The following is a 134265-nucleotide window of genomic DNA, read 5'->3' on the forward strand; positions in this document are numbered from 1 at the left end:
ATTTTCAGACGATATAACGCATTTCCATATCTTATATCTAGAAATAAAAATGGAAGGCCAAATGTGTTGATAAGCGCAAAACCCGAGGAAGGAATGGTTCAATTTGAGACATCTACATTTCGTTGTATTCGTCTCTCCCCGTAGATCAATATAGCGGAGAGAAAAATCGGAAAATTGAATTCCCATATGTTCTACAATTAGCTAAGCGTTGTTAGTCCATTTGATGTTGGCGCTAACGAAATTGATTTTTGTTCGAAAGTGGGAAAGGATTTTCAGACGGAATAACGCATTCCTATATCTTCTATCTATATAAACAAAAAATGGAAGGCCAAATATGTTGGTGTGCCCTAAACCCTAGAAAGGAATGGTTCGATTTGAGCTGTCTTTATTTTGTAATATTCTCTGTATCAAACATGTATTCCATGCAACGGAGAAACGTGTTATTTTCAAATGCTTGAAGAATCTTGAACGAGAATTGTGTCTGAAAATAATTTTATATTATAAGGACGAATTTTTGTAGAAGTACTAGACAGTTTATAGTAAAAGGAAATTGTAAAGAGTCAAAGGATAATCAATCAATGAAGAGTTCAGTGATTGGACTCATTAACGTTCACTTAGTAAGAAAACGTGGATGTTTGAAAGTATTCAAATAAAAAAATCTATTTTGCGCGGGACGAAGTTCATCGGGTCAGCTAGTTAATACATAAAAATGTTACGAATTAAACATTAATAGTATTTTTTCGAAGAAAAAAATTAAAAAGTTGTTCGAAAAACTTTTTCCATGTAAATGTGCTTATCGTCCGATGTATGTAAAACTTGTTGGAAATCTTAAGGGCTATTTATATCTATTTTTTTCAAAAATTTTAAAGCATATGTTTTCAAGAAAAATGAATTTGAATTTTAAAAATATTTTTTTTAATGAAATTTTTTTTCCTAAAAATTCTTTCATAATTTTTAATGAAAACCTTAATTTCTTATATTTCATTCTCTGACCAACTTTTTGTAGATCTCATAGTTTTTAAATTAAGATTTTTCGAAAAATGTTGAAAAAACTCAAAATTTCAAAAAAAAACAAAACGAAAAAATATATCAGACCTACAAAATTTTAGTCAAAGATAGGAATGTACGAAATTATTTTGGTTTTCATAAAAAATCATCAATGAATTTTTTGGAAAAAAATTTCATTGAAAAAAAAATTTGAAAAATTAAAATTCATTTATCTCGAAAACATATGCTTTTGAAATTCTAAAAAAATAGATATAATTTTAGAAACATGTCAAGAACAAGTCAAACGTGAGATTTTACACACAAAAATGTTACGAGCATTACAATATTTTTTTCAGGAGTCTTCATATAAACATGACCTATATTCCAAAAACTATAAAAGATGGAAAGTTAATGTCTTCGACAAAAGTTTATATTTTAACAAGATCTAAAACTTTGTCGAATACATTATATCGCTATCTTGACTTTAAATAAAATTAGGATAAGTTGTATTTTTTTTCAAAGAAAATGTGAACAAGTTGTTGTTCGAAAAACTTTTTCCCTGTAAAAGTGCCCATCTTCCGATGTATTGGAAATTGTAAGGGCGATGCATATATATATATATATATATATATATATATATATATATATATATATATATATATATATATATATATATATATATATATATATAGATATATATATATATATATATAAATATATATATATATATATATATATATATATATATATATATATATATATATATATATATATATATATATATATATATATATATATATATATATATATATATATATATATATATATAGTTTTTTTTTTGGGAATTTTAAAAAAATACGTTCTTCAGAAAAATGAATTTTAATTTTTTAAATAACTTTTTTCTCAGTGAATTTTTTTCCCAACAAATTTTTGGTATTTTTTTGTAAAAATTTAAACAATTTCCTACATTTCATCCTTTGACATGAATTTTGTAGGTATCATATTTTATCAGAATGGCACCTAAATACTTGACGAAGTAGTCGAAGTGGCGAAAGTAGAAGAGTCTGAGCCTAGAGACACGGACGGAAACTTGACGTAGGACTTTGGAGACAATTGCCTTTGGATAAGTTTTTGTAACTGTTCAGAAATCCATAAATTTAATTCATTCAATACTCCAAATGGTGGCTCGTTTGTTATCTGAACTTCAAAAGGGTTGTGAGCAGTTTTTCCACATTTAAATCTGTACCAGAGGAGTCAACAATCATTCTCATCTGTACTTTTTTCCAAAAATCTGTACCATCGAAAATATTCGTTGTAGAGATAAAAATAAATTATTAGCATTAACAAAATACTCATTTATTTACTACAAATACTACATTTACATTTGCAAGTCATTCGTGTGTCTGATGTTGCTCAAACATAGTTTTTTTTTGAATTTAGATTTTATACTATCATTTTTTAAAATTTTCGAGCTGCCACCACGATGTTTGATCAAATCCTTTGATCTCAAAATTGCGTTCATCGTATCGTTGCTGAGCCGATTTCAAAGCTTATTTTTGTTCTGATTATATTCAGAAAAAATCGCTCGACAATTGCCGAGGAGTGAAGCATAGTGAGAACGTTACAAACAAGGCATCGAAGCGCCGAAAAGGCGAGCGAGCCGTCAATTTTTTTGGGGATTCTATTTTTGTCCACCAACCCTGTACATGCTCGTTTTCTGAAATTGTGATTTCCTTACGGAGTAATTTTATAGGCTACAGAATTAGTTCTCCACATCTACAATATCCTGGAAACGCTTCTAATAGAGCGGGCTCGATTATACACAGTTTTTGATTTCTTTTCACTGTATATAATCGAGTCAAAAAAAAAATTTTTTTATTTGTTTTTTTTTGCATTATTTTTTGTTTTTTTTTTTAAATAAAAGAAGAATTTGATTTTTTATTCATCCACTTAAAGTCAGAGAACACCTTTCTCACATGAAAAAAATTAATTTATCCAGATTCTCTCAGGAAGTGATAGACGATCATATTTAATGAAAAAAATCCTCCTACGCATATGTTCGAATTTCAACAATGACAGAGTTATAGAACTTTTTTTTTTGTCTCGGACTCTGTTGCCTCAAACTGGCTCTACATTAAAAAGTAAGCTACAGAAAACGATTCTGAATGATGAGAAAATGTAGTACAGGATATAGTAGTGGAACAACTAAATTAGTGGATTTTAATAACATTTTTGAAGTGAAAAACTTAAAAGTTAATCATTTTTAATGTGTTATTGTTAATTTTCTCCTAAAAATTTATACTAATCTAGATTGTTTCTATCAATCAAATTAAAGCTCTCAAACCACTCTACCATTTGTTCCCCGCCCAACTGCTATCTTTGTTAATTTCGCTGCAATATCGATATAAACAATTCCTGGTGAAAATTCAGGCAAAATCATCAAAAACCACGATGCTTACCCCACTGTACATGTAATAGCCGCTTAAACTTCATCTTAACGTTGAAAGGTTACATTTCTTCTTGAAATAAGCCATATTTGAAATATAAAAAAAAAAAATGGAACAAACTGATCAATCATTGCATTGTAAATGCTTTTAAGATCAGCAGCACCAAGCGATACTGCCGGGTAAAAGTCGTCATGTACCTCAATGTTGCTGTGTTCAAATGTAAGAAATTTCACAAATGGAAAAAAATCTGTATCAATCTGTACTTTTTGACGAAAATCTGTATTCTGTACCGTACAGAAACTGTACCAAAAATAACGAAACAATCTGTACCAGTCCAGATAAATCTGTACGTGTGGCAAGAGTTGTAAGAGTTGTAGTTGTTGAAATAAACCGGAACCATTAATTACAATTTCTATTTTCAATAGTCAAAAATCAGATAGATATTCTCGAAAAACTCGACATTCATTGGTTTTCTTGTATCGGACTCGTTTTTATACATTCTACGATTTCTACTCACTGGATATAATCGAATCATGTATACAGTGTAGGACAAAACATTAAGACCAAAAAAAGAAAGTTACAAAACTTTGAGGAAAAATAATACAATCCATTGATTCAATCCATTTATAATAAATTATTTACATTGTTCGAAAAAAAGTTATAACATCTGTAGTTGAAACAATAGTCATTCATTAAAAAGTGCGTTTTAGGCATACTTAACTACTGTAATGACGCGACATGATTTAGAACCAGTTCCTCTTTTCGGCTGTTCCGAGTGTTGTTTCGATCGACTTTTGACGAAAATTGATCGTTTCTCGGTAGTATTTTGTGTTTTTCAGATCTTGGTAAGTATTTATTATGTAAACGAGAAGTATGCAGCAAACAGCGGATGGGCTTTCACAAAATGTCCAAGACGCCAAGTCCGTCAAAAAATGGTTCCAGGATAACAAAGTCGATTTTTATTTTTTTTTACCATGAATTTTAAAATCGGTTTTAATTTTTGTCGCGTCATTTTAGTTGTTAATTATTAATTAATAAAACATTGTCCTCTTATGGTAAGAATTTAAACATTTCTCGTCGTCGATTTTTTCCTCGGGGGTACGTGAAGGACTGTTGCTATGTTAATAAGCCACAAAATTTGGAGGAACTCGGATTTTCAACAGCATCGAAGTCATAATGTTAGAATTGCGCATGAAGAATTTTGTTCACCGTTTAAAACGTGTTATCGAAAAAAGGAGTGGTCACATCGAAAATGTCCTAAAAAAAGCTCTATTTTCGTTTTTCGAAAATGAAAATGGGTGGGTTATATCTATAATATAACCGCAAGGTTGACGTGGGACTACCTTAGCTTAGCAATCATTTGTTTGTATTGATTAAATTTTTGATGGAATGAAACAATCCCCGAATTCAATTGAATTCAATATATTTGCTTTGTGAGTAAAAAGATTGTATAATGCTATGTAAGGTCAATTAATGCATTGTGATAGATAATGTTCTTCGTTACGAGTGAGCGAGGACAAAATATGTGAACGGAAGAATTATCAAACGATTATTCTATTTTACGTTGCATCTCTCAAGTGTACGTACTTCTCGAACCTAGAATTTGCTTGATTTGATGATTTGACGAACCTAGAATTTTGACACTAAGTCTCTATTTTGATATGTACGGCGAACGCATATTGCTTAATCAAAAGGCGTTATTGCAGCAAATGGTTAACAACATTTTGCCTAATCATCAAATGATATGCGTTCGTACCCGCCTTTGTAATCCGTGTTAGGAAAACACTTTTCGGAGTGCAAAAAAAATGCGTGTGCAGAAGTACCCCCGGCTTGAATGAATCAACAACTTCAACTTCTACTTTTTATACTACAGAGGCTTTAAACTTAAAAGTTCATTCGTCTCTAGTGTCTGTACGATTTTCCCAGGTTCCTAAGTTTAGTCGACCGTGTTAAAGGAACATATTTTAGTTTACACAATGGCAAGCGAGTACAAAAGTACTCGAAATTTGCATTTATTTGCAGAGCCGATTTTCCCAGACATCTTGGTTTTGAAGTCTGTGTTAGGCAAATTTCAGTCGGAACAAAAATGTCCCCTACTTGCATGAATTTGCTATGCCAATTCCCTCACACACCTCGGTTCAGAAGCCTGTGTTGGGGAAACACATTTCGGTCGGAACAAAAATACCCCCGACTTTCATGTATTTGCAATGCCGATCTCTGCAACGCTCCTTGGTTTAGAAGTCTGTGTTAGGGAACGCATTTTGGTGAGAACAAAAGTCCCCATACTTTCATGTATTCGCAATGCCGATTTCCCCAAGGCTGATTGGTTTTGATGGCTGTGTTAGGGAAACTGTAGATCGGGCCAATCAAAATGAGGCAGTTAGGGCGTTTAGATAACGCTTAACATTTTACAGTTATTCAATTGTTTATCTAATGAAAAATAATATTTGATTAGTTACGAAATATTCCCTATCAATTGATGCAAAAATCTTTCCGATCCAGTAAGAAATGTTCGAGTTATGAGCGTTCGGAATCTTTCATTTTTTTCTGCATGTTCTGTGTTTAGGATTTCATTTTACCCCCCATATACTCCGGTTAGACGTAGTCCCACGTCAAAATCGGTTTGTTTTTGAAGAAGTTAATAAAATTTATTGCGTGAGCGTTTAATCGGAAGAACCCTGAACATGAAAAGCTGAAAGATTTTTACTTGATCATTCTCACTAATATCTGCGAGAAATCTTGCGTTGTTTCAATGTCCAATGCTATTAAATATGAAGATCATTTGAAAACCTACAAGAATTCAAGGTTGGAATAGCAGCAGAAGAAATTTTCAGAACAATGGACGGCGAAAGGCAGATCATTTCAAAGGATATTTGTTGCAATTTTTTCGTGGAGCTAATCAAACAAATGAGAAAAAGTTTCTATTTTGATGATTCGACGCTCAAGTCTACGGCAATGTTAAATCCCACAAACTTTTCCAATTTGACTAGCATTAACGTTGTATTAGAACCGTTTCCAGGATATTGTAGAATCCTGGAATGGGAATGTACCGGGAATGTACAAGATGTGGAGAGTTAATTCTGTAGCCTAAAGATAAAATTACTTCTTGAAGAAATCACAATTTCAGGAAACGAGCATGTGCAGGGTTGGTGGACAAAAATTGGATCCCTAAAAAGAATTGACGGTTCGCTCGCCTTTTCGGCGCTTCGATGCCTTGTTCGTAACGTTCCCACTATGCTTCACTCCTCGGCAATATAAATAGAACAAAAATGAGCTTTGAAATCGACTCAGCAACGATACGATGAACACTATTTTGAGTTAAAAGGATTTGGTCAAACATCGTGGTGACAGCTCGAAATTTAAAAAAATGATAGTATGCAATCTAGATTTGAAAAAACTATGTATAAGCATCATCGAACACACGAATGATTTGGAAATGTAAATGTAGTATATGTAGTAGATAAATGAGTATTTTTCAATGCTAATAAATTATGTTTTTTCTCTACAACGAATATTTTCGATGGTACAGATTTTTGTAAAAGTACAGTGGAGAAAGATTTTTGACTCCTTTGGTATAGACTTAAATGTGGCAACACTGGTTTGCTACTACCCGTAAAAGTGTTATTTTTTTTTGTTTTATTTCTGTGTTTTAGTGACTTTCAACACATTTGGCTGGGTTGTCACTTTGCTTCCATTTTTGGAAGAATGTCGGGAGTGAGAATTGAACTCGTGACCTTTAGCGTGAGAGGTATGGATGTTACCACTACGCCAGATCGCCTCCCGTAAAAGGGTTAAATATAGCCATAGTATCGCTAACACTTGATTGGTTGAAATAATTTCATTTTCTCACTATAAATAAAGGCGCTAAAAAAATTCGTGTCCAAAAGCGCGGTGTAAATAAACAGAGGGCCTGATCACGAACGTAACTTCACGGTGAAAACGAAATGAATTGTATGCAATTTGTAGGCACTTCATATCGTTTTCACCGTGAAGTGACGTTCGTGATCAGGCCCAGAGAGAATGCAGTGAGCAGTGATTGTTGCGACGACAAAATGTACACGAGAACGGTGCGGTCGTAAACACTGAGAGAAGCTTTCCCTCTACTCTATAGAGCAAGTCAATGAGGTACATATCGAGGTGAAGTATATTTGTATTGGCGACCAAAATATGGTTTCGTAATTATTTGCGTTCTTTACGAAGTGTATATGGAGGAAACAAAACAATGTTCAAAATACTCACGCTTTCATGATGGTTTGTGCCAAATTTCTCATGCAATCTTGTCTTTTTGTCTTTTAACGAATGACAATTGTATTGTGGCCTATTCCCCTTATTAATATGGTGAAAAAACCCAGAGAGTAGTCGTAGTTTCAGTCTTCGTAAGCAGTAGCATTTTCAGTGAAACGCTGCTTAATTGAAGACTATTTTCTCACATCACACAAACACATACACACATACTGAGAGCCATAGTAATATAAACAGGAAAGTTCGTAATATAAATAAGGAAAGTTCGTTTGTTTCTATGGCCGTGGGGGAGTGAAAATGTTTCACTAAAATATCACTTTTGTTGGATTTCTTCGACGTGATTTCACAAATGACCACTGCACGCTATCACATTATGTTTATAATACGCGGGAACATCAATAAAATGTATGTTTTTCATTGATAACACACTTATTGAAAAAAGCATTTTCACACGGATGTGGTGGGCAATCAAAGATAAACACAACGACTGACGTCACTATTTGAGAAATAGTTTTGGCAGCGCATGCTATGTCACTCGAAACTCTACCATCTTCATTACCTTTTTTCCAGGACATTGAGAGCAAGTATTAATTGGTCGCCGTTGACACCAATGTTTTTGTTATATCAAAATTTAAAGTCCTTTTTCAAACACCACTTCCCACTATCGGTGATTGGCACGTAGGTAATCGGCCAGATCACCGTGCACTCTCCGCTACTGTAATGAATTCTTGTCTAAAGTTCAGAGGGGTGAACTTTAAAATCATCCGATTCCATTTTTAAATTTTATCAGCATGTAAAAATGGATTATCTAAAGTGTTACATAGCAGTTTTTCGATATCTCATTTTTTCGATTTTTTATGAGATTCTAAACAGCGATTTTTATGAAAAATGACTCATTTTTAACAAAAATGGCCGTCATTTTGGCAATTTTTAAAATTTTCAAAAACCCCCAAAAAATTTGAGAGTCTGCTTACAGTGATCTACTTCATTTTCATAATGTCGTTATTTTAGTATTCCTTTGTCAAGGTTTACTACTGCCTTCTTATTGATGAAATGAAAATTTTCAAACGCTTCTGCTTTATACTGAACAGAACTCCAGATGTTTTAGGCAATTTAGGCGAAATCATTGAAAAATTCGGGTTTTTGTCGTTTTCGAGTTGTTGAGACTAAAGAGACAGTTAGTATCATGAATGAGACTTTTCTTTAAAAGAAAATGCTAAAAATAGTATTCATTTTATCAGATTCTTTTGTAATTGCGTTACGAGTTGCAGAAAACATAACACGAAACAAGACAAATGATATACAGTCAACTGTCCCTTACTCGATGTTCTGTAACTCGATGTTTTCCCTAACTCGATGAATTTCATGGCACCTTTGATTATACAACCATTCTTCTCTCCATAACTCGATACCTCCCTAACTCGATGCCTCCCTTACTCGATATGTTTTGATTCATTTTTCCATGAATTTTCACCTCCCTAACTCGAATGATATTCGCGTACTTGTTGTGTGCGTTTCTAACTGTTATTTCAATTGCTCTTGAAAGTGAAGGCGAAGTGTTCGTGTCGTCAAGGAATTTGTTTCCAAGTATGGAAAACCACGGAAAACCTTTCAAGTGAACGATTAAAAAGCTAACCATCTCTCAGGTTCTATTCTTCGGGAGAAGGCTTGCGAATTTGGGAACTGAGAATTCGTAACTTCAAAGCACAACCAATCATGGACGGAAGCGATAAACTACCGTTGCTGGTCACTGGAAAGAGTAAAAACCCACGATGTTCCAAAAAAGAAAAATCTAACCAGTGATATACGAGAGAAACACCAAGACCTGCATGACCTCAATGCTTCTGAATTCTGCAACTTGAGAAAAAAAAATCCAAAGGAAATAGAAAGGTATTTATTCGGGAATTATGTGTAAAGGTAGTGTATCATACTTTCTCCTCTTTCTCCTCAAAGGTAGACATGTTCGTTGATAAAGGAAAAGCGCACCCAAATTCTCTCCAACCAAAGCTCAAATCGATAAGCTTACAATTTTTTCCATCTAATTTTACTGCCGTAGTCCAGCCGCAAGAACCTGAACTAGTGAATTAGTAAAACGACGACTGCAAGAAATGGAGGATACGACGGTATTTTTCCTCCTTTTTAACCTTGATGTTATTCAACACTCATACTGTATTTAAATGCAGGACCCTTCAGATATATCGGTATTGGATTCAATCGAAATACTTTCACGCTCTTGGATCAATAAGGTTCATTCTGAGACTAGTTAAAATTGATTCCGGAAAGCCTAATTTTCCTTCAATGATGATGGTGATATTTCGCTGGCATAATTAATGCATCGTGAGCTTGCTGATGTCGACAGTACAGTACCGTTCGATTGCTCAACGTCCTTTAATGATTAGTGTGAAAAGGACTAAAATGTGATTTGCTGTGATCTGATGCCAGATACCGATATATTGTTGTAGATGAAGTGTTGAAAAGGCTGAGGGCAATGCTGAAGATAGTAGTCCGATCGAGTTGGAGAATTTTCAGGAAGGTTCAGATGATTGTGTCGAAATTACACCTTCGAACATTTAATCAAACCTAAAGAATATGTCCGGAATATTGAAATCAACTGAAAATGTTCCTGTTTACTAATTGCACATTTCTTTGTGATTGAACAGTTCCTGCATGATCATACACTTTATTTTGAATAACATAGTTAATCAATATTTTCTTTGTTAACCTGTTATTCAGGTCGGACTCGATTATATAAAACTTTGGGCTCGATTATATACAGGTTGATAAAAAAGGTTTTTTCATAATTCAAATTCAAAATATAACCCTTCAACGTGAAGGTAAAATTTAAGTGGCTTTTATAAGTATATTGGGTTAAAAATACCACCATTTTTGGAGATTGATTGAATTTTTTATATTTTGTTTTTTATGAATTATTTATATCTATATTGCTGCGAAATTAAGAGAGGTAGAATCTGGGCGTCAAAGAACAAATTGTAGAGTGATTAGAGAGCTTTAACTTGATTGATAGAAACAATCAAGTTTAGTATGAATTTTTGGGATTAAAATAATAATTACGCATTAAAAAAATTATTAACTTTCAAATTTTCCACTTCCAAAATGTTATTTAACTCCACTAATTTAGATGTTTCACTACTATATCCTGTACTAAATTATCTCATCTTTCAAATAAAAGCAACAGAATCGGCTTACGTAGCGTACTTTTCAATGTAGAGCCAGTTTGAGGCAACAGAGTACGAAAAAAAAATCTATAACTCTGTCATCGTTGAAATTCGAACATATGCGCAGAAGTTTTTTTTCGTGAAATGTAACCGTCTGTCACCTCCTGATAGATTCTGGAAAAAAAATGTGAGAAAGATGTTTTCTGACATTAGGGGATGAATCAAAAATTCAAATTCATACCACAAATGGGACACTTACCCTGATATATGACAATTTATGACATAAAAATACTACGAAAAAATGTTCTGTATCTCGATACCTCCCTAACTCGATGGTCCCCTTGGATATCGAGCTAGGGAGATTTGACTGTATCTATCTGAAGACAATTGTGAATTATTCCTGAATCATTCTAAAGGCGGTTATGATTCTTTGTACTTTTTTCTAGAGAAAAGATGCCAAATTTGTTATTCCGTTTAAGATGAAGATATTGTAATTTTAAATACATGAATTACTGCAGCTCGGAATTGATGCTACCGGTGAAAACCGTTGAAACAACTTGTATCAGATAAGGGTCGCAATTGAGTCTGCAGCAAGATTAGCTATGTTAGAAACTCAGTTTAAAATCGTAGACGAAAAAAACAACTAAAAGAGCAAAAATTGGAAGCAGAGAAATAGTTGAAGAAAAGAGACATAGTGACATTTGGAGGAAAAAACATACATCAAAGAAAAGAAAAGAAAAAGAATTGCGAGAATTTATATAAAGCAAAGCTATTCCAATGACTATGCGGGAGGCTTATAAAAATAAGAGACCGGGCCGCTAGTCATGGAATTAAAAGTTGCTTTGTTTTGGATTTTCAATGTACAATTTAAAGTTTCTATTTCTTTTTTTTAGTCCCATATGCCAGCATTGATTCCATCCATATTTCCTCCACTTTTTGTAACAGTTCGAAATGGCTCTCCAGACACATAGCTCATGTTTGCCAGATTTGAAAATCTTCTATTTTTGAGGGAAGATATGTGAACGCTAACCTACTGTTGGAGACACGAATTGTCACAACAGTTTATCTGCGCAATCACCAAATATTACATGTATATATATCCGCCATAAACGGGAAACTTTGGAAAAGTCCCAGCGACAAAAAGAGCGAATTTACTGCACACAGTTAACTTCCTCTGTTGCCACCGACATCACATCCTCGGCCAACGGGATGCAGTAGGGAGCCGCCGTGCTGTAATATGTTTGCATTCCGATTGCAACAACATAGCCCCGAACAGCATCGCACTGCCATAAAACGAGGAAAACGTGCGCTCCCATAAGCATAATTTTATGTTCAAAAGGCATACTTCTCGCCTATCGCGTTCGCTGCACACCTCTCGCATTGCTCACCCGAGGCAGCGACCAATCTGTCTGGCTGTATGTGTGAGTGTTTGTGCGATTCCAGATCCAGCGCATCTACATGTGAACAGCTAGAGCTCCTCCGGTGGAAAAAGGTTATCTACCCGCCGCCTGTCTCTTTCCGACGCGAAATTCGATCACCCCAAAAGCGTTTGTTATATAATGTTGCACTGTTATTTTTCTCTTTCACTCTCTCTCTCTCTCTGTTGGTTTCTTCTCTTTTTCGCTGGGAGTTTTCGAGTTTTCGCACAGTGGGATGCTGGGAAAACTCTTTGGCCACAATTACCAGTGCATTAACTTTTTTAATTAAGCTAATAATTAGTAAGGCTTCCACTCACTTGGAACGAGATGCCCGTCAATCCGGAACATGTTCTAATACACATATATACACACAACGCTCGCTTTGATCGGCCAATTGTCGACGGAAGAGTGAAAGAGCACTGAGAGCTGCTGCTTATGATGATGATGATGGTGATGATGACGACGACGACGTCGGCGGCGTTTTGTTTACTTATGGGATGAATGGCGTTGATATTCGGGTTGCTCGCCGGTTCGCCTTCTTCCTGCCTGTGGTTGCCTGTGCTCTCAAAACTCTGAAGAGGAGGCTTCGCTTTGCTGGGTCGGATGCGCGATGTTGCGATGATGTCTTTCAGTTCTCGTCACTCTACGCGCCAGAGCGGAAACTGAAAATTGAGCGCACACGCCGCGGCAAGTCGCAGACACGCAGGATACACAACGTACCGCGGTTCCGAGGTTTGGGCTTCTCGCGATAGCTCCCAGTGAGGTGAGTGAGTTATTGTGGTGATTGAGGAGATACGTGTATACAAACAAAGTGTTTCGATTGATGATTTTTCACAGCGAAACAGTGATCGACATTAGTGCGTAGGTGGAAAGTGTCGTCAGTGTCAAAGTAACTAAGTTTTGTTTCCGTGTGTTTGTTGGCCATGAAGTGTGAAAGGTGAATCAACGCTTCATGAAGGATACTGTTGCTCGAAGGATTATAACAAAGTTGCGGATTTTATAGCAAACTGTTTTCACCGTTTCAAAGGTACTTGCTGATGAAGATTTTAACGCAAATTTTCAATTACTGTCGAAAATTAGCACTCATTTAACACAAATTTACACTATATTGATGAAATCGCACAGTTGATGGCACCGATAACCGCCTGCGTTTCGAATCGCGACAGTCACCATAAAGCCGCCGGTGAGTGTGAGGATTTTTTCTATCGATCGGATTAAGTTGCGATGTTGGTGGATTGTTGGTAAAGTAATTGCTTGCGAGTGCTGTAGATAAACTAGTCGGAACACAATCTTTTCACAGTATTCACCCGTTCGGCGTTCGTCGTTTGAAATTGGACCCTCACACGGGATTTACGTATGGCCGCACGCAGGAAGCACCCGAAGGAGATATGTTGTTGGAGAAATAAAACGCCTCATTGAGTTTTGACGGTCCTCATCTCTGGGAACCAGCTGGGAAGCGAACACGTGTGCCACTGTGTTTTTGGGTGTGATCGCAGCTGATTTGTTGCGAGGATAATCGTTTTTGACTCTGTGACAAACATTTTTTTGGTTCTTGTTGTGTTATGTGATTGATGATTATTGCTGTGACGTTCATACGATGGTACATGACCGTGTTATGTGCTGTTCATATTTCGTACCAAAAGCTTAATGTTTTTAAAAGTTTTATTAAGGAATACGCGATAAAATATTGCATTAAAATTGTCACTGGAATCGAATCCGATCCATTTCATGGATCGGAAAGTGAATGAAAGAACATCAGAAAATAAATTTATGTGAAAAAAATCCATTATTTCCTAATTGCTAACGTTAGTAAACTCGCACTAAAAGTGTACATTTTACGTGATTCCAATGATTTTAACTATGACTAATAAAGTTTTCAGTTTTATGTAGAAATGAAGGATTTCTTTTTACTACATCTAATAATTAGGATTTCTATGATCAAAAGAAGAGTTTTACCTGTGCCGCTTGACATTGAATGGTGTACATTGAGATCTTCCACAACGGCCGATTGCACGACCCAATCCGTTTGAGGCAGTTTTCAATCATCTAAGGGGATGTCCACATACCACGTGGACAGAAAAAGCGTGATTTTAGACACCTCCCCTCCCCCTCCGTGGCGTGGACATTTTCTATACCCCTTCCTCTGTTGTCCACGTAAACATTTCTTCTCTTCTTGGAAACTAAAATAGAATTTATACGCAACTCAATTTTTTTCCCCGAATTTTCATTTGTTTTTATTTTCTATTCTCTGTTTTTACTTGATAAAAATGTGAACTTCAAAGTAATAGCGGTTTGTAATCAATTTTTGGTTTATTGTCTGACATTGCCCGTGAAGTTATTTGTATCACTGTTTCGTTAGAAACATCACTAGTGAATCTAGTCTCGGATATTTTCTGTCATAAATCAACGTAAGCTGGTTGAGCTGTTTCAGTTTCTAAGCTGGAATGTTGTTTAAGCTTCCGACTGAAATGGAGTATATAGTGTAGAATATAATAGCATTTGTAAGACAGGCCATTTGAACTTTATTGTTTTGTTCAGGCGCTAAAAATTCAAAAAAAAAAACAAAAAAAAAAATTTATTTATTTATTTATTTCTACCGTCTTCGATTACTCGCACAGACTGAACTATTTACTTACAATCTATGTATAATTAATTATCCTATTTCTTAAAACATTTTTGCTTAAATTGAAATCAAATTCATTACAAACACAATTAAACAGGCGAAGACATGAATCAAATGGATTGTTGTAGCCGTAGTTTGTTCTATGATATGGAACAGCTAGTAGTGATGAATTCCGAAAACGACGAGGAGGAACGTTCAAATGAACCTGTGCAAGAAGTTCAGGGCAGTCAATGGAGCCTTGCAGTATGTCGAAGATAAATATCCTTTGCAATGTAACGCGCCTGGTTGATAATGTTTCTAATCCTATCAGCTTGCACCGGTCGGAATAAGGAGGAAGATTAGATGGGTCATTCCACGGGAGCCGTCTCAGGGCAAAACGTAAAATTTTTTTCTGCACCCGTTCTATCGTCAAAGCATGAACTACATAGAAAGGGGACCAAACAGGAACAGCGTATTCCAAAATACTGCGGACCAATGAGCAGTATGACATCTTTAGGGCACGAGTGTCTGTGAACTCATATGCGTGACGGCGGATGAATCCCAACACGGTGAAAGCTTTGGCAGTCATAATGCCCACGTGTACGTTGAATCGGAGCTTTGAATCAATCGTAACTCCGAGATCGCTGATAGTCGATGTACGTTCCAGTTCAGACGATTCCAACAAATATTGATGGAGTACGGGGTTATTGGAGCGACAAAAAGAAATTATTTTACATGTCTTCTTGTAAAACCAAACAATCCAAGGGAGACGAGATCACACGGTAGATATTCACGTCATCAGCGAATGCAAGTTTGGACGATGAAAGCCGGAGACACAAGTCGTTGATGTATATGATAAATAATAGCGGTCCCAAAACGCTTCCCTGCGGTGATGTCGAAACTACGGGATCTAGCTGAGTTGACCACAACATATGCACTGCGATCACTCAGGTACGAAAAAATCCATTCTGTTATTGAATCTGGAAAACTAAGTATAGACACTCCACGATAGTTTGTTACTTGACTAAAATTCCCAGATTTATGGATAGGAATGATAACGGCAGATTTTCAAGATGTTGGGAAGATTCGTTCCTGAAGCGATCGATTGAGTAGACGAGCAATTGGATTCGCAAGTTCTTTGGAGCATTTTTTCAACAACAAGAAACGGCGACGATACTTCCTGAGGACATTACGAAGATGTCGTAGCTCTGAGGTCCACCACGGTTTACTGGAAGTGCAGAATGTTCGTCTTTTCCGTGGTATATAGTCATTGAGCACCGAATAAAGCTTGTCATAAAATATTGCTACTATTCCATCCACAGATCCAGATAGTAGTAACGAATCCCAATCAACGGCCGCCAATGCCACTTAATTTGTTCGAAATCACAGGAATAAAAATCGTAGAAAAAATTATCGTCTGACTCGATTTGTGTAGTAAAATCATCGCTGCATTCGTCCAAAAGCAACACAACAGGCGCATGGTGATTGTCGATGGGCAGCAGAGGTTCCGTCGGTTCTATTAGGTCGAGTTGACCTGGGTGACTGACGAAAATGAGATCGAGTAATCTGGCGTTCACAATCACATATCGATTAATCTGTTGCAATCCGGTGGTAAACATAGTATCAATAAGTGCCTGCTCTTGCTCCGAAGAAACATTGGAGGGAATGAAGCCGTTTACATCCTCATCCAACTGCCAGCGTAAATTTGGGAGGTTAAAGTCACCTACAGATACGATAATATCTTCAGTAGAAGCACGGTTCGCAACATCCTGCACTGCGTTTGCATGTGCACAATAAAAATCAGCACACGAGTTAGGTGGAAGGTAGATAGCGATAATGTAAAGACATCTGTGTTGCAAACGTACGCAAACAGCCACTTGCTCCAGATGGTCGCAGTTTGACAGTGTAACTACCTCGCAACTGAGATGATCCTTAACAGCGATAAGTACACCTCCTCCACGAGAGTGTTGACTTGATAACACACTACGGTCACAACGATAAAATTTATAATCCGATGAGATTTCAGCACTGTCGATATCTGCCCGAAGCCAAGTTTCTGTGAACACAATCACATCGTAATCGCAGCTGGAAAGCAACAAACGTAGCTGCACAATCTTGGTACGTATTCCTCTTACATTCTGATAATACACAGAAAAGATGCGGCGGGACAAACATACTTTCGGTTCGAATACGGGTATAGTCGCACTGGGTACATCAGAGTCTCCTGTCGTCGATCGGCTGGAAGCAATGTGTGTTACCGGTAGGGAGACGTTCAAGTGAAATGTATATTTGCCTGAGGTAGGGACTTGGAAGACCCCTTCACCAACATCGTGCACAGGACCGGGATGACTGTTGATCGCTGGCTGGTGTGACTCGACTGTGACGAGAGGATTCGGGACTTCCATTAGATTTGCAGGCGTGCATCCCGGTAACATTGAAGAGGTTGATACAGATGCAAGATTGGGCAGATCCGAAAAAATCATAAAATTTCGGTGTTGGTTTAGAAATTCCTCTGACGTAGAAGCACTGAAAGCGACTGGTATTATCGGGAGTACTGTCAACGAATCGAATGAGTACTTGCCTGCGGAAGCACAGTAGAAGACCCGCACCCAAACACAGGACCGGGACGACTGAAGATCGCTGGCAGGAGAGTCTCGACTGTGGAGAGGGGATTAGGGGCCTCCAGTATGCTCAATTTATTACGTCCCGGAGTAGAAGTAATCACCTCAGATTCGCGGTTGGGTTGTTTGGAGATGAATCTTCTTGAAGAACTAGCGAAGTGATTTTTTTCCTCCTCAGCGGGAATTGAAAATTTGCGACAGTATCTTCAAACTCTCTAAACTAAAAATGCCAGTGATTCATAAATAAAGAACCAGATGGAAAACTATCACTCCTTTCCAAAATTTGAATTGATTTTGCATGAATTACAACCAGTTTATAATCCGTAACTCATTTTAGTTCAATGTTCGTTCAAATAATGATACTGCTACATCTACCCTTCATAAGATTATTCATCACAAGTTCTTGAATGGGTTTTGATCTGGGAAGTCGCTAGTCCCTGAAGACCGTCCGGATTTCGTTAACTGGTGCCCAATTACCCAAGAATCGCGGTGGTTTTGACACAAAAACAGCAACAAATGATTCCGAAATACTTCGTTCAACTCCTGACTTTTCCACCTGGTTCTATAGTTATGAAACACTGGCGGTTTTGTTTTTTTTTCAATGTTTCGCGCCTGAATAGAACAATTCAATTCAAATAGCCAATCTTATAAACGCTCAACATAATTTGTCCCTAATAGTTGATGCTGTTCACTTAACTTTTCTGAAAAAAATAAATCCTCGTCTAATCATCAATCTGCACACAAAAATCTACCAATGATCTCTCTGTACAACTGCGTATGTTGTGGAATATGTAGAGTTATTCGAAATATTTTTGCCAATTTTTAGGGGAAAAACAAAAGCATAATTTTCAGGATACACACTTTTACGATTCTACACTTCGTTTCATGACTATAGAACCACTCATTTTGTTAGCCTTTAGAGATGCGAAAGATATCGGTCCAAATGATAAAATGGTATACAATAACTATTTTCGTTTATAAAACAAACTTTGTGAACTTCATTGTTTTGTAATCCTTAAAAAAAAACAAAGTATCGGTGTTTTATAACTTTAGAACCAGATGTTACTCCCCATTTACCATTATCACTCCTTCATAAAATTAACGAAGATAGTTAATGTTTCCCACTATTTACACTTCGTTTCAACCGAGCTTTTCCTGATCGCTGAAAAATTCAAAAACTTGAGTGGTTCTAACTTCTTGAAAGGTACTGTATGTGCACCGTTTTTTTCTCCACAAATCCATAGACCTTTTGTTTTCTCGTAAATAGCTGTGCAGGATACTTTTTATGCCATTCCATGAGCCGAAATTCTTGCCTTTTTTCCAACGGCATCTGAAGATGCAATATCTGGTGAGTACTGCCCAAATATGTACTCCACCGAGTAACACATCCCAGTCAAACTCCATGAATGTTTTTCGGGCTGTCAAAGAAACATGGGATTTGCAATAATTCTGGAGGAACAGCTTACCTATCATATTGAATAATTATAAACCGTTGATTTTGGTTCGTTTAATTGCGTACTTGAACTTGTTGGAATTTATAATGCATAATGCAGAATTCCGTTCAAATCTCATCAGATACAAAGATGACTTTCTCCGGGTGAAGACCAGTTTTGGTGATAGCTGATTATGGCTCATTTCGCTTGCCTCAAAGATACACTCCAAAATACATTCCCAGAATACACATTTCAGCAAAGAAGTTCAACCATATGAAAAATATAAATGTTCATAAAAGACAGCTCAATCCTTTTTGTCGATAAATACAAATGAATTTATTGAAAATGTAGAATGCAGAAATTTCCATATATTGTTGAACACAGATGTGAACAAATTTTTTTTCAAAATATGCATTCAACGTGTCCACGTGGATATTATCTATACCCCCTCCCCCTCACCGTGGACAAGCGTGGACAAGCGTGGACATTTCCGTAACCCCTACGCCCCCTAAAGTTATACACGTGGTATGTGGACAGCCCCTAACAATGTTGGTTTTCAGCCACTCAAAAGTTCGTAGTGATCTACGAATATAAAACATTCTGTGTAGTTCCACAAAAGGTTAGGCGGCGTAAAATTGCAAGGTTTTTCACGATGTGGAAATTTTTCAAGCAGAAAAATGAAACGAAGAAACAATATATTTTTTTATATTTCCCAGCGATCAACATTTTTCTATCGAAGATTCAACATCAATCCCTAGGGACCAACACGGGACTTAACGTGTTAACTGAGATCATTTGAAGAATTGCTCCAAAGCAAATTACGCATGGCGAAGCGAACAAAGTAATTTTATACAATGTTCATTTCTGGAATGATCCGTAACATGTCAGAGGAAACCTACACCCGAACTAGTGTTGGTAGAAAAGATATCACAAATGCTGTTTTTAGCGACTCCATAAGTTGACAAAATCTCACCGACTCCGACTTCCATTTAAGTGATCCAATACAAAAATAATATTTAGCTCATTCAAGAAAATTTTTATTTCATGATCAAGAAACGTTGATGTTAGAATTTTTTTGACGAAAAATTCCCCCTGGCCAGAACGAGAACCGAACTCGAACCCCCGGCATGATAATGTGGGACGCTAACCATTCGGCCACGGGAGCACTTTTGTTCATTACCATGATGGTTAATAAGACGAACTAAATGGGAATAATACTTTGCAAAAACAGCAAATGCAAAATTGTCCACATTAACGACACATCCAGCCAGGGGAAGCTTGACTCTCTAACATTTTTGTGACTCTAAGAACAGATAATGTCATAACTCAGCTTACGGACAATGCCAGGAAAATGCGACCAATCAATTTGGAGACATTTTTTCATTTTCCAACGCGCACCAAGTTGAAAGTAAAAAAAATAAAAGCAACGCATGGAGATTCGAATCAGAGACGTCGCAATTATTAAACTTACATTCTATTACCACTCGACCATCACCACTTGACCCACTGCAGATATAGAACAATTGAATGAAATGTTGGGTCTTGGTCTTGGAAAATATAACCGTCATTTATACAAGACAAACGTGTGATTGTATCTGTGAAATCAAAAATGAAAATATAACCGTCTTCATCTTAATATATGTCGTTAATTAATGAGCAAAAGCTGTGGTTGTGGGATGCAAAAAACTCCAAAAAAAGTCCTAATGAAAAACCTGGTTTCGAATTGTTTTATTTTTTTAGAAATCGGAGTCGGGAAAATTTTCCCCTTGATTTTAAACGTAGTGTTAAAATGTTTATATGCTGGGATCAGATAGTCAGCTTGGGATTGTACCCCTGAAAAAATCCCGAACGTTGTCAAGCAGGGTGTGAACCAAGACCGACTGGGTTGTAAGGCTGTTCCACACAACCACGCTATACACATAGCCACTGGTGTCGTTATACTAGTGCACGAGAATATTACAACATATTATAAAATAAAATTGGATCATATAAGTACACACGGAAGAGAGATTTTTTGCTGAGAGTAAAACAGAGAGCGAGAACAACTGTATTATCACGTGAAATCATTGATGCGTGCTTATTTGCAAAGTGTCTCTTATTTTGCCCTCTTATCTTGCTTATCTTGGTCTTTGTAGCCACTTGGTTGCGCGTTCGCTTACTAAGCGATCGATCGTGTGTTCGAACTCAAGGCCCTCAATTGACCATCTTTGTGTTATAGAATAACTTCGTTCACGCAACAATCATCAGGGATGGAGGTCGATTCATTCATACAGCTGTTCTGCTCTGCACGATACATTGGGCTGTCGTGCCACAAATAATATAACAATGGTCATATTAACTGTCTCAGGACAATGGAAGAACAGACGGAATACTCTTATGCCTAAATGACTACTGTGTAATGTATCATATGCAATGATACAGAAGGAAATTTTTTACGCCTGAAAAATGACTACATATACAGTATGTACAATTTATAGAACTATAAACATGTACATGTACACGATTAAAACCCGGCTATGTTACAGCTAAAATGTTGATGAGTCTAAATCAATAAACAAATGGGATAAAAAAAAATATTGCTCTTATATCGCTATGAGTAACATCATCGATTTCTGTACAGCGACTCTCTCTTTTGGTCATGACTTAGCTGCAAACTCATTCTCAGCTTATTTTGATTTGATCTGCTATTTTTTATGAAAATCGACACAAACTCACCGAATATCATGAAGAAACATTATAAATTATTTCATTTCTACGATGTCAAATTCAAAATCTACATCGAACGCTTTTATAAGTTTCTCCATTGCATTGCAGTTCTGGCATTCGCCATTGAACAGTTTACCGAGTCTTCCAATATGAAAAAGACGGGTGGGTAATGTCGGGGACATAACCGGAGTGACGTAGGACTTTACAAAGGGGACAGCTTTTGCTAAATATATATTTTAAATTATTGTTTTATTTTCTTCTCCTACATGAATACCTGCCTATCTACCTTAAAAAAATGATTAGTTTACTGTTTGTTCTTTATGAACATGTTGGGGGTTCTGAAATGAACCTTTGGTGTTGTGGTTTTGCGCTTTTTCACAAACTTTCTCAATTTTTTCTCACTATCTTATAGTTGCTTCTTGATTTTTTTCTGAAGGCTTTGTACTTATAAAATGTTCAACGCCGGGCATCTATCGGCGTATGCACATATCGTACAATCAAAATGATGGCTGTGATAGGGAATTCATAGGTGGTCATCAGCTCATTCACTATCATATATTTCACTAGTGAGCACATTACCGTATCTTAAATTGTGGTTCCGGGGACGAATGAATTGTAAGATTTGTAGTCTCCGCAAAAAATGTAAATAAAAATGAAAAAGAACTGGAATTAGTTTTGGAGACGAACTCTACGATCTGTCGAAATAGACGAGCTATAAGCGTTCTGAAAAACGAACAGTAAATACAGGGACGGATGACCTTCGGATTAAATAAGAACCTAAAATAAGTCCTTTAAAATAAGAACAGAGCAGCAGGAAATACATAGCTCATCATGTTGCTCCTTAGTTATGTTTCTATACAATGCAGATGTAACGTCAGTCAATTTTCAACATAAGTTATCAACCTAAAGAAAGCAGTTCTTGCTACCGAGAAAATTCGTTAATGCCATCCTGCATACAACGTGTTGTAATTTGAAGCCACTCTTAATTCGGGAACCATGGGTTTGTGAAAACTGAATGATCAATTTAAAAGACCCCAACCACCAATAAGTTCAAAAACAAGCATAAACAAAATAAATCAGTTCATATTATATGTCATATTATGGCAATTTAGAATGCATTGGTATTGTGAATAACTTTTAATAACTCTTTTTTGAAAGGTTTAATGGCCCTGATAAGCGCCGTGTTTTATGGAATGGTGCCAATTTAGAAAACTTAGTACTCGTGGTTTTGAAAGAAAAACCATTTCAAACGCCCTCGATGCCGCCTTGTTCTGGATTTGCCACCAAAGCAGTTTGTATAAAGAACAAATTTTTTTGTTCTACTACCTGCTGCAGTTTTGCGATTGCGTTTGCCACTCGCCACTCGCTACAACTGCCTATTGTTGTCTTGATGTCCACCGAACCGAATGTGTTCTGTTCTGAATGCGGTTTTTTATCGTCGCGAGCAGCTTTGCCAGCCAACTCGATCACTTCGGCAGCCGAAACTATATAACGCCGGCTAGGTGGACTGGTGCACTGGTACTAACGCGCTCGGCCTAGCTATCCTTGCGGGGAACTCCAGACCAACACGGTTCGAGCGGGATTTTGCCTTTCCCTTCACTTTTCCTCCTTTGCCATGTCCAGACATGGCTGCTTGGGTTGGTTTGTTGATGTGTTGTGATGCGAACTGATGTGGTGTACGGTTTGAATGAGAATGATCGTTACGGAAGGAAGGAAGGTCTTGTATTATAGAGACTTTAAACTTTTGCAGTTCATTCGTCTCTAGCCTTGAGAAAGGCCCTTTGAAAACTCTACTCTATTACTCTACTCCAGCGCTACCACCTCCGCCCTCTTGCCTTGAGAAAGGCACTCGATCCCTCGCCGTCCAGCTCGTCCAGCAACGATGTTGTCCAGTCGGTGTCCACACAAAGAATGATCGTTACGGCAGCGGAGCGGGGATTTTTAAGCTGACTGGCTCGAGAATTACGCATGTATGAGACTGCGACCAATGTTTCGTAATTTTTTTTCTTTTTCCTTTCCAATCGTGCTTCATTGTATTTCGCTGCTGCTCTGGTTGTCCGTTTTGGTCGGTACGATTTGAGGAGCACAAAATGGACCAATCAAAAATGGGCACATAGTGCATTTGTACAATGCTTGATATTTCACAATTATTCAATTGTTTATCTCAAGAAAAATGAAATTTTATTCGTTATGATAGATGCGTAGATATATTTCCTATCAATTGATGCAAACACCTTTGCGATCTATTGAGAAATGCTCGAGTTATAAGCGTTCCAAATCTTGCATTTTTTCCTACTTGTTCAGTGCCTACATTTTCATTTCACCCCCTTTATCTTCCGGTTAGACGTAGTCCTACGTCAACAAAACTGAAACGTCTGCATAATCTGGCGATACTTTTTCCTTTTTGGCATTCTCACTGAACTATGGTGTTGGTCTGATTCCATCTAGGAAATATCATGTAAGTTGTCCACTGTTGATCGTTTCCTAGCATGATGAGCTCGATATATTCCAACTGTTTATGTCACCGGGAAAATAGCTGCTCTAAAAAGTTTCCGTTAGTTCCGGATAGCAACTGAAGCTATCAGACGATCTAATATGATCATGCGAAGTATCTAAAGTTAAGATTTCATCAACCATTGGCTCTCATAACGGCATACCACTAGAATGATCCAAAATCGAATTGATGAAGACTTTCATTCCTTCTCAGTGATTTGTCCGCGGTGATCTCGTGTAACCCCTTCTCGGTGCGAATTGAAACCACAAAATGCGGGCGTCTTGTTGTTTATCTTCTGTCGAACAACATCATGTTTAGTTTCGTCTCATGGTTGAGTCCTAGCAAATCAATCAATCAGTCCGGCAAAGATCGGAAGTGACTGATATAAAAACAAACCGTAACCTTTTTGCTACTGTGTATGGTCTCCCTATGTTGTAGTGGGAAACACTGAATTGAAGAACATACACATAATAAAGACTTCAGAATGACGAAAGTTGAAAAAACACAGTCGGTTAGGCGACCGTGCGTATGAATAAATTTTTCCATCCAACAAAAACATCCCTTGACGTCAGACTTGCCATTTGTGCTTAGATTTGGCACAAGAACGTGAGCATGACAATAAAGATTCAATCATGTTTTCAATATCGATCAGGAGAAATTTGTCAAAAGCTACAATGCGATTCGCAACGTTTTTGCAATCATATCCTGCCCTGACTAGTTTGGGGGGTGAACTAGTTCGTCTGGGGCCATGGTGAGAAATTTTGTAACGATAACATTGAATTCAAATGTCAACGTAATATCAACTGCAGCTGCTTGTTTGTTTATCAAAATAATGAAGGATCGATTTTCACTCTCCAACTATAAAGGCATATTGTTTTTTCCGCACAAACAGTGCAACGAGAAACATCTTAATTAGCGAATATAAAGAAGAACAAAAACAGCGACGACAGCTACTGAAAGAGTGGTAGACCCAATCATAAGGCATTCGCCCACTCAAGTAGCACCGGCTTTGCATACTCGGGCCTCCCTTCCGCCCCCACATGGTATGCGTGCAAAGAAATACTTTGTCTCGATCAACTGCATCGTGTGTATGTGGTTATGTACCGTATTTGTTTGTCAGCAGTTTTTTTTGTTGTTGCTGTAACGAACGACAATGGCTCGTGTTGGCGCTGGGTTGTTATTGTTATTTTATTTTTATACCAGAAAGAAAGAAAAACGAAACAAAGAGCCGTTTCCACATACCGCACAAAGCCTTCCGCTTCCACACACCACAGATTATCCATTTAGGTGCTTTGGCGTTTGTTGGCTTGTCTGGGCGAACTTTGGCAAACACTTTGATTGCATTTGTGCTACAGGAGAGAGGGGGAAGTATTTGTGCAGACAACTTCAATTTTAATTTTTGTGTGAATAATTACCCGTCGCTTAATCGTATTGATTGCCGATGAAATACGACGATTTTTTTTTTATTAATTCGTTTATTTTTACAGGCTCAGTTACTTAAGTTTAAAGGAGCCGAATTCTTAAAAATAATTAAAAACTATATATAAAAAACGACCGGGACTTTCTTTTTAGAGTTTTTAAAAATGCGTCGATTCGATTCGGTCGTCTGATTGAAACTGATTTCTTTATTCGATTAAAAATGGAATGGTGCTCCTGATGTTCTGCTGCTTCCGCAAATTTGTTTGTTGTTGACCGGATGTGTTCTGCTTACTTCGGCGGTTGTGTGCACGCGTGGCTGAGTTGTTGACGCCGCGATAATATCCAGGTCGCCGCTGGAATTTGATGGTGCGTCGGACTGCGATGTTTCGCGGGCGATTTTGCTGACGGTGTTTATCGATTGGGTTGTCTCGATTTGTGTAGGGCCAGAATGGGCCGTAACTGCTCCCCCTTTAAGATCGAGCCGTCCCGGTTCGATGGATCTGGTTGAAGTGTTTGGTTTTGGTTTGCATGATGTGTAACGGGTTTTCATAAGTCCAACTGCTATTGCTAGGAATACTACGAAAGTCCATGTTCCAAAAGTGAGATGCAATTGTTGTTTATGCAAGACTTCGAGCTTCTTTCTTGTTAAAAAATGTGCTTCCTCCAGTTTTTCGAGGGTAATGGTTTCATTGGTTTCTAAATGGGATTCGACAATGTCTAATCCGTTTAGTGGAATCATTAGAAGTGGTTCCTTGCCGGATAATTCAATGTTATTGTATCTTGTGTTGTTGATAGTAATAGTACAGTTCTGGAAGAATATTAACGCAGTTCCAGTAATGTTCCTGCTTGTCATTCCACAATTTGTGCTCAATGGAATATTGATAGCTCTTTTGACGATGATATGATTATCATCAATTCTTTCGACTTGTGGTTCGTTAAGGGACTCGACGAAACTACATTGTCCTGAGAACCCTTTCAGTAGCTTTGAGAAGCAGTTGTCTGCAGAGACGTTTATCAGCTCGTTTGATCTGCAGATGGTTTCTTCTTCGACTTCGTAGCAATTTCCAGTTATGAAATAGGTATCTTGATCGGAGATGATGGCTCTCTTTGACGGCAGTTTCAGCATTTTACCATTCTTCGCAACAGGTTCCAGAAGCAGGCGGGTGTAACTTGAACTTTTAAAACTAGGAATCATAACAATGAATATAATTTTTGTATTTTGAATTATAGCTGCTAATTCCAAATATTCGTATGTTTTTTCAAAATTGTTGATTGTAATGTTATCTTTTCTCAAGATATGTGTTGCTTCCACAATTTCTTCTGTCGTCAGAATGTTTCTTGGTATAATTTTAATTCTAGCTAATTGAATGGCTTCCGCAATGTTCTCTATTTGGTCTTTGAGTAAGTCTAAACTGAGATTTAGGTTGAAAATTTCCTTCAGTACATTGATTTGGTATGTGTTATTTTTTGTGTTAATTATTTCTTCTCTAGGCTTAATCAGGTTTTTTACAATTGCTTTATGCTGCTCATTTATTTGCTTAATTATAACATTTATTCGTTCTTGCACTTGTTTGTTAATGCGGACTTGTTCGTTATTCTCTGTTATGAGCTTATTACTTCCTTTGTATAGTGCATCAAGTTGTTCATTTATTTTAATTAAATCGTTGTTGTCCAAATTACCTGTAACTATTTTAATAGTGCTTCCTAACGCATCGAATAGTCCTCTTTTTTGTCTAGCTTTTGGTAATAAATTATCGTATGTTATTTGTATTCTAGAAAATTTCTGATTAAGCAATTCTGATAGATCTTTGTATTTGAAAATTTGTAAATCCTGAATTATTTTATTAACTTTTGAAAATGTTGGTTCGAATTCAAGCAGCTCTATTGAATGGAAGATTCTATGCGATCCGGTTCTAATTCGGGCTATACCTGATTGGATGGGGATGAGTCCTGGGTTATTTGTGAGGTCTTGAATTTGGAGAGATGAGCTATGGATGGATGGGGTACTATAAAGGAGGGTTACCAGCACTATCAGTTGAGTCCTCATTCTGTGAAAAGAGAAATTGGAGAGATTATTTTCTTTTCCTTTTTAGTTTGTTTTTGTGCAGTTTTCGTCCTTTGTGATCTATTATGGTTTTGATTCTGTTTTGTCGCACTACTGTTTTCTGAAATTTCGGTCTTGTCTTTGATTTAATACCTTGAGTAGTTTTGAAGATAGGTTCGTCTTCCTCGAAATGGGGTTCGTCTTCCTTATTTTTATTATTTGATTCCAAATTTTTCTTTGCTGTTTTATTGAGTGCTAAGGTAACTTCGTCTGCGATTTCCTGTCTGTTTTCAAATATTCTTTCAATTTCTACTGGTAGCCTTTCAAACTCTCTGTGCCCAAAGAGTATTTCGAATGGTTTCATATTGTGGCTTGTATGGACTGTTCGATTGTATAGATTCGTGGCTATCTTGTAAATTTCTTTTGTAGATAAGTCTTTATACTTTTCCCGAATGCATCGGAAGATTTCACTCAATGTTGAATGGAATCTTTCGACGATTCCATTGGTTTCGCTATGATCTGTGGGTGTGAAGTAGATGGTGGTTTCTAATCGTTCAAGGAGGGATCGGATTTCAATAGATTTGAAAGCAGGTTCATTATCACACACTATGTGTTTTGGTGTGCTGTATAGAGTCATTAATTTGACGAATCCTGCTCGCACATCTGGTATTGATCTGGATTTAATTGGAATTAAGGTAGCAAAACGGGAAAATTTATCTACGGCGGATAGGAATAGGTCGGGTTGTGAAATGAAAATATCTATGTGGACTATTTCAAACGGTTTGGTTGGGATGTCAGTTTTGGATAGTTTGATTTTGTATGGCCTTCTCTCGTACTTGTTTTCAAGACATGTTTCGCACATATTCACATAGCGTTGAATTTGTCGCTTCATGCCTGGAAAATAATACTGGCGTAAGATCTGGACTTGGTTTTCTTTAGCGCCGCGGTGGGCTCTATCGTGAGTTTTCCTGATGATCTCGTTCTGCTCTTCAGCGGTACGAAGATCTGTAAGGAGTTTTTGACTAATTTTTATCTTGAATGTTTTCGAGCGACTGAAATAATTTCTGTAGACTATTTGCAGAATATTTATCAGAGACTCGTCGCACATAATACAGTTAATCTTCTTTGGATTCATATATTCCTTGAATATATCTAAAACCCTGACTACTGTGAAATCCGTGCGAGTAATTGTTCGTCGATGTACTCTAGGGAATACTTCTTCGTATTCTGTAGAGTCATTCGTGCCTTTCTTCAGTATAATCTGATTACTAAAGAAATTGATCGGCGATTCGGTTGACGTAATAAATTCGCTATCATCGGTGTCTGCGGAATGACATGTTCCGGACTCTGATGATGTGTCGTTTACGTTTATTTCGTTGGTCTTGATTCTTGATAATCCGTCGGCAACAACATTTTGTTTGCCCGGACGGTACTTCACTTCGTAGTCGAATTCCTCGAGACGGAGCCGCCATCTGACCATTTTGTCGTTCGGATCCTTCAAGCTAAACATATATGTTAACGGTTTGTGATCCGTGAATAAGGTAAATTTCTTTCCATACAGGTATGGGCGGAAATATTTGCATGCCCATGATATTGCTAGGAGCTCTTTTTCTATAACCGAGTAGTTTTCCTCGGTTTTAGTCAAAGTCCTCGAAGCAAATGCAACGGGTCTGTCTTGTCCGATTGGTCCTTGCGAAAGCACGGCCCCAATTGCAAACTTACTCGCATCCGTTGTGAGTACGAACGGCTTACTAAAATCGGGATATTGTAAAACGTGGCTACTAGTGAGCAATGTTTTACATTTGTTGAAGGCCTGAATAAAATCATCGGTGTGAGAAACGGTGATTTTTTTTGTATCTCCTTTGCGGAGTTGTTTAGTTAAGGGTTTTACTATTCTTGCAAAGTCCCTTATGAAGCGCCGATAATAACCAAGTATTCCCAGGAATCCTCGTAATTCTGTTTCGGTTTTTGGTATGGGCCAGTTTTTTATTGCCAGAATTTTATCCGGATTGGGTTTAACACCTTCCGGCGTAACGATATGACCAAGAAAACCTACTTCTTTACGTAAGAATTCTGACTTGTCCAGCTGAATCTTCAGATTGAACTTTTGCAAGGCATCAAACACCTTTGTCAAATTAGTTGTATGTTCTTGTAGTGACGTGGAAAACACTATTATGTCATCCATATACACCAGGCAAATTTTGCCTACTAGGTCACGTAGCACGTTGTCCATGACTCTTTGGAAAGTAGAAGGGGCATTCTTCAGTCCAAAGGGCATTTTTACGTATTCGTATTTGCCATATTCTACGCTGAACGCAGTTTTAGGAACATCCTTTGGCTCTACCTCAATTTGGTGGAAACCGGATGCAAGGTCAAGTGTAGTGAAATAATTACATCGTCCAAGTCTATCAAGAACTTCGGTGATGTTCGGAATGGGATATTTGTCGTCTATTGTTTTGCTGTTAAGCTTCCTGTAATCGACGACTAATCTCCATTTCTTCTTCCCAGAGGCATCCATCTTCTTGGGCACAACCCAAATAGGAGACGACCAAGGGGAGTTTGAAGGTCGTATAATCCCTTGCTCCAATAGCTCTCTAATTTGCCTTTGGACCTCCTCCTTAAGATGGTAGGGGTACCTATAGCTTTTAGAGTGGATAGGGATATCGTCTTTTGTCTCGATGTTATGTTTTACCACATTGGTAAAACTAAGTTTTTCAGGTTTAAGGTGAAATATTGAATGATAGCGCTGAATCAATTGGAACAGCTTTTTCTTCTCTTCTTCGTTCAGGTGATCCGTCCGAAGCTGGGAAAATAATTCACTGCTTCTGGAGTTCTCGGTTGAATTATTTTCGGAAGAAATAAATTCAAAATTATTCAGTTCCGCGTCAATATTTCGGGGAATTTTCACTTCCACCGCCTCCCTACTGTAATTAGTTATAATGACATTTGTTGAAAAGTCATGTGAACAGTAAAGTCCAGAATGAATTTTGACAAATGGATGAATTTCTACGTCGTTTTCCAGTAGAAAATCGCCTTCCTCAAAACTTGTTCCTATTTTTACTATTTTTGTTTCATTGGAATTCAAACAGACAGAAGAAGGTTCGGGATATTTCCTAAACATTTGGACAGTGGTAGAGGGGAATTTTAACTCGTTCGTTGTGGTTAATATATCGATTTTAAGTTCTTGGAGTGATTGGTAGCCAATCAGGCCGTCAAAAAAAGGATGGAACTCAAAAACGTGGAAGGTGAGAGGTTTTGTTTGTGGGATAAATGGGAAAGGATTAAATTTTGTGTATCGATTTATAGTGTGGGTCCCGCTAACATTCCGAACCTTGTGTGGTTTACTATATCCGCAATATTCTATGTTGATGTGTCTGGGGCTAATATAATTTTGATTTGCTCCAGTGTCAATCAAAAATTTAAGGGGTCCCTTGGATGTATTTATTTTAATATATGGGATAAAATTACTCATCTGCCTATCTGAAAGCTTTGAGCTAGATGAAAATTTAGATCATCTGTAATTTCGTTTTCCTCTGTTTGTTCATGGTTGTCTTGTATTGCAGTTGTTTCATCCGTTTGCGTATGCGCGAAACGGTCGTAATACTGAGCATCTTCGTCGTAATTCTCGTTATACTGTTCTTGCTCGTATGTGCCCTCGTGATAATTAATCGGCCTCTGCTGTGGCCTGTTCATATAATTAACCCGCCTCGATTGGATGGAAGGATCCACTTCCATCGGTGTGGGTTTGGGCATGTGCATTGCTCTCGGCGCGAAAACGTTTTGGTAGGTCTGTTGATAATTCCGCGGGGGAATCTGCGGTCTGTTAAAATTATTAGCATTCGGTGGGGGACGAAGAGGTTGCTGCAAATTTTGGTGTGGATAGTTTCTATGTTGAGGTTTAGGGTATGAGTTTATTTGTTTTGGTATGAATGGTGGTTGTGGTTTGGGTGGTCTGTGAAAATCTGGTTTCGTCAATCCGTGTCTCATTTGGAAATTTCTTTCCTGCACGCAGGCATCAAACGCCTCTTTCAACTTTCTAGGCTGACGGGCTCTCACGTTACCACCGATCGGTTCCCTGAGCCCTGCTAAAAATACTTGTAAAGCGTTTTCAGTGTGAGTGCGGATGCGATCTTCTTTCAAATCAGCATCTGTGGTTGAAATATTCGTGTGGTTCACGAGCAAAGATAATATTTGCTGAACCGACCCGAAGAACTCTTCAATCGTTCCAGTTTGCTGCAACTGGAACAGTTCTCTCGTTAATGTGACCGCATCACGTTTATCGTTGTAGTGTGCGATCAGATTATTTTTCATGTCACTCCATGTCAAAGGAGTACCGTTTATCTCTAAAATTTGGTCTGCATCACCCGTGATTTTCGCACGTATTGATTGCAGCCACACTTTCTCGAATGGGGTATTTATCATGGTATTAAGGAACGGCATTAGATTTTCAACCGCTCTAATGAACGCGTGTAGTTTGACGGGGTTACCGTCAAAACAAGGCAGTTCCTTTATGGCTTGAGGCGTTTGCATCGCCTTTAGCACTTTTTCAGCCCTGTTGAACATGTCAACGGTGGACTGAATTAATTCCTCTTCAGGAATGTTGGTATTGTTAGTTTCTGTGGGGTTCATTTTTTTTTTTTTTTTTTTTTTTTTTTTTTAATAGTATTTGTTATTTTATTTATTTTAAAAGGGGATAATGTTTCTTTTAGTTTTAATAGTAGAATTGCCACTCACCTCAGCTCCGCTCGTAAACCGCAAGGGAGGATCTTCTCGGATGATGTGGGGGGGGGATGCGCCTGGTTTCTTTTTTTTTTTTTTTTCGGTGAATTCGTTGTTAGCACTGTGTTTGTTCTATCACTTAGTTCGGTCCTAAATATGACAGTTCATGCACAGATTTTGATTATAATTCACTATGTTTGTTCTATCACTTAGTTTGGTCCTAAATATGATAGTTCATGCACAGATTCTGATTATACTTCACTATGTTTGTTCTATCACTTAGTTTAGTCCTAAATATGATAGTTCGCGCACAGGTTACTACGAGTATCTTGATCACTACGGAGAGAAAAAAAAAAAAAAAAAAAACACTTAGCGCATCCTACCGACTGCGCCAAAAACGACCGGGACTTTCTTTTTAGAGTTTTTAAAAATGCGTCGATTCGATTCGGTCGTCTGATTGAAACTGATTTCTTTATTCGATTAAAAATGGAATGGTGCTCCTGATGTTCTGCTGCTTCCGCAAATTTGTTTGTTGTTGACCGGATGTGTTCTGCTTACTTCGGCGGTTGTGTGCACGCGTGGCTGAGTTGTTGACGCCGCGATAATATCCAGGTCGCCGCTGGAATTTGATGGTGCGTCGGACTGCGATGTTTCGCGGGCGATTTTGCTGACGGTGTTTATCGATTGGGTTGTCTCGATTTGTGTAGGGCCAGAATGGGCCGTAACTTATATATATAAACAATTTTTCTTACATCTATGGTTAGTAAGGTGGAAAACCGATTACTCGCGGTGTACTCGAGTTTAGGAGAGTGACATATTTTTAGGAGAAGGATGGGATATAATGAAATTGTAACAATGTTGATGAACACTCATTTCTTAAATCTATTCGTATATCTATAGTGTATTTACATTTCAACTTATTCTACTATTTATAGCAAGGGGACGAATTACCCGCGAAGGAAGGAAAGGAGGGTATAAGGATGTAGGGACAATCACACACGAAGATCTATAACTTTAATAAAAACATATATATGGGACATGTAATCAAGGTCTAACCGAGCCAACACATCTCTCACCGGCACATTGGGCTGTCTTCCTCGGGCCCGAAGGGAGTTTTCTAAATTCGATCTGGCGACCAGATACACCTCGCACGACCAAACAATGTGCTCGATGTCGTGATAACCATGGCCACAAACGTAGAGATTGCTGCTGGCAAGATAGAAACGGAAGAGTAGTGCATCTAACGAACAGTGATTGGACATGAGTCGGGAGAAGGTGTGAATAAAGTCCCGACTCAAGTCTAGACTTTTGAACCACGGTTTGAGGCTAACCTTAGGGATAATCGAGTGAAACCACCGGCCCAATTCATCTTCATTCCACTTGCGTTGCCAGTTAGCGATGGTATTTTTGCGGACTAAAGAATAAAATTCATTGAAGGCGATTTGACGCTGATAAATGTCGCCTTCAATTGCACCTACCTTTGCTAATGAGTAATGACTAATGAGGAATTGAGCAATGTGAAGGGACCCAGACAAAGGTAATGACATAACAGCGTCTGGATAAAGCACTCAAAATTTCTCGTATTCTCTCAAGGAAGTACGGCGAGTGCTTTTCCGGCCTCACTGAACGGATAGCTTCGACAGAGCTAAGACTATCCGTTACAATGTAATAGTGTTCAACAGGTCGTGAGGCAACGCTGTCCAGCGCCCAGTATATCGCTGCCAATTCAGCAATATATACCGAGCAAGGATTCTGAAGACTGTGTGAGGTGCTAAAAAATACGTTGAACACTCCAAATCCTGTGGACTCATTCATAGAGGACCCATCAGTAAAGTACATATTATCACAATTGATATCCCCATACTTTGCATTGAAGATCGTAGGAACGAACCCCAATCTAAGATAATCTGGATTTTCATGGATTTTCTCCTTCATGAACAGATCGAAATGTACAGAGGAATTGATGTAGTCAGGAAAACAAACACGGTTGGGAATATACGAAGAAGGAACAACCTGCATAGAGGTGAATTCATGATATGAACTCATGAATCCAGAATGAAAATTTAGCTCGATCAATTGCTCAAAATTTCCGATCACCAATGGATTCATAACCTTACACCGAATGAGGAACCGAAGAGATAATAAATTGAAGCGATCTTTTAGTGGGAGTACGCCTGCCAAAACCTCGAGACTCATGGTATGCGTTGAGGGCATACATCCCAACGCAATACGGAGACAAAGATACTGAATTCGCTCGAGTTTAATGAGGTGTGTTTTGGCAGCTGATTGAAAACAGAAACTGCCATACTCCATCACTGAGAGAGTAGTTGTTCGATACAACATAATAAGATCTTCGGGATGGGCTCCCCACCAGGTGCCGGTAATTGTACGGAGAAAGTTTATTCTTTGTTGACATTTTTTACTCAGATACCTAATATGGGCCCCCCAAGTACATTTGGAGTCGAACCAGACCCCAAGATACTTGAATGACATAGCATGAGTGATCGGTTTACCCAAAAGTTGAAGCTTTGGTTTTGCTGGTCTATGCTTCCTAGAAAAAACCACCATCTCTGTTTTCTCCGTGGAGAATTCGATCCCTAGCCCAATGGCCCAGGTTGAAAAATTGTTCAAAGTATCTTGTAAGGGTCCTTGCAGGTCGGATTCGTTTGATCCTACGACAGACACCACTCCATCATCTGCAAGTTGTCTTAGGCTGCAATTTTGTGTAAGGCAATTGTCGATGTCGCTTACATAGAAGTTGTACAAAAGGGGGCTTAAACATGAGCCCTGAGGAAGTCCCATGTAAGAGACCCGACTTGCTGCCGAATCTCCGTGAGAAAAGTTCAAATGTTTCTCACAAAGCAAGTTATATAACATATTATTCAATAGAGGCGGCAGACCCCGAGAGTGTAATTTGTCCGACAAAACCTCTATTGAAACAGAATCGAAAGCCCCCTTTATGTCCAAGAATACTGAAGCCATTTGTTTTTTTTCGGCGTAAGCCATTTGAATTTCTGAAGAAAGCAACGCAAGACAATCATTCGTCCCCTTGCCCCTGCGGAACCCATATTGTGTATCTGAGAGTAGGCCATTCGTTTCAACCCATCGATCAAGGCGAAACAAGATCATTTTCTCCAACAATTTCCGTATACAAGACAGCATTGCTATTGGGCGGTACGAATTGAAGTCGGACGCGGGTTTTCCGGGTTTTTGAATAGCTATAACTCGTACTTGTCTCCAATCATCTGGAACAATATTATTCTCCAGAAACCGATTGAATAAATTCAACAAGCGATGTTTCGCCACATCAGGGAGGTTTGTCAGCAAGTTGAACTTAATTCTATCCGATCCCGGAGCAGAATTGTTACATGAAAGCAGAGCAAGAGAGAATTCTACCATCGAAAACTCGGAATCAAGATCGCACCTACCTTGTGGTATATCTCGAACAATTTTTTGCACAGGAGCGGAATCAGGACAAACCTTCCGTGCAAAATTAAAAATCCATCGATGTGAATATTCTTCGCTTTCATTCGTTGAAGAGCGATTTCTCATGTTTCGAGCCACTTTCCATAATTTTTTCATTGACGTTTCTCGTGACAAACCTCCCACGAAATTTCGCCAATAAGCACGTTTTTCCCTTTGATTAAGTTTTTAAATTGATCTTCAAGGGCTAAATACGTTTGAAAATTTTCAATGGTTCCACGTTTCCGAAAAGCTTTAAATGCATTCGATTTTTCTACATAAAGCTTGGAACACTGGCTATCCCACCATAGATTGGGAGGCCTTCGACGAATAGTGGAGCCTGGGATGGGTTTCGTTTGAGCGCGAACCGCGCTGTCATAGATCAAACGAGAAAGGAAGTTATACTCCTCCAATGGAGGTAAACCATCTCTGGAATTGATGGCTAGAGCAATCGCGTCCGCATATTTTTTCCAGTCAATGTGTCTTGTGAGGTCATATGCCATGTTTATAGATTCAGAAGAATTCGACCCAATGGTGATGGAAATTTTGATTGGCAAGTGATCACTACCGTTGGGGTTCTGGATTACATTCCACTTGCAATCTAACGATAGTGAATTCGAGCAAAGCAAGAGCACTTGGGTTAGCAGGAGGTTTAGGTACACGTGTTGTTTCCCCAGTGTTCAAAACGGTCATATTGAAGCTGTTACAAAGGTCATATATCATCGATGAACGATTGTCGTCGTACTGTTCCCCCCAGGCAGTTCCGTGAGAGTTGAAGTCTCCCAAGATCAATCGTGGCTCAGGAAGGAGTGTGCACATGTCATCAAGTTGTTTGCGGCTAACCGCAGCTCTCGGAGGCCAATACAAGCTGACAATACAGAGGTCTTTGCCTCTGATGTTTGCATGACAAGCAACAGCTTCGATCCCTCCAATAGGTGAAAGGTCAATTCTAAAAAATGAGTGGCACTTATTGATCCCCAAAAGCACCCCTCCGTATCTATCATCACGGTCCAAGAGTATAATATTAAAATCGTGGAAAGAGATATCATCTCGCGAAGAAAGCCAAGTTTCGGACAGAGCAAAAACATCACAATTGAAGTTATGAATTAAAAATTTGAATGTATCCAATTTAGGGATAAGACTACGACAATTCCACTGTAAAACAGTGATATCTCCGACCTCTCTATTTGAATTAGACATCAAGAGAGATAATCATTGCAAGGAGGGGCCATGTTTGCATCAATTGTTGCAAAATTGTCTTTAATACTGGAAGCATTGAGATGACAATGGTTCTGATGGAGTCGGAAACATTAAAACACTTGAAGATTTGATCCAAAAGGTCAGACAACTTTATAAATCCCGATTGGGAAGTTGAGCTGGACGGAAAAATAGTGACAGTTGGGGTTTTTGATGTCCCCTCGAGTGCTGGGTCGTTCGAAGGTGAACTATTCCCACAGAAGCCAGGAGGAACCTGATTTTGCTTGTCCGCTGCACTCGATTTTTTAGGCAAGCTAACAGGGCCTATCACCGGCGGGACTTGTTCTTGAACTTTGGGAGTGGTCACTTTTTTGCGCCGTGGATTCCCTTTGAAAATAAACGGTGTGCCCTGTATCCGCGTCCATTTCGTCAACTGGCAACGTAGCGAAGACATTTTGTGTGTTGATTGGTTGTTGTTGTTGAGCCAGTGGAGAAGCGCCCTTTAAAATTTCCGCAAAAGTGCGTTTTGAGCGTTCCTTCAAAGAGCGCTTCTGTTTCTCCCAGCGACTCTTATAAGTTTCACAAGCTGAGAGCACGTGTGGGGATCCCCCGCAATATGGACACTTTTGCTCAGTCGCATTGCAGGATTTCCCCACATGTTGCTCTCCGCAAGTGGCACAGCGCTCCTTGTTGGCGCAATAATCTGCTGTATGACCAACTGACTTGCATTTGTTGCAAGTCATGGGCTTTGGCACGAAGAGTCGCAGTGGTAGCCTCAATTTGTCCACCATAACGTAGTCAGGGAGGGCGGAACCAGCAAAAGTTACTCGAAACGAGTCGGACGGCGTGAATTTTGTTTTTCCCTCTTCCCGGGACACTTTTCCTAATTGATGGCAGTCCAAAATTTTAACTTTCGTCAAAGGGAGTTTTTTGAATCTGCCATCTCCTTGTTTTATGAATTCGCTCGTCAGACCCGTTTCTGTTATCACCCCCGAAATTTCTACGTTATGGGAAGGTACGTACACGCGATATTCTAAAATGAACCGATTGTCAGCAACAATCTCGTTAGCTTGCTTCCGATCAGTCACGACAACACGCAGTTTGTTCGGTCGAACCTTGGAAATTTCGACCATGGAGGAATAATTTTTTGTCAGATCTTTCATGATCTGAATGACATTCAAAGCTTTTCCTTGTGGCTTGGGCCGGAAGAAAACAACCCACGGGCCTGTTCCAGGTGCATCTTCTGGGTATATCTTGACACGGGGAGCGGAGACAACTGAGGGGGCAAACGAAGACGAGGATTGAGTGGAAGAGGATAAAACAGAGGGGAGGGACGAGGTAGATGGTTGAGTGGGATCGGAAGTAACAGGTGAGGAATGCGAAGTCGTCGGCTGAGTGGAAGCGGGAATGTTAAGGGTTTGAGAGGAGAGGTTTGCGGATTTCTTAGAGGGGGGCTTTTTAGTGTGGCTTGAATCTTCTTCGGAAGAATTATCTTCCGGTGAGGGAACGCGCTTGAGCGACTTCCCAGCCCCTTTTTGTGCAACCGAGGGGGAGTCAATATATTCATCGTAAGAGATCTCCATATTTGGAGATCTCTCACACTCTTCCATAGTTTATACGAATGATAATTATAATAATATTTTATAATAATTTCTATAACCTAATAAAATAATAATAACGATAATAATATTTATACAAAATACTTGGTAGTGCACACCAGTGCAGTTAATCAGAAAGCGACTGCTCCTCAATCGATTGGTCGCAGGTACAGCTGTGATAGCTAAACAAACAATCACGCTCCGGTCCACACTAAACGCACACACCAATGCAGATGAACTGGAAACTTCTCGATCGGTTGAACACGTGATCGACGCTCGCCGCAATTGAAATTGTGTATCACACACACGCACTGTCGGCGGTCGCACAGTATCCGAATGCGGGATAATGGCAAAACACGGCGAAATAAATCGTCACTCCAGCTTTCTGCTGATAACACTTTGTTTTTTGTTGGGCTCAAACGAATTGTATAAACAAAGCGTATGGATACAACACGGCAGAAAATACACCAGCTAACGGTAACTGAGAACGATAACGATAACGGAGTGACACAATATACGTCTGATTACTCGAAGGTCTCGACGCGGGAAATACGACGATAATAATGTTCATTTTAAATGGAGAATGAACTCCCAGATGAAACATGGCAGGAGAATATACAAACCTCGTATTACCCTCTCCAGTTTGGATGAAATTTCCAACATTTTCTCACAGATCAATGGACCATTTTGACTCAAGACTATTTTTTTTTATAAAGTCGTTTGCATATGCATTTGAAATAAATCTCGATTCGAAAACTGTTCGATGTCCGTTAAAAAATTGTGGAGAATCGATTGAACTTCCAACGGAAGTATATACTGAAGAAAAATATTTTCTTTGAAAAAACAAAATAAAACAACAAATACTGATTTGAAATCTGCTCAGCACATAACTTTAATATTTTTCTGATAATATTTGAATCAATATGAATCTGTCGCATGTTATATGTTCATGTGAATTTCTCACAGATGTATACGAACACTAATGCCTTATGCGGGATTGTAATAAATTCCACTCCAAATTAACCTGCCTCGATCTTCAGATTTTTGAATCTTTATGCGCACTGTGGAGGGCACCCGAATGACGATCTACAAAGCATTGATTGTTCCTCATTTTGAGTATTGTGTATCTGTGTTGTTCCTTACTAACAAAAGACAAATGCAGCGGATGCAACTGCTAGAAAGTAAAGCCGTGCGCTTGATATAGAAATGCGAACGACGAACTACACGAAGCTTTATGTTAGAATGCCTATAATGGATGTCAGTTGGTAATCGTATAGAAAAAATAAGTAAGAGACAAGCGTCGCGTCTTATAAGCGTCGTGAAGTTCTTACGTTGCACAGCAGTTAAAAATAATAAGTGATATAAAATATTGTACGCTCACTTTTATATTGAAAATGATAAATGGTATGACACCAAACTATCTACAGAATTCTATAACATTTGGAAGAGATATTCACCAATACAATACAACGCAAGCAAGTGATCTCAGAATGATGAACTTCCGGATGTCCTGTACCCAAAACTCAATTTTTCATAAAGGCTACCGTTTATACACTGCGTTTCACAACTATAGAACCACTCATTTTTTCTGAGTTTCCAGAGATATTTGAGAAGTCGGTTGAATTGAAGTATATAGTGTAGAATACAAGAACTATCTCCATTGATAAGACTGGCCATTTGAACTGTATTGTTGTGTTCAGCCGCGAAACTTTCAAAACACTAAAATTCCACTATAGAACCAATTGGAAAAAAACTCTCACTTCTTTACAAAATTAACGCCAATTTAACATTAATTACGATATGTTTCTAATTCGTAATTCGTCTCAATCAGTTCAAATAACTCATTCGGGGTGGTTTTGACCAAGCTGCGCCATGTTGTAGTGTGTTGTGTGTTCTACGCAGATAATACTACTCGTTTAAGCTCTTCAAATTCCTCGTACTTCTTGTAAGCTGCATCTACTATTCGTCCGCTCACTCCTCACAAGTTCCTGACAGGGTTTCGATTTAATAAACAAGCTGACCAGTCCCGAGTCTGAAGTTCCTATTCTTTAAACCATACCATGACCTTCCGAATTTTATGAATTGATGCCAAATTACCCAATGGTTTGTATGTATGCGTGCAGACATCTTTTTCTGTTTTCTTTTCTCATTTCACTTGGGATTGTGCCAAAGAAAAGTCCATACGACGTCAATGGGGGTCGAACCTATGCCAGCTGGAATGCAAAGCTAAATTACACGAGCACGCTATTCACATGGCTAATGATGCTTAAGAAGTTGGTCAGCAAATATGTGATAATATTGCACCTGATTATATAATGAAGTTGGAAGGTGTTGTCTAAGAGTAAAAAAGGAGTGCATGAAGGAGAACAATATCTATCTCGGTATGGGCTGTGTATGTGGCAAATCATGCGGAAAGCTTATTTGTCTTTTGTTTCGGTCGTTCGTATTAATCTTATATTGCTATACCATGTATATTATACAAATGATTATACAAATGATTACCAAATGATGGTTTTTCTAGGCGCCCGCCAGCTGGTCTAGAATAGTGCCACCTTCAAACGCAATGAATTAAATATCCCTCCACTTTTTGCTGTGAATATTTCATATGATGTTTCCATTTTAATATTTTCTTTCAGATTGTTAGTTATTTAATATTAACATATCCAGTTGTGGGACCATAACATGTAATAATGCAAAAATTGTCATTAGGAACAATTTCTACAATGTTTTCTCCAGGCTTATCATTTGTTAAATGAGTCATTGAGAATGCTTGAAACATCCGGCATAAGGTTTCGAAATTCAATAAAAAACAAATTAGAAAAAATTCGCCATCGAAAATGGCGAATGCGAGTTTTAATAATGTATTGTTATTTTAATTTTAAAACTATGATAAGTAATGTGAATTAATTATGCAGATTTCTTTCAAGAAATATAGTCATGAAAAGAGCAACAGTGATGAATGATAAATTAGAAATTTCTTAAGTTAAATATTGGCACTCATTTTTATTCTAGTTGAACGAAAATTACGAAGATTGTAAAGATCGTAAAGATCGTACTAAACGAAGAAAAACTGCCAAATACTTATTATTCGTGATGTATTTTTCAAATCTTTGTACTACACTATCTAATAAATGTTTTTACGGTGGTTAGATACTCCTCCCCCCTCTCTTAGGGGGGCTGCCATACAAATGAAACACAAATTTCTACATTTCTCAAGAATTAATCAATCAAATGAAACTAAATTAGACATATGGAGTTTTTAGGGTGCAAAAAATATTTATATGATCCCTCCTGATCACTCCTTCCCCTTTCTTAGGGTGAGCTGTCATACAAATGAAAAACAAATTTCTGCATAACTCGAAAACTAATCAAGCAAATGGAGCCAAATTTGGCATGTGAAGATTTTAGGGGACACGAAACGTTTCTGTGGTGAATAGACACTCCTCCCCCTCTCTAAGGAAAGAAGAGGGTAGGGTTCTATCATATTTTCTGAATCAAACATTTATTCCATGTATCGGAGAAACATGTTATTTGCAAGTGGTTGAAAAATATTGAACGGGAATTGTGTCTGAAAATAATCTGATATGACAATGATGAGTTTTGATAGAAATACTAGGAATTTTATAGTAAAAGGTAAATGGAACTGGGTCAATGAACAGTTCTGCGATTGGACTCATGAACATGCGCTTAGTAAAAAAACGTGAATGTCTGAAGGTATTGATAACAAAAAAAAACAAATTTTGGGCGGGACAAAGTTTGCCGGGTCAGTTAGTTTTAAATAATATCTAGTATTGCTTTTCAATTGTTCATTTAAAAACCTCACATTATGAAATCAAAAATATTGCGCTTTTCCCCTTCGCATCACCTCTTATTTTAGTTTTTTGGTTAAACCGAGTAGAAAAATGAACTCTGCGTATCCGAAAACATGCATTTTGATACCAAACACGATAAGAACTGAAATTTTTGAACTTTGTTAATGAATTACGATTGCGTCGTTGTGGATGATGAAAAGTATTCCTAGGTCGTATTCGGAAGAAATGTGAACAAGAATGGTAGACCTCGTCTGATAGACAGAGTGCGCTGGTAGATTGTAAAATTGAAAAAAGAGTACAATGTTCCTGAGAAAGTTCTGGTAAAGAAGAAGTTGCTACCTTTTCTGCAGCACCATAAAGTTGATTGCAACAACGACACTAAGGTTTCTAAAAAGTTGGATACACCCGAAAACTACAACCACAAAGTTTGTATGATTTCTAAGAGGCTATTCCATAGACCTTAGATTTCATAAATAGATTAATGCAAAACCCCTCGTTGAAAGACTTGCTAGGGCGCATATAAACGCCGTCTGTGGTTAAGAATCTTCAAAAACCTCAATTCTATGCCACAACTTCAAATTCTTGATTTTTTTTCTAATTTTTTTTCAGTAGAAAGTCGCTCAATTGTATCACTCTCACGCGTTCAAAGTACGACTTATTCGCAATCTAGGACAGCTACAAAGTTGCTCACGCCAGCCGACATACAGCATACAGAGTTTTGCTTTCACTTTCCGCGGAAGGGCATTTACGACTTTGTGGGGCTGAGTGACACTGATGACGCTTCTGGTAATTTGTCTCATACGGCCCTAAAAGCATCACTCATCACAAATCATCGACTATCGACATGGGTAATGAACGAGAGGAGACCCTCATCCACCGGCTACTCACTACTACCCAATAGATGAGGTTCCCCAATGTATATATGACCGTGTGCTTTAAAATGTCAAACTCCTACATAGTGCGGCTGGCTGGTTGAATGACGACGTCGCGCAAGTGTCGCTCGTAAAAATATGATTAGTCTTGGACAGTAAAATGTTAATTCCTGGGTTTTCTTCCGAGAAGCCCCCCTAAGGCCGCCGCAATTCTCTTAAAAACTTTTAACAACTTTTTTGTGCCATTTTTGTTTGCTTTCTATGAACCAGCGAATAACATGCATGTGTGCATTCTGGGCCTTTGAGCATTGATTTTTATTATCATTTGTCCTTTCTCCGAACGCCCCTCATCCCACTCCGTTACGAATGGATCGCGAAAAAGTCAAACGAATCTGATCGGTTTTAAATGACAAGAAAAATCCGAAAATAAAATGCAATAAAAGCTGGCACAAAGCGGACGATTATTTTTGCTTAAATCATAAAAACGACCGCAGAATAATGATGGGGCCATTATCCGCGCCCTTGGGCGTACATAATTTGACAGTTGTGTAAACACGCTAAGACGAACTCGGAGGGAGAGTGTGTATCAGTTTTCACAAACTGACCAGAGTGACGTCTTTATTGGTTCTCTGAACCAACAACAACAACAACACAAAACGGTCGGGCGAAAGCTGACTCCACACGGGATGGATGTGGACTGAATTGTAATAAGCTCTTCGTCATGGCTCTTCCCGTTTTGGTGTGCGCAATTCGCTCCGTTCATTTACACACGATTGTTACAGATTGGATGGTTTCGCATGAACTCGTAGATCCGGAGCATAGTTCTACACCATGAAGATAGCATCATCAAATGATAATATATCATGAATACTTCCACGCAGAATTAGCATAAAAATTGTTTGATTCTGCCCAAAACCTCTCCGATTCATATAAACAATTTTATCTGTGGTTCAAATGATGATTAACCAGACTTAGGAACCTTTTCTTTAAAAAAAATATTACAGTAATCGTTGGGAAAATGGATCTGCCTTAACTGGACTACTTTTTAACTGGACGAACGTTAACTGGGCTGTAGTAATTTATTTATTTTTGTTTTTAAGTAAAATATATCGTTTATTTCAAAAATATAAAAGAGTATTTACATCAAAAAAAATAATTTCCGTCTCTTAAGTAGAATGCAAGTGCGCCAACATCAATTCTTCAGTTAATTTCATTAACATAGTTGATACACAGAATTAAAATTTTCAATATTTGACTTCGTTTGGTAGTTGCTATGTTTAGTCGTGCTGGTCGCATTAGTTCCTCGAAAGAGAGACGTTGCCATCCCATGAGTATTCCTGTTATTCTCTGTTGTACACAGCGTTGCCAATGTTCCAGTTAAAACTGGGTTCTTCCAGTTTTTTTTCTCTCGATCCAGCCGAACAGTTAAATCCTAAAATCTTCCAGTTTTTTTGAAATATCATCCAGTTTTATTCAGTTTTTCTTAATACGTATACTTCAGTTTTACCCATTTTATAGAAAAATCCCCAATGTATCAATATTATCCCTCACTCACTCTTTATATCATTCAAACAATTTTGATTTTTGACGTCCAAAAGTACATTCTCGAGTTAGAGGAAATACTTAAGGATACCTCATTTTGATCTTGATACTAAAATTTGGTTTGGACAAGCCTGATATAAGAAGTAAAACATCAAAGAATAATACTAAAATTGGAGAGAAATAGATTTTCAATACAAATAAAGGGTGTGTCACATCAAATTGCATCACGGAAAAAACGCTGTAGAAATTCGCCCAGTAGACCGATCCTTTTGAAAATTTTAGACAGTAAAATAAAAACTATTAAACAACTTTTGGCATTTTCTTTTTATTCATACTTCGAGCCCAAGCCCGTATGCTCGCACCTTCCTCTTCACCTCGTCCATAAGGTTCTGTACAACGTCAGGTTGTAGTTTTTTTTAACAGAAATCCATTTTCTCTTGAAGTCCGCCTCCGATTTGACAACTTTTGGGTTCTTCCGGAGGGCCTGCTTCATAATCGCCCAATATTTCTCTATTGGGCGAAGCTCCGACGCGTTGGGCGGGTTCATTTCCTTTGGCACGAAGGTGACCCCGTTGGCTTCGTACCACTCCAACACGTCCTTTGAATAGTGGCACGAAGCGAGATCCGGCCAGAAGATGGCTTCAATAGCTTCAATAGTGGTAGTAAGCGCTTCTGTAGGCACTCCTTAAGGTAAACCTGCCCGTTTACCGTGCCGGTCATCACGAAGGGGGCGCTCCGCTTTCCGCAAGAGTAGATCGCTTGCCACACCATGTACTTTTTGGCAAACTTGGATAGTTTCTGCTTGCGAATCTCCTCCGGAACGCTGAATTTGTCCTCTGCGGAGAAGAACAACACGCCCGGCAGCTGACGAAAGTCCGCTTCGACGTAGGTTTCGTCGTCCATTACCAGGCAATGCGGCTTCGTTAGCATTTCGGTGTACAGCTTCCGGGCTCGCGTCTTCCCCACCATGTTTTGCATTTCGTCGCGGTTAGGAGCCTTCTGAACCTTGTATGTACGCAGGTCCTCCCGCTGCTTGGTCCGCTGGACGAATGAACTTGACAAATTCAGCTTATTGGCGACATCCCGGACCGAACTTCTCGGATCACGTCTAAACTGCTTAACTACGTGCTTGTGATCTATTTCACTGACGGAGCATCCATTTTTGCCGTTCTTCACCTTCCGGTCGATGGTTAGGTTCTCGAAGTATCGTTTTAGTACTCTGCTGACCGTGGATTGGACGATTCCCAGCATCTTACCGATGTCCCGATGTGACAACTCTGGATTCTCGAAATGAGTGCGCAGGATTAATTCACGACGCCCTTTTTCGTTCGACGACAGTTTTCCAAATTTACGAAAAATTGACAGTGAAGCATGGCCAACGTGATCTATACACTCTTATCTGATTATAAGCGAAAGCTGAAGATGTAATTCCTAAAAATTTAATTTTTACAGTGTTTTCTCCGTGATGCAATTTGATGTGACACACCCTTTATTTTATAATTTCAATATCAAAGTACAAATTTGGTGAATTGCTTTGGTGTTGAAAGTGCTCCTTCTTCTAGTATTGGAATAATATTGTGGGACCAGATGAAAAATAATTCCAGAATTTCAATACATAGATCACTACATAAATCAGTTCACGGAGACGTCAGTTAGAAAAAAAAAAGAACAAAGGATTGAAGTTAGAGACCTCATTTAATCTGGTATTTAATCTGACATGACATGAGGGACATGATGAACATGAAGCAATAAATACTAGATTTTGCAAGTTTTATCCAAATAAAACCGTATTTCCTAGAGGCTTTAGAAAAAAAAGGTTCTCATATATTGTTTCATAGTAATATTCGAGTAGTGGAAAACGTCATTTTGATCTGCTCGTATGGTATAATAATTTATTTGTTTATATCGCTATTTTATGAACTACGTATAAATGTTACACGAAGAAAATTCTATTTCACTATCATTAGAATAGGTAAAAAAAAAAACATTTTAAAGCTGATTTTTTTTAAAAACGGTTTTACATGATCCAGTTTACTTCCAGTTTTTTTAAGAGCAATCTTCCAGTTTTTTGAAAAGTATTATTGGCAACCCTGGTTGTACGTAAGCCCAAACGGGCGCTACCCGGGAACAGTCACTAAATTGGTGTTGCAGCGTTTCAATCGCAGCATTACAGTGCAGACAGTGTTCATCATCCGCTCTTTGAGTCCTTTTCATCAATTGTCCATGTTCTGTCTTCTCATTTACGAACAAATACAAACTGCTCCGCTGGCTCGACGAGAGTTGTTTCGTTAGAATATTCTTTCAAACTCTATTCCAATTTATTCCCGGATTTCTCCGTTCAACACGAGGTGTTTCTGCTCGCTCCAGGAAGATATGGTGGATTTGTTCACTAGATGGATTCGCTCTAACAATTGGGGGAAGATGGGGGATTTGTTGGGAAATTATCTTGAAGCAGGGAAGGTCTGCGGGGGGAGGAATAGCCTGGTTCAGAAGGGATTGGTAATAGGGGAGGGAGCCACTTGTCTGTATGTGACGATTCAAGAGCAACTGGTAGCTGCAGTTTCAGTCCACCAGATTCGTAAATAATTGGCGTCATATTCAATATGTAGATTTGCTGTGAGGGGCATTCGAATATTATTTGAGATGATATAAAAACAGACATTATTTTCACATGCCAAAACATTGATTAAATTACAGAGAAATAAATTCCCCAAATTATATATCAAAGCGTGTCCGCTATTAAGCGAACGATCATGAGCTCAAAACTCAGGACCCTGAACTGACCATCTTTGTGTGTTATTCTAGCTACTACGTCCACGCAACAATTATCATGTGACGGTAATCCCAGTCCCTTACCGCTCACATTACGGTCTGCTACATCGGTAATTTGTACTATTAATAACACAACAATGGAAGACTTATATCAACAGTTTCAATGTGTATGGTCCAACTGTGGAAATTCGAACAATAGGAATATTCCCACGCCGAAAAAAGGCGACGTTTGTATCGATAGAATAGGAATACTCTCACTCCTAAATGGCTACTGTGTAATAGATAAAAATTTGTATCGATTAGATAACAATACTCTTAGGCCTAAAAATGGCTATTAAGTAATATACAACAAAATTATCGTTAGAAAAAAAATGAAAATATAAATAAAAAAAATTATATACCATACCTGTTATCGCAATCAATGCAAAACATCCAGTGGAAACCTTGTGTTTATTCAATTTCACAATCAAATGGAGCCAAATTTTGGCATGTGGAGGTTTTAGGGGTCAATAAATGGTGGGTTCTATGGTGGTTTGGCACTCCTTGCACTTTGATCACGCGCATTCTTGAACTTGGCACTCCAGAATACATTCAAGGCGTTGTATTCGACCCAGAAATCTCAACTAAGTATTTTTTGGCATTTGAGGGTTTTAGGGTAAGAGAAATTTCTGGTGTATCTGATGTTGTCTGGTATCAGTGTCCAAAGAATAACTATGCTTCCACCAATACAAACAAAAATATGGGTCTCTCTACTAGCTGACAGGAGAATCACGAAGGCGTGAGGGTTGTGATGCAGTTTTCGCTTCTCTTCAGGAAATGAACAAAGGATATTAAGGTGAAGGTGGAAGCTAGCCACAAATGGCTGCCACAATGGCGCTCATTTCTTTCATCTATTTCCCTCACTCCTCGACCTAGAATCAATAATTTTGCGAAACAGTGTGAAGAAAATGATCGTTTTCGCACACTTCCCATCAAGTAATATCGACCAAACTCTAATCGATTACTCACAAGATATTAAATTTTCATCTGCTGTCGCACTGTATAGTGAAAAACGTCGGAAAACTCGGGCTAGTACTCTGAAAGTTAAATTTTCATTTTTCAATCTTCGGCAATGGTTTTGTTTGTATTGGTGAAAGCATCGTTATTTTTTCGACACTGATGCCAGACAACATCATCGAAACAGCTATAAAAATCACTCAATAAAATGTTATTCCTGAATCATAGCGTTTCATGTCATGAAAATCAATAGAATAAAATTGTGTTGATATCAATACAATTTTTATTTTCATGTTTAATGGGTCTATAATGTACGTTTTAGCAACTTCAACATTGGGTAAGAAAATTGTATTGCAGAGCTCGAACACTGCCACGGCTGCCTATGCTTTCAAAAACAGTAAACGGAAAAGTATTTCATTCAATCAAAATGCCTCGGCCAACGAAGAGAATGGTTAAGGCTGTCCAACGTGAATATGTGAAAACAATACGATCAACAAAGGAAAATATTAAGGAATTATCAACATCGAGTTACTATGCGGAAGAACTTGTTAATACCAAAAGAGCCCCAATTCGCATGTGTTATAAATTTACTCATGTTACGCTCGCGTATAATCAGAATTTTACATCATATGCAAATGCACCTTCTATATATATATATTTATATTTGCTATTGTTCATCGGAACATATCGTTCATACATTTTACTTTAGTATTGAATTGTTATTTTTTTTAAATGTATTCAAAAACTCGTGTCAATGAAGCGCCACACAGTCTGATAAGTGAATTGATTTATTTATGTGTGCTTTGCTCTTCTCTCACAAACACTATTGCCCCATTTTTACACGTGGGTTTACCTATACTACTACAATGGCTAGCTTCCACCTTCACCTTAATACAATCACCTAAGATTTAATTTCCAACAGAGTGGATCAAACAGCTTCGGTCGGACATAGTGATATTTAACAACACTACTGAGCGTTTAAAAGCGCCCAATGGTATGCAATTGCACAGCGTGAAAACGTGAGGTACAACCATAATAGCCATAACAACGTACAACCATAATAGGAACATGGCAGCTTTCGATATTGCGATAATTGTCACGTAGATGTGAAATTGTACCAATTATGTTAATACAAAAACACATGTTTATTTCGACAAAATCGTATAAATTGGTCGAATCACAGCATCAAGAAGGTTGTAATGTATGTGTCTACACGGAGTTTGCAGTCACTTCACAGCATAAAAATCTCATTATTTTGACCGCATATTCCATAGCAAAATGCTAAGAAGCAAGCATCAATGGAACACACTATTTTCAAACTAAGTTTTCCAACAAAAGAACAATGTTTCGCATGAAATCGAGCACCAAAATCGAAAATATTTGGGATGTTCAAAAATCATATTAGAGCCTCTAAAAATAAGATATGTTTTCTAAAGTTATAAAAAACTCACTCGTATTACCATAATAGGTACTATTGCGATGATAGGTACTTCTACACTATATCACTAAAAACGGATCACCAAATGTGATGGTCAGCGCAAAACTCTAGGAAGGAATCGTCCTATTTGATATGTGTTCTTATTATTTTATTTTCTGGACCCAACATGTATTCCATGTTATGGAGAAACAGCTTTTAACAAGTGATTGAAAAAATATTGAACGAGAATTGTGTAACACTATGACTTTAATTATAATTTTTCTAACCGATCAATTACGCTTTGTTTCGTGCATCAGGTCAGCTTCAGAGAACAGTTTTTCATTGTGAACACTACAGCAAGGAGCTGAATGATAACCTCTAGTAAACCTTGTCAATTGGGGGTACTGCTTAGAGTTTAATGACCACCAAACGTGAGGAACGTGATTGCGATCGATTCGAAATGTTTTCGCATAACAGTCGTTAGCAATGGATTTTTTTTTACTGAGCGCGACGTTGACTGTCATTTTCGTTTGCCACTTCGTTAAAACAATCCTAAAAGGTGTCGTGAGCTTCGCGTGTAAGCTTTAATTCAGTTTCGCTTTGTTTAATTTGATTTGTGGTTGAGTATGTGTATCCTCTCTCTCAGATTATCAATCTTGAATAAAAATAGTTGATTAATGTTCTTTGCTTATTTGGGTTCGTAGTACTTACTTTTTGTCGACTAGTATTAATATTATTTCAATATACTCACAAACATTTCATCATTATAACATTTTCTGTTATTAAATCCTTAACAGAAAAAAACATCGGTTCAATGTTGAACGTGATCATCTTGCAGAAAACTTGAGATATTCATTCTCGACGGAAAATTTAATCATGGTTCATTATTTTTATGTAAAAACTAGCTGACCCGGCAAACTTCGTCCCGCCCAACATTTGTTTTTTGTTATCAATACCTTCAAACATTAACGTCTCTTACTATGAGCTAGTTCATGGGTCCAATCGCAGAACTGTTCATTGATTGATCTTCTATTCGGCTCCGTTGAATTTACTTTTTACTATAACATTCATAGTATTTCTAACAAAACTCATCATTATTATATCAGATTATTTTCAGACATAATTCTCGTTCAAGATTTTTCAACCACTTGCAAATAACATTTTTCTCTGTTACATGGAATAAATATTTTATACAGAAAATATGATAGAATAAAAACAGCCCTAAATCGGACAATTCCTTCCTCGAGTTCTGCTCTTATCAACACATTCGGCGATCCTTTTTTTTTGGTATAGATAGAAGAAGATATAGGAGTGCGTTTCATCACATTAAAATCCATTTCCAGTTTCGAAGATCAATTTCGCTAACGCAAACATCAAATGAACTAACAGCACTAGTCACATATAGGAATTTAATAAATAGGAATTTAATTTTCCGAATTATTCCTTTTTCCTTCACAGTTTTCCGAAAATTTTGAATTGTCATGTTTGGTTGGAATATTTTTGGTTGAAATATGTGTAATATTTTTATGGGACTCCCTCTCCATTCCAGAGGAGGGAGGGGTGTCATACCATCATACCAACATTCCCCTCCTCAGAATGGTGGGAGAAGTGTTGAACCACTTTAGAAATGTTCCTTGCCCCCTAAAACCTCCACATGCCAAATTTGGTTCAGTATGCTTGATTAGTTCTTGAGTTATGCAGAAATTTGTCTTTCATTTGTATGGCATTTCCCCCTTAGGGGAATGGAGAGTCTAACCACCATAGAAAAATTTATGTCACCCTAAAACCTCCATATGCCTAATTTGATTTCATTTGCTTGCTTAATTCTCGAGTAATGCAAAAAATTGTGTTTCATTTGTATGTTAGCCACATTAACCCCCCCCCCTTTGGGGAGGGGAGTGGAGAGTCTAACCATCATAGAAATATTTATTGCACCCTAAAACCTTCACATGCCAAATTGGGTTTCATTTGCTTGATTAATTCTCAAGTAATGCAGACATTTGTGTTTCATTTGTATGGGAGCCCCTTTAGAGAGGGGGTGGAGAGTCTAGCCATCATAGAAATATTTATTGCACCCTAAAACCTCAATATGCTTAATTTGGTTCCATTTGCATGAATTATTCTCGTGTAATGCAGAAATTTGTGTTTCATTTGTATGGCGAGTATAACAACCATAGAAACATTTATTCACCCTAAAACCTTCACATGCCAAATTTGGTTTCATTTGCTTGATTAATTCTCGAGTAATGCAGACATTTGTGTTTCATTTGTATGGCAGCCTCCCCTTAGAGAGGGGGGTGGAGAGTCTAACCATCATAGAAATATTTATTGCACCCTAAAACTTCAATACACTTAATTTGGTTTCCTTGCATGTTTAATTCTCGTGTAATGCAGAAATTTGTGTTTGATTTGCATGGCAGCCCCCCCTTAGAGAGGAGGGTGGAAAGTCTAACCACCATAGAATCATTTATTGCACCCTAAAACATCCACATGCCAAATTTCGTTTCATTTGCTTGATTAATTCCCGAGTAATGTAGAAATTTGTGTTTAATTTGTAAGGCAGACCCCCCTTAGAGAGGGGGGAGGGGTCTCACACTATCACGAAAACCTTCCCCGGCCTCAAAAACCCCTACAAACCAATTTTCATGTTGATCGGTTCAGTAGTTCCCGAGTTCATAAGAATCAGACAGACAGACAGACAGACAGGCAGAAATCCGTTTTTATATATATAGATGTGTTTATTACTCCCTAAAATGTAATCGTTTGTTTGTTTCATGAACCCATGTATTTTTTCCCAGTTTCGTATTCGCAAATAAAGAGCGGAATATCCTCGAAGCTTACCGGATATCCGGTATCCGGCCAAACTACTGTCCGTTTCATCACTAATTATAATGACGAGATTTGGTAGAAGTGCTTAGAAATTTATGTTAAGAGGAAATTGTGAAGGGTCAATTAGAAGACCAATTAATGAACAGTTCTGCGATTGGACCCATGATGGTATGTAAGAAAACGTGAATGTTTGATGGTATTGATAACATAAAAACCATTTTGGGCGGGACGAAGTTTGCCGGGTCAGCTAGTTATCTACATACTTTCGCTATTTTCGGGAAGTTTCATAATTCTATTTATGTAGAATTTCTGCGATTTATCGGCGAAAAACTTTTTCAAGTGATTTTCGACAGCTCTTTTGTCGGCCAATGGTTTTCCATCAAGCGAGTTGTTCTGCAGAGATCGAAACAAATGATGGTCAATCGGTGCAAAGTCCGGGCTATACGGAAATCAAAACTTCCCAACCAAGCTCCCTCAAGTTTTGGCGTGTCACATTGAAGATATGTGTGTCCTCACGTTGTCAACACTAGCTCTGTTGATTAATCTTGGTACTTTTTTCCAAATCATTTCGTATAATCTATCCAGTTTTGAACAGTAGAGCTCAGAACCAATCGTTATCCATATGGAATCTCACCATACACTCATCATCACCATTGTTGTCACATTTTAATCTGTACCACAAAGATTAAAAATCTTTCTCATCTGTACTTTTTCTTCCAAAAATCTGTACCAATAAAACTATTCGTTATAGAGAAAAATCTATTAGCATGAAAAAATACTCATTTATTTACTACAAACACTACATTTACATTTGCAAGTCATTCGTGTGTTTGATGATGCTTATACATAGTTTTTCGGAATCTATATCGCTAGATTGCGATACTGCAGTATAAAAGTCGTCTTGTACCTTGATGTTACATTGTTCAAATCTAAGAAATTTCACACGCAGGAAAAATCTATACCAATCTGTACTTTTTGACGAAAATCTGTACTCTGTACCGTATAGAATCTGTACCAAAAATAACGAAAAAATCTGCACGTGTGGCAACGCTGATTATGATATCTTATTCGGCGCCAATCCAGAATTTAAGTTTCTGCTGGAAATTTTCCTTTTCCGTAGTGAAAAAGCTTTGCATTTAGTATTTTTCCAGAAATTTCCCTCATTTTCAGACCAATAAAACTTTTGACACGATTGGTGAATTAGCAAACTTTGTTTTAGAAAAATATAACCTAAAATGTCATCAGCGCTCTGTTGACTCCGTTAGATTGGTGTCGCCAGATATATCAAATTGTATCATATAATGACATTTAACTGCGGATACTTTTTAAATTACCTAATATTTATTTGTCAATGATGTTATATTAAATTGTGGTATTAAGGTAAGCATCCAGTAATTTGAGCAGTGGAACTTTCTTTATCGGTCACTGTATCGGATTTCTGAGCAAAAAAAAGTTAAATCGAGCCTATCGAGAAATCCTAACCCCCTAACAACAAAACTCGAGAAGATTGAATTGTGTCACACATCTCGCCGTTTCGCCGACGTCAAACGTGATCATCTTTCCCTTCCGAATGCAGCCCATTTTGATCAACAAACCTCAATGTCAAACGGATTTTACTCATTTCTGAGAACATGTGTCTCTAGACGAGCTTAGCTTGGTCGGTTGTTCAGCACTGTACAAAATAAGCCAAGATAACGCGGTAATCGCGGCAGTGGAGGAAAAAATTAGCTTCAGCGAATACTGTCATAAAGTCACGGATTGTTTTGAAAAAAAAAGTTTTCAGTTTGATACAACAAATATGCAACAACCGTCGTTGCTGTTGCTGCTATTGTTGCCGCTGCTGTTCAGCCACAACGATTTCACTGTTCGAACGAAGTAGTGCGCCGCGGAAAGGTATTGTGCTATGGTTCGGACCTGAGTACCTGTCATTGTCACGCTACAAACACCCGCCAAACGGCAACAGTCATGTGCGAAGCGCAACACTGCCCCGTCTAAGTTGTTCTATCTTAATTATACAAAAGCTTTGAAAAACACCAAACATGGCAATGACATTGCAACCGTTGAAGGAAAGAAGCTCTCAATGTGGCGAACGAGCGGTCCGGTCCGAGAACCCCAACAGAAGGAAGAAAGTTCGCGCTAAGCGCCATCCTAGCTCTTAGTATAGCTTCAGCTGAAACAGTCAGTCAGTCAGTTTGAAGCTGGACTTGAGTTTAAAAAGTTGTTATGATTTTTTTTGTTCTATGGTTGTTTCGAAAATAACAAAGCACTCTCAAGGATGGCTTTGGCAAGTTCATGGGATCATGGGTTGGTTCAGGTGAACCGTGCAGCTGGTAGTGAACGGAAGTGAAGCCAAGTGAATTTTGGATGTGAATGTGAATCAATCAGACGAGATGTCCTATAAAAGTGAGTCTGTGCATTATAATTGGTTGTGTGGTGTTCTCGTTTGTGTAGCATCGAAATCGTTTGCTGGAGGAGTGGAATGCACTGTTATTAAAATCTGTACATTTTGAAAATTTTCTAGTCCATGCCAGAGAATAGTTTTCTATGAATCTCTTGCTTACAAGAAATATCAAAATGAAAAATAAAAATCATCGAAAACATATCATTATAAATAAGTGAAGAAAATTGTATAGTGGGCCATCTAGGATTTAGTTTCTAAGGCCAAGCACAGATTTCCCAGATGATAAATGCCTAACTCCCATCGCCTTCAATGATCGCAACACGATGACTGATAGGCGATTAAAACATCCTCATTATTCCACGTTACACCAGCCGTTCCACAAGAAAGTCAACCTCTGATTTTTCCGTTTTACCTGAAGGATAAAATAATTCCAGTTAGTAATTGAAGCTTACGTTCCCCGTTCATCGTCTTTCCAATGGAATATGCTTGAAGTGTATTTTTACAACTTCATAAATGTCATAAATGTTTTGAGTGTTCGTTGTTGGGCTTCGTACAATCAACGTTGTCTATCAAAGCCCGCAAAAAGCGATCGATTTAGTACTTCACATCATCATGAATACAGGGAACTATGAAGAGTTCATGGCAACAAGCATTTTTGGAGACATTCAGTACAAGTCTATTTCGCTGTAGACGCTGCCTGTAATCACGAAGGTATTGTTTACTTTCCACAAGTATATATAACGTGCCAAATTCTTTACTTTAAGGCACATTTTGACTTTTTCTTCTGCTTAAAGTGATCATTCATTTTGAGCTTATTCATTGTGATATACTGTGGCTGTTCTGGTAGTTGTTTGAAGTCAGCTTAGACGTACGGCGTGATACACAAATTACGCACAGCTAAATTTTTTACTGTTTTCGGACCTCCTCCCCCCTATGTAACAATAAGTAAAGCAAGACAATCCATCCTCCCCTTTAAGTTACGTAACGCTAACATAATCAAAGTGAAAGTCGTTTGAAAAAAAATTCATAATATTTTTGCTCGTTTTGAGATATGAAAATATCAACGCAAAAAATCGGACATCTGCCCAGGTCGAAAACAAATTTTCATTCGGAAGTTCGTTATATGCAAGAAGTGACTTAGGAAGAGCTTTCGACATGTAAGAACATAACGTACTAATTTCGTTCCAAGGATTTGGGAGTTTCCGGACTCAATATATTCTCTGTTTTGAGTTTTTCATCCAAGTGAGATCCCTCATGATCATGAGAAAATACTGAACTTGCTAACTCCCCGAGAAGAGGAGCCACCCGATGTTCAACTCGGTTGAAAGCACTGCGTCCTGGAGATTATGTAGTAATGAATAATGCATCAATATTCAATTGATTGAAATGATAAATCGAAAATATCTATGACCTTCTGATCCCCCATCCACGTTAATTATGATTACTGGCTTGATGATTCATTGATCTCGAATTCGAATTTTATAATCGAGCTCATGCGAAAATGCGTTTGAAGAACAGTGACTTCCTAAACGAACTTTAACCCGTGGGGCCAATGTCGGTCACTAGGGGCCGACATTGAGCTTTTTGGTAGGAAAGCGCTGACTGATTGGGACTGACAGTTACAAAATAAGAAAATAAAAATATATGCTGTTTGTTTTCGGATGTTTTACAAAATGTGACTACTTTCTAGTCTAATTCCTGATTATTTTTCATTTATACAATCAGTATCTTTGGAAGCTGGGATCGACACTGATATTGTGCAAACGCTCTTGATGCGGGCTAAAGGAAAAGCGCAGCAAGTAAAATTCGGGTCGATCTGCTTAACGTGTTAACGTCCATTGGACTACTGTATTGTCTTTGTCTTTGTCTTTATCAATTCATCATTTGACTTCAAGGTATTTATGAAGGTACCTTATTCTGAGCTTGAGCTTGAGCTTGAGCTTGGGTAGACTGTACAATTCGTAGTTGCTCTCCGTGATTGACCTGAACCAACCAAATTGCACAAAGAACACACAGAATGACGCTTGGGACTAGCAAATCATTCTCGTTGTGCAATTTTTGATGATTCGAGCTTTAAATGGTCAATAACGACGCCGGCCACGTCCTTACAGTCACCAGGGGAAGGGAAGGAATGTTAGTATGATATTCGCCGCCCGAAGGCCAGAAGGGTCGCCTCTATAGCGTGGTTCCCTAGCGTTTATCATGGAGGGGGGATAATTGTTAGTGGGAAAAGGTAAGAATCAGGATTCACTGAGGTAAGTGATATGACAATATAAACCCGAACTATCGACCACTCGACCGAACAAAATCAGAAAATCTCATGCATCACAACATGCGGTGCTGCCTTCAGGTATCCTGAGAAGACCTTCAGGTATCCTGAGAAGAAAAACCTGTAAAATTGATCAGACTGATTATACATTTTACTATTTAGCGCAAATCAAATCGCGAAGGCCGAAAAGACACGAAACTTTTTCACTAAACTAAACAAAATAATTATTACTTTCCAGATCGTTTCCTCACAATTTGTTAAAAAAAAGTGTTTAACCTAATTTAATTCACAGAGTGTTCGACAACACTAAAAACTAGCACACCTGTGATGAATTTTGAACCACTTTAGTTGTTGCCAGTAGCTGTAATATTTCCTCTCTCATCTTTTCACTCACACTCACTCATATGTGCTTCTGAAACTTCAGCGTATATTGGCGATCTAACGTACAAATCTACACCTAGGTAGCCAAATAATTTATGGTTTTTTGTACCTTTTGGAATACTGATTGAAGCTGTATTGTGGATCTGAATATAAAGATTAAACAGGTTGAATTAAAGAAGGAAATTCGAGAGCACAATCAAACACAAGTAGAAAAATGCACGATTCCTGCATGTGAGAAATACCTTGGAAAGCCCGGAAGTAAAATATACGTGATTTGTTTTTGAGTTTTAGGTTACATTAGCATCATTTTCTTAGTTCAAAAACAAAATCCAGATGTTTCACCGATCGTTTACGTTTTGCGTTAGATCGCCAATTGAGTACGCTCACTATTAGCATTGCTGTTATGAAACACTACGAGCGCTCATATATAAAAATAATTTGAATCCATGCAATCATGCAATTTACACACTTCATTTTACACTCAACCTCCCGAGCCTATTTTTCGGTAGAATAGAAGTAACAGCTTTTTCACACAATTTCTCGCATCAACAACACTGCAAAACACAATCGAAGGGAGCTGAATATCAACTCTTTATGAAGGTACCTTATTCTGAATTAAAAATTAAAAAGGACACACGGATAATAATCGTTGACGAAATGAACTAATTCACACATTAAAGTCAAACAAACGGTATGCTACATGAAGACGTCTACAAATAAAATTGATAGGATCGTGTGACCCTCAGAACTCTCAATTCAGCCCGTAGGATCTTCGCTCCAAATACAGCTTGATTGACAGGACATCGAATTTGAAGGGGTTCTATATGCAACAGCGCGCATCGGTCCTCGTAATGTGGAAGATCCACCGGGTCACGCCAACGCAGGTCAGCGCCCGCATCATAAACCGCCTTTGCACGGACTCAATTCTTGCAATCCACACTGCTTCAAATGGATACCAGACGACAGATGCATACTCCAGAATTGGCCTAGCGATTGGACTAGCGAACAGTAAAGAGCACCCAAACACAAGGGATCATCAAAACCTTCGGCGAATATTGCAGTTGAAAGGAGAGTCGAAAGCCCAACAACACTCCAAGATCCTTAACTTTCTCGACGCGTACAAGTTGTTCTCCACGAATAGTATAATTGAAGGTAATGGGTCTTTTGCACCTCCGGAATGATATAATCGAACATTTGGCGACACTAATTTCGAGAAAGGTTTTAGGGAACCAATACGCAGAACGATCTAAAAGCTCCTGCAGATAACTACAGTCAGCTTCACTTTGAACAGTAAGAAAAAAATGATGATCATCAGCATAAATCAGTAGTCCACTGTTTCGCAGAAGAATTCCCACATCATTAAAATACAGCGTAAACTGTAATGGACCTAAATTACTGCCTTGTGGCACACCAGAACGTGGCGAGAAATGCACAGATTCACAGGATCCAGTTTTGACGCTAAGTTGTCTGTTGCGTAGATACGAATGAAACCAGTTGCACATTCTCTCCGATGCTCCAAGTTGAAATAATTCAGCCAGTAAGATTTCGTTTTTTACCGTGTCGAAAGCAGCCTTGATATCCGTATATACTGCATCCACCTGTGCTCCGTCGTCCATCGCGCCGATGCAAGTCGTTGTGAATTCGCAGAGATTGCTCTCTACTGATCACTTTAGGTAAAACCCATGCTGGAAAGGACTAATGAAGCTCCTGCATGAACTAAGCAAAATAGCATTCACAATGGATTCCAGACATTTTGATCTCGCCGACAAAGATGTTATTTCTCGGTAGTTAGAGATGTCAGTCTTGTCACCCTTCTCGAACATAGGAATCATATAAGACGATTTCCAGACTGTTGGATGTTTTTGGTATTGTCTCTTGAAAACGCAAGAGAGAATCTTATACGAACTGCTTCAGCATGAGAAACGTGCTCTGGCTTATGTTCAGCAGCCATGAGAAAAACATGATCCGGAAGATTAAAGCGATATTCGAGATGTATTAATCGGTACCTGCTTACTGGCAGCTGATGTGCGCAAAGTTGAGTTCAAAAAGAATATCAATTTGAGGGTGTTACACAAATTAACACAAAAAATTAAGGATCGAATTTCCATAATGCGAAGCCTTGGTCAAACGGAAAGAAATTAACTGGAGATGAGAATTGTGCACGACAATATCGTGCGGAAACGATCGTGGTCAAAGCGTTGTGTAGCAGCACAAACAGTGGCCAAATCAGGACTAACGGCCAGGAAAGTTCTAATGTGTATCTGGCGGAACTTGAAAGGAATACTTTATTGTGTGTTGCTGTTGCAACAACTGGGCCGTTTGAAGCTAACGATTGACCAGAAACGGCCAGAATTGGCCAACAGAAGAGATGTTGTGTTCCATCAGGACAACGCAAAACCACACACGTCTGTAGTGACTCGCCAGAAATTCAGGGATCTTGATTGGAAAGTTTTAGTGCATCCACCATATAGTCCGGACTTGGTACCATGTGATTACCACCTTTTTCTCGCATTGCAAAACTTCCTGAGTGATAAGAAATTGGGATCGAAATAAGATTGTGAAGATCGATTACTAAAGTTTTCCATCAATAAGGACTAAGACTTCTATGAGAGAGGCATTATTAAGCTACATTTAAAATAGCACCAACTTATGCAACAAAACGCTGAATATAAGACCCAAATCAGACAATTCGAAGTATCTTTCATGCAAAAAATGGATCTCCCCAACCTAATACTACATTGGCTGAGAAATCCCGGGATTTTTAATGAAAACAATCGTTTTTTGGTCGAAGCTATATTTATTCCCCAACATAGTTTCCTTCGAGGGCAATTCACATGGTATAGCGAGTTTCCAACATTTCGATTCACTTTCTGTAGTACGAAACGTATGTCTTCGAAATATGCCTCAGTTCCACTCTGCAGACTGCCTATTGGACTCGGGAGTGTGGTAATTGATCCACGTTTCATCCATTGTCACAAAACGTCGAAAGAAGTCCACTCGATTACGCTTCAACAACGCCGAACCGGCTGTTGAATCATCAACGCGCCGCTGTTTTTGGTTGACGGTTAGCAAACGCGGCACCCATCGCGCGGATAGCTTTTTCATGTCCAAAATGTCGTGCAAAATGTATCCCACTCGTTCTTTTGAAATGCCTACGCCCTCAGCTAGCTTAGTCTATATTAGTCTAGCTAAGTATAGGAGTCTAAAATGGTTGACACATTCAAATAATATACTCATTTAAGTTCCTGATTATATGATGCTTCAGACTACTTTTAAAGATATTGTCATTGGTTGTTACTTTCAAATCATCGGAAAGTGAGTTTAATTTAAATGGACCGTAGCTTATAATGCGCTTGAAACTCAAGTTTTTATATGCTCTACTTCTCGTTAACTCATTCGCGTTTCGCGTATTCGAAAGGTTCACTCGGGTCGTGAAATTTATGTTATGATGAAAAGTACTACAGGCAAACCTGTTTGTATGCGGTTGCTTTTTGTACGATTTTTCATTTGTGTGACTGTTTAGGTGCGAATTTATTATTTGTGCGATTAGTTTGTGTGATTCAAGACCCGATGTCATAATAAAATCGCACAAACGAGAAAGCACCCAAAAACGGACCGCACAAAACAGTTTTGCCTGTATTGTGAAGAGTAATGTGTACAAACATCATTGTTTGAGTGTCACACAATCCTAAAATAGAAAAAAAAAACTGTGGTGTAAGCTAGTATAGAAGGCAACGGTCGGATATAGGAATTGAAGATTGAAGATCCCTTTCACACATCTATTCTGAAGTGATTAAATATTGTATACAATGATTAAATATTGAAGTATAGAATGAATACATGCGAAATAGAAACGCTTCTTTGTGGCACTAAGCATCGTACTCTTTTCATGAGGCCACATAGAGTTGACACTTGTTTCGATACATAGTATGTATGAGTGTGCCATGAAAAACAAAAATCTAAGTGTAGCTCTGAGTATGTCAATGATGTGACCAAGATGCTGGAACGATAGGTGTTTCGTTCTTGTCACATTCATGACAAGACGTGAGACGAGTAGCGTGAAGAAGCTTTCAAAATTATTTACTTTTTGTTTGGTTGTGTGGTTATGGTTTCATATCAACTCGCTGAGGAAAATAACTGAAGGAAAAAATAAGCAAATATATATTCGTGAAAAATAATGCACTCTTTAATCTAATTTATATTTCAAATATCATCGTCAACCTCCTTTTGTTCTAGCCTTTATGCAAAACCAATGTAACATCCTTTTCCGGATCTTCTGGAACTGGTAATTTCCTTCCCGGTATATGCCCAACATTCTCCTCCACCCTGAGCGAAATCAATCAGCGTTATTTTTTGTCACCATCGCCATAAGCTGAAAGTACTCTTTTCCCCGCCGATGGGAGCCAAAAAGAAGTACATCTTGCTTGGAAAGAATAGCATTGATTGCGCGGCTAGAAGCGGAAAGATATACTAAAAACATCCTTCTACACTGTTATGATTCGACCGCTTATTGTAGATATCTGAAAAAATAGAAGCAATTATGAGAAATTGTTATTATATACATCCAGAAAATTACCTAGTTACAGAAACGCGAGCAGCTATTTTGCCAACGAATGCATTTGTCACCAAAAGATACGATTTGTTTTGTAAACAAATTTGTTTTTTCACGAGCAATGGCCGAACAGCAATTTTGACATTGCGGTCCACCTATAGTACAACGCCTTGGATGTGACCTTCTCAATTGACAGGTTTCTGACAGACGGATCATAATCACGGCTTACAGAGACAAGGCTAGTTCTTTAGCGAGTAAACATTTTTTATGATGACGTCATCCGAATTGTCAGTGTAAACAGTCGCCAGTTGTATTTTGTTTTCCGACTTATGCGTAAATGTTCCTGAAATGAAAAATCGAAAATGGTTCAATGCGCTGTGAGCGGGTGTATAAATTATGAAAATGACATTATCGGACCAAAAAAGAGATTCATTCGCTTTCCGAAAAACCGAGAATTATGTTCTTTGTGGATAAATGTTTTATCAAATTATTCATGGTGTTAAATATAATCAACTATATTATCAACGCACAAACTTACAAAGCACGAAAAATAAAAAATAAGAACACATTGTTTACTTCAACGACTCAGATGACGTCACTAAAAAATGACTGATCCGGAGTAGCTAGCCTTGTCTCTGTAAGCCGTGGATCATAATGGTGACGGATTTTTTTCCGTGGCGAATGAAAAACCCATGTACTTTGTTTTAGGAAGGTTTAGGGTAGGACGATTGTCGCTAAAATATTCCATGAGAGCCTCTAGATCCGATTCCTCTTTTGCTATAATGGATTCAACATTAAGACGAGGGTAAAATGAAACTGAATTATCTGCAAAAAGTCTCGGTATACCTTGAAGTCTTAAATTTCCTAAATCGTTGATGATAATCAAAAAGAGTAAAGGACCTATATTGCATCCTCGAGGAACTGCCATGCAAATTGGGCGTAAGTCACTGCGAACACCGTTAAACATAACGAACTGTTTTCGATCAGATAGATAGCTTTTCATCATATCATTAGCAACTCCTCTTATACCATATGTTTCAAGGTTTTTCAGCAAAATGTCATGATCCAAGGTGTCAAAAGTCTTTTTTAAGATAGATAAATAAGCCACCTACAATCTATTTCTGATCAATGTTACAGATCAAGTCATCAACGAGTTCAGTAATAGCAGCCATTGTTTCACAGCCTTCTCGGAAACCATATTGATATTTGTACATAGCATTGTTGATACGCAAGAAGTTTACAAACCGTTAACAGTTTTTCCAAGATTTTGTTGAGGACAGATAATGTTGAAACCGGTCGATAGTTCGAAGGATCGCAGGCGTCTCCGGATTAATTTACTGGTGTAACTTTGGCGATTTTCAAAACACTTGGATAAATACTAGAAATACTAGAACTATAGAATACTAGAAAAATAGCAATTGAAAACATCAGCAACATTTTCATTATAGTCTATGATCCTCCCATCAACTTTTTATTTAATTCGTTTCCTTGTTTTTTTTATAAAATCGTTTATTTTTACAGGCTCAGTTGCATAAGTTTAAAGGAGCCAAACTCTTAACTATATTTCTACTAACATATATTAACATGTTTTCTTAACTGGTTAATAAAATAGGAAACCGATTATTCGCGGTCATCTCGAGTTCATGTGTCAGAAGTCAAACTTCTAAAGTCTCATTTCATATCCTATGAGTATAGTTACATAATGTTTCTTTTTACATCGTGTCTTCAGAATTTTAACTTTCTTGGATACGTGAACAAGCATTTTCCTAGCCCGTACATTGTTGGGTCTGTTTTTCACTTTTTCGAGATACTTATTTTCTCTTTATATTAACTTCCAAAGGCTATAAGTCATCCATGGGCAGTTCTTTCCTTTTACTTTAACAATTTTGTAAAAGTTATTGTACTTTCAGTTAACAAGTTATTATATGTTGTTATAAAAGTTTCTACAGTAATTTCAAAATTATTAAAAAAAAAATGAAAACTGGTTTTCGAGTTTGGCATGGTCAACAATATTCATCCTCAACACTTGTTGACTTTTTACATTATTTGAAGGAAGAGAAGAAATAATCGAAAGGTGTGGTTGCTAATATCACTAACAATAGTATGATTTAGTAGGTTCGCTGCAAGGTTGATCGGACAAATACAATGATCTAAAGTACTATTAAGTGATGGACGAGTTGGCAGTGTATTTTTTCATACATAACCATAGGTTTCTAATAAATTTGTGTACTGGATTACTACTTGATTGTTCTGATTGTTTGATAAACACCAATAACCTTATAAACTTGACCATGGTATTTAATTTCTAAATGTATATAGTGCAGAACATCTACTGTTTGGCTATCTAATAATTTGTACTGTGATGATTGATTGACAAAAATTGCAAAACCTCCAGAAGTACTATCACGGCATAAAAAAAAGTTTAGTTTATTCCACTTCGTCAAGATGTTACTGAAGATTTTTATCTCATACTAGTATATATATTTATCTCATACTAGTATATATATAACAATCCCAGAATTTGGAATTTTTAACATGATAATCCGGTAATTCATTTATACATTGTGTATAGCAGAATTGACTGGTGCGAAACAAAAAAAAAAGATCTCTGTTAATGTATTCTAGGAAAAAATTGCAATTTCGTCAAAGCCACACTGGTTTTTTGATATTTTTCGGTAGGTGCCATAAGTAACATTCATTTTGACTCTCCTTTTTTATGGATTGTCACCCTACCGAGATAAGGCTCCGAATTTTAAGTGATTTGAAATTGAACTAAAAATCAGCGTAACTTGCTTTCGATGCCTGGAAAAATGCCAAACAAAATAGGTGCAACGGAAATAACCACAGAGAAAAAAGTGTTATAGGAGAAGTGGGGGCATAGTGGTCACCCTAAGGAATATGCCCATTTCCAGCGCCCACATACCGATTAAATTCCCGTTTCTCGAAGAATATTATAGTTCAACTCATTGTTCTTCAAGATAGCAAACGGCTTTTACTATAAAAATTCAAAATAGTACACTTTTAATCATTAGAAAAAAAAGGTGAAAAATCGAACTTTTTTTTATCTGGAGGCAAAGTGGTCACCCGCCCATATCAAGCTAAATGGGATAGATTTATGCGTTTTTTTCGTCCAAATTTGTTCAAATCATATTTGTTATAATAGGTACATGCATGAAAGAAGCTTGGCCTATTTACCTAGAGTCTCAATTTAAATTCTCTCTTGCATACAAAAGCGTAGTAAGAAACACATAACGTTCCGCACAATGAGGCTTGGTTTAGTTGGAGTGACATATTTATCCAGGGTCAAAGCCACAAAAGGATCTTCTTCAAGAGCAGAATGTGATGAGGTATATCAGCTTTAGTAAACAGAACATTGTAAGTTGTTATTCATCTATGACCACTTTGCCCCCAAACATGAAAATAATGTATATGCTAATTAATCGCTGAGAGTAAACGCAATATCTGTTCATCTCTCCTAGAATATGTGAACAGTCGTCCAAACTGATGATTTGTCCAACATATTAGATTGAAAAAACTAAATTTCACGAGAAAATCCTTAGATACCATGCGCACAGAACTACGGCCGAATGGCTATCGAGAGAGTAATTTCTGTTTTTATTTATACAGGGTTTTCCATTTCGGGCTTCCGAAAGTATACAGCCCTGCGCTGACAACCGTTTGACATAGCTGTTAACCAAAGCGTCATATCGTTAGTTGAATGTCTGCCATTTTACAATATGGATCGTTTTAGCATCGCACAGCGCGTTAATTTTGTTAAATTATACTATAAAAATGATGAAAAACCGGCAAATGTTTTTCGAGCATTACGGACGGATTTTGGTCGTCATGGACGGCCTACAGAGCACACAATCGCTAATGTAGTGCGTAAATTTGAACAAACTGGATCCGTATCGGGTATTGTGAAACCTGTGCATCATCGTAATGTGCGTTCGGCCTAAAATATTGCTGCTGTTGCTGCCAGTGTGGAGGATGACCCGAATGTTTCGATTCCACGGCGTGTTCAGCAATTGGGCTTATCAAACACATCATTGTGGCGAATTTTGCATTTGGACTTGCACCTACATCCATATAATGTCCAACTGGTACAAAAATAAGAGCGTGGTGACCATGGAATGCGTCGGACATACGTCGATTGGGTGAACGAACAACAGCAGCAAAATACTGAATTTTCGCATCAAATTTTCTTCAGCGATGAGGCACATTTCGAGCTCGGTGGCTATGTGAACACCCAAAATTTCCGTATATGGGGCTCAGAAAATCCACACGTGATTGTTGAGAGGCCATTGCATTCGCCAAAAGTCACTGTTTGGTGCGCATTATGGTCTGGTGGAGTCATCGGGCCGTATTTCTTTGAAAATGAGGACGGCAAGACGGTAACTGTGAATGGTGAGCGCTATGGCCGCATGTTAACCGATTTTTTTTTGCCACAAATTGAAGATATGGATACGGATGATATGTGGTTTCAGCAGGACGGCGCCACGTGCCACACAACACGACCGAACATGGCCATATTGCGAACGAAATTTGAGGGACGCATAATTTCGCGTTTTGGTGATGCCAATTGGCCGTCCAGATCATGCGATTTGAACCCGCTAGACTTTTTTTTGTGGGGTTATGCGAAAGACCGTGTCTATGCCAACTCTCCGCAAACTCTTGATCATTTGAAAGACAACATTCGTGAAGTTATGACCGAGATACCGCCCCATATGTGCCGAAAAGTCATCGAAAATTACCTGTTCCGGATCAAGGTGTGCGAGGAAGCCCTAGGTGGACATTTGAATGATGTTGTATTTCACACATAATGGCATAAACCAAACTTTAATTTGAAATAAAAGTTTCATCGAAATTCGAATTCTAAGTGTGTTTTATTTCCATTTACTTTCGGAATTTAAAGTTGGAAAACCCTGTATTTTAACATGCGAAAGCTCTACTGAAGTACAGGGTGACTCGAAAGTTATTAAATTATTCAAACATAAGTTGACTACCAATACGAGATCTACAGTCAATAGTTATACTACCAAACAAGCAGGTGACCACTTTGCCCCCCATGGCCAATTTGCCCCCACTACCGCTATAACAAAAGTCTACTAGAAATATTTTAACGCGTAAAAAACTCATGGGTAAAATACCACACATAAAAAGCGCAATGTCCTATCAACTTTCCAAAAATAGCTAAATGTCCAAACCAAAATTCTTTTGAGTGTAGAAATTTCATCAGATCATGGTACAATAGTTTTACAATGAATTCATTGGTTATTACAATGAATGATATATATCAAAACAAAAATTAACCGTCCACCAGGCAAACGTATGCCGTAAACCTTACTAAAGGATCGTCTCCTATGTTTCAAAATAACCGGACAGTTAGTGGAACGCAGGTTGCTTGTGAGAGACTGCCGCATACGACGGCGGGTTGGCGGCGTGTGGCATTTATGCCCATTAGACTCTTCTGCGTGGGAATATTTCTAGTAGGCTTTAATGACATTACGCTATTTTCTCTGCGGTTGGTTATTTCCGTTACGCTTATTTTCTTAGCGATTTTCTCCGATCATGCTTACTTTCGATGAACGCGCATCGACTGCTGCGATGTAACGCCGGAATGTCAAACATTTTGAAGCTTCAACTACCGCAATCGAAATGTCGGATTCAAGTTTTCAGCGTCTGGAATCACCTAAATTTGCGATTGGATCACCGCGAGCTCGCAATACGAAGCATTTGCAGCAGGAACTTATTCGAGCCAGTGACAGGAAAAATCGTTCCAGCAAAAAGGTGCTAAATCGTTTCTTACTCAGCGATCCGTACGAGGGCCAGCGACGGGTGAGAGAGGCCCACAAACACATATCACAATATGACCAGCGGCTTCAGAATGCGGTGGATTTGTATATCACCAGGTAAAACGCTCGTTTTATGTGTGGTTGGTGTTGAATATTTGGGTTTTTCAGTGAACTTGCAAAACGACAAATCCCAGCTTTACAAATCAAAAATCACGAGCAACTAGTGCAAAACATTGTGAATCAGTTTTTCGAACAGGATCCCATCATTCAGCGGAAATTCATCAGAGCATCGCTTTTATCCCAGCCCAAACAAACCGTTGTCTGCTCGGATCCATTTCTCATATTTTTGAATTTGCACAGAAAACAATCGAACATTGATCGTGAGCTGAGTCGCGTCCGGAGTGGTGAAAACATTGACATTGGAACATTTTCGCACAATATCGAAAGAGCCGAAGCCGGTGAAGAAGTGGACCCAACACGACTACGGTTGATTTCCTGGGACCGTTTTGTGGCCGACGCTAAAGCCACCTGGAAGAGGATGAATCCCGATCAAAAAATGCCATTTTTTGTGCAGGCATTTCTCGCGATACAATTTCCGGAAAAGTTAGACCAAGCGTTGTAATATGTACTATATTCGATTGGAACAAAATACAGCCTAACAATCGAACTGAATAAGCAGTTATCCCGGTATTTTCCCATGTCTCACACTAACCCTTTTCACGCTTCGACAAAACTGTTGGATCCTACCGACGGGATTCTGAAAAACGATATTACTTTCGGAAGCCAGAGCCATAACCGGCGGAACGGTCGTCGAGACCCGCGTCGGCTGGAAGAAATGAATATATGACATACATAAATAAGAAATTCCCCTGAAAATCACGTACAATCTGACATCACGTCCTAAATCAATTAGTAAACATTTTATCTAGAACCGGCAGGGCGTAGGTGTCTGAGAACAGAGAGAGATAGAGAGAGGGACAGAGCCGAGACACAGGGAGTCAGAGAACAAAAAATAAAGGTTGAGTGGCGGGGTATGACGAGGCCAACTTTGCCGCACTCAACCTGGATTTGTTGGGTTAAGGCTGCTGCTGATGCCATATGTTATCGATTTTCGCCTCGGAATCTGGGCGCGAGTTTTCCCCCGTGTAATCTTTCCTTCAAAATTCCACACTCGGCTTAAACTTCGTTTTCCATTCCACGGCCACCATTGATTGTGTCTAGCTGCTGTCACGATGATGGATGGAGTTTACCATTCCGAGACCGGGGATTCGCTGGAAGGTTCGGCGTCAGTGCGTGGGACGATAGAATGGAGGAATGGAGACAACAAAATAGTAATAAAAATATTTGGAAACGACTTAGAAACAACTTTTTTTCTCTGTCTTATTTTAAGCGTGTGCTGAAGCGGCTGTCGCTTCTGAAAGTTCTCCGGGGGACTAATATAAACAGAACGACGAGAATATAAACAACGGCCGCGGCAGCGGTCAACGGGTTTAAAATTCGATGGGCGTGACGGAGTTAAATGGGTGTGCGTCGGGCAATAAACGCATCTCAAAACTGGATAAACTACTTCACCACAAGTGTAGAGTCTTACACGGCGTATGTCTGTTGCTGCAAGAATCGATCGAGGGGGGATTACGGTTCTGCCGCGTGATGACAGCTGACGACGGTTTGATGTTTCGAGCTAGGGGGAATTGATGTATCGATTGTAGGTAGATGTTTTAAAATCAAAGTGTTTTGAGTTCTTGGTTATTTGATTTTTTTTTTCTTTCGGAAACTTCGGCACTATACACAAAATAAAACAATACATCAGACGGATTTCGCGCCAACTCGACCAGATGTTGGCATGACCCTACCTTACCTAATTAAGCAACTTGGCATACTTAGTTTTCCGAAAAATTATCTAGACATATGGAAAGGGCCAAATATTTTTGACCATTTTTTTATATTTTTTTTACTCGAAAATGTTAGGTCCTACAAAAAAGTGATCTATGGAAGAAATTTTTCAACCACTTGCAAATAACATGTTTCTCCGTTACATGGAATGAATGTTTTATACAGAAAATATGATAGAATTAAGACAGCCCTAAATCGGACAATTCCTTCCTCGAGTTCTGCTCTTATCAACTCATCCGGCGATCCTTTTTTTGGTATAGATAGAAGAATATATAGGAGTGCGTTTCATCACATTAAATTCCAGTTCCAGATTCGAGCAAAGATCAATTTCGCTAGCGCAAACATCAAATGGACTAACAGCATTTGTCACTATGCAATTGTAGAACATATAGGAATTTAATTTTCCGAATTTTCTCTTTTTCCTTCAAAGTTTTCCGAAAATTTTCAATTGTCATGTTTGGTTGGAATATTTTTGGTTGAAATATATGTAACATTTTTAAGGGACCCCTCTTCATTCCAGGGGAGGGAGAGGAGAGGTGATTATAGAAACATTTCTCATACCCAAAAACCTGGAGTTATGCAGAAGTTTGTGTTTCGTTTGTCTGGCTGCCCCCCTTAGAGAAGGGGGAGGAGTGTATTCACCATAGAAACGTTTAGAGCCCCGTAAAACCTTCACATACCAAGTTTGGCTCCATTTGCTTGATTAGTTTTCGAGTTATGCAGAAATTTGTGTCACCCTTAGAGAGCGGAAGGAGTGTCTAACCACCATAGAAATAGTTATTACATCCTAAAACCTCCACATGCCAAATTTGGTTTCGTTTGCTTGATTAATCCTCGAGTAATTCAGTAATTTGTGTTTCATTTGTATGGCAGCCCCCTAACCATCATAGAAATATTGATTGCACCCTAAAACCTCAATATGCCTAATTCGCTCTCATTTACTTCATTAATTCCCGAGTAATGAAGAAATTTCTGCTTAATTTGTATGGCAGCCCCCCCTTAGAGAGGGGGAGGGGTCTCAAACTATCACGAAAACCTTCCCCGGCCCCAAAAAACCCTACATAACAGTTTTCATGTTGATCGGTTCAGTAGTTTCCGAGTCCATAAGAATCAGACAGACAGACAGAAATCCATTTTTATATATATATATATATATATATATATATATATTTTTACGGATTCACATGTTTTGAAGGATTATGAAATCCACCTTCTATTGATGTTAGTGCACCACTTTTTTTAGCTAACTTTCAATCAACCACCAGATGATTATTTGGCACGTATTCAGACCTTTTTTGAATTATAGCACTTCCAAATATTGTAAACATACTGCTAGCACACCATTTGTATCAGATTTACATATGAACTCAAGTCTGATCATGAGTTATCCGATTCCTTAATGTTGTTTTGTCCACATGATTTCTATGGCAACCGCTTGGCGCGCAGCAGTTTGTTTATTGTGTCCTTCGCGCATAGCAGAAATGAAGTTTCTCTGTGTTGAACGTGTTGAGGTGAACACTTCTAATATGTCCGAGAAAAGGTGATATTCTGAAGAAAGCTTAAATTATGAATGCATAAATATGATGACAGTAAACTCAAACAATGATGAATGCAACATCTACTTGAGAATTCGAATTTTTTCATAAAAAAATTGTGATTACTGAAACCGGACAAACCACGATTATTTTTTTGGACAAACTACGATCAAAGCTGGACAAACCATCATCATACTTTCTTTTTGAGGAAAATCGTTAAAAAACATAAAAATTTGAATAATTTCAACGCCTTATGATAGTATTACCAACTAGAGACTTTTCAACAAACTCAAACTCGTATTAATTATATGAGGGGCTTAGAATGCAAGGGGTGTAAGTGACATGATCGATTTCTCTTCATCAACTTTTTCCTTAGTAAATAACTCAATTGCAAAAAACGTTCCAATTTAAGTTTGCTATAGAATCTGATAGGTGAGGTTCTGACCTATCTTCCACATTGTCAAATACAGCTGGGAATGTATTTGAGGTCAAGCTATGACCAAAAGAGAGAGTCGATGTAGAGAAATCGGTCAAATCACTTACATCCCTTTCATTCTAAGCCCCTCATATGTGATGTTCATGAAGAAAAAAATTTTGCATTTACTAGTTGCGGGAAAACAGCCTCAATTGGACAAACCAAAATCATCTACCCTATATCTCAAATGAATAGTGAATAGTTGCTTCCGAGTTATTTCAGTGATAACCCTGTCCCGCATTTTAAATTATGAATAGTTGCTTCCGAGTTATTTCAGTGATAACCCAGTCCCGCATTTTGAATTATGAATGAACAATCTGAAAAATCACAAATTACTATTATTTTTTTCTTGTGTCAAAGATTCTTTTTTTATTCCGCAAAAAAGCAGACTGCTGTTTGTAAATAACGTCATGCTCTATGAGTTTGTCTACTTTATCCACGAAGTACGGCACAAATTCATCGGTTAGTTTTAAAATTGACAACAAATCAACAAATCAGCCATTTGTTGAAAAACCGATTTCTTCTTTTCCGCTGTCCTCTAATAGAAGAGTTGTTTGTTCATGAATTGATGATTTGGAAACACAATCCAAACAACACTAGAGCTTTATGATTGGGTAGTGAGGCAAAATGACAAATGTATGTAAAGGCAAGTGAACTTGAGGAACTATTCAATCATGCGAAAACAATATCGGAAACACAAAAATTTAATTGCTTTATTCCTGTAGATGAAAATAAAATCGCAGCTAAAAGGTTTTCAAATTCAGTGGGGTCATCCAAAATCTTCAAAATGATGGATAAAAAGAAAAAAAAAAGGAAAGACTGTTAGAATATCATTTAACATGTACATTAGGGTGCCAAAACAAATTTAAAAAGTTACCCTATACAAAATGTTCACCACCACGAAAAAACACCCTATACTGAATTTCAGCTCAATCGAACTTGAGGGAGAGTGGCGTAAAGCGGTCAAAGTTTGAGTTTTTTTGAAAATCGAAAAAATACCCATGGGGGGAGTAAAGGGAATCATGGTTTTCGAAAAAAAAATTTTGATGCCAAATGTCTTAAAATTGCAAGAAACGTTGAGATCTAGTGTCATCCGAAAATTTTCTTCGGAGTACGAAACGAAAAGTATGGTTTTGGGTGCCAATAAAAATAATTATCTCGATTTTTCATTCGGAACTTGCTACGAAATTTTGATTTACACGATAATATACCCTATGCAAAATATTAGCTAATTCGAACTTAATTTATTAGTGTTGCAGACGTTGAATTTGAGTTTTTTGAAAACCGAAAAATCACCGAAAATCGGGGTTTTTTTTAAAAAAAAGTTGATGCCAAATGAGGGCCTTAGAATGCAAGGGGTGTAAGTGACTTAATCGATTTCTGTTCATCAACTTTTTCATTAGTTAATAACTCAACTGCAAAAAAGTTCCAATTTAAGTTCGCTATAGAATCCGATAGATGAGGTTCTGACCTATCTTCCACATTGTCAAATACTACTGGGAATGTATTTGCAGCTAAGTTATGACCAGAAGAGAGAGTCGATGTAGAGAAATCGATCAAATCACTTACACCCCTTTCATTCTAAGCCCCTCAAATGTCTTAAAATTGTATGACACATCGAGGTTTACAGTTATCTAAAAAAAGTTTTTTTTTATTGGCACCCTTATGTACATGTTATAAGATCAGATGAATAGAAATTAATTTAATGTCAAAATATGCCATAAGTTTTATTACATTTGATTTGGAATAAAGACCTCTAGAACACTTATTCAACATTTTTATTATTATTTTTTTTTAATTTTGGGTTGGCTTCCTGCACTGAAAAAAGAAATATATTTTATTTTAAACAAATATTGAAAAAGTTTTTGTTAGGAAAACTTTTTTGCCTTAAATGCACAAGTTGCGATGTATGGAAGAGTTGTAGGGCACATATTTATCTACCATTTATCTACCATTTCATTAAAATCTGAGATGACCGTTTTAAGAAAATCGACTTTTTGTTTTTAAAATCGATTTTTCAGTATTTTTTTTTGAAAATTCAATAATTTTCCTAAAACTTTTCCATAGATCACTTTTTTGTAGGACTTACCATTTTCGAGTAAAAAATATTTATAAAAAAATGATCAAAAATACTTGGCCCTTTCCAAATGTTAGTCTAGATAAATTTTCGGAAAACTCAGTATGCCAAGTTGCTTAATTAGGTAAGATATTCACACCCAGAAAGTTTCATTAAGTTCTGAGAGGGTCATGCCAATCCCATAGACGAGTTGACACGAAATCTGTCATTAGTATTGTCTAAAGAATTTTGGAAGAATTGAAGTTGAAGTAATAATTGATTTTTCGCCTCATCCAATTTTTCAATTTGCAATACCAATACCTCACGCAAAAAAAAATCGAATAACTCCTTATGAAAAATATTTTTTTTCGGTCCGTCGATTGTAACACTGCATTCCCCACTTCGGGACGATAATATTCGGATAGTGCTTAGTGTCAAGATGTACAATTTATAAGAACGTGTATTTTTAGTGAAATCGTATTACTCGAACAACCGAAGCCTTAATGAATTTTTTTTCCTCTTATGGTAAATCGGTTCACTTTTGTAGAAATTATTAAAAATTTTTACGTGAGCGTTAAATCTGAAAGACCCTGTACTACCAGCAAGAAATGATCAATTTTAATCGAGCTTTGGGTTAAATACGACCAGGGTACTAAAAATGGCAGCCCAAAGTTGGTTTTGTTGCATGATAATGGTCCATCACGCACTGTAGAACCGGTCATGGAAGTTTTTCACATGCGGCTTACTCAACAGGTATTTTGGAGTGTCAGTATGTTCTTCAGCTCTTTCGTGGCCTTGAAAAAGAACTACTTCTCCGTTGTTACTGAACTTTTTGTTTGTTAATTATTATGAAACCTAGTTCATTCAGCATTCAGGGTCGTTTCGGATGTGAGGTGTTCAAATCACGGTTTTATACTAAACGAATCTTAACATTTATTGATCCCATCAATATTTGAAGTCTCCGGATCCACCCAAGCCTCCACGTCACGTCTCATGCTAGTGCTGTCGCGTTAACCACGTTATCCTAGATGAAGCCCCTTCAAAACATTCGGTATTCCAGCAGCAAAATCTCTGCTGTCACACAATAGGTGCGTTCTATACCGTGTAAGCTCTATCAAGCGGCTTCACAATCCTTCATGGTGAACCGTGGCTTTATTGAGAGTGCTACATGGGTTCATCGTGGCCGGGTCCATCTAAAAGACCAGCTCCTCCTTCGGGTGATATATTTTTTTATGAAAAACAACAACTTCCGTCAGGCACTTCGTACTGTATATCTCCTCGTTCACCGTAAGCACCGAAGGAAAGAACACCGAAGGAAAAAACAGGCCTAAAACGTTGAACTATGAGGCAACCTTGCTTTCGGTCTTCTTCTTCAACTTCTGCTACACTTTACTGTCTCGCAGCACCGTCAGAACCAGGCTTCAGTTCGGCGTTTTCCCTATCGACTTCTCCAGAAGTGAGTAAATGCTATATCGGCTATATCCGGAGGACAAAAAGTGCTACTCGATGTTCAACTTCTTCGCTCAAGGGTCGCAAAGCATCGAGAATTATTGCTTGACTGTTTTCACCACGACTGTTGCAAATCAACTGATAACACTGTTAATTTTGTTCCTGTACACAACAGGGTTGCTTCGACTGACGGTGTAGAGGTGTCTGCGCCACCAGGTGGCAGGATAATTGCATGAAAAATCCAGTGGCCTGGCAACCCTATTCCAACCAATACAAATTGAGCGTAGGCAGCATAAAGCTAGGGCTCGCGTAGGGCTCACGCATTGTTTATTGTTTGGAGTCAACATTGATGAAAATATATTCAGCATTTGCGATGGTCTGTAGCCAATTATTGCGTTGGGTAGTTCTAAGATGTTTGGATATCACCCCGGAAGCTTTATTCTGTGGTTTACATTTGAAACACTTCATCAAGATCGCACGAAGCATTTGATTTTAATTCCTAGGTTATGATTTCTATGCTCACGATTTTCTATGCTGGCTACAAAAATATGGCCGCATAGGAGCACGCTGAGAAAATCACTAAAATCATAATCAGTCAATTTTTTAATGTATACGTTACCGGCGTCGGGGCTGCCATTATGGGTTTAGCTTCGTGGAAAAAAAGAATTTAGAAATCAGCTCTTAGATGTCGGTCAGACGCTGTTTAAGATGTGCTTACCAGGTGAACAGACCCTTGAAAATGGCTGTAGGCTGCTCACACTAGAAACAAAATGAGATACAAGACTTCAAAACCAATTTTTCAAACAAAATTGCTTTGATTTTCAAATTCGACAGCATAAAAGTGTCGTATGTTTCCAGTTGATGTATATACTAGATAACGGATTATTCTTCTTAAATTTGTAAAATTCATTTTTTTAAATGTACTGACTGTCGCGATTGGAAGATTGCAACCCTAAAAATGAATCCTGACATATTAGAACAAACATCAACTGAATTAGGTGTCAAATCATAACCACCGACAAGGTCATCTCGTCATTCTTATTTACAAAACGTGCCTATCTCAGCAAGGGCGGCCACATCATTAGATAGTCCCCTTACATCAGCCATTGTCCATTAGCTAATAGCGACAAATCGGTTACATTCCAAGCCCGATCAGATTCGCCATATGATTATCAATAAAAAAGCAAATACCGTCATAAAGTGTATGAATGATGGCGATCTACATATTTGCCTCCCCTCACTTCATGTATTCTATTTTTGGGACAAAAAAAAAACGAGATTGTAATCTCTGGCTGAGCCCAACCCTCGCCAATAAAAGCGAACAAAGAAAATCGGAATAAAAAAGGTTGTGCGTAGAATTGGAGGAAGCATGCGTCTGACAAATTGTGACGATAAGCGTAAAGCACCACCGAAGCAGCCGAGATGAACAATGGACGACCCACTTTCAAAAGTAACTTTTTAATCCTCCTCGCTGATGTACGGTCAGGATCGGAAACAAAAGTTTTCTCTTGGTACTGGTTAAGGTTGTAATGATTTATCACCTCTGCGATGTCCACGGCGATCGATTCGGCCATGTTGGTTACTAGCGAGCAGATCAGCTCGGTACGAGACTTTACCGGTTCTGTTCATTCGCAGAACTACGGAAACGTTTACTTCCGCAAGCGTGGGAAAGTTTCAACTTGCCCGACCGTTCGAGTATGGATTCAGCAATCAGTTTCTCAAAACAATTACCATCTCTAGTGGCAGTTTGTTCAAATTATCATATTTTTGCGCAGGACCATAAAAATCAGGTACATTTTCTACTTCCCTGGGACGCCAGAACTTTACGATGGCTGGTGGCTCGGAAAGCGTGGGAATCTCTAAAATTTTCTTCACAGGTTTTCCCCCAAAGGAGGTGTGCGTAATGGTTATCAGAGAAAAAAATGGAAATTTTATGCAAACGAGCACGAAGGCTAGTTGCTGTGGATAGTACCAGCTTGAGGTATCTCCACTTTGCCATAACGTTTGTTTTTACGGGCTGAGGATTGCCCGTTTCTTTGCATTCTTTGGGGATTTGCTTTTTCTTGAGTGAGACCTGTGCGAACTTGAGGCAGGATCAAGTGCGTTTTGAAAACATATGGTGAACATCTGGTGGCAAATCGTATTTCGAACGAATCAAAGGTACCCGCAAAAATAACAATCCAGGTGTTTGGGAATAAGTTTTTTGGATTACACAAATATTGAGAGTTATGCTCGTAAATTGGTGATAAACTTCGGAGGGCACAATTGGTGAAAAAGTTGGAAGTGTGAAATGGAAATATAATCCTGTATAGGATTTACAAATGGGTAGCAATAGCACAAAAAATCAATAAATTGGACGAGTCGTCGTTACGTTACTTTACATTACGTCGATGTCAATTCATTGCGAACAAGCAAAGAACGAAATTTTGAGGAATTTGCTGACCAGAATCCACCGATCCAACTCGGGAGAATCGCAATTACATTTTTTTTGTTGTTGCGGTTCTTCTGTCAAAATAAACAAATCATAATATTAGCTCGAACTTTACTAATTGGCATGATAAACTTTTTTCTGGGAAAATTGACATTTTTATTGCCATCATCAGTTTCAGTGAGTCGTTTCGTTTCAGCAATTTCACTCTTTATCATGATCGTTAGCTTTCCTAATCAACCATTGACCAAAATGACCAATCATTGATCAAAATGACGAACAGAACCTTTCATTAATTTAATGAACAGTTGTATTTTACTTGTTTAAATAACAGGTCCTGCACAGAGATAAAACTGCTGGATACCACTTTTAGCTTATTGAGAAGCTGCACCTTATCTATAAATTTAATTTTTCTACCTAAATAATTCAATTTTTGAAAGCAACCAAAATGACTTCTGTGAGAATTCTAGTGTAATAATACAAGATAATGTAAAAAAACTGCGCTAAGTATTTTATTTCTACTATTTTATTTCTATCATTTGATCAACTGAAATTCTCGTACGATTATCCAGATTGGGTTCATTCGAGATTCGAGATTCGAGAATTTTTCGATTATTCAGCTAACAGCAGACAATTTAGTTTGAAAAATGAGGAGGGTGGTATTCAAGACAATGCGGTTATGTCTTAACCCTTAGCGTAGGACTATGATTTTTTCTAATACGATTGCTCATCGCTTTGAATATTACCTAAAAATAAAATGCAATTTGAGAATCGACTCATTAGTACAAATTTGGAATCAATTGAAGAAGGTTGATTCAATCTTGGTCTTGCCCTCGCGGCAACAATACACAAACTAACTATATGTCACGTTCCATTCTTGCAACTTGATTAACAACTTGAATAACATGCCGTGCATCAGATTGATCCATCAAATATTGAAATTAAAATAGAATGCTTCCGTACTTAGAGTATGATTTAGATCCATTCCAAACGTTTTAAAGTCCATAATGCATCCTATGTGCTCCCTTGGCCGAGTGGTTAGCGTCATAACTAACATGCCGGGTGTTCGGGTTCGATTCCCGTTCTGGTCGGGGGTATTTTTCGTCAAAGAAATTTCCTCCGACTTGCACTGTGATCACGCGTATTCTAGATCTTGCCACTCAGAATGCATTCAAGGCGTGTTATTTGGCATAGAAATCTCAACTAAGTACTAATAAAAATGACGCAAGTAATACTACGTTGAGACGGCGAAGTTCCTCTAGGAACGTTAGTGCCATTGAAGAAGAAGAAGAATGCATCCTATGTTTTTGCCAGACAGAGAGCTTTGTTCTCCTTTCCAAACCATGTAGCTTTTCAGTTTATGTTGATTTGATTGTCTCATCTGGTGTTATTGAAGAGAATTTCATTTATGTATTCTGAAAATTTTTAATTCTTTAGGCGTCTTTAAAGTCAAATCCACTGTTGTATCCGCTAACACTTTTTTGAACAACTGTAATACTTCCGATATAGTGATTGGGATTGAGTGAAGCGTGAATTGAAGCAACTTCCAATGTATTTATACAGCCATTCCATGCCAAACCGATATTCTCAGATGGTTCTCAGATTTTCGTCAAAAGTGGTAGTTTTGTTCTTTATCGCAAATTATGAGACCCGTATTTTTTTATTTTTTTGTTAGGGTGACCATTTCCTTTTTAGGGTGGTCCAAAAAAAACCATTTTTTCGCATTTTTGTCAAAAATGATTTTTTTTTTCAAAAATTCATAACTTTTGAACTACTAGACCGATTTAGATGATCGACATATCAAATTAAAGCCAATCATCTTTTTTGAAAAAAAAATACTATGCCTGCAGAAAATTTGAATTCTGCTCTCGTTATTATTGATTGTATTCGTTTTTTATTGTTTTCATAGTCTCGGGACCAAGGGCGCTATAGTTTTTTATATTTTTTTCTGGAAAGCTGAGGATTTTTCACACAACATATCTCGAAACCAGGGAAGCTTTTTTTTCGTTTTTGAGTTATGAATTTTCAAAGTTAGCCGATGGTCCAAAAAATAATTTTTTCCTATTTTCCCAACAACAAAAAATCATAACTTTTGATCTGCTGGACCGATTCAGATGATCAACATATCAAATCAAAGCCAATGAGCTAGTCTTGTTTGAAAAAATATTACACTCTGAATAAAAATGGATTTTGTTTTCATAATAATTGATTATATTTGTTTTTTTATAGCTTACATCGTTTCGGGACCAAGGGCGCCATATTTTTTATATTTTTTTATGAAAGCTGAGATTTTTTCACATAATACATCCAAATACGAAAGGGGTATTATTTTTCGTTTTTGAGTTATGATTTTTCAAAGTTAACATGTTTTCAGTTTTCATTCAATATTTCTATGCGACTAGACTGTATGTCCAATTAATTGGCAAGTATGTAGTTTTTTTCAAAAAAGCTAGCTGGTAGGATTTAATTTGATATGTCGATCATTTGAATCGGTCCAGTAGTTCAAAAGTAATAAATTTTTGAAAAAAGTCATTTTTGGGAAAAAAAAGTGAAAACATGATTTTTTGGACAATCGGGTAACTTTGAAAAATCATAACTTAAAAATAAAAAGAAAACACCTCTCTGGTTTCGTGATATACTATGTAAAAATCAGCTTTCCAAAAAAAAATATAAAAAATATAGCACCTTTGGTCCCGAGACCATGAAAACTATAAAAAACAAATACAATCAATAATAACGAAACCAAAAAAAAGGTCTTATGGTTTGCGACAAAGAAAAAAATTTCCACTTTCCACGAAAATCTGAGAACCCCTATATCGGTTCGACATGAAATGGCTGTATATAAGGTAAATGATTTTGGTTTGTCCAGTCGAAAATATGATCATGGTTTGTCCACTTTTTTGAATGCTCTAATTCAGCACACCTGTGTCAAATAAGGTATTCGAATGTTTCAAAACATATAAATAGAATTGTCTTTTTCTTGATTTACTTGAGTTTTATTGTATACTAGCTGACCCGGCAAACTTCGTCCCGCCCAAAATTTGTGTTTTATTATCAATACGTTCAAACATCCACTTTTTCTTACTATAAGCAAGTTCATGGGTCCAATAGCAGAACTGTTCATTGATTGATCTTCTAATTGATCCCGTTGAATTTATTTTTTACTATAAAATTCCCAGTATTTCTAACAAAACTAATCAGAGAGAAGGGACCATAGAAACATTTATTACACCCTTAAACCTTCAGACGCCTAATTTGGTTACATTTGCTTGAATAATTCTCGAGTAATGCAGAAATTTGTGTTCCATTTGTATAGCAGCCCCCCCTTAGAGAGGGGCGTGGAGTGTCTAACCACCATAGAAACATTTATTGCACCCTTAAATCTTCAGATGCCTAATTTGGTTTCATTTGCTTGATTAATTGTCGAGTAATGCAGAAATTTGTGTTTCATTTGTATGGCAGCCCCCCCCCTTAGAGAAAGGAGTGGAGAGTCTAACCATCTTAGAAATATTTATTGCACCCTAAAACCTCCACATGCCAAATTTGGTTTCATTTGCTTGATTAATTCTCGAGTAATGTAGAAATTTGTGTTTCCTTTGTATGGCAGCCCACCCTTAGAGAGGAGGCTGGAGAGTCTAACCACCATAGAAACATTTATTGCACCCTAAAACCTCAATATGCCTAATTTGGTTTCATTTGCTTGAATAATTCTCGAGTACTGTAGAAATTTGTGTTTCATTTGTATGGCAGTCCCCCTTAGAGAGAGGGGAGGGGTCTCAAACTATCACGAAAACCTTCCCCGGGCCCAAAAACCCCTACATACCAATTTTCATGTTGATCGGTTCAGAAGTTTCCGAGTCCATAAGAATCAGATTGACAGACAGACAGACAGGAATCCATTTATATATATATATATATATATATATATATATATATATATATATATATATATATATATATATACATATAGAGATTTGGTAGTTTGAAGATTAATATGAAGATTAATATAATTAATATAATATAATTGATTTTCAGGGGTTTGCGCTAAATCAATTCGCGACGTAGCTTTTCGGGTCGAGTAATTCTCTCCAATTTTGAAGAAACTGACTGCGATAAAAATACAGTGTAAACAATACACTCTAAACTACTTCTACCCAAATTTTAAAGAACAAATACCCAATGAGTAATTTTCTACAGCGTTCTTTTCGTGATTCAATTCGATGTGGGCCACCCTTTAATAGCCTTGTTAGTATTTTAAGATGGATAGAACATTATCCCTTTGCGGTTGTGGTATCCGAAGGGCTTATAGGCGTTAACCAGAGAGTTCGCATGGTTCCAAAAAAAGTTCAACTGTGTGAACTCGCATAATGCTGGAGGCCAATTCGCATATCCTTTATTGATAGTTTCCGTTAATAAACCAATTGTGGCTCAATTGTGGTACAGTAATAAATCGGTGATCATGACCCAGTAGCTGCCACTATTACCTGTCAAGTTCTGATCGGTACATGAAGCGCACCAAACAGTGAACTTTTCAAGATGTAACGGAGTTTCGACAATAACTGAAGAATTCTCTTGATTCCAAATACGGCAGTTTTGCACCGAACAAAATCCTCCTGTCGATATCGCGATGAGTTTCTCGGATAGCTTTCGTAAAAAAAATGCACAATTGGCAGGAATTGTTCAAATGTTAGTATTTTTTTTATGAAATGGCAAACCGAACTGAACACAAACAAGTAACCGCTATCAAAATGGGACAATCATCAAAAGTGTTGCTACTTTAAAGTTTTATACCTCCCATGTTATAAAACTTGGAAACAAAATAAAAAACAATAATATAAAATAAAATAATTGTTTTTACCTAGTCGGGACCGCGGACACCTTATTGCTGTCAAAGCCGCGAAGATGCCCACTACTTTTTTGAAACAAATCATAAATGGAGAGCACATTACTAGTCATCTTAAAAATAATTTGTTATTATTACCAAAACTTTAAAGCTTCTAATGTGTTGTTTCGAACAGACTAAGTAACAACCAAAGAGCAATTTTTCCATCGAAAAACACAGCTACGATATGCTTACAAGCAATTGAACATTTCAAACTTCTGCAAAAAGTACAGCTCTTGCAGAGCCACTTGTTTGCGGCATTCAATTCAATGTCACGAACCGCTATGGTCAGAATCATGAGCATGTCTCAGACATGGTTATTACTGGAGATTCCCAGAACATGCCGGTGACCTATAAATCGTGTTCTTCGCCTTGCACAAAAAACCACCTACCTCGCCTCGCCTTCCGCTCCCCGTAACATCCGAGGCACATCAGCCAGTGCAGAAACAAATCACGGTACGTGACGTGGAATACCAAATTCTTAAAAAGTCACGGCCAGCAAATCTCCTGCCAGTGCACAAACACATGTTCGGTGCTCGAAATTTCATTGATAAAATTTCCTTCAATGAAGCGGGATTTCCAAACCGACGGGCGTCCATGCATCTACTTAACCACCGACTTCGATAGGTTTAGTGTGTGTGTATATTCCTATTCGGAACTCTCGGAATTACATCCGCTCATTCACCGAATTCCGTCCATTTTGACTTTTGTCTCGCAACACGTACGCGTAGCCGAGTAGGTGTCAAACCGATTGTTTATGCGATTCAATAACACACACCCGAGGCCCGAGATGCTATTATCGCCCTGGTGAGTACAACATAATAAATTATGTAAATAAGCGTGGGAACCGGCCGTCGGGAGTCTTTTCCTTTGCCACTTTGCGCGCAGTTTGTTTTTATTTGTCTTTCGGCCCGTTGTTGCACCGCCCAAATCTTGTCGTCCGTTTTAGCTTCACCTTCACCTTGCACCTTTTTTTCGGGAGATGTGTGAAAGAACTTGCACCTCTAGGCACCTGAGATTGGCCGGTTTCAACCAATCAGCAATCCCGTTACCAACACTACTCTATGGCAGCAGTAGCCTGCAGTGTGCTTAGTCGAAAATCTAATCAGCTGTAGGGGACAGGTACCGAAGGATCAGTATCGATCAGCAAGTCCTGGCGACAAGTGTTGCTCAAACCGTTTGTGCAAGCCCACGCCTGGCAGTGTGATAACGTAGCTTTAATTTGTTTTTAGTGTTTAGAGTTTCCACCAGTGCAGATTTACCAGTAAAAATTAGAATTGTTAAGATGAAAATCCTACGGAAGCCGCTGACTGATTGCAACCAGAATAGTATATTGGGTAATCAATTGTCAATAACATTTATGCAGACGCAATATCGGAAATGGGTCGATCGGAAGCAATTGGCGGGACAAACCGTTGCAATTTTTCTCCCTCCATTGCATTAATTCGATTGACGTAAGCAGATTATTCCCTCAATGTTTCGTTGTTCGCTGTAATTCGAACCGCTCACCATCTTCTGGCGTATCCTGTTTGTGAGAAAATTATTCCGTTGCGGAAAAAATGTTCAATCGTTCAGTGGGTTGACGAAAAACATACAATCAAAGAGCATTTGTTTCTGGTTATTATCATTATCATTATCACGAGCCAACTAAGCAAAGTTTGCTTAGTAGTTTGATAGTTTCTGTCATGTCGATAAGCTGCTTTCTTTCCGCCACTTCAATTTGCTAAGCAAATAAATTACACATCCATAAATTCAGATCAATATAAAGCGGCTGCAATAAAGTTTCACTAGAGAGAGGCAGGCAATAACCAGGCTTGTTTGATTTTCCTATTAATTTACACTTGCCTCCGGAGTGTGGGCAAAGCTATTTGCGTAATTATCCACACCACTATATCGGTTTCCAATGTGTGTCCTACTTGCAGGTCTTGCAACACGCTGCGCCATGAAGGAGAAGAGCAAAAATGCCGCCCGCTCTCGGCGCGAGAAGGAGAACGCCGAGTTCCTCGAGCTGGCCAAGCTGCTTCCGCTCCCGAGTGCCATCACGTCGCAGCTGGATAAGGCGTCCATCATTAGGCTAACTACTTCGTACCTGAAAATGCGCCAAGTGTTCCCCGAAGGTGAGTAAACGCAGATGCTTTGGTCCCATGAAAACGGATATCCTTGCTCATGAATTTTCATCCCCACAATCGCTAGCTCAATTTGCAATTTAAAACATCGCACATTGATTTAATGGGATACACGCGAGAGAGAGAGGAAAAAATGGAAATTATAATGATTGTACAGTTCACCGTTCACCCAGGCCGCCGTCTTTTGACGGCGTGTCCTACCCCTTGCTAACTATAGCAACCTTGTTGTTTACCTTTTTCATTTTCACACTTTCTCTGGTTCGCCTCTGCTCCCGGATAATCATAGCTGGTGGCGACGAGTGGAACCCACTCTGCCATTCAAATTTTTATGACATCCTGAGATCGGATCGAGTGTTATGCAAATAACCTGTGACCCATCACGGCAGCATAATTGAGTTTGTTGAGGATGTTAGCGAGCAAAAGAATATAAAAATAATAATCATTTGTCTGGCTGCTTCCTTTTTTTCCCCGAGAGCTACCAAGACGATCGTGATTGCTCGTGATGCTCCACATTTCAAAGGTAAGCAGCCGGGGAAACAAATTGCAATGGGACTTTTTACGATAATTTGCATTCAACAGCTTCCAACGGTGTGGTTTCACTGGGAAGATATACTTCGGTGAATTAATGTTCATTTGGAATGAGCAAAATCTCGTTGATAAATTTCAGGTGCGATTTGATGATAAGCTTGCAAAAAAAAATCTTCTCTACATTTTATGGCGCCAAAAATTCTAATGGCGGGTTTACATTAGGGAGATCTATAGCTATAGATGGATTTATCCACGTGAAAACAGGTGTAAACGGGTGAGAATAAATATGATGCACTCATTCGAGGTATATATAACTTGAATAAAATCAGCATATGTAAACGCTTCGGAATTTCTCCCTGGTGAGAAATCACTAAAGTTGGATGCTGTTCTACTTCAGGTGAATAAATTCACCTAAGATACGTAAACGGTTGATGCGATTTCTATAAATCTCATCATATTTCTTCACATGAATATATCACTAGTCTAAACCCACCCTAACACACATTCATGAAATTTTCGGATTGAGGAGAGTATTTCTAAAAAAACATTGTTTTAAGAAATAACCACTCCCATGCTTCGTTGTGATTCGAGCAGAGGACGAAATGCTCGCCGATTTGAGAGGAAAAACATAATTGAGAATATGAGAGGCGAGAGAATGTTATACACTCACTTCGATTCTCCCAAGAAACGCAATGGCGATTATTATTTTTCTGCGAGTTATGACTAGTCGAAAAATAGTTTCGTTTTCAGTGACTTCTTGGTGCCGATAGTGGTTTTTCACTACTTCAGTACAACAGAAAACATCGCGTGAAAACATGCGGTAACATTGAGTTTCACCGTGAAGTGAACATCAAATCGGTTAATATTTATATAATTCAGACACCGTCCAAATGCAGGTCGTTTTGACGCTGTCTAAACAGGCTAACATTGGTAAAGCTAGCTTTGATTTTCTCTCCATATTTTCAGTACTAAATGAGAGACGAAAAAGCATTTTCGTTGAACTTCAGAGAGAGAGATATTTCCACATCTCTTTCTCTCTGAAAAAGAAATTTCGGTGAAGACAAAAATTTCAACATTGTACAACTTCTCGAAAACTAGATTAATTGACAGAATACTTATCTCGCAACTGAGTGAGAATTTCGATCTCTAGATTCAAGGAAGCTAACAAGAACTGAACACTGGTTTTCAACAGCTTTCTTTGATGATTAGTTTAAAAAACTAGTAATTATATACATGGTTTAGAATGTTGTAATTTGGGGTTAAGTTCTGCCTGCTGCTCCCAAACTTATTCCTCTCGGTCATTAACCTGTCATCTCTCATCGGTGTCTACTGGAATAACAAAAAGAAAAAAATCTCAGCGAAATCACGAGCACACCTTTATAACATAGTCAGCTGACATTCAAGCCCACGCCTTTGCGATGGTAGCTTTCAAACAATCGTCACTAGGGTATATGAATCCACAGGCCTTCGCTTTAACATATGCCTCCATCGAATAGTCAAGGAAGTTGAAAGCTGGACTGCTCGAAGGCCAAATATCTTTCAGCCTAAATGACATGTTCCCCTTCAGCAAGGGTTGGGTCCATTTAAAGATATGACATAATGGTCTATCCTGTTGGAAAACTACATTAACGTGTTCATCGATTTTTTTTTTTTGAATCCACTTGATTCTTTCAAATGTCTATGTAGACTTCAGTGTTCACTTTCACACTTGCTAATACGAAAACAAGAGGCATTTTCAATCCATTCGATGCAACCACTTCAAATACCATGATTCCAGAGGAATAAACTTAAACTTCACCTTCTCTGGTACATCCCCAGAAAAATATACTTATCCGTTCGAGTATTGGATATCAATCAGAAAAGGGTTCTTCATCTGAGAACACGATGATCGGTTGTTTCTTTTTCAACTGAGACAGCGATCGTTTCGAGCTCTCAAGCCACAGTGCTTTGATCCGTTCCGTTATCGAATATCGCTACAATCTAACTCTTTTTTTTTTATCTGTATTATAGTGACTTTCAACTTCGTCACTTTTTACTTCCATTTTTGGAAGAATGTTGGGAGTGAGAATTGAACTCGTGACCTTTAGCGTGAGAGGCATGGATGTTACCACTACGCCAGATCGCCTCCTCCACAATCTAACTCTGGCCACATATTGGTCACTTGTTTCTTTGCGTATATTTTACCGATATAGCGTGTATTGCATCACTACATCGTTTAAATCACTTGACAGATGATATTCAAAGATTATAAACACACAAAAATTTATCAAAAAATTAACAAAAACTACACAAAAATAAGAAAAATAAAATTACGTACTCTACTTACTTGAACTCACAGAATCACATTTAAAACTATAGCTACTATTGTTTCATCATTGACGAATGCTCTTTCAGACTCAATTTATGCGTGAAATTCAGTTTCGTTTTGTAGAAAAGCGTTTCTAAACTTCTTTTTAAACTTCTGTTACGAAGCAGATTCTTGACAGGCGGCTGTCGGCATGGACGTACGCCAGCAAGATTCTCTGATCGTCTAGTGAATTGACCTCTGATCCAGTTCGTTCTGTTCTTTTGCCATTCTTCTTCTGTCCGTTAACCGTGTTTACTGTTTGCACGGTGCTTTTATTCTTTTTCTTCCATTCTTCCTGTTGACATCGCGAGGGGGATCCAGACCAAGATTATTATATTGAGGTGAGCCCTACAATACCCCCTTACCTCAATGATTCAATATGGTACATAACAATCAACAAACGACAAACTACTTCAAGTTTTCTTTCCGTAAACAAATATGATACCAGCATCGAGGTATGCTTTGGATCTCCATCTTTCTAGAATGTGTACCGACGACCAAGCTCCAGTTTTACGAGCTTGCTGGAAGCTTTCGATTCAATATGTCCACATAAACCCCTCATGTTTTTTTATATCCGTCAATGAATCCGGATTCAAACGATGCCATCGAGCCCTAAACTCTACTTGCACAGGAAAGGTTGAAAAATAGTTGAGTCGCTTGAAAAATTTTGACGTTGCCAAAATTCACCTCCTCCATGATTGATTGTTGGCTTCAAACACTCCCTTTTCAGACGTTCGCCTGTTGCTTGCCATTCACGTATGACACAACTTGACCCAAATAACATTATTTTAGTTCCATCTGACCAAATGACCAGTCATCAATTGTCCAATTAATGTGATCTAGTTCCCACTTTAGTCGTTTTTTAATGTTTTTGTTTGATAGCCATGGTTTCTAAAGTGTCACTCAACTCTTAAACCTTGTTTATGAAGTCGATTTCGCACTGTTCGAGGTATCACATGGAAGAAAAACTCACTTTCTTTTCGCTTTGAAATTTTGTAAGCTGATGTAAGCAGTTTGAAAAGCCTGGTTTTTTTATACCAACAAAACGATTGACTGGGCTATCGTATCAAAAGGTCATCAGAATCAAGGCTGATTAACCTTTGATACGATAGCCCAGTCAATCGCTTTGTTGGTATAAAAGAACCAGGCTTTTCAAACTTTTGAACTATTTTAGCAATCGTGTCTTTGCTTAGAGGGACGGTATCAGCAATTTGAAGGTATCAGTAGTCGTTCGCTAACTGGAGTGGATTTATATTTAACAGGGTTGCAGCCCATTTATGTATCAATAATAGACGTCATAGGGTGAATGATGTTACTTTGTCCGTATTTTCACCCAACTAGAAAATGCAAATCGTAATCAAGACAAGTTTTTTCTTTTCTTTTTACGTTTTCTAACGATTTTCTTCAAATAGAAATTATGATCATGGTTTGTCCGGTTTTAGAAATCACCATTTTTGAATGAAGAAATTCGAATTTTCAAGTAGATGTTGCATTTCTCATTGCTTGAGTTGTCTGTCATCATATTAATCCATTCATAGTTTAGGCTTTCTTCAGAATATTGCCTTTTCTTGAGCATTTTAAAGGTGAGCACTCAACACAAAGACTCTCTATTTTTGCTACGCGCGAAGAACACCATAAACAAACTGCAGCGCGCCAAGTGGTTACCGTAGTAACCATCTGGACAAACCAACATCAGTGCATCGGACAAACCATGATCAGAATTGAGGTCATTCAGATGCATTAAGGTGAAGGTGGATGAAAGCCACAAATGGCTGCCACAATGGCGCTCATTTCTTTCATCTCCCTCCTCGAAAATCAATAATTTTGCGAAACAATGTGAAGAAAATGATCGTTTTCGCACACTTCCCATCTAGTAATATTAACAAAATTCTAATCGATTACTCACAATATATTAAACTTTCATCTGCCGTCGCAATGTATAGTGAAAACGTCGGAAAACTCGAGCTAGTGCTCTGAAAGTTAAATTTTCATTTTTCAATTTTCCGCAATAATTTTGTTTGTATTGATGAAAGCATCGTTATTTTTTCGACACTGATGCCAGACAACATCATCGAAACAGCTATAAAAACCATTCGATAAAATGTTATTCCTGAGTCATATCGTTTCATGTCATGAAAATCAATTAAATAAAATTGTGTTGATATCAATACAATTATAATTGTCACGTTCAATGGGTCTATAATGTAAGTTTTAGCAACTTTAACTTTGGTTAAGAAAATTGTATTGCAGAACTCGGAACACTGCCACGGCTGTCTCTGCTGTCAAAAATAGTAAACAGAAAAATATTACATTCAATCAAAATGCCTCGGCCAACGGCTCTCCATATTGAATATGTGAAAAAATACGATCATCGAAGAAAAACATTAACAAATTATCAACTTGTTAATACTAAAAGAGCCCCAATTCTTCTTGAATGGCGTTAAGGTTCCCTGTGGAACTTTTGCCGTCTCAACGTGTGCATTAACTAGCGTCATTTATTAATACTTAGTTGAGATTTCTTAAGCCAAATAACACGCCTTGAATGAATTCCGAGGGGCAAGTTCTAGAATACGCGTGACCACAGTGCAAATCGAAGGAAATTTATTTGACGAAAAATCCCCCGGCCAGAACGGGAATCGAACCCGAACGCCCGGCATGATAATGTGAGACGTGATGTGATCAGTTCCTAGCAACCGACATGGGGCTCAACGTGTTGAAGGCGAGTCCAAGGACGTCCGTGTAACTTGAAATTTAGTCAAACAAAACATGCAATGTGTCCTGTCTTGAACTTGAGTTCCGGGCGTACAGCTAAATCACTGTATCGTGTCTTAGTGCTATATGAGTTGCTCGGTAGCGAGTTTCTAAGATGGTTTCTACAGTTCAAAATATACAACATCGAGTTGGCTCCACTGAATATGCAGCATGAGCTTCGAACCATGAATTTGTAGCCGTTCTTCCATATTGGTTGAAGCCCGCGGTGATCTCACGATTTTCTTACCTTTGAATCGACGTAATGGATCCTTTTTCTATCCTTGCAAACGATACAATATAGGTTATCGAGTTACACCTAATCATTCTACTAGGTTATGTTGCGTTTCGAATCTTCGTTTTTCAAGCTGCGTTGGTAAGTTCTTCAAGAAAATGGAAACGATCGAGTCAACAAGCCGTGCATCCAAAAATCGCACATTAGATGAACGCGGACTCTTGCATCAAAGCGTTAAGAAACTTAATGCAGTGGCTAGCAAAGAGCTCAAAGTGGGACCTTATGAAAATGAATACCCGAAAAGGGTATTTATTCCACTAGCGTCCCCAAACATGGAGGGTCAAACAGTACTTCTGCGAGTGAATGCGTATCTTCAGTTTCGCGAGGCACATTTTTTTTGCTTGGCGATTTATTTGTTCTCTGTATTACCATCGACACAGTTACAGATTTTGTCAATCTTTCAATCGCTGGTTTACTTTCAACCCACGGAACACATAGCTTTATTCCTTCCAAACTCTTACGAAACAGTTTGTTCATGGTGCTGGCAAATTGTTTCCTCATTACTTCGATATAAAAGCAGCGTCCCCGTTCATAAAAAGGGAGGTAAACTCAAAACCCCTTGAAATGACAATTACATCAATACAACCACCGGGCGGAAAATGCCTCAAGGGGAAAGCCACCCTCTACACAGCAGTCACCCTGAACGAACGTATGCTTTTTGTTATTTTAGCGTTTGGAACCGTATCCCACGCCTCGCTTGCTGCTCCTGCTGAGCTTCCTGCTCGCTAATAGGATATCCTATGGTTACTTCCAGTGTGCCATTATACATCCAGTCCACCGACATGGGATAACAAAAGGGGGAAATAATGGGCGAACAAAGTGATAAAATTTATGCTGACAAATAAAAACACATTCTCGAGTGGATCAGTCTCCTCTGGCCGTACGTTTAATGACGCTAGCTTGCCGGCTAACAACAGCGAGACAACGAGAGAACGATGATGATGAATACCACTTAACACTGAGATTGTTTTCTTTTCTAATTATTCTTCCGTAGGTCTGGGAGATGCTTGGGGTTCCCAGCATGTGCCGACAAATCCACGCGATATGGCCATCAAAGAGCTAGGCTCTCATCTGCTGCAAACGCTGGATGGGTTCATCTTTGTGGTGGCCCCCGACGGCAAGATTATGTACATCTCCGAGACGGCCTCCGTACACTTGGGTCTGAGCCAGGTAGAACTAACTGGCAATTCTATCTTCGAATATATACACACCTACGACCAGGATGAAATGAACTCCGTACTCTCCCTGCAGCCGAATTTGTTTGCACCAAGCACACCGCCGCCACCACCACCCCCACCAGCGGCTACCATTTCGGCCCAAATACTTACCCAGCATCCCATGGGGAACTCTCCACCGGATGTGGCAGTTATCATCAGTCAGGGACCACCGTCTGAGTCACCCCCACAAAACACAAGCTGCCCACCCTCTCTATCCCCAAGCCACAGCATCCCTCCCGCCGTACAGCCTCATCTTGGGCCACCGCCTCAAGTACCACCGGGACTGTCACCCTCCACCGGACAGGTACCGCCACCGCATCTTACCCCGAACGTGCCACCCCCATCGAGTCATACCCAGCAGCAAGCAGCACAATCTCATCCGCACCATCATCCGCATCATCACCACCACCATCACCATCATCATCATCACCACTTCAGCCAGCACCAGCAGTCGCAAACAATCGAGATCGAGCGTACGTTCTTCCTGCGGATGAAGTGCGTGCTGGCTAAGCGGAACGCCGGTCTCACCACTTCCGGCTACAAGGTAAGATGGTCTCCCTTCTCATAGGTTCGCTTAGAATCGCGACACTGTCATCCTCGACGGCGCGCACAGTAACGTTCAAGTGTTTTGATTCAATTATACACTTCATTGCTTGGGGAAGGAAAAATCGAGTTTTATTGATCCTCTCGCTACATTTAATGCAAGCTTCATTCATACTCCCCGAAGTGATCTTTATTCGCGTTGTGATTTCAAATTTCAACACGATGCTATTGAGAATGATGCATTGATTGTGATTGTTTCAATTATTACTAAATGTGTATTGGTGAATTAATTTTGTCTGTGATGTTTCATTCAAGTGCAAATCAATAGACTCAACCAAATAAAACAAACATAAGCTAAAGCCCTGCTAATTTAGAATGGGTACGAAATGAGTGCATTAGCCCTACTGAAGGTGTGACCTGAAATTATTGTACTTAAACCGATTTATTCGATATGGATCTACAAAAAATACATGGTGGGACAGTTATGGATAGAATATCAACATGGGACAATTGAGCTTGATGTTGTTTTTTTAAAAGCTGGGAATAAACTGTAAGTTTTTTGTGTTTTTCCGTAAGATTATGCATAAAAAAACGTTTTATGAAGAAAAGTGAAAATCGTCAAAAAGTAACATGAGACAACTATGCGTAGAACGGCAGTATAGGAGTGAAAACATGTGAGAGATGGTCTCGGCGGTTCAAAGGTTTTTTTTTTCAATTTCGACCAAAAGGCGATACTCTGTGTATGATGAGACCAAAAGAGTATGATGAACAATGAGCTACTAAAACCAGGTGAAATGGTGAATACAGATCGGTTCCGACAACAAATGATAAATTTAAACTTTGGTTTGATGTAAGTGACATTACAGCATGACAACGGCAGCTGTAAAGCCGTAAAAATCGCAATAAGAACCCTTAATTTGGAAACGCCGCATTCCTCAGACCTCGCGCCATCCGATTATCACCTTTTTGCTTCAATGGGACTTCAATTGTTCTTTTAAACCATCCATTATTTTCAACAAATTTTGCAAAAACAGTTTGAACAGAGTCTATTACACAACGTGCAAAGACTACGCTATTCATTTTTGAGGTTGTGGAATTTGTTTTGAGCTTTCCAGCTGCACAAGCTCCTGCCCATACGATACATGATCCGCCACCAAAGTTCAGACTGGAGAAATATTGTTTCTCCTTACGCCATAATCCGTTGAATCCATCAGAACCTTCAAGGCAGAACTTTTTCTGTCACTGAAGATAACCCTAGAAAAGTTAAGAGAATCAAAAATGTCTCTTGACTTGTAAAATAGGTTATTTTTAATTTATAATCACTAATAATTGAAATTCATATAAGCCTACCATATCCCATCGCTCATCCATTAGAGTTTAAGCGAACCTCAGTCGTTTTTCCATACAAGAAGGTGCGAGACTACACCCAAACTAGCGTTGGCAGAAAACATTTCATTTTCGGCAGAGAAATGCTTTTTCGTGTGGTAAAGGGTGAAATGAACAAATAAAAGCATCTATTTCGAAAGTACAGGGTTTTCCATTTCGGGCTTCCGAAAGTATACAGCTCTGCGCTGACAACCGTTTGACATAGCTGTCAACCAAAGCGTCATATCGTTAGTTGAATGTCTGCCATTTTACAATATGGATCGTTTTAGCATCGCACAACGTGTTAATTTTGTTAAATTATACTATAAAAATGATGAAAAACCGGCAAATGTTTTTCGAGCATTACGGACGGATTTTGGTCGTCACAGAGCACACAATCGCTAATGTAGTGCGTAAATTCGAACAAACTGGATCCGTAGCGGATATTGTGAAACCTGTGCATCATCGTAATGGGCGTTCGGCCGAAAATATTGCTGCTGTTGCTGCCAGTGTGGAGGATGACCCGAATGTTTCGATTCCACGGCGTGCTCAGCAATTGGGCTTGTCAAACACATCATTGTGGCGAATTTTGCATTTGGACTTTGCACCTACATCCATATGAAGTCCAACTGGTACAAAAATTAGAGCGTGGTGACCATGGAATGCGTCGGGCATACGTCGATTGGGCGAACGAACAACAGCAGAAAAATGCTGAATTTTCGCATCAAATTTTCTTCAGCGATGAGGCACATTTCGAGCTCGGTGGCTATGTGAACACCCAAAATTTCCGTATATGGGGCTCAGAAAATCCACACGTGATTGTTGAGAGGCCATTGCATTCGCCAAAAGTCACTGTTTGGTGCGCATTATGGTCTGGTGGAGTCATCGGGCCGTATTTCTTTGAAAATGAGGACGGCGAGACGGTAACTGTGAATGGTGAGCGCTATGGCCGCATGTTAACCGATTTTTTTTGCCACAAATTGAAGATATGGATACGGATGATATGTGGTTTCAGCAGGACGGCGCCACGTGCCACACAACACGACCGAACATGGCCATATTGCGAACGAAATTTGAGGGACGCATAATTTCGCGTTTTGGTGATGCCAATTGGCCGTCCAGATCATGCGATTTGAACTCGCTAGACTTTTTTTGTGGGGTTATGCGAAAGACCGTGTCTATGCCAACTCTCCGCAAACTCTTGAACATTTGAAAGACAATCGTGAAGTTATGACCGAGATACCGCCCCATATGTGCCGAAAAGTCATCGAAAATTACCTGTTTCGGATCAAGGTGTGCGAGGAAGCCCTAGGTAAACATTTGAATGATGTTGTATTTCACACATAATGGCATAAACCAAACTTTAATTTGAAATAAAAGTTTCATCGAAATTCGGATTCTAAGTGTGTTTTATTTTAATTTACTTTCTGAATTTAAAGTTGGAAAACCCTGTATGTATGAGAGCAGACATCTCTTTCTCAAAGACTGAACCAAAAAAGTCCAAATGCTGTCAATGGGAATCGTACCACAGCTGTCCGGAATACAATGCTGTTTTACACGATCACGCTATCCACATAGCCACTGGTGTTATTGCATAAATGCGGGCTAATATTACACCTCATTATAAAATGAAGTTGGAAAGTGTTTTCTAAGAGTGAAAAGAAGAGCACAAACGTGTATTTATATCTTTCTCGGTCTGGGCCGTGTATGTGGCAAAGTATGCGAAAAGATTTAATGCGTGCTTATTTGGAATGTGTCTCTTGTTTCGCTCGCTCATATTGCTCTCATATTGCTAAAGCATATATATCATACAAATACTATACCAATATGGAAGAGTAGCACATTTTCTGTTATTTTAAGGCTCATTTAATCCCTTGAACTTTTCTGAACAAACTGACGTTATGACGTTAAATGACAAATATGGCTAATGACAGTATTGAATTGAATGAATATGAACCGTAAGTTTCTACATCAATCTCTCCTCTTAAAACTAAGAAAATTTAATCGACTGCCAGAGCAGTGCTGACTTAAAATAAATTGTCGTTCAAGGGGTTAATGTAATAAAACGGGATACCAATACATGCGCTAGAAATTAAGTGTAAAACTAATAATATTAGTGTAAACAACTTGTAATATTGGACTTGTAGATTTGTACTTCTTGATTCATTATGTAACGGGAATCTGCAAGTTACAAGTTACAAGAGTAATATTATCAGTGAGTTTTGATTAGCCAACAGAGCCCTGGTATCAGTGATTGGTGCTGAAGTGACGGAAATAGACCGACGGAGTATAAGCGAAGATAGTAGCAAGACAGCTCCAGGCTCCAGGTTTACTCACTGTTCATTTGATCAGGTAGTATTGATTTAACTAGCAATGAAGGAACAATGCACTCTAAGTAATATTGCTGGTGTTTAAATAATTCTGAATATCGGTCTCTGTATGGTCAGTGATGACCATATCCTCTGTGTAGCGAATGGAAACTTAAATTCACCCAACTACTCCGTCATCCTCAACGAGAGCGCTCCTCTTTGGTCTACAATCACCATAGTTCTAAATATGTGCAAGCGCAAGATGATGGAAGATCAGTTTTTTTTTCACTCAACACTCGGTCGCGCTAGAGTGTGGAAAGAGAGCGCACAAACTCTCTACAGAGCAGCGGATAGATTCACTGGAGAGTACACTCTGATGAGCTGAGCTAATGATAATGAGAACAGAAATGGATTTCAATTAACTTAGCGCTGTGGTTCGCTGAAAAAAGAGAACCAAGGTGAAACATGCGTGTGTATTATATGTCGAATGAGATTGCACTCCTCAGTATACTCTTCAATGTACTCTACAGTGAACTCCTCGGTGTAGCAAAGTGCGGACCAGCGCGCTTCAATGCTGGTCTTCGCACACTCGAACTCCCAAGAGTAAAGAGAGTGTAAGAGAGTGTGCCACTCGACCCGTGAAAACATGTAGCATATTTTTAGCAAAGCAAACTCATTTTTCCTTCAGTAGAGTTATTATTGAACTTAAAACTGTGTTAATCGTCGATTTCAGTTTTAGTAAGTTAATCGAACTGAGAGAATCAGACGGTAAGTAAATGAACGCGGTATTTATTCCAGAAGGCGATAAAGTGCCCGCGGAAGTGTATCGCGCAACCGAAAAGGCAAAGTGTCCCATCGCAAAGCAGGGAAACAAAAGAACATTTAACAGTGAATGGCGTGGATTTGAGTTATTTTCTTGGGGAAAACTTTTTTTATGCGGTCCCTAACTACCGCACAAAAATTTTTTTTTTTTAAATGTGTACCGAACACGATTTTTTAAAGCAGCTGGTAAAGTTTTGCACGATTTTTTTTTATGCGACTTTTTTTGTGCGGTCCCTATCCCCCGCACAAAAAAGTTTTGCCTGTAGTACACAAATCTTGTTCACATTTCATGAATGTTATAATACTTTGGTTTTAGTCTAAGACATCGCAACATGGGGTCGGAAAATGTTATGCTGCAGGATCACTCTAAATTGTCTCTCGTTATTCGTCTTGCAATATGGGAACGGGGAGTAACATTAAAACGTTAAGAAGAGCTTGGGTTGTATCATTGTAAACTTGAATGCAGTTTTCATATACCACTAGCTGACCTGGCGAATTTCATCCTGCCCAAAATTGATTTTTTGATATGAATACTTTCAAACATCTACGTTTTCTTACTAAGCGAACGTTCGTGAGTTCAATCGCAGAACCCTTCATTGATTGAGTACCCTTTGACTTTTTACAATTTACTTTTACTATAAGTTTTCTAGTACTTCTATCAAAATTCGTTATTATAATATAAAATTATTTTCAGACACAATTTTTGTTCAAGATTCTTCAACCACTTACAAATAACATGTTTCTTCGTTGCATGGAATACACGTTTGATACAGAGAATATTACAAAATAAGGACGGCTCAAATCGGACCATTGCTTCGGGTTTTGCGCTTACCAACACATTTGGCTTACCATTTTTATTTATAGAGATATACTCGTATGTAACAAATTGGCGTGGCAATAGCTAAAAATTGAAAGCAATGACTTCGACTCCGTCTGTGTTTCTATCGTTGCTAGGTCAAAACTACGCGAGACAGAGCAATACAGTCGAAGTCAGACAATGTTCCGCTAAATTAAGATTTAAAGCGCAAAGTTCAACATCCAGCATAAACTCCCACTCTTCGTGGAAACTCATGCAGCGCGCTTATCGAACACAAGGCGAACACATATCGCGAGAATCGACGCGAGAGTTCGCTTTCCGAAAACAAGCAATTATACGTGACTCCGAAGACAAAACATATACCCAAACTCGTCGAGTGCACTCCGGATGGATCATACAAACTGCAACGGGCCGGGGTTTTATGTTTCATCTCGTTTTTGGAATAACAGGAAAAAAACAAAACAAAGCTCGCGATGCCGCGACATTAGCCGAAGGGGTAAATCTTCAACCGCTGCACTTATCTCGGCGAAGGGCGTCTCATTAGCATCGGGAGAAGAATAAAATACAACACACTCGAGCAATTAATCAATTATTCAATCTTTTTTTTAAGATCAAACGTAGAAAATGCAGCAGAAGCTGAAGAAGTGTTCACATATTCCACTTCTTGATTAACGTCTAATTTTGAATCAACAGCAAAAAGTTAATGAAATGCAGAGTCATGTCTACGATTACGATTTCTTTTAATTGCCCCAGTACTGAACTATTCTTCCCAACATTCCAGGTAATCCACTGTTCCGGTTATTTGAAGGCGCGAATCTACCCGGGCGATTCGACATACGGCGACGGACACAGTTGTATACAAAATCTGGGCCTGGTAGCCGTTGGTCACTCGCTGCCTCCATCTGCCATCACCGAAATCAAGCTGCATCAGAATATGTTCATGTTTCGAGCCAGCATGGATTTAAAGCTCATATTCCTCGACGCCAAGTAAGTTTGTTTATATCTCTCTGTGTCTCGATGATATGGTAAATAAATTACTCCGTACTCGAAAATAACAAGATGCAATTGTAACATGATAGGGCACTATTAAGTGTCACCTCGGCTCCGGTTCTCCGGAAGTAAACAATCCACCGAATCGAGTGCCGATGCTGAAGCAAGTGTAGATATTCTTCTGCTGGCTTTATTTGCCCTGCCAAATCCGTGGGACGTGTCGAATCTTGTTTGTTGCGAGGGCTACCTCTACCGCTCGGGATTCCGTTATTTGCGTTGCGTTACTATAGGTAGTGTTTTTTTTTCCTTCTGCCGCATTTCAGGGTGTCCCAGCTGACTGGATACGAACCGCAGGATCTGATTGAGAAAACACTGTACCAGTATATTCATGCGTCCGATATCCTGCACATGCGGTATTCCCACCAAATATGTAAGTAGCTGGCTACTGTGTATTTGCTATAAACAAGCGCAGCAGAGAGTGCAAGCTAATGAGCGATAAAATAGGGGGCGGATCGAATTACATTGAGGTTTTTTTTTCTTCTTCTCTGTTCTCTTCTATCTTCCCGTTCTCATTCTTCGCGCCTCATCAGTGATGTACAAGGGACAAGTGACAACAAAGTACTATCGGTTTCTGACAAAGGGCGGCGGATGGACGTGGGTGCAATCGTATGCCACCGTCGTGCACAACACCCGCTCCTCGCGGCCGCACTGCATCGTCAGTGTCAATTACGTGTTGAGGTGAGTGTTTAGCTCGAAACTTTTATTACGATTTCTAGCAACCAGAGATGCTTTGTTCGGAACGGTTCCTATTGGCTGTGTGTACTGTATCAGTTGTACGCAGAATCGAACAAAGTTACAGTGATACATACTCGTAATCGTACTCCATAATGCAGATCTCTATTCCCTTCTTTGAAAAGTCGAAAACAAGCTTTCGGAACATTCTATTTAGATAAAATCATATTGCCATGTGAGAGTTAAAAGGTTTGCTATCTGTTTTCAGAATAATGGTTTCTACTTCTCTAAGAATGGCGAATGTATGTGCGATTATATGAAAATTGATTCAAACTCATATTCGTACGCTGATTGAAATTTCAACCCGATTTATAAGGCGTTGATCAATTTTAGAATTCCATCATTAGTATGGTATCCCTTGTTCATTGCAACTATCTGCCTGGTGGAGTACGATTACGAGTTTGTATCACTGTATATAGAAACATACGGCCTATGTATTGTTATTGAGATAACACATTTCACATCGGAAACAATTACTAAAATCACAATCACTTCCTTTTTATGAAATCAGAAACAAAATTGTAATACTAATGAAATACCTGTCTTCTGGTTTCTTATCATTTTTTTTTCACTTGGTCGGGGTTCTGCCAAAACGAACGAAGTATCAAATAAATATTTTGAGATATTTCAATTTAAAGTTTGGGCTACCACTAATTGACCGTGAATAATCAAATCTACTCCCGTGGCCGAGTGGTTAGCGTCCCACATTATCATGCCGGGGGTTCGGGTTCGATTCCCGTTCTGGCCGGGGGATTTTCGTCAAAGGAATTTCTTCCGACTCCGCACTGTGATCTAGCGTATCCTAGAGCTTGCTACTCCAGAATACATTCAAGGTGTGTTATCCGGCATAGAAATCTCAACTACTAACTACTAACTAACAAAAAAAATGACGCAAGTAGTACCTATGTTGAGAAAGCAAAAGTTTCACTGGGAACGTTAATGCCATCCAAGAAGAAGAATCAAATCTACTATTTTATTGCTCACGTGTTACAAACAGGATGGACCTGATTATCGAATACACTTCATGGTGGAAACGAAATAAACAGCTCGCCATTGAACTACGTTTTACGAGTTAGTGAAGTGTCGAAGATAATAATGAGTTTTCAGGCAGAATAAGCACTTTTCAAATAAAAAATCATTAATGAAAATTAACTTCTTTGTATCAAACTGGTATTCAATGTGAGTGGTAAACTTAGTTTTTCTTCATGTAATATAATAATCTTATACAAAAATAATTTGATATTATAATGATAAGTTTAGTGGGAAACTAATCTCGTATCCAGATGTCGACACCGTACCGCTGTCATCTCGGATACGTTTCATTCCGTTTCCACCGTCAAGTGTATTCGTGGTGTATTCGAGAATCAGGCCCGACATCTTCGACGCACTGAGATTATGAATACCTGTAAAATAACACGCAAATATAGACTAAGTTCACTTTGCCAGAATGAAAATTAAAGAATATAGTTTTCAGTTCAGTGTGGTTGGATGTATTTTAGTCTAAATAATTACTGCAACAATAATACTAAAATGATTGAAATTTGACAGATGTTGCTCAAAAGACATTTTGTCATAACAGTTGTTTGGGCAACCACAGACGTAATTGGCTTGAATCTTCTTGGCCACAACTACTGCCTCTCGTGTGTTGATATATAGTTTGCCTGCATCTCTATTACCCTTACGTAGGTTTTTCTTCCGAAATTCAGTCTCAGCGTTCATATGTTTTTGAGACACACCGACGAATCCACGTTCTCCTGGTGAGAATCTGAAACGACTTTAATAGATTCAAAAGTAACATTTGTTTCTGATTCTTAAATGTTATGATTGAAGATAATTTCAAAAAATGTTCAGCCAAAGAGAACCAAGTTAAAAATTGTCACCTAGTGTACCATTGCTTCTTGAATTTCGGACCTCCATAACCAAGTCTTTCTTAATAACATAATACTCCTTTTCACGTTGTGAGCGCACATCTTCGACGATTTCGGATTTAGAGTCTTCAAGAAAGTGGAAAACAAAATTATGTGGCTGCTAGATACACAAAACTTCACTCTCTTTGCAGCCAGAGCGAACCAAGTACATGCAATATCATTATACAACAGATTTGTGTTTTGTAACGACTCTTGGCTAATTTCATAAATAGAATGTATATTGACTAACTTTTGCTGTTTTTGACAATATAATATCCTAATAAATGAAAATAAATTGACCTAAAAATGCATTACAATTGGTTCGTTATGGCTGAACGCAATTTTAAAAAATTCTAATCAGCCCTCTTAACACGGTCGCTAGCTACAACTTTTTTCCAAATTTTTGCCAGAGCTCGAATACTGTTACGATAAAAGTCTTCACAATATCGGAGGAATATGGCGGGTGGGATAGAATTGTAGAATCACTTATTTGTGCATCTGCTCGTATTGTGGCCATTTTTGCGCTGTTCAAACGCTTCAAATGAATGCGATACCGTTCCCCAGTGATGGATTTGTTCGATAACAGCAATAATACAACGACATAATTAACACCGATCTGGTTCCCCAGATACACTGCATCTCTCGATGCGCTCCATTTTTGACAAATGTTTTAGTTGTATTATAGTGACTTCCAGTCTTTTGCCTGGTGTGTCACTCGGACCTCGACTTTACATAAATTTCAAAGAAAGAATATCGGGGGTGAGAACTTGGGAACTTGGGACTTGGGTTTACGAGTTTGACATGCAAAGAAAGCCAACAAAAAAGCTTCGCATTGGGGCCACTAAATTGAACCTAATTTGAAAAAGCTATGTTGACTTCTTTTTGATTGTAGCGGTTTTGTGCACTCAGAATTATATAAACGTTAGCGACATTTGAGAGCTGAATCTACGAGAATGTTACAACAAATTCACGGATCAGAAACACATAAAAAATCCTCTACGATAATCACTTTTCTGATTACTTATTACTACTATTACACCTAATTGCACTGACGCGCAGACGCAAGACAGTGGGGAATTATTATAAACTGCATTTGCGAAAAAAATATTTTTCAGACGTTGAGCAGAGGTTTTTCTCCACGCGAAATTACTCCGGTGGGAAAGTTCTGAATAAAAGATGTAAAGCCGCATTGCAAACTATCTGATCTTTCATTGAAGTTTTGTTCGCAAAAGGGAGATGGAGAATCGATGGAAGCCGACGCGAAGTATATTTTCATCGAGTCTTATCCTCCGATTTGTGAACAAATATTCAAAAAAAAAAGATCAGAAAGTTTACAGTGCGGAATCACATGTGAGCATTCTTGGTTTTAAGCCTTGTTAATGATGGTGGTGGCATAGGAGTATCGTAAGTTTCTTGGTTTTTTTTCCAAAAATAATGCCTTATTCTGCAAAAATGGTTTCGAATTTAATACAGTAGAGCCCCGATTATCCGCGAGCGGATGATCCGCGGTGCGGTTTATCCGCGAAAGCGAGTTCTATAGTAATTCTATGAACCTTTCCTGAATTTGTTAATGAGTGGTAGGTTTTTGTTATTTTGTTTTGATCATTACTTTCCATTATTGGGCAACTGGTGTTCACGACCTTACAGATGGATGGTTTAATGCTTCCTGTATTGTAAAACATAGCTTTCATGCTGAAATATCTTTTTTTGTGTTTGCACCTCATTTTTAGTCATTATTGTGTTATCCGCGATTTTCGTGATCCGCGGTGAGTTTGCCCGACTATTCCGCGGATAATCGGGGTTCTACTATATTCAAGATATTGCCCATCGCTAGTCACAGCTTTTTCCCATCTTTCTGGCAATTCACGGATCCCTTTGCGGAAATAAACGGCCGGTTTGTCGGCTAACCACGAATCGATCCAATTTTAGACTTCATCAAAATTGGAGAAGTGCTGGTCAACCAGGCCATGTTGCATCGATCGACAAAGATAGTAATCGGACGGAACAAAGTCTGGAGAATACGGCGGGTGGGATAGGACCTCCCATTTCAGCGTTTCCAAGTATGTTTTGGCCGGTTTCACGACATGCGACTGAGCATTGTCGTGCTGCAAAGTAAATTTATCGTGTCTTTGCTCGTATTGTGGCCGTTTTTCCTGCAGTGCACGGCTCAAACGCATCCATTGTCGTTGGTAGAGATCCCTCGTGATGGTTTCATTTGGTTTTAGCAGCTCATAGTACACCACACCTAGCTGGTCCCACCAAATAGACAGCATAACCTTCTGGCAGTGAATATTCCGCGCGGCCGTCGATGTTGATGCATGGCCGGGGAATCCATACGTTGCCCGACGGATTCAATGCAAAAAAAAAACCCTTTCTTTTATGCCGTTGGAGCAGTTGTTCGCACGTGAAAAAACAGCGTTCGACGTCTCGTGGCTTCAGTTCATACGGCACCCAATGTCCTATCTTTCGAGTCATTCCCATTGCTTTTAAACGATCGGATATGGTTCGCTGAGCTACTCGAAGTGTATCTGCAAGTTATTGTTGCGTTTGTTACGGATCCTGATCGAGTAAAGCCTCCAATTCTTCATCTACAAACTTTTTTGGCGGTCCGGAACGTTCTTCGTCTTCCAAGTCAAAATTACGACTTTTAAACCGTGCCAACCACGTCTGACACGTACGCTCAGTTGGAGGATGGTCACCATAAACTTCCATCAAAATGCGATGACTTTCCGCAGTTTTTTCTTCACATTGAAGTCCCCGCAAAACACACGTTGGTACGAAATTCGACAAATTCGAAGTGGCAAAAAACTATGTTGTTTACGCTTCAACTTTTTGACATATACTGAAAAAGACGCACAATGACAGTAGCCTTCCAACGAATGTCTGGAAATTTGATTCACTGGATAATAATAAAGTTACGCCATCTGTTGTAAAACCGAAGAAACTTACCGGTATACCTAATAGAATCACCTATGACTGTAGTATGTATGCCTAGGCGAATATATGCATCAAGTGCATTGTCAATAAGTACACACATTTCGACATATAGTCAGCTGGTGTATTGTTCTCATTGCAACAAGCTATTACATTCTTATCGCCAAACGTTTATTGTAGCACAGAATTATAACTCAAAAACATTTTTTCTATTTCTTTGCAGCGATCAAGAAGCACGCGATCTACTTCTGAACGAAGTCCAAGGTCCAATGATACCAAAGCTCGAGATCAAAACTCCGGCATCAACGCCCGCGCATGTAGCAGTTGCGCCAACGACTCCTATCTCACCCCCGCAACATACCGCCATGCAAATGCAGCCTCAGCCACCACCACCTGGACAGCAGTTGTCTGCACCTTCACAGCACCAGCCAGCGCCAATCCTCCCGCCACACAACCCGTTGCTGGTGAAAGAAATGACCAACTACCTTCAGCTGCATCAGTTCGACGATGACAGTAGCCTTCACCAGATGGTCCAAAGTAGTGTTCTCCAGCAGCAGCATCAGCACCCGAATCATGGTGCAGGTGGTCAGGATTTCGACCAGCAGTACAGCAGTCAGGGAAATTTTATGATAGATTCCAACCAATCGATGTCCCAAGGAACGCCCAGCGAGTTTCTCGATACGTACTACGATCCGTTCTATCAACCGTACGATCCCCAGACGGATGGCCCGAACGTGCTTCGACCGTTCTCGGCCAGCTCCAACAGCTGTAGCAGCTCAGATGGGGAGGCACACCTGAATGCTACCTATATTCCGAGCACCACCCTGATACCACCGCATCAGCAACCTTCGTACGATGAAATAAATCAACACTTTGGGCTGAACTGTTTCAATAACAACAGCAACGGCAGCAGTGGCGTTACCTCTAACGGTCATCATTTGAATGGAAACCACAATGTAAACAATCATAATCTTCACAATCAACACGGTGGAAGTAGCACAGCTGCTAGTAGTAGTAATCAGAACAACAACAACAACAACAACAACAACAATGGTCATCACGATAATGGCTTCTTGGACGAGTTCAAGACGAGCCATCATCATCATCATCATCATCCGCAGCAACAACATCACCATGGTAACGGTAGTAGCCATCATCAGCACACCACGCAGCATCACCATCATCACCACAGCCACAATGGGCCGCAATACACCAGCGTGATTGTGGAACCGCAAAACTATCCTCTGCCTGTCGCACAAAACGAATTTGTGCATTAGAAGATCGGAGATTTAAGAAAAAAAAAAAGATCGGAGATTTTGCGCTCTCATTTTTAACTTGTTCATTGGTACTCTTGTTTGGTTTATCATTCTTTTCGCTGCGGATCTGAATCGGTGTTGATTCGGGCTGCAGAGAAACAAAAAACAAGACTGCAGGCAGTTGGTAATGTCTAATGTTTTTTTTTCGTTAGAGCGGTATGATATTAGTACTGTAATCAGTTTTTGCTGTTATTTCTATGTGTATAGTATTTATTTAGGATAATAACTGTAAATATTTGATATAAACATTTAACTTGTGTAAGTAAAAGAGTGGAATACTATTGAAATATATATAGCGAAAATGAATGGAAAAGAAATTTTTTATTTGCGCCATTCATAATTATGTTTTCCGAAAAAAGTTTTCCCTAGCATTTAGTTCATACTGAGAATAATAACATAAATTATTCTCTCACAACTGTTTCCGATTGATAGAGAAACAGTATTGTACGGATAGTAATGCGAATAGGGCTTATAAATATGGCTCGCCTTTTTCAATAGTTTTGCTAATACCGTTACTTATGCATGTAATGGATTGTCCGGATAGTGTGTACCAATTTTCAGGAGTAATTCAAAAGCAGCATTTTTGTAGGTAGACTTACAGTTAGTGAAAGTGCGGGTAAGACGGACAATGGGAGTAAAATGACCATATGATTGATTTGTATACAAGAAACCTGTTTTTGCGCGGTTTTTTTGTGCGATTTTTTTTTGGTGCGGTTCCTGTTCTTGTGCGGTTTTTTTTGTGCAATTTTTTGAACGAATATTAAAAGAAGCATATTTGACGAAGTTATCGTCCGTTTAGTTTTTTTCGATGGTTTATATGCATTTCAGTGCGAAAAAAGCATATTTGCGTCTAAATTATCCACTTCTCAAATCCTTCCCATCCTTCCATCAAATGCTCTAAGTTGCGCATGGCATTTCTAATACTAAGATAAGATCAGACAATAGGGGGTCTTTTACGGACCAAATTTCTGTCAGTCGTTCTGATTTCTAATTGGCTGATTTCGATAAATTTTGTAAACAAAGTTGAATTTTCAGTGTTGCCAATAAAAATAAATAGCGTTGGATTTGTATTGAATTCAGAAATAGTGAATTTAATGAATATTACGATATTTAGTTGGAATTATATGCAGGTTATGTATGTGTTTTTTCACAATGGAATAAAGTGAACGGCAAAACACTCGTTTGTCAATTTAGCTTCGTTAGGTCCCCAATGCGATTTCACATTTCGGAATATAATTTCCATTGCTAATGAGAAATGGAAAGTCTCATCATTCACTATGCAGATGGGAGAGTTGTTAGCTCTAGCTCGTAAATATGAAAAAAAGATGGTTAATACCATCCAGGTTGTGTTTTGCTGACTACCAATTATTACACTGCTGACATGCTCCTTCCCGCTGACTTATTTTGATGATGTAAAGAGCTATATAGAACAACGAATTTTGTTCTGTTCTCTCGAGGAAAGTTTTCGCTTCATCGACGGTGTACTCATAGTCGAATTCAATATTCATGTCATCACTAAAATCAGATGAAGCTGAAATTCGATATGATGTCGATGCTGCTTTACTGTTCATCAATTTCTGGGCTGAACATTCTTCTAGCCGCTTTGATAGCAAGTCCATCAATCCAACAAGATGTATCGGCTGTATACGAAGCATTCGGTACTACGGTCATGTGTTGCGAAAGAGTCACAATTTTCAGGTTGTTCCTTAATAGCAATGGAGTTGAGTGCCGTTGTTTTGCACGGAGAAAAGACTCTCCAGACAATCTTAGACGAGTTGTTATGGATATCATTATTGTAGTATAGATATGGGTATTTAAAAGACTTATTTTATCTTTTTATAACATATTTTCGAGATTGCTAAATCATTTAATTCGCACCAACTAACATTTGGTTAGAAAAAACCGAAAAAATCCTAAATTTTATAATATTTGGCAACTCTGAAATCTTCATGTCATGGCTTCGTTTTTGGACGACTAAGAAGAGTAAGAAGCCTCAAAAAAAAAAGCCAAAATTTATCTTATCTTTGTTCTAATAGCAACAAGTTTCGACATGCAACAAAAAGCACAACCAGCCACGCGCAACCGAAAAGGCAAACTGTCACATCGCAAAGCAGGGAAACAAAAGGAAATTGAACGGTGAACGGCGTGGATTTTAGTTATTTTCTTGGGGGAAACTTTTTTATGCGGTCCCTATCTACCGCACAAAAAAAGTTTTTTCAAAATTGTGTACTGAACACGATTTTTAGTGCTGCTAGTGAAGTTTTGCACGATTTTGTTCATGCGATTTTTTTGTGCGGTCTCTATCCCCCGCACAAAAAAAGGTTTGCCTGCACTTACATTTTGAATATAGTATTTCTGTTGACACGTTGAGCCCCGAATTGTTCGTGCTGAGCTTTCCATTCAGCGCGTATCAAGGGCGTTTGCACAATATCAGTATCGATCCCGAAAGATACTCATTAGGTAAGGCGTGGTGCACAAATTTCGTAACATTAAAAATGCGGTTTTTCCTATGTAACAATAAATAACGCAAGTTACTCCTCCCCCTTAAGTTACGTAACGCTAACATGAGCCGTGAAAAAAGTCAAAGTTGTCTGACGAATTTCATTATATTTTAGCTTTTATTAAGTAACCAGCTGACCCGGCAAACTTCGTCCCGCCCAAAATGTGTTTGTTGTTATCAATAACTTCAAACATTCACGTTTTCTTACTATGAGCAAGTTCATGGGTCCAATCGCAGAACTGTTCATTGATTGATCTTCTATTAGACCCCGTTGAATTTACCGTTTACTATAAAATTCCTAGTATTTCTAACAAAACTCATTATAATATCAGATTATTTTCAGACACAATTCTAGTTCAAGATTTTTCAACCACTTGCAAATAACATGTTTCTCCGTTACATGGAATAAATGTTTTATACAGAAAATATGATAGAATAAAGACAGCCCTAAATCGAACAATTCCAAAACCTTCAAATGAAAAATTTTGGCTTCATTTGCTTGATTAATTCGAGTAATGCAGAAATTTGTGTTTCATTTGGATGGCAGCCCCCCCCCCCCCTTAGAGAGGAGGGTAAAGAGTCTAACCATTATAGAAACATTCATTGCAGCCTAAAACCTTCATATGCAAAATTTGGTTTCATTTGCTGGATTAATTTTCGAGTAATGCAGAAATTTTTGTTTCATTTGTATGGCAGCCCCCCCTTAGAGAGGGGGAAGGGATCTCAAACTATCACGAAAACCTTCGAAGGCCCCAAAAACCCCTAAATACCAATTTTCATGTTGATCCAGTAGTTTCCGAGTCCATAAGAATCAGACAGACAGAAATCCATTTATATATATATATATATATATATATATATATATATATATATATATATATATATATATATATATATATATATATATATATATATATATATATATATATATATATATATATAGAAGAAGATAGAAGATAGATGTAAATATGAACGTAAAAAATCAGACATCTACCCAAGTTGGAATCAAATATTCATGCGGAAGGGACTTCGGAAGAACATTCGACAAGACGATTAATGCTCACATTTATTGGAGTTGGTGCTCTCAAAGTATCTAGCGTTCAGCTGAGAGGAACATGACCTGGTATAAATTGATGTTGAGTTACACAAAAGTAAGTAGTCCTTGGTTCAATGCATCAGTTCCTGTCGTTACATTTCACTATTTCCAAAAGCAAACCATTTGGCTTAACCCTTCTCAGCCACCACAGCAAGGAATCATGTTAAATACTATTTTCGACGATGTAATAGTTTAAATTTTTCTAAACCGATTTTAATGTCTAGTGAACTTTTTCACGAATGTATACGGAATTTATATGGATAAAGGGCGACCACGAAATTATTGCGACACCGAAAATGTCATGCCAATTTTCTTATAATGTTTAGAATCAAACCAAAATTTTAGGGTAGTTTTATACATATATTTACTTCAAAAATCAAAAGGAAAGTTAATCGATGGAGCCTTGAGTGTAAAATTGAACCCATTTTCGCGTGATGCCCTCCATCAAAGTCTTTACAGTGTCATCCGGTACCAGTTTCTCAGTTTTTTTGACGTGGGACTACGTCTAACCGGAATATATGGAGGGTAAAATGAAAACCTAAACACAGAACATGCAGGAAAAAATGAAAGATTTCGAATGCTTATAGCTCGAACATTTCGTACTAGATAGGAGAGATGTTTGCATCACTTGATAGGGAATATTTCTACGCATCTATCGCAACTAACAAAATGTTGTTTTTCATTAGATAAACAATTGAATAACTGTAAAATATTAGGCGTTATCTAAACGCCCTAACTGCATCGTTTTGATTGGCCCGATTTATGGTTTGCCTAACACAGCCATCAAAACCAAGCAGCCTTGGGGAAATCGGCATTGCAAATACATGAAAGTAGGGGGACTTTTGTTCTCATCGAAAAATGTTCCCTAACACAGACTTTAAAACCAAGCAGCGAAATCGGCATTGCAAACACACGAAAGAGCCTAGAGGCGAGTGAACTGAAAAGTTTAAACCCTCTTAAAGCCAAAAAGAAGAAGAAGAACACACGAAAGTAGGGGGAGCTTTTGTTCCCACCGAAATGTGTTCCCTAATATAGATTTCTAAACCAAGGTGCCTGGAGAAATCGGTATTTCAAATTCATGCAAGTCGGGGGTATTTTTGTTCCGATTGAAATGTGTTTCCCTAACACAGACTTCAAAACCGAGGTTTCTGGGGAAATCGGCTCTGCAAATAAATGCAAACTGCTAGTACTTTTGTCCTCGCTTGCCTTTGTGCAGAGTGGAATATGTCTGTCCTAACATGATCTTCTAAACTTAGGAACCTGGGAAAATCGTGCAGACACTAGAAGCGAATGAACTTCCCAGTTTCAAGCAAATTCGAGATTCGAGAAGTATGTACCCTTTTGGGATGTAAACTTCAGAGGGAAATGTAAAATAAAATAATCGTTTGATAATTTTTTTTTGTCTTTATTGGAAAGATTTTCAGCCTTAGGCTGGTTCATCAAACGTTTGATAATTCTTCCGTACATATATTTTGTTCTAGTCATCATACCAAACGTAAAAGGTCCGTCATTAAATTTACTTGTAACGAAGAACAATCAATCACAATAAATGAATTGACTTTACACGGCATTTGTTCATTTTTTTCACTCACAGAGCAAATATCATAGATATAACCCACTCATTTTTTTTCCATTTTCTTAACATGTCCTTCTCGTCTTTGACTGTCTTCTTGCTCTTCCGAAGTTCCCGCTCCGGACAGTTTGGCGGGTTCATATCATTTGGAACAAAATGGACAGAGTTGGCCTCATACCACTCCAGGACACTTTTAGAATAGTGGCATGATGCCAAATCTGGTCAAAATAGCGGAGCTTCGTCGTGCTGCTGAAGGAACGGCAAAAGGCGCTTCTCGAGGCACTCAGATTTGTAGATCTCGCCATTTACTGTGCCCTTTGTCACGAAAGGCTCACTCCTCAGTCCGCAAGAGCAGATGGCCTGCCAAACGAGATATTTGAAGGCGAACTTCGACATTTTCTTCTTCTAAAATTTGCCGTCCACATCGAACTTGCTCTTGCCGGTGAAAAACTCCAACCCCGGAATTTGCTTAAAATCGGCTTTTATATACGTTTCGTCGTCCATCTCACAGCAGCCATATTTTGTCAGCATCTTCTCGCTGAGCTTCCGTGCCCGAGTTTTAGCCGTCGATTGTTGCCGCTCATCGCGGTTTGGGAAGTTCTGTACCTTGTATGTATGTAGTCCAGCTCTCTTCTTTGCATTCTGGACGTAGCTCTGCGACATGCTGATCTTTTTGGCCAAATCACGGCTTGAGACGTTGGGATTTGCATTAATCATCCGCTTCACCTTTCCCTCCGTCTTTTTGTTCTCCGGTCCCGGTTTTCTTCCAGCTCCTTTGCCGTGGTCCAACGTCAACCGCTCCTGGAACCGCTTCAACACTCTGGAGACGGTTGAATGGTGAATGTTCAACATTTTTCCCAACTGCCGGTGCGACAGGTCAGGTGTTTGGAAAGAATTTGTTATCTCGAATTGCGTTGGTTCACCTCCATTTTCGTTGAATCGAAAAACACGACTTCGAGTTTGACTGCATGTAGACAATACACACCAATGAGAAACTGTGCAAAATTTGGTTGATTTTTACCCAATGGTAAAAAAGTTATGCCCTGTTGAATGTGTCGCAATAATTTCGTGTTCGCCCTTTAATAGGAAACGGTTCTCGATATCAACAAAATATTATTAGCGTGGAAAGATAAGAGGATCTCTTTGAAGGGAAATTAATTCCGACCGCAAAGGGTTAATATCGTACCAATTCCGCTTCATCGATTTTGGGAGTTTGCGTACTCAATATATTCTGCTTTGACGGAATCGCTAGGTTGTTCCACACATCAGCTAACGATTCCATGCATACTCAAAATGTTTCGTTTACAGTTCCGGGTCCCTTGTTTTGAGTTTTTCGCCCAAGTGAGATCCATCATGATCATGAGGAACTCGGTTGATAGTACTGCGTCCTAAAGCATTTGTATAATGAGGGTACTCGCCTGGTTCTCCATCCACATTAATTATGAATTATGAGCTGGCTTGATTATTCCTTGATGCTGAATAGTTGAGGGGCTTAGAATGAAGGGGATGTAAGTGATTTGATCGATTTTTCTTTATCAGCTTGTTCTTTAGTTAATAACTCAACAGCAAAAACGTTACAATTTGAGTTTGCTGTAGAATCCGATAGATGGGGTTCTGACCTATTTTTCCACATTGGACCACTGTATTCAACTGTTTCGGCATGACCAAGGTGCACTAGCTTTACTCTGCATCCAGCTCTAAAAAATGGAATAAACTTATGTCTCGTGGCCATGACAAAATCATGATCCAGTAGATTAACACGATATGGGTGTACTAATCGGTGTCTACTTTCTGGCTGCTGTTAAGACCATTACAACGCGTGCCTTATCATCTTGGTTCAGGAAACTCACCTCATACGGTTCCAGAATCGAAGCTAGCTGATCATGCGTATGGGAGCGCATGAATTTATTTAAGAATAAAAATGGAATTTGTAGCGTAACTGTTATATGGAAAAAACTCACATTCCTTTACAAAATTAATGTTAATGTTCCTAATCCGTAGGTCATGTTTAGTTCTCAATCAGTTCAAATAACCCATTCGGGGTGGTTTCGACCAAACTGTGCCATGCTGTAGTGTGTATCTCGTTCTATGCAGATGATACTGCTCGTTTAATAAGTTATTAACATGGTTTTGATCTGGTAAACAAGCTGACCAGTCCAGAATCTGAAGCCCCTATTCATTAACCCATGCCATGACCTTCCGTATTTTATGAATTGATGCCAAACTATCCAATTATTACATTGTTTTTGATGCAAAAATAGCAGTAAATGATTTTGAGGTACTTCGTTGTACTTCTGACTGTTCATTCGTGTTGATGGTAAGCTATCTAAACTAGGCCTGTTTGAGAGTATTCTCCATGATACACACTACAATATGACGCAGCTTGGTTGAAACCATCCTAAATGGATTATCTGAACTGATTGAGAACTAAAGATTGCCTACGAATTAGAAACTTATTGTAATTCAGTGGAAATTGACGTTAATCTTGTAAAGGAGTGAGAGTTTCTCCATCTGGTTCTATAGTTATGAAACACTGGAATTTTAGTATTTTTAATGTTTCCGCGCCAAAACACAACAATAAAGTTCAAATGGCCAATCTCATAAATGAAGATGGTTATTGTGTTCTACACTATATACTTCAAATAACAACAAGTGAAAACTTTTATTCAAATTTTATGAATTTAAAAGTCTCTTGAGTCTAACCTGATAGAGAGTAAATTTCCTTACAAACATTGATTTTAACACAAGATGTTGCAAAGTATCCTAGACACCACGAATGGTAGTGTCCCTGCCTTATTACAGAAATGATGGAGCGAGATAAAAAAATCCGGATTTGCATCATTATTGCCCATCATATTAATTGTGTCAACCTTACACGCTCATTGTTATTGTCATTCTGATGAAGTAGTGTCATTATTATTTATCGTGTAAGAGAGCCTTTAGAGTGAAACAATTTCTTTTCTTTCACTGTTCAATTAGATCGTAGACTTCCATTGTTGTGTTATTAATAGCACAAATAGTTCAATGTTTCTTGTTGGAATCGGTGCTGCAACTCACCAGTAAATTCATATTTAATATGATCAGAGTCAGAGTCATTCTTCTCATGAAAAATAGGTTGTGAATGCACAGTTAATTCACACACAACGAAGAGAATATCATAATCATTGACATATGAAAATGTCAGTACAATCATTCATACACCAATCCTGAAGATTCATCAACAGAGAACGAGCCATGAAACTCAGTTTGTAGTTGTCAAAGAGAAGCTCACTCAGTCCTAATGGTTTGATATTATTCGACTCAGCACATTACTTTGCGCTTTGTGATGCTCTAAGATGGATCACATACGACAATATTATACGAAAGCGATCGTGGTCAAAGCGGGGTAAAGCAACTCAAACGGTAGCCAAACCAGTTACGAAGATTCTGCTGTGTATTTGGTGGGACTTGAAAGAAATAATTTATTATGAGTTGCTTCAAATCTCTACTGTCAACAACTGGACCCTTTGAAGCTATCGATTGACCAGAATTGGTCAACAACAGAGTTTTTCTCGCACTGCAAAATTTCCTAACGATTATGAAGCTACCTTTAGAATGCCAACAAATTAGACACAAAACGGTGCATATTTAACCCAAATCGGATAATCCGAAACATCTTAAACAAAGTTTTAGATTTCACGCAAAAATAATGGATTTCTTTCTCCCCAGCCTAAGAGCTAACTTTGTTCTACAAATGTCTCAAATAATTGGAGCTACAACATTATCGAACTATGTTTACCTCTATCTATAAAGATAAGAAAGTTAGATTTTTTATTTCATCGACAATTTTGGTCACCCTATTTTTGACAACAAAAAAAAGGAATCTTTCTCAAGGTTAATGCATTTCTAGGTTAAGTATTAGGCTATATAATTTTTTTATCCAACATTTTTTTATCCAACCATGTAACACCGACAACCGGATAGACCACGCGACCAGAAAAATAACGTGATACGTGATTATTACAAGAAATAAATATTCGCTCGATTAATCGAATATTGAAAGACGATTATTCGAATGAATCGAATATCGAAAAATGTCCCAACGATTAATCGATAATCGAATAAATGAAAAATTTAGACATCACTAGTCCCAACCGCCTCTAATGCGACAATGTGTGGTGCTAGGTAGTGCGGACTGAATCAAAACGGCTGTCAAAACAAATCCAATTGAAATGTCAAAAGAGATCCAACGATCAGGAGTGTTATTTTTCTTATGATAATCAACACTATAAAAGAGGTGTTGTTGTCAAGGGCATTTTTCCGTCAATTGTTTAATTAACCATTGCATCTCTGAAAGAGCATCTCAGCCTTTCACTGAGCAACGCATTTTTAATGTCCCCTCTCTTTGACATAACGTTTTTCCAAACGAAATAAAAACAAACGAAGTCAAAGTCACGTAAATGTTTACTCCTGCGATTTGAAAATATTCGATAGAAAGTGGAAGGAAGAGATGCCAGATGATTTTTAAAAAAAAGTCTGTAAAAACATGTGAATGTCTGTTAAAAATGTGGAAAAGTCTGTGAAAGTGTGCAGATTTATAGAAATGTCTTTTAACGTTAATTTTCACATATTCATTAATACTTGGTACATCGTGATGCACGTAAGATTGTATTTTGTATATATATACAGCCATTCCATGCCAAACCAATATAGTGGTTCTCAGATCTTCGTCAAAAGTGGTAATTTTGTTCTTTATCCAAAACATTAAACTCGTATTTTTTTTATTTTTTCATTAGGGTGCCCATTTCCATTTTAGGATGATCCAAAAAATCATTTTTTTCCACTTTTTCCCAAAATGACTTTTTCAAAAATTTATAACTTTCGAACCACTTAACCGATTTAAGTGCGATTCACATACAACATACACGTCACGTTCACGTCCCGTCACGTCACGATACGTCAATGATTCTACCATGCAATTCTCATGAAAACATTCACATACACCAGCAACGTAACGACCCGTCAGCATACGTTCAACGAAAACGACCGGCAGGGTTTGTAGAAAAGAATAATTGACGGAGACGGACGGCTCGTTTGGTTTTTGTCTGGGCTTTGTGTCTCGGCTTTTGTTTTGATTTGGTTGCACAGTAATTTACATCTACATCGACATTAAGCTAATTGAACAGATCTGTGATGCAACACGTTTCATTAGACATTTTTACCTCTAGTTGGACATTTTTGTAAACATTGAGTTCGGGGCCCAAATTATGGCCCCACATCGAAAGTCGCCACCAGTCGCTAATGTCCAATTACTGGTCAAAATCTACTCCAATGCGACACTGAGTGGTGCCTCAGCATATCGCTTTATAAGTAACTTACTGTACTTTTTATGCCAACATATCTCTTTGGAGCTAAGTCATTCGGAGTGAAAATCATTCGCGACTAGTTGAAAGAATTATTCTATTTATTATTATTGTTGCATAAGGGTCGGACTACGGGGTTTAAGCATTTAAATAATTGAATTCAATGATTCTCATTGAACTTTTCTAAATTTAGAACTGATTCTAGGCATGCTGATTTGAAAGAGGGCATTGCAATTTAAAATAGTTGTAGGTGGCGACACCATGAATAAAATTAAATAAATCATTCGTTTGGCATTTGACGTGACGGTGCTGGTGGAAGCATTGACTGCATGTGTGAATTGGTGGAGACGTTGACGGAACGTAGACGTTCTTCTCCGTAACGTGCTATGTGAATCGCACATTAGATGATCGACATATCAAATTCAAGCCAATGAGCTTTAATTGGGAAATATTGAACTTGCAGGTAATATGGATCCTATTTTCGCAATTATTGATTGTAGTCGTTTTTTAATGCATTTTAATGCATTCATTTTTTTCTTGAAAGCTGAGAATTTTTACATAAAATATCTCGATATCAGAGATGCTATTTTTTTCGTTTTTGAAATATGATTTTTCAAAACTAATCGATGGTTCGAAAACAATTTTTCCCCATTTTTCCCACTACAAAAAGTCATAACTTTTGAACTATTGGACCGATTCCTATCATCGACATATCAAATTGAAGCTTACGAGTTATTTTTCTATAAAAAAATTGACTTTTGCGAAAAAATTGAATTTTTTTATTTTTGTAATTATTGATTCAGTTAGTTTTTCATAGTTTTCTCGGTTAAAGATAGGAGCGCTATATTTTTTTATATTTTTCATCGAAAGCTGAGGATTATTTACCAAACATATCTCGATATCAGAGTTGCTATAATTATCGCTTTTAAGTTATAACTTTGTAAATTTAACATGTTTTAAGTATTCGATCAATATTCAAAATGATTTTCGAACCACCGGTTAACTTTGAAAAATCATATCTAAAAAACGAAAAAAAAATAGCATCTCTGATATCGATATATGTTATGTAAAAAATCCTCAGCTTTCAAGAAAAAATTGTTTATATAGCGCTCTCTAGTTCAAAGTCAAAAAATAAATAAAAATACGACTACAATCAATAATTACTAAAATATAATTATTTTTTTCGTAAGTTAAATATTTTTTAATAAAAGTCTAGGTCATTAGTTTCAATTTTATATGTCGATCATCTAAATCAGTTCAGTGATTCAAAAGTTAATTATTTTCATTTGTTATTTTTGGGAATAAGTGGAAAAAATTGATTTTTCGGACCACTTAATAACTTATGTGTTTAAATGTTTCAACGATCTACACATACATACATACACATACATACACGTTGTTAATTTTTATAAAAATCAGTATTTCTTCGTTGATATATTGGACATTCACCAAGGCTTGCGGTCTTGTCGTTGATGAAATTTATAAGAAAATGCAGTGTATATTTTCCATCCGCCATGCAAGGCTATACAAGTTTTAGGTCACTAAACGGCCATGAACCATGTCTGTGGTAACAATATCGAACAGTAAACCATATTTCGTCATAAGCAGACCCGAGAGCGAATGTAAGTTGTTGAAAATAGAATCGATGTTGTTTAAATACTTAGAAGACATAGTCCTGACCCTAACTTAACTATTTTTCAATAAATCTCCTTGCATTTCAGCAAAACAATCTTATCTAGAACAGAAAATAATTATCAGAGACAATTTTCGTTCAAGATTTTTCCTTACCTGCAGAGAATGCAATTTTTCATTAATTGTGAATAACCGTATCCTCTCTTTCGTCTGCAATGATGTCAGGGCAAAAGTACGAGTTCCAAACTTCATACACACCAGATGGGCCAACCAGAAGGACTACCGGGCCGTAGGTTGAGTATCGCTGGTCTAACGTCATGTGTATTGATATAAACTAAATATAATAACTTTTCTATATTAAAACTATGGAAAAATGTCATATGGTGAGTCGAATATCTTTGATGTGATGAATAAAGCCTCTTATGTTTCAAAAACCTGTGAAATATTGTTATATCCAAAAAGTCTACAACAAAAATAAAAAGTGTTTTACAGATATGTCTGTAAATTTACAAACATATTTCTGGCATCCCTGGTGGTCTGAGAATTTATTGCAAGAAATCGCTTGAAAACATGCATGAATTTGCTTGAAAATGAAGTGGATTGAGTTCGCACCACTTAGGTGTGGTGCCTCGGTATGTCGAATTCGAGGTAACTTACTGTATTGCAAAATTAAAACTATATGAAAAAAAATTCAACCACAATGTGTCACAACGGGTACAGCTAGTAATGCAAGAATCAATTCCACATTTTCGCATTTTCATTTTTCACGAAATTTTCTTCCAAACATTGTTCAGGACTGTCGTTACTTCAAAAATGATGTGATTGATAGAAAAAATGATTTCAGCAGAGCGAATGATGAAATATTACCGATTTCTTTACAGTGTCTTATAATTCGAAACTTTTACGTTTATCGAAATCTACCTTTTTAGTACAACCGGATATGTTGTTTTTAAGCAAACGTCAAAAATGCTCCTCCATCGCACTACGCCACTGATCGAGTCATATGACACTTTTCAGAGAAGAGGAAAATCTCCCCAGTGTAGGCTCGAAGTCGTCGTCCAAATAGTTTGTTCCGTCGAAAACCACTGTAATTATCCCAGCTATCGCAATAAGGTAAAAAGGTAAACCCTGAAAATAAGAGATAATGCCGGGATACATGTTCAATATTGACGGTGGCTATCTGGAGGGCCTCTGCCGTGGTTTCAAGTGCGGGATACTCAAGCAGGCGGACTATCTGAATTTGGTCCAGTGCGAAACGCTCGAAGGTAAATAAATCGATTTTGTGTGTTTCTCCATAGGCGCTCAACTCAGTTGTGACTAGTTTGTTAGTTTTTGTATGTTTTCAACAGTAAGAATTAATTTAAAATGCGAAACTATTTATTTGAGTAAAAAATCGCTAATTTGATCATATGACCTTATCACGACGCGACTTCAGTCGATGACAATGAATCACACCGAGGGGTGACCCAATGGTTTTAACAAGGCAATTATGCAAATTGTTCAAATCAATTTGTAAAAAAAAAATTTAAACGAAATTCATTATGTTTTCTAAGATTAAATTTATTCAATTTGCTTGAATTATTTCAGATTTAAAGTTGCATCTCCAGGGCACCGATTATGGTCAATTCCTGGCCAACGAGCCTTCACCACTGGCTGTTTCGGTAATCGATGATAAGCTGCGCGAGAAGTTGGTTATTGAGTTCCAGCATATGCGCAATCATGCCGTGGAACCGCTCTCCACATTTCTGGATTTTATCACGTACAGTTACATGATTGATAATATAATTCTGCTGATTACCGGAACGCTACATCAGCGCCCCATTTCGGAGCTGATTCCGAAATGTCACCCACTGGGAAGTTTCGAGCAGATGGAAGCAATTCACGTTGCCGCCACACCGGCAGAGCTGTACAACGCTGTGCTGGTCGACACTCCGTTGGCTCCTTTCTTCGTCGATTGCATCTCTGAACAGGATTTGGATGAGATGAACATTGAGATCATCCGTAATACGCTATACAAGGCGTACCTGGAGGCGTTCTACGAGTTTTGCAAGAAGATCGGTGGCACAACCGCTGATGTTATGTGTGAAATTTTGGCGGTAAGTAACTAGGTAACTTTTACAATAGTGCCTGCAGCAAAATTGAATGTTGTTATTTTTAAGTTCGAAGCAGATCGTCGTGCCATTATCATAACCATCAATTCATTCGGTACCGAGCTGTCCAAGGACGATCGTGCCAAGCTGTATCCCCGCTGCGGTCGCATGCACCCCGATGGGTTGGCTGCTTTGGCTCGTGCCGATGACTACGAGCAAGTGAAGGCGGTGGCCGAATACTATGCCGAGTATGCTGCCCTGTTTGATGGATCTGGCAACAATCCAGGCGACAAGACGCTGGAGGACAAGTTCTACGAGCATGAGGTCAAACTGAATGTGTACGCATTTATGCAGCAGTTCCACTTCGGTGTTTTCTACTCGTACCTAAAACTGAAGGAGCAAGAGTGTCGCAATATTGTCTGGATAGCGGAATGCGTTGCCCAGAAGCATCGCGCCAAAATTGACAACTATATCCCAATCTTCTAAGGCGTATATTTCAACACATCAAATAGTTGTGCATCTTCAAGCGAAACGAGAATAAACTTTAGAAACATTCCTCACATTCGCAGATCATCCGCCAGAACAAAACAAAAGAAGCTTAAATTAATGAATGTGTTTTCTCCAACAGTAAAAAGTGTTATTGGTACATTTTCAATTCTATCGTGTAAGATAATTTCCACTACATTGTTCCGCCGAAGCCAGCAGTGAAATCCGTTTCTGTTATGTTGTTTATGTTTGTATCAGAATAAAACATATTTTTCCCCAAAGGTGAACAGTATGATTTGTGTAATATGTATTGTTAATATATAATTCTTGGACACAAAATATAACATTTATTATATAATATACCAACTTAATATAAACATTAAACGATGAAAAATAAATTGTAGATACCTATGCAGTATAATTTTTTTAATCTGAATTGCTAGTTCAGAACCCTTGTAAGTTTGTGGTAAGTTGTGTTACCATTGTCTTTCAATTTATGGGTATGTGTGTGTATGTTGTCAACTATGAATACCTAATAAACTAGAAGAAACATTGGAATTCTATTTAGGTTCAAATTAAAATGTCAAAACCGTCTAATGGGGTGACCTGGGACACATAAGCACTGGGGTAGAACACCGTGTCCAATATCCATATAAATAAAAATAGAGGGCCAAATGTGTTGAGGAAGGAATTATCCAATTTGAGACGTCTTTATTTTGTTGTTTTCTGTTCTCCTCTTAAATCAATATAGCAGAGATCAAAATCGGAAAATTCTGAAGGAAGGTCGGAAAAATCGGAAAGTTAGATTCCCATATGTTCTACAATTATGTTGTTTATGCCATTCGATGTTTGCGCTAACGAAATTGATCTTTGTTCGAAATTGATTTTCTGACGAGATAATGCACTCATAGAGCCACAAAAATTGTAACTAAAAGAAGCTACAAAATCTCTGGTATTGTAAACATTAGCAGAATGTACATATGTTTTGTACATATTACCAACCGTATGTACAATTAATGTCAGATGCAATACACATCCCTGACAACGATTGATACATTTTACTACACGGTATTGGTAACTTTGACGATTGCCATAACTGGCAACGGCGAAGAAATTATTTGTCATCTTTTCAAATTTCACCATATAACAGTAATTAGCACATATTTCGCGAAGTTCGTTGACCAAATTTCCCACCAATTTTGGATTGAAAAATTGACAGACAAAGATTTTCAACATATTCGGATCGAGATCAATGTCACAGAGCCTCGAGCTTACGTTCGAATTTTTTTTTTGGTATTTTACATAAATTGGACAATTTGTTGAATTTTTTCTTTTTTTTTTTTGAAGTCCGCTTTAATGTACGTCTCGTCGTCCATTACGATGCATTTCGACTGCACCAACCAGTGACGCCTGGACTGGCCTGGATTTTTTACGATCGTGCCCGTAGTTTTTGTCCAAGCGCTTCTTGCTAGGAATCCATCCCGATAATCATTCCACGGGGGTCTTCGTAACCACATTGGTTGCGCGTTCGCTTACTAAGGGATCGATCGTGAGTTCAAAACTCAGGGCCCACAATCATCAGCAATGGAGATCGATCCACGGTGGAACGAAGACCGATTCATCCATACAACTGCTCTACTCTGCAAGAAACATCGAGCAGTTGTACTATTAATAACCCAACAATGATCAATATCAATTGTCTCCGCTGTCCGGTCTGCTGAACAAAGGGAGAACAGAAAGAATACTCTTACGTCTAAATGGCTACTACTACTGTGTAGTTTACAATTTATAGAACCATGAACATGTACATGTACACGATTAAAACCCGGCTCTGTTACAGCTAAAATGCTAATGAGCCTAAATAAATAAACAAATGGGATAAAAAACGTTTCACAGATTGTGACGAAATGTTGTTCATGTAAACATTACACTCTCAGTTCTTTCCCTGATCTCATCGGAGAAGGACGTGTTTTTCTTTCACTGCAGAGTTGAAAGGAAGTATCAAGTTTTTTTCTATTACTCTTTTGCTACCTATTTTTAAAAAATTGTGTTTTACAGGTATACATACTCGCCTCGCCATTCAGGATCTAAACAGGGCACCCATCGACTACATGGACTAACATCGTCGCCGGCTTACAGTCAGCTACCCAGCTTGTTGGAGTTACTCTTCGAAAACAGGTAGGCTAAGTTCTGCTTTTTGCTACCCTTTTTTGCTTTTCCTTCCTGTTTTTATCGTACTCATTAACAAGAAATTAATTTCTTGCTTTCACAATGGAAGTGGATGTTACTAAACACCACAGTCCCCCTGCCCCTCCCATTCCTAATAATGAATCAACTATCCCGGAGCCGGGGACCCCGATCCACCATCAAAAACAGCTCCTCAGATTAAGTCCTATCCTGAAGATTCCGATGGACCTTACAATGTTTATTTTCGCCCCCGTCAGAAAGCTTTGAGAATTTTGACAATAGCCAGAGAACTTAAAAAGAATTTCAGCACGGTCGATTCGATAAAACTAATTAGACAGAACAAGCTTCGCGTGGTTGTCAAAGACCGCTAGCAAGCCACTGAGATAACGCAATGCAAACTTTTTACGGAGGAATATTTTGCTTATATTCCTTCAAAAGATGTAATTGATGGTGTCATCACCGACCCTAGTCTAACGTGTGATGAAACACGAAGGAAAAGGTCGATTCAAGAATGCCAATATTGATCATCTGAAGATACTTGTTTGCAAGAAATTGCATTCGATATCTCATTCCGAAAAAGGAAAAGAGTACTTCGAATCAGGTTTGTTTCGAGTAACCTTTCCCGGAAAAGCTCGGTTTGCTTCCGGTGCGCCTTTACGTACCTAAAGTGATGAGCTGTATGAAATGCAAGTAATTGGGGCATACAGACTCCCACTGCAGCAACAAGATACGTTGTGCAAAATGTGGGGGGATGCATGAGGATAAATCATGCTCTGAAGATGTCGATAACTGCATTTTCTGCAAAGGAGAAGTTCACGATCTTTCTGCGTGTCCAGCGTTTAAATCGCGGGAGGCAAAAGTTAAGAACTCTCTCAAACAACGATCCAAGACGACCTATGCTGAAATGCTCAAAAGGGCTGTGGCAAAAGAGACCCCTAATCCTGGAGCACAAGAGAACCCTTATGCAATTCTGCCAACCGATGATTGTGAAAATTTTACTTCCATTGAAGAAGCATTCATGTCAATACCGGGAGGCTCAAGAAAAAGAAAAATTTCTGCTCCTCTTACTCCTCCGACTCCTCGTAAGAAGCAAGAAAACTAAAAACTGAGAAATCCTCTGGAAGTGATAAAACTCCAAAACAAACACCTCCAAAGCAAACACCTCCTGGTTTTACTTCCCTAAGAACACAAAAAGACGTGAACACTCCGTCCGTGTCTTCCAAAGCTGGGTTATTTTCCCTTCCAAGTATTGCGAGTCACATTCTAGATGCTTTAAACATTCCCGAGCCCCTCAAAAGTATTATCATTAGTTTGGTTCCTGCATTATTTGCATTCTTGACAGAAAAACGGCCCCTCCTTGCAACCATTTTCTCTCTCGATGCCTAATTGTTCTATAAGCGATATAGATACAATTGAAGTTATTCAATGGAACTGCAGAAGTATTAAACCCAAAATCGAATCGTTAAAATTTTTAGTTAACAATATAAGTTCTGACGTATTTGCTCTTTGTGAAACATGGCTTACCCCTGATGAGGACTTGAATTTTTATGATTTTAACATTATCCGTTTAGACCGAAGAGACTCACTCGGTGGCGTTCTTTTGGGGATCAAAAAATGCCATTCCTTCTATAAAATCCCATTACCATCGCTTCTAGGAATCGAGGTAGTTGCTTGTCAAACCACGATAAGGGGAAAAGACCTATGCATTGCTTCTGTATATATTCCTCCCAGAGCTGGAATTTCACGCAACCAACTCGATGGAATTATCGAAATTTTACCTGAACCCAAGTTAATATTGGGTGATTTCAATTCACATGGTGTGGCCTGGGGGACACTATATGATGATAACCGTTCCTCAATCATCTACGATCTATGCGATAATTTCAATTTATCAATTTTGAACACTGGCGAAGCTACAAGAGTACCCAAGCCCCCTGCAAGAGAAAGTACATTAGACTTGTCACTCTGTTCGTCTACTTTATCGTTAGATTGTATGTGGGAAGTAATCCAAGATCCTCATGGTAGCGATCACTTACCAATCCTTGTTTCTATTGCCAATGAGATGTGTCCACAGAAATTGGTCGGAGTTGTATACGATCTTACCCATAATATTGACTGGGAGAAATTTGCTAGTATTATATCAGAGAGCATCAATTCGACTCTTGAACTTCCACCCCTAGAAGAATATGATTTCATTGCTAGTTTGATTTACCACACTGCCATTCAAGCTCAAACGAAACGTTTCCCTGGTGCAAAACTTCGCCGACGCCCTGGTGCTCCTTGGTGGGACAAAGAGTGCTCGGATGCTTATTTCAATAAATCCTCTGCTTTCAAAATTTTTCGCAAAAATGGCTCAATGGAAAATTTTGATAAGTATGAACTTTTGGAGACCAAATTCAAAAATCTTATTGGAGCGAAAAAAACGCAGTTATTGGCGACGATATGTCAATGGTTTGTCAAGGGAAACATCTATGAGTACCCTGTGGCCAGCCAGGTGTTTGCGAAACAAAAACCATACAAACGAAAACAAAGAGTATTCAGACCGATAGATTCTTGATTTTGCCAAAAAAATATGTCCAGATTTTGTCCCTGCAGAAGACATATCTCGTAATACATCGTCTTCCAATAGTAATAACGAGACATTGTTTTCTATGACTGAATTCTCACTTGCACTTCTTTCGTGCAATAATTCAGCTCCTGGTTCCGATGGAATCAAATTTAATCTTTTGAAGAACCTTCCAAACGTCGCTAAGAAACGTTTATTAAGGTTGTTTAATAAGTTTATTGAGCAAAATATTGTCCCTATCGAGTGGAAACAAGTGAGAGTAATAGCCATTCAAAAACCGAATAAGCCAGCTTCCCATCATAACTCATACAGACCAATAGCCATGCTATCTTGCATCCGTAAGTTATTGGAAAAAATGATACTCCGACGTTTAGACGAATGGGTTGAAGAGAATAACTTTTTATCAGATACGCAGTTCGGTTTCCGCTAGAGATGTGCCATCCGCTCATGAGCTGTTCCGAAGAATCGACTCTTTGAAGTGAGTTGACGCGGAACAGCTCGCAAAAAAAATCAAACAGCTCTTCAGCTCACTTTGATGATGATGAAGGAGAGAAAAGAGCTGTAGAATTGAAGAGAGTGTGTGAGCTGTAAGATTCAAATGAGCTGACCGTCTCTCGCTCTTCGTGTTAAGACATCAGTTTAGTTTCATTTGTCCCTCGTCTTTTCAACTGTTATATTCGCGTTGACGGCATTGAGCTTTGTTTACCAGTTTAGGGGGCGCCAAAAATAATAATTGGCTCTCAGGCAGAATGAACACGTTTTTAAAATTCAAATTATTAATGAAAATTAACTTCTGTGTATCAAATGAGTATTCTATTTCAATGAAAAACACTTTGTTTGCAGGCGGTGCAAAAATCTCATAAGATTTTTTTTTTGAAGAAAACTTTCTATTGTAATGTAAAGCCTCAGTAAAAATGTCGGAAATGTTGTACTCGCCGAGTCTGTTGTAAATAATAGTCTGGAATACGTGTTTCAAGTAATTAATAATATGGTGTGAACAATTTCATTTGAATTTTAACATTTTCAAACTGGCTTCGTGGCTATCGAGTTTGGGACCCAAATTGAAAGTCGGCACTGACAACTGAGCTGAAGAGCTGTTCATAAAGAACAGCTCATTTAGATGAGCTGATATGATCAGAGCTGTTCATCATGATGAGCTGATTTGCACACCTCTAGTTTCCGCAAGGGCAAAGGGACAAATGATTGTCTTGCGTTACTTGCTTCCGAAATTCAGACGACCTTTGGTAATAAAAAACAGATGGCCTCTGTTTTCTTAGACATTAAAGGGGCGTTTGACTCAGTATCAATAAGAATTTTATCCGATAAACTTCACAACCATGGATTTTCACCAATTTTAAACAATTTTTTGTTTAATCTGTTATCCGAAAAGCACATGCACTTTTCTCATGGAAATTGTGCCGTTTCTTGGACTAGCTACATAGGTCTCCCTCAAGGTTCTTGCTTAAGTCCTCTTCTGTATAATTTCTATATTAATGATATAGATGATCATCTTGCAGATGGATGTACTTTGAGGCAACAGGCAGATGATTTTTTTCCTTAAATATTTTATCTACATGGGCTGTGAATCTAGGTATTGAATTCTCAACTGAGAAAACAGAAATGGTTGTATTTTCTAGGAAGCACCAACCTCTCGAACTTCTGCTTCAATTGTTCAACAAAACCATCGCACAAGCTTCAAATATCTTGGAGTTTGGTTTGATGCTAAATGTACATGGGAAAAACATATTGCGTATCTGAATGAAAAATGTCAACAGAACAAATTTTCTCCGGACAGTTACTGGAACATGGTGGGGTGCTCATCCAGAAGACCTAATACGGCTGTACAAAACTACAATACTGTCAGTCATGGAATATGGTTCGTTTTGTTTCCGTTCGGCTGCTAAAACCCACATCATTAAACTGGAGAGGATACAGTATCGTTGCTTGCGTTTAGCCTTAGGGTGCATGCAATCAACACACAACATGAGCCTTGAAGTCTTGGCAGGTGTTTTACCATTGCAGGTTCGGTTTTGGGAACTGTCCTATCGCTTCTTAATACGAAGCGAAATCATGAACCCATTAGTAATTGAGAATTGTAAGAAGCTTCTCGAGTTGAACCAACGGTCGAGATCCATGAATCTGTACTCTCATTACATTTCTCAAGAAATAAAACCTTCAGCAGTCAATAATGTTAGCTTTCCGAACTTTTGCAGATCTTCCGTTGATTTCGATTTTTCTATGAAGGACGAAACTCGAGACATTTCAGATCATCTTCGATCATCGTTAATCCCTAATATTTTCGCTTCAAAATATAACCATATCAATTCTTCAAGAATGTTTTTCTCTGATGGTTCAAGAATCAACGGATCCACTGGTTTTGGTATCTTCAATGAACATCACACTAGCTTTCATAAACTTGAAGACCCTTGTTCAGTGTATGTTGCCGAACTGGCTGCAATATATCATGCAATTAAGACCATTGAGTCCTTACCACCTGATCACTATTTTATTTTCTCGGATAGTCTTAGCAGTATACAAGCCATTCAATCCTTTAAACAACAGACGAAAGCATCATATTTTCTTATCGAAATTAGGAATGCATTGAATTCTCTTGTTGATAAAAGTATTCGAATCACTTTCATTTGGATTCCTTCCCATTGCTCTATTCCTGTTAATGAGAAAGCGGATACACTCGCAAAGATGGGTAGTATGCAGGGCACAGTTTTTGAAAGACAAATAGCGTATCGGGAGTTCTTCTCCATTTCCCGACAGCAGTCACTCACCAGTTGGCAAAACCAATGGAACAGAGATGACCTTGGGAGATGGCTATACTCTATTATCCCCAAAGTTTCAACGAAGGCCTGGTTTAAAGGGTTAGATCTTGACAGAAATTTTATTAGAACTATGTCCAGATTGATGTCCAATCATTCCGCGTTAAATGCGCATCTCTTCCGCATAGGTCTTGCTACTAACAATTTATGCAATTGTGGTCAAGGATATCATGACATCGAGCACGTTGTTTGGTCATGTAATGAATTTTGCAATGAAAGAATTAAACTGGTTGCCGATTTAGAGGCTCAAGGAGTACACTAACGCATGACAGTTCGCAATATCTTAGCTACTCGCGACCCTAATTTTATGTTCCTCATATATGTCTTCCTAAGAAGCGCTAATGTTACTATTTAGGTCACATCTCCTACTCCCACTGTCCATTCTCCCTTCCTTTCCTATTACACAAGCAGACCTTAGTACCCGTTGAGATAAGATCATTACAGGAGCTATTAACATAACAAGGAGGCACTCACTACCAAAGGATACCGTTGCTACATAAACTGGCGATGTAGTTGTTACGACCCACCACAGGCACTGTTCAAGACAAGGATAATACCGACGAGGCAACGAAGGAATAATTTTTTTTTTATATATTGCACTGTAGTTTTAGCTAATTAGACTTAAGTTAATAATTATATAGTTATAATATATTCAAATAGTTTAAAAATGTATTGCTTGGTGGTGGCTCTTTATCCACTTGAGCCTAATTAAATCAATAAAGGAAAAAAAAATAAACATTACACTCTAAACTAGTTTTATCAAAAATTTCATCAATTTTTACTCATGCAATACAAAGAAAAGTGTTGCGTTGCTTCCTGTGTGTTAGAGATAGGAAATTGCGTTACGTAGGGGGGAGGGGGTCCAAAATCCGGATTTTTGGCGTTACGTAATTTGTGCTCGACGCCTTAGGTTTGTTGTGGTCGAGCGTTTTCTCACAAACCCATGCCGGTGCTAGGAAATGATCCGATGTACGTGCGGATTTTAGGCTTTCGAAGGCTTTAGGCAAGCAATTTGAAATAGACATGCTACTGTAGTTTTCGACGTTGTGTATACAGCCAGCTTTGTGTATCGGAGCGATAGCAGCAGTTTTCAAAAGACTTGGGAAAATACCCTCCTTCATGGAACAATTAAAGAGGATAGTAGCGGGAACGGTAATTGAGTCGACACAGTTTTTGATGAACAGCGGAGATATGCGATCTGGTTCCGCACCTTTGGTAACAGCCAATCGTTGGAGTTTGTTCAGCACATCACCGGCAGAAATGTTTAATTCATGTCGAGGCGCCACTTTCAATTAATATCGAGGCGAGACGAGAATAATTTTGTCGAATCCAGTGGGGTTTCGGCTGCAATTCCATTGTTAAATACATGCTGAGGAACTCTAAAATTTGTTTGGCTTCGATTTCTCACGTATGACCAGAACGATTTCGGATCTTGAATTATGCTTGAGTTTCTCCTGTGCGATGAATACAGTTGCTGCATTGCATATAAGCATGACGGGACGGGATGCTCCACGGTTCTTCACGAGGGATGATGGAATATAGTCCGGACCTGGACCTTGCGATGCATCAACCGGACGAAGAGCTTCGAAAATACTGACGCGGATGATACATTTCATTGGAGGCGTCTGTGGCTGACTGTATATTGGCACTTAGAACAACTGTTCGATATGTAACTGGTCAGTCGGGTCGGTCAACAATTGATCAAATGTGCCCTTTACAGGTATCTTTGTATTCATCCAAGCTCGGCTTCGGTAATTTTGTGAGCGTAACTTTTCTCTTCGTAATGCAATATTCTTTCTCATCTTTTCTAGATTCTTGTACAATTATTTTTTTTAGATACTTCAATATTATTATTGGATTGGATTGGATAAATGTCGAAGAATTTGAACATTCCGTGTATCCACAGTAGTCCAGATTCTAGTAGTGTAGTGTGTGTGTCGTACAATTGTCTGTGGCTCCTAGGGTAATTGAAGAATGCACACGAAAGACGCAACATTAGATTATTCCGCTTTCTTTGTTCAAGCGACATCGACAATTCCGGAGTGCTGTAAGATAGCACTGCTCCTCCTACCACATCGCTTCCCAACTGGCATCGAGATTTGGCACCTTGAATTCTATTCAGTTCATAATCTCGTGATACCCTGCTCAGGAAAATACACAAAACTTCTAACATCATCGGTTGAAGTAGGAGAGCGCGTCCTTTAAGGCTGCGTTGCAATGTAAACAAGTTTGGAAGTGTTGATGGTTTCGAATTGAATGACTATGGTACTGCTGACGAATCTTATTGTGGTTCAAATGAGAAATGTTCACTGATTGGCTCTACCGGTAATAGTAACTGGAACTGGAAACAAAAGTGGCGTAAAAGTAGATTTGGAATCATTCTGGTTCGCGTTGGAATCCGTCGTAATCACTTTTCACTAATAAATAAGAAGTGTTCAGGATGGGCAGAGATTCCATTTATTTTTGAATATAGATGGGTATGTACATAGTATAGTTATACATACTGGTACATGAGTAAACGTATTCTACACGCAAACAGTAATAGACGTATCTAATCCTAGGTATTTGACAGTTATTACTTTTAGTTCATTATTGTGCAATAAATTTGTAGTATCAGTTGTTTGCAATTATGTGGGGACACGTTGGAAATCCTATTGAGATAGTTGGGCTCGAAAAAAGGACATGGATAATGGTGATAACAATTTCGTGTATCGTGCTGGTTAGAGGCTATGGTTCGTTCCACTCGTCCCCGTATATTGAGTCGCTCAAATACGCCCTAACCAGTGCAGTGAACAACTTTCTCATGGAAGTAGGGCGTGCTGCAATCGATAAATGGTCAGATCGTCTCCACATATGCTGGAAGGCAAATGTAAGTCATTTTGAATAACTTATTTGTGTAATTTGTAGCTGTTGAGTAGCTGAATAAAACTTTAAAAGAAATTTTACAAAAAGATGATTTGATGGCCAATATTCCGTGTACCAGAACTTCTGACTATACTAAGTACAGTGAAAGCTCTCTATAGCGACATTGCAAAGGACCATCGTTATAGAGAATTATCGCTATAAAAGATTGTCGTTACAGCGAGCTTAGATGTCGCAATAAGGAGAGAACCGCCCAAACTCACACAAAACAATCAAATTATATTAGAAACAAAAGCAGTTGATGTCTGACCATCTTGAAACAAAAAAGCATTAAACAATAAATATAAAATTCAGCTCATTCGTCCGATACAAATTTTTCTCTAGATAGAAAAAAATTGTAAACTTTTAATTGATATTTTTGTTAATAAACCAACATGGATGATCTGGAAAGCATCGGCTTGCTGTGTGGGCTTACAGTTTCATTATTGAATGCTCCGTCAGGCCGTGATTTAATAAATGATTGATTTTTTCATCTCATCGCCGGACAAAATATACCAATGGAACATCATTGAAGCCATTATTCTTACCCTTTTCACAACTCTAGTCCATATTTTTGATGATGAATGAATTTGCATTGTGCGGCACATTGAATTCATTAGACAATGTTGTCTTTTTAGTACCCTTTTCGAACCTTTGAATTATGTTCAATTTATTTTTAGCGTTGAAGATTTTTGTGTTTTTCATCCCATGTTTTGGAAATGAAACAAACGATACTTCATGTTATTGCTTGAATTTGATATCAAAAGCATTATACATATAACAATTGTTTGCGCATTCATTTCCAAATTTATTGCAAATTTGATGCAATTTCATTCTAAGACGGGATTCTTGCACAACAATTCTTCGATTAATTTGTTTCAATAAGCTTTCCCTATCGTTTATGGTTTAAATTTTTTTATGGTTTTTGTAAGTATCCGAAAATTTAAATCGTAGGTTCTGACATTGACACACACACTATGAGTGGAGTGAAATTGAAAATTGTCGTAATAGAGAATGTTATGAATGTTATTTACTAAATAGAAGCGATAATGTGTCGTTATAGGGGAAAAGAATTTCTATTCGATTTTGAAGGGACCTTTGGACATGTCGTTATAGAGAGCTTTGACTGTATATTAAACTATTATTCGCCATCTCGATTCTCGATAACCGCATAATGCGTGTAGGGTTCCCTGACCCAAAGAAAAAGTACGCTAAGTACGAATACAAACGGATACACTTCTTGTCGCAACCCCTCGTTGCTTCTCACCTATTATCCAACGACTTGCTTGTGGTGAGAGATCCTCTTTTTTGGTGAGCCACTGTCAGTTATACGAATAAGTGATGAGTAGAGAGATAAAAAACAAAACAACGGATAAAAGAGCTAGACAAGTTATAAAGATTGTAGATTTCAAATTTTATTTCAAATTTCTATAAAAATAAGGTGACTGTGATTGAATTAAAATACTTAAAAAAAAACTCTGTACGGTTCACAAGGTCAGTTGACGCATAACTTAGAATTGTAATCGTGTTTCTTACTATTAAATTTAGTTGGCAGTGAATATTCAAATTACCAAATTGAAAGGACAAAAGAGCGATTGTAAAACGACAAAGGGATAGTAAACGTAAGCAATTCAAATTTAATGAGAAAGAACAATTTATAGTATTGACCCCCTTTTTGGCAGGAATTTTTTAACTGTAATAAAGAATATACTTTTAATCAATTGGAAAACATCTCTTCTTCGTTGCAACCGCAACATTAAAAAATTCGTTTAATCGTGATCTGGAAAAAAAACCTGAATCATGCCGAGCAGTTCTCAACTAGAAAGGAGTTGTGGCGCTTGTAATGGTTTGGACAATAGTCGGATGGTATCCTGTGATGACTGTGGTCGGTGGTTCCACTTCACGTGCGTGGGCGTTGATGAAGGCATCGAAGATGTAGACTGGAGTTGTTCCGCATGCGACGCGAAACGATCAGCTCAGGGCACATCTGGTATCATAACTGTACCTGCACGGATAGAGACGAATCATGGGACGAAAGACAACCAGGAACAACAGAACGAGCAGCTAAAACAGCTCCAGAAAATGATGAATCAGCTCCAGAGCAGGTTTGAACAACAACAACAATCGTACGAGAAGTTGTTGCTGCAGAAGGATCGCGAGATGCAGACCACAATCAATGATCTACAACGTCAGTTTGAACTATGAATGGAGCAAAGGGAACGGCAAATTCGGGAGGAGTTGAGTGTTGCAAATGCTGTGCCTCCGCCAAATGCAAACTCGACAACTTTAGGAACGGAAAACCGCGATGCAGATAATGCGTGTAAAGCCATTGAGAGATTGGAAAGACAACTTCATGATATGATTAAAAAACAGGAGTCTGAAACAAAGCGTATTGAGGGACGATTGACGGCGATAGAGGTCAGTAACAGTGAATCTGTTCAGAAGAAGAGCGATGGCTTAAACGTCGAGGTGGATCCGTTCGACCCAAATCCATATTCAAATCTCCCATCCTTGAATACTTCTCACGAGCTTAGCAGGAGTCAACTTGCAGCACGGCAAGCAGTAGCGAAAGAGCTACCAATATTCTCAGGGAACCCAGAAGAATGGCCGCTATTCATCGCCACCTACGAAAGCTCTAGTAGAATGTGCGGATTCAGTGACGAGGAAAACTTACTTCGATTGCAGCGCAGCTTGAAGGGGAAGGCTCTCGAGGTAGTGCGGAGTCGTTTATTGTATCCCACTGGGCTTGAAGGCGTGATAAATACGCTGCGTATGTTGTTCGGCCGACCAGAGGAGATAGTCCATTCGCTGGTCTGCAGAATAAGAGAAATGCCGTCACCGAAGACGGAAAAACTTGGAACATTAATTGACTTCGGCGTTGCCGTTCAGAACATGTGTGCAACTATCGTAGCCTGTGGGTTAAACGAGCACTTGTGTAATGTGGCACTCCTCCAAGAGCTAGTCGAGAGGCTACCGCCCACTATTAAGCTCGATTGGGCAAAGCACCGTCATACACTAAGTTCTGTGACGTTATCGGATTTCAGTAGTTGGTTGGGAACACTAGTAGAGGCTGCTTGCGTAGTT

At 38.3% G+C, this 134265-nt stretch overlaps 3 protein-coding genes across 8 annotated transcripts; all 3 read left to right on the forward strand.

Annotated features, from left to right (window-relative positions):
* Positions 1 to 12891: 12891 nt before the first annotated feature.
* On the forward strand, positions 12892 to 106266 carry LOC129773449 (protein single-minded). 6 transcript variants are annotated; one of them, XM_055777061.1, is made up of 9 exons: positions 12905 to 13033; positions 13108 to 13297; positions 13396 to 13453; positions 84844 to 85038; positions 91960 to 92726; positions 98820 to 99025; positions 99352 to 99458; positions 99619 to 99766; positions 104885 to 106266. In XM_055777061.1, the coding sequence occupies exons 3-9, from the start codon at positions 13399 to 13401 to the stop codon at positions 105936 to 105938; spliced, it is 2532 nt and encodes an 843-aa protein (XP_055633036.1). In that variant the 5' UTR covers positions 12905 to 13033; positions 13108 to 13297; positions 13396 to 13398; the 3' UTR covers positions 105939 to 106266. The 6 variants fall into 6 exon arrangements, with proteins under 6 accessions (XP_055633034.1, XP_055633052.1, XP_055633036.1 ...); XM_055777059.1 differs by having other exon boundaries at positions 12892 to 13297; XM_055777077.1 differs by lacking the exon at positions 13396 to 13453 and having other exon boundaries at positions 12892 to 13297.
* On the forward strand, positions 67841 to 69069 carry LOC129773473 (uncharacterized). Its single transcript, XM_055777085.1, has 3 exons — positions 67841 to 67897; positions 67965 to 68320; positions 68372 to 69069. The coding sequence occupies exons 2-3, from the start codon at positions 68067 to 68069 to the stop codon at positions 68823 to 68825; spliced, it is 708 nt and encodes a 235-aa protein (XP_055633060.1). The 5' UTR covers positions 67841 to 67897; positions 67965 to 68066; the 3' UTR covers positions 68826 to 69069.
* A 12858-nt stretch (positions 106267 to 119124) lies between the features above and the next one.
* Positions 119125 to 121111, forward strand: LOC129771316 (V-type proton ATPase subunit d 1). The gene is made up of 3 exons (XM_055774837.1): positions 119125 to 119385; positions 119708 to 120216; positions 120280 to 121111. Exons 1-3 carry the CDS (start codon positions 119265 to 119267, stop codon positions 120694 to 120696), a joined length of 1047 nt encoding a protein of 348 aa, XP_055630812.1. The 5' UTR covers positions 119125 to 119264; the 3' UTR covers positions 120697 to 121111.
* Positions 121112 to 134265: the final 13154 nt, after the last annotated feature.

The sequence above is a fragment of the Toxorhynchites rutilus genome, chromosome 1, assembly GCF_029784135.1.
Source record: "Toxorhynchites rutilus septentrionalis strain SRP chromosome 1, ASM2978413v1, whole genome shotgun sequence".
NCBI classification, from domain to species: Eukaryota; Metazoa; Arthropoda; class Insecta; order Diptera; family Culicidae; genus Toxorhynchites; species Toxorhynchites rutilus.

Coding starts and splice junctions, on each gene's coding strand:
- LOC129773449 (XM_055777059.1), top strand. CDS start 13,399: ATGGCACCGATAACCGCCTGCGTTTCGAATCGCGACAGTCACCATAAA. Junction 92,727..98,819: donor TCACCACTTCCGGCTACAAG/GTAAGATGGTCT, acceptor CCAACATTCCAG/GTAATCCACTGTTCCGGTTA. Junction 99,026..99,351: donor CTCATATTCCTCGACGCCAA/GTAAGTTTGTTT, acceptor GCCGCATTTCAG/GGTGTCCCAGCTGACTGGAT.
- LOC129773473 (XM_055777085.1), top strand. CDS start 68,067: ATGTCGGATTCAAGTTTTCAGCGTCTGGAATCACCTAAATTTGCGATT. Junction 68,321..68,371: donor GTGGATTTGTATATCACCAG/GTAAAACGCTCG, acceptor TGGGTTTTTCAG/TGAACTTGCAAAACGACAAA.
- LOC129771316 (XM_055774837.1), top strand. CDS start 119,265: ATGCCGGGATACATGTTCAATATTGACGGTGGCTATCTGGAGGGCCTC. Junction 119,386..119,707: donor CCAGTGCGAAACGCTCGAAG/GTAAATAAATCG, acceptor GAATTATTTCAG/ATTTAAAGTTGCATCTCCAG. Junction 120,217..120,279: donor TTATGTGTGAAATTTTGGCG/GTAAGTAACTAG, acceptor GTTATTTTTAAG/TTCGAAGCAGATCGTCGTGC.